We start from the raw sequence: 144,179 nt of genomic DNA on the forward strand, positions 1-144,179 counted from the left end.
ACAAGATTCCTATTCCTACCCACTACTCAGTCCCACTGACCCGTCCCAGTCAGTCAGATGGGGGCGCTACAGCACCCCGATTTGCATTTCTGCCTATATCTACAGACCTGTCAAGCCAACAGTTGAAATTTATTGCCAGTCCAATTCACTATGTCATGACGAATTTCAACTGCATATAGAACTTGGTTCTCCATCTTTGCCTTTTTGCATGATTTATAGTTGTTTGAAAACAGGTAATTTTGTTAACCTCCTCCGATTGTCGCCCAACATACATAAATCTGTTGTCATTCAAACCAGGAGACAGTCCTTTTAAAGATTTAGAGAAAAAACTTAAACTTTCGGTAAGATACAGCCACCAGCCACACCCTGACTGTACTGTTGTCTTGCCCATTTCAATCAGACAGCTATATCTCAGGAATGCTTCAGCCAATCATTACAAAATTTGGCTCACTGATGTAGGACTGTACCTCAGAGAGACCCTCCAAATTTCGTGTCGATCGGTCAATTGGGAGCGCTACGCCACTGTCTATATACATCTAAGACCCACCTAGGCTCATTGAGGTAAAATGAGTTACCAGATCAGGTAAGAAGGTGTCCAGCGATCTCTCCAGTTTTACCAACAGCAGCGGGTGGCTCAGTGGGCTAAACTTGTATGCTTGTAATCAGAGGGTCGCAGGTTCGAACCCAGCTTAGGTGGGTCCTCGAGCTAGGCAGCCCGATGTGCACAGCATGCTCTCCGTAAAGCAAGTGGGGAGACGTAAAGGTGTTTTCCACATGAGGGAAAAAAAATACACAAAATTTTATTTAAACCAGCCATTCAGAATGGCTCAGGCTCTCTTCAAAACGGTTAGATTATAATTATTTTTCTTCCCTAAAACTGAATGCCCAGCCTAAACCATAAGACCTAGGCTGACCAAATTTGGCACCAAGATGCCTATTCCTACCCACTACTCAGCCCCTATGACCCGTCCCAGTCAGTCAGATGGGGGCGCTACAGCAGTCTGATTTGCATTTCTGCCTATATCTACAGAACTTTCAAGCCTACAGTTGAAATTTATTGCCAATCGAATTCACAACGTCATGTCAAACCTGACAACGTATAGAACTTGGTTCTGCATCTTTGTGTTTTTGCATGATTTATAGTTCTTTGAAAACAGGTTATTTCATTAAACTGCAAGGATTTTCACCGAACCTACATAAATCTGCTGTCTTTATAATCAGGAAACAGTCCTTTTAAAGACTTACAGAAAAAAACTTAAACTTTCGGCAAGGTACAGCCACCAGCCACAACCTGACTGTACTGGTACCTCGCCCATTTCAATCAGACAGCTATATCTCAGGGATGCTTCAGCCAATCATTACAAAATTTCTCTCGCAAATGTATGGCTGTACCGCAGAGATACCATACAAATTTCGTGTCGATCGGTCAAACGGTAATGCTACGGCCACTGTCTGTATGTGTCTAAGACCCACCTAGGCTCATTGAGCTAAAATGAGTTACCAGATCAGGTAGGAAGGTGTCTACCGATCTCACCCATTTTGCCCACGGCAGTGGGTGGCTCAGTGGGCTAAACTTGTATGCTTGTAATCAGAGGGTCGCAGGTTTGAACCCAGCTTCGGTGGGTACTCGAGCTACGCATCCTGATGTGCACAGCATATCCTCCATAAAGTGAGCTGGGGAGATGAGGATTAATGAAGCTTCTTTTATTATAATTTAGACGGGCTCAGGGACTCCTTCATATAGTTGAACAATAATTATTTTTCTTCCCTACAACTGAATGCCCAGCCTAAACCGTAAGTCCTAGACTGACCAAATTTGGCAACAAGATTCCTATTCCTACCCACTACTCAGTCACACTGACCCGTCACAGTCAGTCAGAGGGGGGCGCTACAGCACCCCGATTTGCTTTTATGCCTATATCTACAGAACTGTCAAGCCTACAGTTGAAATTTATTGCCAGTCCAATTTACTATGTCATGACGAATTTCAACTGCATATAGAACTTGGTTCTACATCTTTGCCTTTTTGCATGATTTATAGTTGTTTGAAAATAGGTTATTTTGTTAACCTCGTAGGATTTTCGCCCAACATACATAAATCTGGTGTCATTAAAACCAGGAGACAGTCCTTTTAAAGATTTAGAGAAAAAACTTAAACTTTCAGTAAGATACAGCCACCAGCCACACCCTGACTGTACTGTTGTCTTGCCCATTTCAATCAGACAGCTATATCTCAGGGATGCTTCAGCCAATCATTACAAAATTTGGCTCACTGATGTAGGACTGTACCGCAGAGAGACCCTTGAAATTTTGTGTCAATAGGTCAAACGGGAGCGCTATAGCCACTGTCCATATATGTCTGAAACCGACCTAGTCTAATTAAGCTACTGTATAATGAGTTACCAGATCAGGTAGGAAGGTGTCTACTGATCTCACTCATCTTACCCACAGCAGTGGGTGGCTCAGTGTGCTAATCCTGTGTGCCTATAATCAGAGGGTCGCCGGTTCGAACCCAGCTTAAGTTGGTGTTTCAGCTAGGTATCCTGATGTGCACAGTGTACTCTCTGATGTTTACTGGCCTGTTACACCTGCACTAAAAGCATCTACATCGTAATGTCTGCCTACTACTGAGACCGTCCTGCTCTGTCCTACATCTGTTATGGCAGTCTAATTCTGTCTGACTTTCTACTACCCTTGTCGCCAGTTCTCTGGCGTTATTCCTCTACTGTCCTACCAGTCCGATCGTCCTGCGCTTTGGACCCTTTCGTAACTGCCTGCAGTTTCTAGTTATTTTTATTTTTATTATTTTTCTTCCCTAAAACTGAATGCCCAGCCTAAACCGTAAGTCCTAGGCCGACCAAATTTGGTAGGATGATTGGTATTCCTACCCACTACTCAGGTTGTCCGACCCGTCCGACTCAGCCGGAGGGGGGCGCCGTAGCGCCCCCCAACACGTTTCGGTCGATATCTCCTGTCCTGTTTGTCCTACAACTGAAATTTTTTTTTCTGCTGATGCAGACAGCCATGCCCTACCAAAAAGTCAATGGGACCATGAAGCTCCGTCTACGTAGATTTTTGCTTATTTGCATATTTTGCAAATCTTACTTTTTCCTTACAGTCCAAGCTTGTCCTACCAAATCAGACAAATGAGGTGTCAAACGAATCACAACTCTGAGCTGATCAAGAATCATCCACAAATTTCAGACATTTCTATGTCCTACGGCCATTAGCCACGACCAAACAATGTCCAAAACTGGCCCGTTTTGGTCTGACTGCTATAACTTGGCCGTGCCTTGGCATACCTTGACCAAATTTTAAAGCCTATCTCTGGACACCATTCTGGGGGCATGGTCCGAGGCGGGCCGCATTTCGTCCATAGGGGGCGCTACAACTAAAATCTGCCAATATCTCCTGACTGCCTTGGCCAATCCAACTGAAATTTAGGATATTTGTACTAGCACCCAGCCTGAGGTCAGTCACCTACAATGGCAGTCATCAGTCCTTAAAGAGTGGCTGCCATCGGCCAATCAAAATCAAGCAGCTATTTGACAGGTTTAACGATGAGCAATCCAAATCAAATTTCGGTGGTATATTTGTCCTCTGACCCTCAGCCCTCCCTGTAAAGGACACCTCACTTGGCCAGATATGTGTCTAAGACCCTCCTAGGCTCATTGAGCTGAAATGAGTAACCAGATCAGGTAGGAAGTTGTCTACAGATCTCACCTGTTTTAACAACAGCAACGGGTGGCTCAGTGGGCTAAACTTGTATGCTTGTAATCAGAGGGTCGCAGGTTCGAACCCAGCTTCGGTGGGTACTTCGAGCTAGGCAGCCCAATGTGCACAGCATACTCTCCGTGAAGTGAGCTGGGGAGACGTGAAGGCGTTTTCCCCATGAGGATCAATGAAGCTTCTATTATTGTTAATTTAGACCTGCTCAGGCACTACTACAGAGGGTTGAACAATAATTATTTTTCTTCCCTAAAACTGAATGCCCAGCCTAAACCGTAAGTCCTAGACTGACCAAATTTGGCAACAAGATTCCTATTCCTACCCACTACTCAGTCACACTGACCCATCCCAGTCAGTCAGATGGGGGCGCTACAGCACCCCGATTTGCATTTCTGCCTATATCTCCAGACCTGTCAAGCCTACAGTTGAAATTTATTGCCAGTCCAATTCACTATGTCATGACGAATCCAACTGCATATAGAACTTGGTTCTACATCTTTTCCTTCTTGCATGATTTATAGTTGTTTTTAAAACAGGTTTTCTTGTTAACCTCCTACGATTTTCGCCCAACATACATAAATCTGTTGTCATTCAAATCAGGAGACAGTCCTTTTAAAGATTTAGAGAAAAAACTTAAACTTTCGGTAAGATACAGCCACCAGCCACACCCTGACTGTACTGTTGTCTTGCCCATTTCAATCAGACAGCTATATCTCAGGGATGCTTCAGCCAATCATTACAACATTTGGCTCACTGATGTAGGACTGTACCCCAGAGAGACCGTCCAAATTTCGTGTCAATCGGTCAATCAGGAGCGCTACGCCACTGTCTATATACATCTAAGAGCCACCTAGGCTCATTGAGGTAAAATCAGTTTCCAGATCAGGTAGGAAGGTGTCCAGCGATCTCTCCCGTTTTACCAACAGCAGCGGGTGGCTCAGTGGGCTAAACTTGTATGCTTGTAATCAGAGGGTTGCAGGTTCGAACCCAGCTTCGGTGGGTACTTCGAGCTAGGCAGCCCGATGTGCACAGCATACCCTCCGTAAAGTGAGCTGGGGATACGTAAAGGCGTTTTCCCCATGAGGATCAATGAAGCTTCTATTATTGTTAATTCAGACCTGCTCAGGCACTACTACAGAGGGTTGAACAATAATTATTTTTCTTCCCTAAAACTGAATGCCCAGCCTAAACCGTAAGTCCTAGACTGACCAAATTTGGCAACAAGATTCCTATTCCTACCCACTACTCAGTCACACTGACCCATCCCAGTCAGTCAGATGGGGGCGCTACAGCACCCCGATTTGCATTTCTGCCTATATCTCCAGACCTATCAAGCCTACAGTTGAAATTTATTGCCAGTCCAATTCACTATGTCATGACGAATCCAACTGCATATAGAACTTGGTTCTACATCTTTTCCTTCTTGCATGATTGATAGTTGTTTTTAAAACAGGTTTTCTTGTTAACCTCCTACGATTTTCGCCCAACATACATAAATCTGTTGTCATTCAAATCAGGAGACAGTCCTTTTAAAGATTTAGAGAAAAAACTTAAACTTTCGGTAAGATACAGCCACCAGCCACACCCTGACTGTACTGATGTCTTGCCCATTTCAATCAGACAGCTATATCTCAGGGATGCTTCAGCCAATCATTACAACATTTGGCTCACTGATTTAGGACTGTACCACAGAGAGACCCTCCAAACTTCGTGTCAATCGGTCAATCAGGAGCGCTACGCCACTGTCTATATACATCTAAGACCCACCTAGGCTCATTGAGGTACAATGAGTTTCCAGATCAGGTAGGAAGGTGTCCAGCGATCTCTCCAGTTTTACCAACAGCAGCGGGTGGCTCAGTGGGCTAAACTTGTATGCTTGTAATCAGAGGGTCGCAGGTTCGAACCCAGCTTCGGTGGGTACTTCGAGCTAGGCAGCCCAATGTGCACAGCATACTCTCCGTGAAGTGAGCTGGGGAGACGTGAAGGCGTTTTCCCCATGAGGATCAATGAAGCTTCTATTATTGTTAATTTAGACCTGCTCAGGCACTACTACAGAGGGTTGAACAATAATTATTTTTCTTCCCTAAAACTGAATGCCCAGCCTAAACCGTAAGTCCTAGACTGACCAAATTTGGCAACAAGATTCCTATTCCTACCCACTACTCAGTCACACTGACCCATCCCAGTCAGTCAGATGGGGGCGCTACAGCACCCCGATTTGCATTTATGCCTATATCTACAGAACTGTCAAGCCTACAGTTGAAATTTATTGCCAGTCCAATTTACTATGTCATGACGAATTTCAACTGCATATAGAACTTGGTTCTACATCTTTGCCTTTTTGAATGATTTATAGTTGTTTAAAAATAGGTTATTTTGTTAACCTCGTAGGATTTTCGCCCAACATACATAAATCTGGTGTCATTAAAACCAGGAGACAGTCCTTTTAAAGATTTAGAGAAAAAACTTAAACTTTCAGTAAGATACAGCCACCAGCCACACCCTGACTGTACTGTTGTCTTGCCCATTTCAATCAGACAGCTATATCTCAGGGATGCTTCAGCCAATCATTACAAAATTTGGCTCACTGATGTATGACTGTACCGCAGAGAGACCCTTGAAATTTTGTGTCAATAGGTCAAACGGGAGCGCTATAGCCACTGTCCATATATGTCTAAAACCGACCTAGTCTAATTAAGCTACTGTATAATGAGTTACCAGATCAGGTAGGAAGGTGTCTACTGATCTCACTCATTTTACCAACAGCAGTGGGTGGCTCAGTGTGCTAATCCTGTGTGCCTGTAATCAGAGGGTCGCTGGTTCGAACCCAGCTTAGGTTGGTGTTTCAGCTAGGTATCCTGATGTGCACGGTGTACTCTCTGATGTTTACTGGCCTGTTACACCTGCACTAAAAGCATCTACATCGTAATGTCTGCCTACTACTGAGACCGTCCTGCTCTGTCCTACATCTCCTATCCTGTTATGGCAGTCTAATTCTGTCTGACTTTCTACTACCCTTGCCGCCGGTTCTCTGCCGTTATTCCTCTACTGTCCTACCAGTCCGATCGTCCTGCGCTTTGGACCCTTTCGTAACTGCCTGCAGTTTCTAGTTTTTTTTATTTTTATTATTTTTCTTCCCTAAAACTGAATGCCCAGCCTAAACCGTAAGTCCTAGGCCGACCAAATTTGGTAGGATGATTGGTATTTCTACCCACTACTCAGGTTGTCCGACCCGTCCGACTCAGCCAGAGGGGGGCGCCGTAGCGCCCCCCAACACGTTTCAGTCAATATCTCCTGTCCTGTTTGTCCTACAACCAAAATTCTTTTTTCTGCTGATACAGACAGCCATGCCCTACCAAAAAGTCAATGGGACCATGAAGCTCCGCCTACTTAGATTTTTTGCTAATTTGCATATTTTGCAAATACTACTTATCTCTTAAAGTCCTAGCTTGTCCTACCAAATCAGACAAATGAGGTGTCAAACGAATCAGAACTGTGAGCTCATCAAGAATTTCTAAAAAAATTGAGACATTTTGTGTATTGTACGGCCATTAGCCACGCCCAAAGAATTCCCAAATTTGGCCCATTTTGGTCTAACAGCTATGACTTGCCCTTGCCTTGACCTACATCGACCAAATTTGAAATTCTACCTCCGGACATCATTCTGGGGACACGGTCCAAGGGGGGCCGCATTTCGTCCATAGGGGGCGCTATGACTAAAAACTGCCAATATCTCCTGACTGCCTTGGCCAATCCAACTGGAATTTGGCAGATATGTACTAGGTCCCAGCCTGAGGTCAGTCACCTACAATGACAGTCATGAGTCCTGAAACAGTGGCCGCCATTGGCCAATCAAAATCAAGCAGCAATTTGACTTGCTTAATGATGACCAATCCAAATCAAATTTAGCTGGTACATTTGTCCTCTGACCCTCAGCCTACCGTGTAAACAGTGGCTACGGCCACTGTTTATATATTACTAAGACCAACCTAGGCCAATTCAGCTCAAATGAGTTACCAGATCAGGTAGGAAGGTGTCTACCGATCTCACTTGCTTTAACCACAGCAACGGGTGGCTCAGTGGGCTAAACTTGTATGCTTGTAATCAGAGGGTCGCAGGTTCGAACCCAGCTTCGGCGGGTACTCGAGCTAGGCAGCCCGATGTGCACAGCATACCCTCCGTGAAGTGAGCTGGGGAGACGTGAAGGCGTTTTCCCCACGATGATGAATGAAGCTTATATTATTGTTAATTTAGACGTGCTCAGGCACTACTTCAGACGGTTAAACAATAATTATTTTTCTTCCCTAAAACTGAATGCCCAGCCTAAACCGTAAGTCCTAGACTGACCAAATTTGGCAACAATATTGCTATTCCTACCCACTACTCAGTCCCACTGACCCATCCCAGTCAGTCAGATGGGGGCGCTACAGCACCCCGATTTGCATTTCTGCCTATATCTCCAGACCTGTCAAGCCTACAGTTGAAATTTATTGCCAGGCCAATTCACTATGTCCTGATGAATCAACCTGCATATAGATCTTGGTTTTACATCTTTGCCTTCTTGCATGATTTATAGATGTTTTGAAAACAGGTTTTTTGTTAACCTCCTAGGATATTCACCTAACATCCATAAATCGGGTGTCATTCAAATCAGGAGACAGTCCTTTTAAAGATTTACAGAAAAAACTTAAACTTTCGGTAAGATACAGCCTCCAGCCACACCCTGACTGTACTGATGTCTTGCCCATTTCAATCAGACAGCTATATCTCAGGGATGCTTCAGCCAATCATTACAACAATTGGCTCACTGATGTAGGACTGTACCCCAGAGATAACCTCCAAATTTCGTGTCGATCGGTCAATCGGGAGCGCTACGCCACTGTCTATATACATCTAAGACCCACCTAGGCTCATTGAGCTAAAACGAGTTACCAGAAGGTGTCTACTGATCTCAGTCGTCTTACCCACAGCAGCGGGTGGCTCAGTGTGCTAATCCTGTGTGCCTGTAATCAGAGGATCGCCGGTTCGAACCCAGCTTAGTATTTTTGTATTTCAGCTAGGTATCCTGATGTGCACAGTGTACTCTCTGATGTTGACTGGCCTGTTACACCTGCACTAAAAGCATCTCCATCCTAATGTCTGCCAACTACTGAGACCGTCCAGCTCTGTCCTACATCTCCTATCCTGTTATGGCAGTCTAATTCTGTCTGACTTTCTACTACCCTGGCCGCCGGTTCACTGCCGTTATTCCTCTACTGTCCGACCAGTCCGATCGTCCTGCGCTTTGGACCCTTTCGTAACTGCCTGCAGTTTCTAGTTATTATTATTTTTCTTCCCTAAAACTGAATGCCCAGCCTAAACCATAAGTCCTAGGCCGCCCAAATTTCGTAGGATGATTGGAATTCCTACCCACTACTCAGGTTGTCCGACCCATCCGACTCAGCCAATGGGGGGCGCCGTAGCGCCCCCCAACATGTTTCCGTCGATATCTCCTGTCCTGTTTGTCCTACAACCGAAATTATTTTTTCTGCTGATACAGACAGCCATGCCCTACCAAAAAGTCAATGGGACCATGAAGCTCCGCCTACTTAGATTTTTTGCTAATTTGCATATTTTGCAAATCATACTTTTTTCTTACAGTCCTAGCTTGTCCTACCAAATCAGACAAATGAGGTGTCAAACGAATCAGAACTCTGAGCTGATCAAGAATCATCCACAAATTTCAGACATTTCTATGTCCTACGGCCATTAGCCTAGCCCAAACAATATCTAAATTTGACACATTGTGGTCTGACTACTATAACTTGGCCGTGCCTTGGCCTACCTTGACCAAATTTGAAATCCTACCTCCCTACACCATTTTGGGGGCACGGTGCAAGGCGGGCCGCATTTCGTCCATAGGGGGCGCTACAACTAAAAACTGCCAATATCTTCTGACTGCCTCGGCCAATCCAACTGAAATTTGGAAGGTATGTACTAGGACGCAGCCTGAGGTCAGTCACGTACAATGGCAGTCATGAGTCCTGAAACAGTGGCCGCCATCGGCCAATCAAAATCAAGCAGCAATTTGACTGGCTTAATGATGACCAATCTAAATCAAATTTAGCTGGTACATTTGTCCTCTGACCCTCAGCCTACCCTGTAAATAGTGGCTATGGCCACTGTTTTTATATTACTAAGACCAACCTAGGCCAATTCAGCTCAAATGAGTTACCAGATCAGGTAGGAAGGTGTCTACCGATCTCACCTGCTTTAACCACAGCAACGGGTGGCTCAGTGGGCTAAACTTGTATGCTTGTAATCAGAGGGTCGCAGGTTCGAACCCAGCTTCGGTGGGTACTTGAGCTAGGCAGCCCGATGTGCACAGCATACCCTCCGTGAAGTGAGCTGGGGAGCCGTGAAGGCGTTTTCCCCGCGATGATCAATGAAGCTTATATTATTGTTAATTTAGACATGCTCAAGCACTACTTCAGAGGGTTGAACAATACTTATTTTTCTTCCCTAAAACTGAATGCCCAGCCTAAACCGTAAGTCCTAGACTGACCAAATTTGGCAACAAGATTCCTATTCCTACCCACTACTCAGTCCCACTGACCCGTCCCAGTCAGTCAGATGGGGGCGCTACAGCACCTCGATTTGCATTTCTGCCTATATCTACAGACCTGTCAAGCCAACAGTTGAAATTTATTGCCAGTCCAATTCACTATGTCATGACGAATTTCAACTGCATATAGAACTTGGTTCTACACCTTTGCCTTTTTGCGTGATTTATAGTTGTTTGAAAACAGGTTATTTTGTTAACCTCCTCGGATTTTCGCCCAACATACATAAATCTGGTGTCATTCAAACCAGGAGACAGTCCTTTTAAAGATTTAGAGAAAAAACTTAAACTTTCGGTAAGATACAGCCACCAGCCACACCATGACTGTACTGTTGTCTTGCCCATTTCAATCAGACAGCTATATCTCAGGAATGCTTCAGCCAATCATTAAAAAATTTGGCTGACTGATGTAGGACTGTACCCCAGAGAGACTCTCCAAATTTCGTGTCGATCTGTCAATTGGGAGCGCTACGCCACTGTTTATATACATCTAAGACCCACCTAGGCTCATTGAGGTAAAATGAGTTACCAGATCAGGTAGGAAGTTGTCTACCGATCTCACCCGTTTTAACAACAGCAACGGGTGGCTCAGTGGGCTAAACTTGTATGCTTGTAATCAGAGGGTCGCAGGTTCGAACCCAGCTTCGGTGGGTACTCGAGCTAGGCAGCCCGATGTGCACAGCATACCCTCCGTGAAGTGAGCTGGGGAGCCGTGAAGGCGTTTTCCCCGCGATGATCAATGAAGCTTATATTATTGTTAATTTAGACATGCTCAAGCACTACTTCAGAGGGTTGAACAATACTTATTTTTCTTCCCTAAAACTGAATGCCCAGCCTAAACCGTAAGTCCTAGACTGACCAAATTTGGCAACAAGATTCCTATTCCTACCCACTACTCAGTCCCACTGACCCGTCCCAGTCAGTCAGATGGGGGCGCTACAGCACCTCGATTTGCATTTCTGCCTATATCTACAGACCTGTCAAGCCAACAGTTGAAATTTATTGCCAGTCCAATTCACTATGTCATGACGAATTTCAACTGCATATAGAACTTGGTTCTACACCTTTGCCTTTTTGCGTGATTTATAGTTGTTTGAAAACAGGTTATTTTGTTAACCTCCTCGGATTTTCGCCCAACATACATAAATCTGGTGTCATTCAAACCAGGAGACAGTCCTTTTAAAGATTTAGAGAAAAAACTTAAACTTTCGGTAAGATACAGCCACCAGCCACACCATGACTGTACTGTTGTCTTGCCCATTTCAATCAGACAGCTATATCTCAGGAATGCTTCAGCCAATCATTAAAAAATTTGGCTGACTGATGTAGGACTGTACCCCAGAGAGACTCTCCAAATTTCGTGTCGATCTGTCAATTGGGAGCGCTACGCCACTGTTTATATACATCTAAGACCCACCTAGGCTCATTGAGGTAAAATGAGTTACCAGATCAGGTAGGAAGTTGTCTACCGATCTCACCCGTTTTAACAACAGCAACGGGTGGCTCAGTGGGCTAAACTTGTATGCTTGTAATCAGAGGGTCGCAGGTTCGAACCCAGCTTCGGTGGGTACTCGAGCAAGGCAGCCCGATGTGCACAGCATACCCTCCGTGAAGTGAGCTGGGGAGACGTGAAGGCGTTTTCCCCGCGAGGATCAATGAAGCTTCTATTATTGTTAATTTAGACGTGCTCAGGCACTACTTCAGAGGGTTGAACAATAATTATTTTTCTTCCCTAAAACTGAATGCCCAGCATAAACCGTAAGACCTAGACTGACCAAATTTGGCAACAAGATTCCTATTCCTACCCACTACTCAGTCCCACTGACCCGTCCCAGTCAGTCAGATGGGGGCGCTACAGCACCCCGATTTGCATTTATGCCTATATCTACAGACCTGTCAAGCCTACAGTTAAAATTCATTGCCAGTCCAATTCACTATGTCATGACGAATTTCAACTGCATATAGAACTTGGTTCTACATCTTTGCCTTTTTGCATGATTTATAGTTGTTTCAAAATAGGTTATTTTGTTAACCTCGTAGGATTTTTGCCCAACATACATAAATCTGGTGTCATTCAAACCAGGAGACAGTCCTTTTAAAGATTTACAGGAAAAAACTTAATCTTTCAGTAAGATACAGCCACCAGCCACACCCTGACTGTACTGTTGTCTTGCCCATTTCAATCAGACAGCTATATCTCAGGGACGCTTCAGCCAATCATTACAACAGTTGGCTCACTGATGTAGGACTGTACCACAGAGAGACCGTCCAAATTTCGTGTCAATCGGTCAATCAGGAGCGCTACGCCACTGTCTATATACATCTAAGACCCACCTAGGCTCATTGAGGTAAAATCAGTTTCCAGATCAGGTAGGAAGGTGTCTACTGATCCCACCCGTTTTACTCACAGCAGCGGGTGGCTCAGTGGGCTAAACTTGTATGCTTGTAATCAGAGGGTCGCAGGTTCGAACCCGGCTTAGGTGGGTACTCGAGCTAGACAGCCCGATGTGCACAGCGTACCCTCCGTGAAGTGAGCTGGGGATACGTGAAGGCGTTTTCCCCACGAGGATCAGTGAAGCTTATATTATTGTTAATTTAGACGTGCTAAGGCACTACTTCAGATGGTTAAACAATAATTATTTTTCTTCCCTAAAGCTGAATGCCCAGCCTAACCAGTAAGTCCTAGGCTGACCAAATTTGGCAACAAGATTCCTATTCCTACCCACTACTCAGTCCCATTGACCCATCACAGTCAGTCAGATGGGGGCGCTACAGCACCCCGATTTGCATTTATGCCTATATCTACAGAACTGTCAAGCCTACAGTTGAAATTTATTGCGACTACAATTAACTATGTCATGACTAATCTAACAACATATATAACTTGGTTCTCCCTCTTTCTGTTTTTACATAAATTATATTTGTCTGAAAACAGCTTTTCTTGTTAACCTCCTTTGATTTTCAACAAACCTACATACATCTGTTGTCCTTCAAATCAGAAGATAGTCCTTTTAAAGATTTAGAGAAAAAAATGAAACTTTTGGTAAGGTATGGCCACCAGCCACACCCTGACTCTACTGGTGCCACGTCCATTTCAATCAGACAGCTATATATCATGCACTCTTCAGCCAATCATTTCCAAATATCTATCTCTGATGAAAGGCTGTACCGCAGAGAGACCTTCCAATTTTCGTGTCAATAGGTCAAATGGGAGCGCTATAGCCACTGTCCATATATGTCTAAACCTCACCTAGTCTAATTCAGCTATAATGAGTTACCAGATCAGGTAGGAAGGTGTCTACTGATCTCACTCATCTTACCCACAGGAGCGGATGGCTCAGTGTGCTAATCCTGTGTGCCTGTAATCACAGGGTTGCTGGTTCGAACCCAGCTTAGGATGCTATTTCAGCTAGGTATCCTGATGTGCACAGTGTACTCTCTGATGTTGACTGGCCTGTTACACCTGCACAAAAAGCATCTACATCGTAATGTCTGCCAACTACTGAGACTGTCCAGCTCTGTCCTACATCGCCTATCCTGTTATGGCAGTCTAATTCTGTCTGACTTTCTACTACTGGTTTCTGGCCACCGGTTCTCTGCTGTTATTCCTCTACTGTCCTACCAGTCCGATCATCCTCCGCTTTGGACCCTTTCGTAACTGCTTGCAGTTTCTAGTTATTATTATTATTTTTTTCCTGCCGTAAAACTGAATGTACAGCCTAAACCGTAAGAGCTAGACCAACCAAACTTGGTAAGATGATGTCAATTCTTACCCGCTACTCAGATTCTCTGACCCAGTCTTGTCAGCCAGATGGGGGCGCTCTAGCGCCCCCCAATGCGTTTCAGTCCATATCTCCTGTCCTATTAGTCCTACAATTGAAATTCTTTTTTCTGCTGATACAGACAGCCATTCCCTACCAACTTGCCATTTGGACTATGAAGCTCCGCCTACTTATATTTTTTGCTAATTTGCATAATTTGCAAATCCTACTTTTCCCTTCAAGTCCTAGCTTGTTCTACCAAATCAGACAAATGAGGTGTCAAACGAATCAGAACTCTGAGCTGATCAAGAATCATCAACAAAATTCCGACATTTTTATATCCTACGGCCATTAGCCACGCCCAAACAATGGCCAAATTTCGCCCATTTTGGTCTGACGGCTATAACTTGGCAATTCCTTGGCCTACCTTGACCAAATTTGAAATCCTACCTCGCAACACCATCCTGGGGACACGGTCCAAGGCGGGCCGCATTTCGTCAATAGGGGGCGCTACAACTAAAAACTGGCAGTATCTCCTGACTGCCTTGGCCAATCTAACTGAAATTTGGCAGATATGTACTAGGACGCAGCCTGTGGTCAGTCACATACAATGGCAGTAATTTGTCCTTAAAGAGTGGCCGCCATCATCCAATCAAAATCAAGCAGCCATTTGACAGGCTTATCAATGACCAATCTAAATCAAATTTGGGTGATACATTTGTGCTCTCACCCTCTGCCTACGCTGTAAAGGACACCTCACTAGGCCAGATGGGGGCGCTACAGTGACAACTTTTGCGTTTCTGCCTATTTCTCGAGAATGGTGAAGCCTACAATCAACATTTACTGCCAGGTCAATTCAGTATGACATGCCAAATCAAACAACATGTAGAACTTGCTTCTGCACCTTAGCATTTTTGCATAATTCATATTGGTCTGAAAACAAGACATTTCGTTAGCCTCCTAGGATTTTCACCAAACCTACACAAATCTGGTATCATTTAAATCAGGAGACAGTCCTTATAAATAATTATCCAAAAAAATCCTAAACTTTCAATGAGGATCGGCCACCAGCCACACCCAAACCATATAGTTGCCATGGCCAATTCAATCAGACAGCTATATCTTAGGCGTGCCTCAACCAATCATCACCAAACTTAAATATATAATGTAGGACATTACTCGGAAAGGGTCCTCCAAATTTTGTGCCGATCGGTCAAACGGGGGCGCTACAGCAATATAACATGTCTGTATAAACCTGGAAAATCAGTTCAATTTACATTGTTCTTATTTCTGTTCCAGTCACATATTACTGATAAAAATCATTTGTCCTGCAAGTTCTGTGTGTCATTCCAAATCAAGATATATGCAATGCCTAATGATAGTCATTTCCATTCCCTTGTGATATTTAAAAACTTTAAAAATTACATATTGCTATAACTACTACAATATCCAGCTGAAGTACGTCATTCTGGTAGTAGATCAATCAGGAGATGGCCTTTATGTATAATTTATAAAGATATCTTAACCTGCCTGTACATTATGGCCACCAGCCACACTGAACCTACAGCATTTCCATGATCATTTCAATCAAACAGCTAAATCTGAGGCATACTTCGTCTGATCATCACTAAATTTGAGCCACTAATGTACCACTTCACCTCAGACAGACCATACAACTTTGGTGCCGATCGGTCAAATGGGGGCGCTACAGCCACTGTCTATATATTTCTAATACCCACCTTAGCAAATTCAGTTGAAATGATCATATTTCTCATCAATCATTCCAAGAATTGCTCCCTTTCCCTTCAACTAGCTAAATCTTTTTAATTTATGTTCTTTTTTCACCTATTTGCCTCATAGAACATTATCAGAATTCATTTACACATGAGAAGGCCTAAAAGTATTAAATAGCATTTCTAAAATGGAGCGTTGACTCCACCTGCTGGCCACACCATTTCCATTTCCATTTGATTCAAACAGCTAAATCTCAGGCATGCTTCACCCAATCCTCACAAAATTTGACTCACTGCTGCAGCACTGGACTACAGAAAGACCATCTAAGTTTGGTGGTGATCAGTCAAACGGGGGCACTACAGCCAATGTATTATGTCTAAGAGCCACTTTTGCAGATTCAGCTGAATTGTCCTTCTTTCTCATAAAACCTTCAAAGAATTGTTACCTTTCCCTTCACCTTAGTCCATATTTTTAATTTCCTTTCATTTTTTACCAATTTGCCTCATACAACATTATCAGACTTCATTTACACATGAGAAGGCCTGAAAGTATTAAATAGTATTTCTAAAATGGAGCGTTGACTCCACCTGCTGGCCACAACATTTCCATTCCCATTTCATTCAAACAGCTAAATCTCAGGCATGCTTCATCCGATCCTTACAAAACTTGATTCACTTCTGTATGACTGGACTACAGACAGATCTTCCAAGTTTGGTGGCGATCAGTCAATCTGGAGCGGTACAGCCACTGTCCTAGTATGTCTAATACCTACCTTGGCTAATTCAGCTGAAATATCCTTCATAATACTTTCAAGGAAGTAACTTTCCCTGCACCTCAGTCCATATTTTTAAGCGCCTTTCATTTTTCTGCTATTTGACTTATAGAAAATTATCAGATTTTATTTATAAGCCAGGCAGTAAATATTGCAGATTTTTTGCTTTTTTTTATTAAATTGGCCAGTAGGTGGAGATGGTGCTCTATTTATATTGCACTTTTTTGGAATTGTTTTTTATAGATTGGCCAGCAGGTGTAGTTCGTCCTCTATTTCATTAATGCCATTAAATTATTTCAGGGCTTCTTATGTCTAGAAGAATACTTTACAAATGCAGTAAGCCACTGTTGTTGTTTTTTAATATACAAGACAGCATGTGTTCACTGAGGTACTATAAAGTAAGCTTAACTTGTATGATCTAGACTTAAAATATTAGGTATGCAGGTTCCTATTTCTACCGTCTACTTAGACCATCTGACACAAAAAACTAATTCTTTCGGGCTGAGGCACTTCACCAAATGGTTATATATTGTATCTTATATTGTTGTACTAAGGCTGCTTCTGCTAATGGCAGTAGTCAAACTGCCACACCAGGGACTGCATGCTACCAATTTTCAAATGTAGCGCTAACTCCACCTGCTGGCCTCACTATTTCCATACCGAATTCATCAAGTCTGCTAAACCTCATTGATACTTCATCGAATTCGCACAAAATTTGACTCACTTCTGTAGCACTGGACTATGAATAGACCATCAAACTTTGGTGACATTCGGTTAAACGGGGGCGCTACTGCCACTGTCGAAATATGTCTAAAACTGAGTTAATGTAGCTGAAATTTCTTTATTTTTCATCAAACCTTCAAAGATTAATCACATATTCATTCACTTTCATTTTCCTGCCATTTCACTTTTAGAAATGTATCAAAGTTCAGTGAAACTTCAGGCTGTGTACACTGCAGCAATTGCAATTTCTTTGAACAGCTAGTCACCACATTTCCCTTCTGTTTCTCATCTACCATCTTCCCTTTATCGTACCTTAATCAACATTTCTACGGTAATGTTAAAATGTCAAGTATCTTATCATAGTAGCATTTCCTACATTATGACTATTTAAATGCATTGGCCATCAGTTATAATCTGTACTTCATTTCAAATTTAGCCACTGTCCTAATATGTCTAACATCAACCTTGGTTAATGCAGCTGAAATTAATTTATTTGTCATCAAATATTTAAATATTAATCAACTTTCCCTTCATCTCAGTCCATATTATAAAATTGCTTTCATTTTCCTGCCATTTGACTTTTAGAAATCTATCAAACTTCAGTGATGTACACTACAGCAATTTCAATTTTTCCCAAAAGCTAGTCACCACATGTCCGTTCTTTCTCATCTACCATGTTCCTTATTTCTGACGATTTCTATGCATTGGCCATCAGTTTCAGTTTATACTTCATTTACAATTTAGCCACTGTCCTAATATGTCTAACAACCTTGGTTAATGCAGCTGACATCTCCTTATTGTTTATTTAAACATTTAAATATTAATAACCTTTCCCTTCATCTAAGTCCATATTTTTTATCTGCTTATATATTACTGCCATTTCACTTTTAGAAATCTATCAAACTTCAATATTACTTCATCCTGTGTACATTGCAGCAATTGCAATATTTCTCAAACAGCTAGTCACCACATTTCCCTTCGGTTTCTCATCTACCATTATCCCTTCATTGTACCTTGATAAACATTTCCACGGTAATGTTTAAATTTTAGGTATCATCTCATAGAAGCATTTCCTATTTTCTGCCAATTTAAATGCATTGCTAATCAATTGCAGTCTGTACTTCATTTACAATAATTAGTGAACTTCTAATTTTATGCCATTCACTTCATTACTATTCATTGCTTCTGCCCATTTGCTTTGGACCCGATTGTCACTGCTTGCAGTTATCTTTATTATTATTAAGGGTCCAAAGGACGAAGTCCTTATGGACCATTATTGTTTTTCTTAGGATTTTTCTCTTTTATTATTATTATTATTAAGGGTCCAAAGCATGAAATGCTTATGGACCATTATTGTTTTTCTTACGGTTTTTCATTTTTAAGGGTCCAAAGGACGAAGTCCTTATGGACCATTATTGTTTTTCTTAGGATTTTTCTCTTTTATTTATTATTATTATTATTATTTTTCGCGCCCTAAAACTGAATGCACAGCCTAAACCGTAAGTGCTAGACCAACCAAACTTGGTAATATGATGTCAATTCCTACCCGCTACTCAGATTCTCTGACCCAGGCCTGTCAGCCAGATGGGGGCGCTCTAGCGCCCCCCAACGCGTTTCAGTCCATAGCTCCTGTCCTATTAGTCCTATAATTGAAATTATTTTTTCTGCTGATACAGACAGCTTTGCTCTACCAACTGGCTATTTGGACTATGAAGCTCCGCCTACTTAGATTTTTTGCTAATTTGCATAATTTGTGAAACTGACTTCTGCCTTCAAGTCCTACAATATTGGACCAAATCAGACAAATGAGGTGTCAAACCGATCAGTCCACTTAGCTGATCAAAATAGATTCAAGAAAGTCTGACATTTGTCTATTTTATGGCCACTAGCCATGCCCAAATCCCACCTAAATTTGGCCTATTTCAGTCTGAATGCTATAACTTCTCCATACCTTAGCCTACCTGAACCAAACTTACAATCCAACCTCCCTGCTCTATTATGAGGTCAACATACAATGCGGCCCACATTTCGTCAATAGGGGGCGCTACAACTAATAACTGCCAATATCTCCTGACTGCCTTAACCAATCTAATTGAAATTTGGCAGATATGTACTATGTACAAGCCTGAGGTCAGAGAAGTAAAATGGCAGTCATTAGTTGTAAAATCCTGGCCACCATTAGCCAATCAAAATCAAGCAGCCATTTGACCAGCTAAACAATGAGCAATCCAAACCAAATTTGGCTTATACATTTGTATTCTGACCCTGAGCCCACCCTGTAAAGGACATGTCAGTCTGCCATATGGGGGCGCTACAGCACATTTCTGCCTATTTCTCCTGGACTGTTAATTATAAAATTGACAATTGTTGCTTAAGCTATCCACTAGCTCATGACAAATTTAATGTTATAAAGAACTTCATCATATCTCTTGCCATTTTTGCCTATTTTGTAAAAGTCTTAAAACAGTACTTTTTCTTATCCTCCTAGGATTTTCACCAAACCTACACAAATCTGGTATCATTTAAATCAGGAGACAGTCCCTATATGAAATTATTAAAAAAATCATAAACTTTCCATGAGGTATGGCCACCAGCCACACCCAAACCATAGTGGTGCCACACCCATTTCAATCAGACAGCTATATCTCAGGCCTGCCTCAACCAATCATCATCAAACTTAAATATATAATGTAGGATATTACTGGAGAAGGGCCCTCCAAATTTGGTGCCGATCAGTCAAACGGGGGCGCTACAGCAATATAACATCACTGTATAAACTGCAAAATCAGCTCAACTTACATTTATCTCATTTTTGATCCAGTGACATATTACTGGTTAAAATCTTTTGCCCTGCAAGTTCTGTGAGTCATGTCAAATCAAGAAATATGCAATGTCCCATGATAGTCATTTGCATTCCCTTGTCATATTTAAAAACTTAATTAATAACATATTACTGTAACTACTGCAATGTCCAGCCTAAGTAGGTCAATCTGGTAGTAGAAAAATCAGGACACTGCCCATATGTATAATTTATAAAGATAACTTCACTTGCCTGTACAGTATAGCCACCAGCCACACTGAACCTACAGCATTTCCATGATCATTTCAATGAAACAGCTAAATCAGAGGCATACTTCATCTGATCATCACCAAATTTGACCCACTAATGTAGCACTGCACCTCAGACAGACCCTGCAAATTTGGTGCCGATCGGTCAAATGGGGGCGTGACAGCCACTGTCCATATATGTGTAAGACCCACCTTAGCAGATTCAGCTGAAATGTCCTTATTCCTCATGAAATCTTCAAATAGTTGTTACCTTTCCCTTCAGCTGAGTCCATATTTTTAATTTCCTTTAATTTTTCACCAATTTGCCTTATACAACATTATCAGACTTCATTTACAAATGAGAAGGTCAGAAAGCATTTAATATCTTTTCTAAAATGGAGCGCTGACTCCACCTGCTGGCCACAACATTTCCATTCCCATTTCATTCAAACAGCTAAATCTCAGGCATGCTTCATCCGATCCTTCCAAAATTTGATTCACTTCTGTAAGTCTGGACTACAGACAGATCTTCCAAGTTTGGTGGCGATCAGTCAATCTGGAGCAGTACAGCCACTGTCCTAGTATGTCTAATACCTACCTTGGGTAATTCAGCTGAAATATCCTTCATAATAGTTTCAAGTAATTAACTTTCCCTTCACCTCAGTCCATATTTTTAAGCTCCTTTCATTTTTCTGCTATTTGACTTATAGAAAATTATCAGATTTTATTTATAAGCCAGGCATTATATATTGCAGACTTTTCGCTTTTTTGTATTAAATTGGCCAGTAGGTGGAGATGGTGCTCTATTTATATTGCACATTTTTAGATTTTTTTTTATAGATTCGCCAGCAGGTGGAGTTCGTCCTCTATTTCATTAATGCCATTAAATTATTTCAGGGCTTCTCATGTCTAGAAGAATACTTTACAAATGTAGTAAGCCACTGTTGTTTTTTAAATATACAAGACAGCATTTGTTCACTGAGGTACTATAAAGTAAGCTTAACTTGTATGATCTAGACTTAAAATATTAGGTATGCAGGTGCCTATTTTTACTGTCTACTTAGATCATCTGACACAAACCACACATTCTTTTGGGCTGAGGCACTTCACCAAAAGGTTCTTTATTATATCATATATTGTTGTACTAAGGCTGCTTCTGCTAATGGCAGTAGTCAAGCTGCCACACCAGGGACTGCATGCTACCATTTATCAAATGTGCTAACTGCACCTGCTAGCAACACTATTTCCATTCCGAATTTGTTTAGTCTGCTAAATCTCATTCATACTTCATCTAATTCTCATAAAATTTGACTGACTTCTATAGCACTGGACTACGAATAGACCATCAAACTTTGCTGACATTCGGTTAAACGGGGGCGCTACTGCCACTGTCGAAATATGTCTAAAACTGTGTTAATGCAGCTGACATCTCCTTATTGTTTATTTAAACATTAAAATATTAATCAACTTTCCCTTCATCTAAGTCTATGTTTTTAATTTGCTTATATATTCCTGGCATTTACCTTTTAGAAATCTATCAAACTTCAGTGATGTACACTGCAGCAATTGCCATTTCTTTGAACAGCTAGTCACCACATTTCCCTTCTGTTTCTCATCTACCATTTTCCCTTTATCGTACCTTGATGAACATTTCTACGGTAATGTTAAAATGTTACGTATCATCATCTCATAGTATCATTTCCTATTCTCTGACTATTTAAATTAATTGGCCATCAGTTACAGTCTGTACTTCATTTACAATTTAGCTACTGTCATAATATGTCTAAGATCAACCTTAGTTAATGCAGCTGAAAATTATTTATCTGTCATCAAATATTTAAATATTAATCAACTTTCCCTTCATCTCAGTCAATATTATAAAATTACTTTCATTTTCCTGCCATTTGACTTTTAGAAATCTATCAAACTTCAGTGATGTACACTACAGCAATTTCAATTTTTCCCAAAAGCTGGTCACCACATGTCCGTTCTTTCTCATCTACCATGTTCCTTATTTCTGACGATTTCTATGCATTGGCCATCAGTTACAGTCTATACTTCATTTACAATTTAGCCACTGTCGTAATATGTCTAACAACCTTGGTTAATGCAGCTGACATCTCCTTATTGTTTATTTAAACATTTAAATATGAATCACCTTTCCCTTCATCTAAGTCCATATTATTTATCTGCTTATATATTACTGCCATTTCACTTTTAGAAATCTATCAAACTTCAATATTACTTCATCCTGTGTACACTGCAGCAATTGCAATATTTCTCAAACAGCTAGTCACCACATTTCCCTTCGGTTTCTCATCTACCATTTTCCCTTCATCGTACCTTGATAAACATTTCCATGGTAATGTTTAATTTTAATTATTATTATTTTTCGCGCCCTAAAACTGAATGCACAGCCTAAACCGTAAGTGCTAGGCCAACCAAACTTGGTAATATGATGTCAATTCCTACCCGCTACTCAGATTCTCTGACCCAGGCCTGTCAGCCAGATGGGGGCGCTCTAGCGCCCCCCAACGCGTTTCAGTCCATAGCTCCTGTCCTATTAGTCCTATAATTGAAATTATTTTTTCTGCTGATACAGACAGCTTTGCTCTACCAACTGGCTATTTGGACTATGAAGCTCCGCCTACTTAGATTTTTTGCTAATTTGCATAATTTGTGAAACTGACTTCTGCCTTCAAGTCCTACAATATTGGACCAAATCAGACAAATGAGGTGTCAAACCGATCAGTCCACTTAGCTGATCAAAATAGATTCAAGAAAGTCTGACATTTGTCTATTTTATGGCCACTAGCCATGCCCAAATCCCACCTAAATTTGGCCTATTTCAGTCTGAATGCTATAACTTCTCCATACCTTAGCGTACCTGAACCAAACTTACAATCCAACCTCCCTGCTCTATTATGGGGTCAACATACAATGCGGCCCACATTTCGTCAATAGGGGGCGCTACAACTAATAACTGCCAATATTTCCTGACTGCCTTAACCAATCTAATTGAAATTTGGCAGATATGTACTATGTACAAGCCTGAGGTCAGAGAAGTAAAATGGCAGTCATTAGTTGTAAAATCCTGGCCACCATTAGCCAATCAAAATCAAGCAGCCATTTGACCAGCTAAACAATGAGCAATCCAAATCAAATTTGGCTTATACATTTGTATTCTGACCCTGAGCCCACCCTGTAAAGGACATGTCAGTCTGCCATATGGGGGCGCTACAGCACATTTCTGCCTATTTCTCCTGGACTGTTAATTATAAAATTGACAATTGTTGCTTAAGCTATCCACTAGCTCATGACAAATTTAATGGTATAAAGAACTTCATCATATCTCTTGCCATTTTTGCCTATTTTGTAAAAGTCTTTAAACAGTACTTTTTCTTATCCTCCTAGGATTTTCACCAAACCTACACAAATCTGGTATCATTTAAATCAGGAGACAGTCCCTATATAAAATTATTAAAAAAATCATAAACTTTCCATGAGGTATGGCCACCAGCCACACCCAAACCATAGTGGTGCCACACCCATTTCAATCAGACAGCTATATCTCAGGCCTGCCTCAACCAATCATCATCAAACTTAAGCATATAATGTAGGATATTACTGGAGAAGGGCCCTCCAAATTTGGTGCCGATCAGTCAAACAGGGGTGCTACAGCAATATAACATCACTGTATAAACTGCAAAATCAGCTCAACTTACATTTATCTCATTTTTGATTCAGTGACATATTACTGGTTAAAATCTTTTGCCCTGCAAGTTCTGTGAGTCATGTCAAATCAAGAAATATGCAATGTCCCATGATAGTCATTTGCATTCCCTTGTCATATTTAAAAACTTAATTAATAACATATTACTGTAACTACTGCAATGTCCAGCCTAAGTAGGTCAATCTGGTAGTAGAAAAATCAGGACACTGCCCATATGTATAATTTATAAAGATAACTTCACTTGCCTGTACAGTATAGCCACCAGCCACACTGAACCTACAGCATTTCCATGATCATTTCAATGAAACAGCTAAATCAGAGGCATACTTCATCTGATAATCACCAAATTTGACCCACTAATGTAGCACTGCACCTCAGACAGACCCTGCAAATTTGGTGCCGATCGGTCAAATGGGGGCGTGACAGCCACTGTCCATATATGTGTAAGACCCACCTTAGCAGATTCAGCTGAAATGTCCTTATTCCTCATGAAATCTTCAAATAGTTGTTACCTTTCCCTTCAGCTGAGTCCATATTTTTAATTTCCTTTAATTTTTCACCAATTTGCCTTATACAACATTATCAGACTTCATTTACAAATGAGAAGGTCAGAAAGCATTTAATATCTTTTCTAAAATGGAGCGCTGACTCCACCTGCTGGCCACAACATTTCCATTCCCATTTCATTCAAACAGCTCAATCTCAGGCATGCTTCATCCGATTCTTCCAAAATTTGATTCACTTCTGTAAGTCTGGACTACAGACAGATCTTCCAAGTTTGGTGGCGATCAGTCAATCTGGAGCAGTACAGCCACTGTCCTAGTATGTCTAATACCTACCTTGGGTAATTCAGCTGAAATATCCTTCATAATAGTTTCAAGTAATTATCTTTCCCTTCACCTCAGTCCATATTTTTAAGCTCTTTTCATTTTTATGCTGTTTGATTTATAGAAAATTATCAGATTTTATTTAAAAGCCAGGCAGTATATATTGCAGATTTTTCACTTTTTTGTATTAAATTGGCCAGTAGGTGGAGATGGTGCTCTATTTATATTGCAGTTTTTTGGATTTTTTTTATACATTAGCCAGCAGGTGTAGTTCGTCCTGTATTTCATTAATAGCATTAAATTCTTTCAGGGCTTCTTATGTCTAAAAGAATACTTTACAAATGCAGTAAGCCACTGTTGTTTTTTTTAATATACAAGACAGCATGTGTTCACTGAGGTACTATAAAGTAAGCTTAACTTGTATGATCTAGACTTAAAATATTAGGTATGCAGGTGCCTATTTCTACCGTCTACTTAGACCATCTGACACAAAAAACAAATTCTTTTGGGCTGAGGCACTTCAGCAAATGGTTATATATTATATCTTATATTGTTGTACTATGGCTGCTTCTGCTAATGGCAGTAGTCAAACTGCCACACCAGGGACTGCATGCTACCAATTATCAAATGTAGCGCTAACTCCACCTGCTGGCCTCACTATTTCCATACCGAATTCATTAAGTCTGCTAAACCTCATTCATACTTCATCGAAATCTCACAAAATTTGACTCACTTCTGTAGCACTGGACTATGAATAGACCATCTAACTTTGGTGACATTCGGTTAAATGGGGGCGCTTCTGCCACTGTCAAAATATATTAATAGTTAATGCAGCTGAAATTTATTTTTCATCAAACCTTCAAAGATTATTGACATTTTCATTTCATTTCACTTTTAGAAATGTATCAAAGTTCAGAGATACTTCAGGCTGTGTACAGTGCAACAATTGCAATTTCTTCCAACAGCTAGTCACCACATGTCCCTTCTGTTTCTCATCTACCTTTTTCCCTTTATCGTACCTTGATAAACATTTCCAAGGTAATGTTTAAATGTTAGATATCATCTCATAGTAGCATTTCATATTTTCTGCCAATTTAAATGCATTGCTCATCAATTACAGTCTGTACTTCATTTCAAATAATTGGTGAACTTCTAATTTTATGCCATTCACTTCTTTCCTCTTCATTGCTTCTTTCCATTAGCTTTGGACCCGATTGTCACTGCTTGCAGTTATCTTTTATTATTATTATTTTTTTTTTCCTGCCGTAAAACTGAATGTACAGCCTAAACCGTAAGAGCTAGACCAACCTATCTTGGTCAGATGATGTCAATTCCTACCCGCTACTCAGATTCTCCGACCCAGGCCTGTCAGCCAGATGGGGGCGCTCTAGCGCCCCCCAACGCGTTTCAGTCCATATCTCCTGTCCTATTAGTCCTACAATTGAATTTTTTTTTTCTACTGATACAGACAGCATTGCTCTACCAACTTGCCATTTGGACTATGAAGCTCCGCCTACTTAGATTTTTTGCTAATTTGCATAATTTGCAAATCCTACTTTTCCCTTCAAGTCCTAGCTTGTTCTACCAAATCAGGCAAATGAGGTGTCAAACGAATCAGAACTCTGAGCTGATCAAGAATCATCAACAAAATTCAGACATTTTTATATCCTACGGCCATTAGCCACGCCCAAACAATGGCCAAATTTCGCCCATTTTGGTCTGACGGCTATAACTTGGCTATTCCTTGGCCTACCTTGACCAAATTTGAAATGCTACCTCGCAACACCATCCTGGGGACACGGTCCAAGGCAGGCCGCATTTCGTCAATAGGGGGCGCTACAACTAAAAACTGGCAGTATCTCCTGACTGCCTTGGCCAATCTAACTGAAATTTGGCAGATATGTACTAGGACGCAGCCTGTGGTCAGTCACATACAATGGCAGTAATTCGTCCTTAAGGAGTGGCCGCCATCGTCCAATCAAAATCAAGCAGCCATTTGACAGGCTTATCAATGACCAATCTAAATCAAATTTGGGTGATATATTTGTGCTCTCACCCTCTGCCTACCCTGTAAAGGACACCTCACTCGGCCAGATGGGGGCGCTACAGTGACAACTTTTGCGTCTCTGCCTATTTCTCGAGAATGGTGAAGCCTACAATCAACATTTACTGCCAGGTCAATTTAGTACGACATGCCAAATCAAACAACATGTAGAACTTGCTTCTGCACCTTAGCATTTTTGCATAATTCATATTGGCCTGAAAACAAGACATTTCGTTAGCCTCCTAGGATTTTCACCAAACCTACACAAATCTGGTATCATTTAAATCAGGAGACAGTCCTTATATATAATTATCCAAAAAAACCTAAACTTTCAATGAGGATCGGCCACCAGCCACACCCAAACCAATAGGTGCCATGGCCAATTCAATCAGACAGCTATATCTTAGGCGTGCCTCAACCAATCATCACCAAACTTAAATATATAATGTAGGACATTACTCGGAAAGGGCCCTCCAAATTTTGTGCCGATCGTTCAAACGGGGGCGATACAGCAATATAACATGTCTGTATAAACCTGGAAAATCAGTTCAATTTACATTGTTCTTATTTCTGTTCCAGTCACATATTACTGATAAAAATCATTTGTCCTGCAAGTTCTGTGTGTCATTCCAAATCAAGATATATGCAATGCCTAATGATAGTCATTTCCATTCCCTTGTGATATTTAAAAACTTTAAAAATTACACATTGCTATAACTACTACAATATCCAGCTGAAGTACGTCATTCTGGTAGTAGATCAATCAGGAGATGGCCTTTATGGATAATTTATAAAAATAACTTGACCTACCTGTATGCTATGGCCACCAGCTACATCTAACCTGCAACATTTAAATGCTCATTTCAATCAAACAGATAAATCTAAGGCATACTTCATCTGATCATTACCAAATTTGACCCACTATTGTACCACTGCACCTCAGACAGACCCTCCAAATTTGGTGCCGATTGGTCAAATGGGGGCGCTACAGCTACTGTCCATATATGTCTAAGACCCACCTTAGCAAATTCAGCTGAAATGTCCTTCTTTCTCATAAATCCTTCAAAGAATTTTTACCTTTCCCTACACCTTAGTCCATATTTTTAAGTTCCTTTAATTTTTCACCAATTTGCCTTATACAACATTATCAGACTTCATTTACAAATGAGAAGGTCAGAAAGCATTTAACATCATTTCTAAAATGGAGCGCTGACTCCACCTGCTGGCCACAACATTTCCATTCCCATTTCATTCAAACAGCTAAATCTCAGGCATGCTTCATCCGATCCTTACAAAATTTGATTCACTTCTGTATGACTGGACTACAGACAGATCTTCCAAGTTTGGTGGCGATCAGTCAATCTGGAGCAGTACAGCCACTGTCCTAGTATGTCTAATACCTACCTTGGCTAATTCAGCTGAAATATCCTTCATAATACTTTCAAGGAATTAACTTTCCCTTCACCTCAGTCCATATTTTTAAGCTCCTTTCATTTTTCTGCTATTTGACTTATAGAAAATTATCAGATTTTATTTATAAGCCAGGCAGTATATTTGCAGATTTTTCACTTTTTTGTATTAGATTGGCCAGTAGGTGGAGATGGTGCTCTATTTATATTGCACTTTTTTTATTTTTTTTTATAGATTCGCCTGCAGGTGTAGTTCATCCTGTATTTCATTAATGGCATTAAATTCTTTCAGGGCTTCTTCTGTCTAGAAGAATACTTTACAAATGCAGTAAGCCACTGTTGTTTTTTTTAATATACAAGACAGCATGTGTTCACTGAGGTAGTATAAAGTAAGCTTAACTTGTATGATCTAGACTTAAAATATTAGGTATGCAGGTGCCTATTTCTACCGTCTACTTAGACCATCTGACACAAAAAACAAATTCTTTTGGGCTGAGGCACTTCAGCAAATGGTTATATATTGTATCTTATATTGTTGTACTATGGCTGCTTCTGCAAATGGCAGTAGTCAAACTGCCACACCAGGGACTGCATGATACCAATTATCAAATGTAGCGCTAACTCCACCTGCTGGCCTCACTATTTCCATACCGAATTCATTAAGTCTGCTAAACCTCATTCATACTTCATCGAATTCTCACAAAATTTGACTCACTTCTGTAGCACTGGACTATGAATAGACCACCTAACTTTGCTGACATTCAGTTAAACGGGGGTGCTTCTGCCACTGTCAAAATATACTCATAGTTAATGCAGCTGAAATTTCTTTATTTTTCATCAAACCTTCAAAGATTATTGACATTTTCATTTCATTTCACTTTTAGAAATGTATCAAAGATCAGAGATACTTCAGGCTGTGTACAGTGCAACAATTGCAATTTCTTCCAACAGCTAGTCACCACATGTCCCTTCTGTTTCTCATCTACCCTCTTCTCTTTATCATACCTTAATCAACATATCAAAGTCAATGTTCAAAATGTCAGGTATTATCTTATCATAGAAGCATTTCCTACTTTCTGACTATTTAAATGCATTGGCCATCAGTTACAGTCCGTACTTCATTTCCAATTTAGCCACTGTCTTAATATGTCTAAGACCAACCTTGGTTAATGCAGCTGACATCTCCTTATTGTATATATAAACATTTAAATATTAATCACCTTTCCCTTCATCTAAGTCCATATTTTTAATCTGCTTATACAATCCTGCCATTTGACTTTTAGGAATCTATCAAACTTCAATGTTACTTTAGCCTGTGTACACTGTAGCAATTTCAATATTTCTCTAAAAGCTAGTCACCATATTTCCCTTCTGTCTCTCATTTACCATTTTCCTACTTTCTGACTATTTAAATGTATTGGCCATCAGTTACAGTCTGTACTTCATTTCCAATTTAGCCACTGTCATAATATGTCTAAGATCAACCTAGGTTAATGCAGCTGACATCTGTTTATTGTTTATTTAAACATTTAAATATTAATCACCTTTCCCTTCATCTAAGTCCATATTTTTAATCCACTTATATTTTCCTGCCATTTGACTTTCAGAAATCTATCAAACTTCAATGTTTATTCAAGATGTGTATGCTGCAGCAATTGCAATTGTTTCGAACAGCTACTCACCACATTTCCCTTCTGTTTCTCATCTATCCTTTTCCCTTTATCAAACATTGATGAACATTTCTACAGTAATGTTTAAATGTTAGGTATCACATTTCATTGTTGCATGTCCAATTTTCTGACTATTTAAATGCATTGGCCATCAGTTACAGTCTGTACTTCATTTACAATAATTAGTGAACTTCTAATTTTATGCCATTCACTTCATTCCTCTTCATTGCTTCTTTCCATTAGCTTTGGACCCGATTGTCACTGCTTGCAGTTATCTTTATTATTATTTTTCGCGCCCTAAAACTGAATGTACAGCCTAAACCGTAAGAGCTAGACCAACCAAACTTGGTAATATGATGTCAATTCCTACCCGCTACTCAGATTCTCCGACCCAGGCCTGTCAGCCAGATGGGGGCGCTCTAGCGCCCCCCAACGCGTTTCAGTCCATATCTCCTGTCCTATTAGTCCTATAATTGAAATTATTTTTTCTGCTGATACAGACAGCTTTGCTCTACCAACTGGCTATTTGGACTATGAAGCTCCGCCTACTTAGATTTTTTGCTAATTTGCATAATTTGTGAAACTGACTTCTGCCTTCAAGTCCTACAATATTGAACCAAATCAGACAAATGAGTTGTCAAACCGATCAGTCCACTGAGCTGATCAAAATATATTCAAGAAAGTCTGACATTTGTCTATTTAATGGAAACTAGCCATGCCCAAATCCCACCTAAATTTGGCCTATTTCAGTCTGAATGCTATAACTTCTCCATACCTTAGCCTACCTGAACCAAACTTACAATCCAACCTCCCTGCTCTATTATGGGGTCACCATACAATGCGGCCCACATTTCGTCAATAGGGGGCGCTACAACTAAAAACTGGCAATATCTCCTGACTGCCTTGACCAATATAATTGAAATTTGGCAGATATGTACTACGTCCAAGCCTGAGGTCAGGCAAGTATCATGGCAGTCATTAGTTGTAAAATACTGGCCACCATTAGCCAATCAAAATCAAGCAGCCATTTGACTGGCTAAACAATGAGCAATCCAAACCAAATTTAGGTTGTACATTTGTCCTCTGACCCTGAGCCCACCCTGTAAAGGACATGTCAGTCTGCCATATGGGGGCGCTACAGCACATTTCTGCCTATTTCTCCTGAACTGTTAATTATAAAATTGACAATTGTTGCTTAAGCTATCCACTAGCTCATGACAAATTTAATGGTATAAAGAACTTCATCATATCTCTTGCCATTTTTGCCTATTTTGTAAAAGTCTTAAAACAGTACTTTTCCTTAACCTCCTTGGATTTTCACCAAACCTTCATATTTCTGTGATAATTTTAATCAGGAGACAGTCCTTATAAAGAAATATTAACAAAATCTGAAACTTTCCATGTGGTATGGCCACCAGCCACACCCAAACCATACCGGTGCCACACCCATTTCAATCAGACAGCTATATCTGAGGTGTGCCTCAGCCAATCATCACCAAACTTAAATATATACTGTAGGACATTACTAGGGAAGGGTCCTCCAAATTATGTGCCGATCGGTCAAACAGGGGTGCTACAGCAATATAACATCACTGTATAAACTGCAAAATCAGCTCAACTTACATTTATCTCATTTTTGATCCAGTGACATATTACTGGTTAAAATCTTTTGCCCTACAAGTTCTGTGAGTCATGTCAAATCAAGAAATATGCAATGTCCCATGATAGTCATTTGCATTCCCTTGTCATATTTAAAAACTTAATTAATAACATATTACTGTAACTACTGCAATGTCCAGCCTAAGTAGGTGAATCTGGTAGTAGAAAAATCAGGACACTGCCCATATGTATAATTTATAAAGATAACTTCACTTCCCTGTACAGTATAGCCACCAGCCACACTGAACCTACAGCATTTCCATGATCATTTCAATCAAACAGCTAAATCAGAGGCATACTTCATCTGATCATCACCAAATTTGACCCACTAATGTAGCACTGCACCTCAGACAGACCCTGCAAATTTGGTGCTGATCGGTCAAATGGGGGCGTGACAGCCACTGTCCATATATGTGTAAGACCCCCCTTAGCAGATTCAGCTGAAATGTCCTTATTCCTCATGAAACCTTCAAATAATTGTTACTTTTCCCTTCAGCTGAGTCCATATTTTTAATTTCCTTTCATTTTTCACCAATTTGCCTTATACAGCATTATCAGACTTCATTTACAAATGAGAAGGTCAGAAAGCATTTAATATCATTTCTAAAATGGAGCGCTGACTCCACCTGCTGGCCACACCATTTCCATTCCCATTTCATTCAAACAGCTAAATCTCAGGCATGCTTCATCTGATCCTTACAAAATTTGATTCACTTCTGTATGACTGGACTACAGACAAATCTTCCAAGTTTGGTGGCGATCAGTCAATCTGGAGCGGTACAGCCACTGTCATAGTATGTCTAATACCTACCTTGGCTAATTCAGCTGAAATATCATTCATAATACTTTCAAGGAATTAACTTTCCCTTCACCTCAGTCCATATTTTTAAGCTCCTTTCATTTTTATGCTATTTGATTTATAGAAAATTATCAGATTTTATTTATAAGCCAGGCAGTATATATTGCAGATTTTTCACTTTTTCTGTATTAAATTGGCCAGTAGGTGGAGATGGTGCTCTATTTATATTGCAGTTTTTTGGATTTTTTTTATACATTAGCCAGCAGGTGGAGTTCGTCCTGTATTTCATTAATGGCATTAAATTCTTTCAGGGCTTCTCATGTCTAGAAGAATACTTTACAAATGCAGTAAGCCACTGTTGTTTTTTTTAATATACAAGACAGCATGTGTTCACTGAGGTACTGTAAAGTAAGCTTAACTTGTATGATCTAGACTTAAAATATTAGTTATGCAGGTGCCTATTTCTACCGTCTACTTAGACCATCTGACACAAAAAACAAATTCTTTTGGGCTGAGGCACTTCAGCAAATGGTTATATATTGTATCTTATATTGTTGTACTAAGGCTGCTTCTGCTAATGGCAGTAGTCAAACTGCCACACCAGGGACTGCATACTACCAATTTTCAAATGTAGCGCTAACTCCACCTGCTGGCCTCACTATTTCCATACCGTATTCATTAAGTCTGCTAAACCTCATTCATACTTCATCGAATTCTCACAAAATTTGACTCACTTCTGTAGCACTGGACTATGAATAGACCATCTAACTTTGGTGACATTCGGTTAAACGGGGGCGCTTCTGCCACTGTCAAAATATACTCATAGTTAATGCAGCTGAAATTTCTTTATTTTTCATCAAACCTTCAAAGATTATTGACATTTTCATTTCATTTCACTTTTAGAAATGTATCAAAGTTCAGAGATACTTCAGGCTGTGTACAGTGCAACAATTGCAATTTCTTCCAACAGCTAGTCACCACATGTCCCTTCTGTTTCTCATCTACCCTCTTCCCTTTATCGTACCTTAATCAACATATCAAAGTCAATGTTCAAAATGTCAGGTATTATCTTATCATAGAAGCATTTCCTACTTTTTCTGACTATTTAAATGCATTGGCCATCAGTTACAGTCTGTACTTCATTTCAAATTTAGCCACTGTCAAAATATGTCTAAGATCAACCTTGGTTAATGCAGCTGACATCTCCTTATTGTTTATTTAAACATTTAAATATTATTCACCTTTCCCTTCTTCAAAGTCCATATTTTTAATATGCTTATAAATTCCTGCCGTTTGACTTTTAGAAATCTATCAAACTTCAATGTTACTTCAGCCTGTGTACACTGCAGCAATTGCAATCTTTCTCCAACAGCTAGTCACCACATTTCCCTTCCGTTTCTCATCTACCATTTTCCTTTATCATACCTTGATAAACACTTCCACAATAATGTTTAAATGTTAGCTATCATCTCATAGTAGCATTTCTTATTTTCTGACTATTTAAATGCATTGGCCATCAGTTACAGTCTATATTTCATTTACAATTTAGCCACTGTCATAATATGTCTAACAACAACCTTGGTTAATGCAGCTGACATCTCCTTATTGTTTATTTAAACATTTAAATATTAATCACCTTTCCCTTCATCTAAGTCCATATTTTTAATCTGCTTATAAATTCCTGCCATTTGACTTTTAGAAATCTATCAAACTTCAATGTTACTTCAGCCTGTGTACACTGCAGCAATTGCAATATTTCTCCAACAGCTTGTCACCACATTTCCCTTCTGTTTCTCATCTACCTTTTTCCCTTTATCGTACCTTGATAAACATTTCCAAAGGTAATGTTTAAATGTTAGATATCATCTCATAGTAGCATTTCATATTTTCTACCAATTTATATGCATTGCTCAACAATTACAGTCTGTACTTCATTTCCAATGATTAGTAAACTTCTAATTTTATGCCATTCACTTCTTTCCTCTTCATTGCTTCTTTCCATTAGCTTTGGACCCGATTGTCACTGCTTGCAGTTATCTTTATTATTATTTTTCTGCCCTAAAACTGAATGCCCAGCCTAAACCGTAAGTCCTAGGCCTACCAAATTTGGTAGGATGAATGGAATTCCTACCCACTACTCAGCATGTCCGACGCGTCCGACTCAGCCAGAGGGGGGCGCCGTAGCGCCCCCCAGCACGTTTTGGACGATATCTCCTGTCCAGTTTGTCCTACCTTCGAAATTCTTTTTTCTCCTGATACAGACAGCCATGCCCTACCAAAAAGTCAATGGGACCATGAAGCTCCGCCTACTTAGATTTTTTGCTAATTTGCATAATTTGCAAATCCTACTTTTTCCTTCAAGTCCTGGCTTGTCCTACCAAATCAGACAAATGAGGTGTCAGACGAATCAGAATTCTCAGCTGATCAAGAATCATTAAGAAAATTCAGACATTTTTATATCCTACGGCCATTAGCCACGCCCTAACAATGTCCAAATTTGGCCCGTTTTGGTCTGACGGCTGTAACTTGGCCGTGCCTTGGCCTACCTTGACCAAATTTGAAATGCTACCTCCCTACACCATTCTGGGGACACGGTCCGAGGCGGGCCGCATTTCGCCCATAGGGGGCGCTACAATTAAAAACTGGCAATATCTCCTGACTGCCTTTGCCAATCTTACTGAAATTTGGCAGATATGTTCTAGGGCCCAGCCTTACATCAGCCACATACAATGGCAGTCATTATTCCTTAAAGAGTGGCCGCCATCAGCCAATCAAAATCAAGCAGCCATTTGACAGGCTTATCAATGACCAATCTAGACAAAATTTTGGTGCTATATTTGTCCTCCGACCCGCAGCCCACCATGCAAAGGACACCTCACTCGGCCACATGGGGGCGCTACAGTGCCCTAATTTACATTTCTGCCTATATCTTCAGAACTGTCATGCCTACAGTTGAAATTTTTTGCCATTCTAATCCACTATGTCATGCCAAATCAAACAACATATAGAGCTATTATATGCATCTTCGCATTATTGCACAATTTTGTATTTTTCTAAAAACAGGCTTTTTCATTATCCTCCTATGATTTTCGGCCAATCTACATAAGTCTGTTGTCATTCTAATCAGGAGACAGTCCTTTTAAAGACTTAGAGAAAAAACATAAACTTTCGGTAAGGTATGGCCACCAGGGACACCCTGACTGTGCTGGTGCCTCGCCTATTTCAATCAGACAGCTATATCTCAGGCATGCTTCGGCTAATCATTACCAAATTTCTCTCTCTGATGTAGGGCTGTACCACAGAGACACGTTCCAAATTTCATGTCAATCGGTCTGACGGGAGCGCTACGGCCACTGTTTATATATGTCTAAGACCAACCTATGCTAATTCCGCTAAAATGAGTTACCAGGTCAGGTAGGAAGCAGTCTACCGATTTCCCCCATCTTACCAAATGCAGCATGTGGCACAGTGGGCTAAGCCTGCGTGCTTGTGATCAGAGAGTTGCCGGTTCAAACCCAGTTTCGGTGGCTACTTGACCTACCTGTATGCTACGGCCACCAGCTACATCCAACCTGCACCATTTCCATGCTCATTTCAATCAACCATCTAAATCTCAGCCGTGCTTCAGCCAATCCTCATCAAATTTGATGGCCTAATGTAGTAAGGGACCTCAGACAGACCCTCCAATTTTGGTGCCGATCGGTCAAACGGGGGCGTTACAACAATTTAACATGTCTGTATAAACCTTGAAAATCAGTTCAACTTACATTTATCTCATTTCTGTTATAGTGACATTACTGGTTAAAATATTTTGTACTGCCAGTTCTATGAGTCATGCCAAATCAATACATATGCAATGCCGAATGATAGTCATTTTCATTCACTTGTGATGTTTAAAAACTTAATAAATAACATATTACTGTAACTTCTACAATGTCCAGCCCAAGTAGGTCATTCTGGTAGTACATCAATCAGGACATTGCCCTTATGGATAATTCATAAAAATATCTTGACCTGTATGCTATGGCCACCAGCTACAACAAACCTGCACCATATCCATGCTCATTTCAATCAACCATCTAAATCTCAGCCATGCTTCAGCCAATCCTCATCAAATTTGACGGCCTAATGTAGTAAGGGACCTCAGACAGACCCTCCAATTTTGGTGCCAATCGGTCAAACGGGGGCGCTACAGCCACTGTCCATATATGTCTAAGACCCACCTTAGCAAATTCAGCTGAAATGTCCTTATTTCTCATAAAACCTTGAAAGAATTGTTACCTTTCCCTTCACCTGAGTCCATATTTTTTATTCACTTTCATTTTTCACCCATTTGCCTCATAGAACATTATCAGACTTAATTTACACATAAGAAGGCCTGAAAGTATTGAATACAATTTCTAAAATAGAGCGCTGACTCCACCTGCTGGCCACACTATTTCCATGCCCATTTCATTCAAATAGCTATATCTCTGGCATGCTTCATCCAATCCTCACAAAATTTGACGCACATCTTTGTTACAAGACTTCAGAAAGACCTTCCAAGTTTGGTGGCAATCGGTCAAACGGGGGCACTACAGCCACTGTCCTAATATGTCTACGACCAACCTTGGTTAATGCAGCTGAAATCTGCTTATTGTTTATTTAAAAATTAAAATATTCATCACCTTTCCCTTCATCTAAGTCCATATTTTTACTCTGCTTATATTTTCCTGCCATTTGACTTTTACAAATCTTTCAAACTTCAATCTTTCTTCAGGCTGTGTACACTGCAGCAATTACAATTTTATAATAAATTGGCCAGCAGGTGGAGTCAGCGCTCCATTTCAATAATGCCTTCAATACTTTTAGCCTTTCTCCTGTCTAAATATACAACCTAGAATCGGATACAGCATGATATTACTGCTGTTACATGTCACACTACCTCAACTAAGCACTTTGTTAAGAATATGCAACACAGCCTATGTTTACACAGGCAGTATAAAAAAGCAACTCTGTAATATCTAGATTTACCAGACCAGGTTTGAAGGTGCCTAAATCTACCAACTAGTCAGGCCATCTGACCAAAACCATGCATTAAGTCAGGCTAAGGCACTCCACCACAGGGTTCTACATTCTGTCCTACATTTGCTGACCTGTTAGACCGATACTAACTAATCTATATCATGATTTCTACCAACTACTCAGACCATCTGACCAAAACAATGCATTCAGTCAGGTTCAGGCACTACACCACAGGGTTCTACATTCTGTCCTACATTTCCTGACCTGTTAGACCGACACTCAACAATCTACATCATGATTTCTTCCTTCTACTCAAACCATCTGACCCAATCAACCATCTAAATCTCAGCCGTGCTTCAGCCAATCCTCATCAAATTTGACGGCCTAATGTAGTAAGGGACCTCAGACAGACCCTCCAATTTTGGTGCCAATTGGTCAAACGGGGGCGCTACAACAATATAACATGTCTGTATAAACCTTGAAAATCAGTTCAACTTACATTTATCTCATTTCTGTTCTAGTGACATATTACTGGTTAAAATATTTTGTACTGCCAGTTCTGTGAGTCATGCCAAATCAAGACATATGCAATGCCCAATGATAGTCATTTTCATTCCCTTGTGATGTTTAAAAACTTAATAAATAACATATTACTGTAACTTCTACAATGTCCAGCCCAAGTAGGTCATTCTGGTAGTACATCAATCAGGACATTGCCCTTATGGATAATTCATAAAAAATATCTTGACCTGTATGCTATGGCCACCAGCTATAACAAACTTGCACCATATCCATGCTCATTTCAATCAACCATCTAAATCTCAGCCATGCTTCAGCCAATCCTCATCAAATTTGATGGCCTAATGTAGTAAGGGACCTCAGACAGACCCTCCAATTTTGGTGCCAATCGGTCAAACGGGGGCGCTACAGCCACTGTCCATATATGTCTAAGACCCACCTTAGCAAATTCAGCTGAAATGTCCTTATTTCTCATAAAACCTTGAAAGAATTCTTACCTTTCCCTTCACCTGAGTCCATATTTTTTATTCACTTTCATTTTTCACCCATTTGCCTCATAGAACATTATCAGACTTAATTTACACATAAGAAGGCCTGAAAGTATTGAATACAATTTCTAAAATAGAGCGCTGACTCCACCTGCTGGCCACACTATTTCCATGCCCATTTCATTCAAATAGCTATATCTCTGGCATGCTTCATCCAATCCTCACAAAATTTGACGCACATCTGTGTTACAAGACTTCAGAAAGACCTTCCAAGTTTGGAGGCAATAGGTCAAACGGGGGCCCTACAGCCACTGTCTTAATCTGTCTAAGACTAACCTTTGTTAATGCAGCTGAAATCTGCTTATTGTTTATTTAAAAATTAAAATATTAATCACCTTTCCCTTCATCTAAGTCCATATTTTTAATCTGCTTATATTTTCCTGCCATTTGACTTTTACAAATCTTTCAAACTTCAATCTTTCTTCAGGATGTGTACATTGCAGCAATTACAATTTTATAATAAATTGGCCAGCAGGTGGAGTCAGCGCTCCATTTCAATAATGCCTTCAATACATTTAGCCTTTCTCCTGTCTAAATGTATAACCTAGAATACGATACAGCATGATATTACTGCTGTTACATGTCACACTGCCGCAACTCAGCACTTTGTTAAGAATATGCAACACAGCCTATGTTTACACAGGCAGTATAAAAAAGCAACTCTGTAATATCTACACTTACCAGACCAGGTATGAAGGTCCCTAAATCTACCAACTAGTCAGGCCATCTGACCCAAACCATGTATTAAGTCAGGCTAAGGCACTCCACCACAGGGTTCTACATTCTGTCCTACATTTGCTGACCTGTTAGACCGATACTAACTAATCTATATCCTGATTTCTACCAACTGCTCAGACCATCTGACCAAAACAATGCATTCAGTCAGGTTCAGGCACTACACCACAGGGTTCTACATTCTGTCCTACATTTCCTGACCTGTTAGACCGACACTCAACAATCTACATCATGATTTCTTCCTTCTACTCAAACCATCTGACCAAATCAACCATCTAAATCTCAGCCGTGCTTCAGCCAATCCTCATCAAATTTGACGGCCTAATGTAGTAAGGGACCTCAGACAGACCCTCCAATTTTGGTGCCAATCGGTCAAACGGGGGCGCTACAGCCACTGTCCATATATGTCTAAGACCCACCTTAGCAAATTCAGTTGAAATGTCCTTATTTCTCATAAAACCTTGAAAGAATTGTTACCTTTCCCTTCAACTGAGTCCATATTTTTAATTCACTTTTATTTTTCACCCATTTGTCTCATAGAACATTATCAGACTTAATTTACACATAAGAAGGCCTGAAAGTATTGAATACAATTTCTAAAATGGAGCGCTGACTCCACCTGCTGGCCACACTGTTTCCATGCCTATTTCATTCAAATAGCTATATCTCTGGCATGCTTCATCCAATCCTCACAAATTTTGACGCACATCTGTGTTACTAGACTTCAGAAACACCTTCCAAGTTTGGTGGCAATCGGTCAAACGGGGGCACTACAGCCACTGTCATAATATGTCTAAGACCAACCTTGGTTAATGCAGCTGAAATCTGCTTATTGTTTATTTAAAAATTAAAATATTAATCACCTTTCCCTTCATCTAAGTCCATATTTTTAATCTGCTTATATTTTCCTGCCATTTGACTTTTACAAATCTTTCAAACTTCAATCTTTCTTCAGGCTGTGTACACTGCAGCAATTACAATTTTATAATAAATTGGCCAGCAGGTGGAGTCAGCGCTCCATTTCAATAATGCCTTCACTACTTTTAGCCTTTCTCCTGTCTAAATGTAAAACATAGAATAGGATACAGCTCGATATTACTGCTGTTACATGTCACACTCTTGCAACTCAGCACTTTGTTAAGAATATGCAACACAGCCTATGTTTACACAGGCAGTATAAAAAAGCAACTCTGTAATATCTACACTTACCAGACCAGGTATGAAGGTCCCTAAATCTACCAACTAGTCAGGCCATCTGACCCAAAACATGTATTAACTCTATGGAGGGCACCAGGGGCCCCTTGCATGGGGGGGCATTTCTTCCCTCTTTGGAATAATTACCTTATAACTTCAGATATAAAAGTCACAGACACATGCCTGATACCTAAAATCAGAGTTGACCCCTTTACAATTGATTGTAGGAAGTTCAATAACGAAATGAATAACCTGTGTATAATTTATGGACATGCGAATATAACAAAAACAGCTGGAAAAATACAAAAACCTGTCTTTGTGTCTTGGATTTTTGTAAATATTTCAAAAACTACATGATGGAATAGGTCCAATTTTAAAAATCTGGTTCCGAAACTTGTTTTCTACATGTGTGCCCAATTTCATATCATTTGATGCAGCCCAACAGGTTTTACGGAGGAAAGAGCAAATGGTGCAACTGGGAGCCTTTCCTATTCAAAACCTAACCTAAACTAATCTGAAACTTATCCAAAATGGCAATAGTGTAACTAGCAGTGTTTTTTGGGGTAGCAACTTTCTTTCTAAATGCATTACCACTTATAGGTCATAAGTAACAATTTGTCACACATCATCACCACACATTTGTAGGAAAATCTATATTTTATTCACACGACTTGTGCCAAACTTATCCAAAACCTATCCAAAACCTATCCAAACTGGCCACAGTGTAACTAGCAGTGTTTTTTGGGGTAGCGTCTTTCTTTCTAAATGCATTACCACTTATGGGTCATAAGTAACATTTTGTCACACAAAATCACCACACATTTGTAGGAAAATCTATATTTTATTCACACGACTTGTGCCAAACCTATCCAAAACCTATCCAAAATGGCCGCAGTGTAACTAGCAGTGTTTTGGGATAGCGTCTTTCTTTCTAAATGCATTACCACTTATGGGTCATAAGAAACATTTTGTTTCTAACCCTAACCCTGCATAACTGTGCCCAAACAAAGCCCGACAAGTGCCCCGCATAACTGTGCCCAAACAAAGCCCGACAAGTGCCCCGCATAACTTTGCCCAAACAAAGCCCGACAAGTGCCCCGCATAACTTTGCCCAAACAAAGCTGACAAGTGCCCCGCATAACTTTGCCCAAACAAAGCCGACAAGTACCGTACATAATGTTACCCAAACAAAGCCGACAAGTACTGTACATAACTTTGCTCAAACAAGGCCGACAAGTGCCCCACATAACTTTGCCCAAACAAAGCCCCGCGTAACTTTGCCCAAGTGAAAGCCAAAAGCGCTGCATTACTTTGCACACTTCAAAGCTTGACAAAGGCGATGCGGAACTTTTCCCAATGTACCACAATACAAGTGTTACCAAAGCAAATGTTAATTGTAATTTACTGAATCACGGAATTATAAAAATCTATAGAATAAAAGAGTAAACTGTAAATAAATGTACTTATGTCGAGCGTTGCATCCTCTCCGCGCAAAAAAGCGTCCTCCTCCATCGAATCAATGGATTAAAGCGACACTTTCTTCCCCCGAACCACTCTTCAAAATCATCTTCTGTGCTTTCTCAACAGTGAAAGTCATCCGAGCCATTTTTCTTCAGTCAAAAAAGTTGTTGTCCGAAAATAACTGGGTAAACTCACGGAGACTACGTGCGTAATGCGTAATCGAGACACTCCCACAAAAACTGCACCTGCAGATAATAAGTTGCGCATTCATGTCCCCAGCGCGAAAAACAATGCCCAATCAGCACATCCCATACCATTTTGCAAACCTTAGACACACCTCTATTGGATGAAGCAAATGACACTGTAATTTGATGTTCATGTAAAAAGTTTATTATGGTGAAACATAACCATGGGCAAAGGTTCAGTGCGTAAAAAATAATGTGCTAGCAGGGAAGCAGAGCATATATCTGAAAAAATACTTGACAATGAAGGATTACAGTGATTGATTTATGTACATAAGAGATCAAGCTTTCAAACGAGGGTAACTTTGTCATTTTATTCATTGGTTTTCTTCTAAAACTCCGAAGATAATAAACATTGCACGAATGTACAGAATGCCGACTGACATTTTTCCGCGATGAGTGAGCAAGCTATTTCAGAGCATTACAGTCATATTTATGGAAAAATGCGTGTTTTGTCTTAATACTGTGACGGTTTATGAATTATTGGCCGTGAAAGAAATAGTTTGAAGTGCTTAGTTTTCATTTTATTAACACTTATATTTTACTTCCTGACACTCGACCCGTTTAAAGATGGCTACCATGGTCATTTTATTTTTACTTGTCACAAAAAAACCATGGCACAAAAATTGCGCAACTTTCTACAGATATTATCTGAAAGGTTTTTTGTAGTGTAACAAGCCGTTTTTGGTTGATTTGATACATTTGTTTCTTTTATTGAACGTCATTTTTTTTTGTTATTGAAAATTTGGACGTATGCGTCCGAACCACTAGGTGGCGACAATGAAAGAGTTAAGTCAGGCTAAGGCACTCCACCACAGGGTTCTACATTCTGTCCTGCATTTGCTGACCTGTTAGACCGATACTAACTAATCTATATCCTGATTTCTACCTACTACTCAGACTATCTGACCAAAACATTGCATTCAGTCAGGTTCAGGCACTACACCACAGGGTCCTACATTCTGTCCTACATTTCCTGACCTGTTAGACGGACACTCAACAATCTCCATCCTGATTTCTACCTTCTACTCAAACCATCTGTTGTCCTACCTGTCCTACCTGTCCTACTTGTCATACCCTTTGGACCCTTCAGTAACTGCCTGCAGTTTCTAGTTTTTATTATTATTTTTCTTCCCTAAAACTGAATGCCCAGCCTAAACTGTAAGTCCTAGGCTGACCAAATTTGGTAGGATGATTGGAATTCCTACCCACTACTCAGGTTGTCCGGCCCGTCCGACTCAGCCAATGGGGGGCGCCGTAGCGCCTCCCAACATGTTTCGGTCGATATCTCCTGTCCTGTTTGTCCTACAACCGAAATTCTTTTTTCTGCTGATACAGACGGCCATGCCCTACCAAAAAGTCAGTGGGACCATGAAGCTCCGCCTACTTAGATTTTTTGCTAATTTGCATATTTTGCAAATACTACTTATCTCTTAAAGTCTTAGCTTGTCCTACCAAATCAGACATATGAGGTGTCAAACGAATCAGAACTCTGAGCTGATCAAGAATCATCCACAAATTTCAGACTTTTCTATGTCCTACGGCCATTAGCCACGCCCAAACAATGTCCAAATTTGACCAGTTGTGGTCTGACTGCTATAACTTGGCCGTGCCTTGGCCTACCTTGACCAAATTTGAAATCCTACCTCCCTACACCATTCTGGGGACACGATCCAAGGCGGGCCGCATTTCATCCATAGGGGGCGCTACAACTAAAAACTGCCAATGTCTTCTGACTGCCTCGGCCAATCCAACTGAAATTTGGAAGGTATGTACTAGGACGCAGCCTGAGGTCAGTCACATACAATGGCAGTCATGAGTCCTGAAACAATGGCCGCCATCGGCCAATCAAAATCAAGCAGCAATTTGACTGGCTTAATGATGACCAATCTAAATCAAATTTAGCTGGTACATTTGTCCTCTGACCCTCAGCCTACCCTGAAAACAGTGGCTATGGCCACTGTTTTTATATTACTAAGACCAACCTAGGCCAATTCAGCTCAAATGAGTTACCAGATCAGGTAGGAAGGTGTCTACTGATCTCACCTGCTTTAACCACAGCAACGGGTGGCTCAGTGGGCTAAACTTGTATGCTTGTAATCAGAGGGTCGCAGGTTCGAACCCAGCTTCGGTGGGTACTCGAGCTAGGCAGCCCGATGTGCACAGCATACCCTCCGTGAAGTGAACTGGGGAGACGTGAAGGCGTTTTCCGCACGATGATCAATGAAGCTTATATTATTGTTAATTTAGACGTGCTCAGGCACTACTTCAGAGGGTTGAACAATAATTATTTTTCTTCCCTAAAACTGAATGCCCAGCCTAAACCGTAAGTCCTAGACTGACCAAATTTGGCAACAAGATTCCTATTCCTACCCACTACTCAGTCCCACTGACCCGTCCCAGTCAGTCAGATGGGGGCGCTACAGCACCCCGATTTGCATTTCTGCCTATATCTCCAGACCTGTCAAGCCTACAGTTGAAATTTATTGCCAGTCCAATTCACTATGTCCTGTCAAATCAAACTGCATATAGGTCTTGGTTCTACATCTTTGCCTTCTTGCATGATTTACAGATGTTTTGAAAACAGGTTTTTTTGTTAACCTCCTAGGATTTTCGCCTAACATCCATAAATCTGATGTCATTCAAATCAGGAGACAGTCCTTTTAAAGATTTACAGAAAAAACTTAAACTTTCGGTAAGATACAGCCACCAGCCACACCCTGACTGTACTGATGTCTTGCCCATTTCAATCAGACAGCTATATCTCAGGGATGCTTCAGCCAATCATTACAAAATTTGGCTCACTGATGTAGGACTGTACCACAGAGAGACCCTCCAAATTTCGTGTCAATCGGTCAATCAGGAGCGCTACGCCACTGTCTATATACATCTAAGACCCACCTAGGCTCATTGAGGAAAAATGAGTTTCCAGATCAGGTAGGAAGGTGTCCAGCGATCTCACCCATTTTAACCACAGCAACGGGTGGCTCAGTGGGCTAAACTTGTATGCTTGTAATCAGAGGGTCGCAGGTTCGAACCCAGCTTCGGTGGGTACTCGAGCTAGGCAGCCCTATGTGCACAGCATACCCTCCGTGAAGTGAGCTGGGGAGATGTGAAGGCGTTTTCCCCACGATGATCAATGAAGCTTATATTATTGTTAATTTAGACATGCTCAGGCACTACTTCAGAGGGTTGAACAATACTTATTTTTCTTCCCTAAAACTGAATGCCCAGCCTAAACCGTAAGTCCTAGACTGACCAAATTTGGCAACAAGATTCCTATTCCTACCCACTACTCAGTCCCACTGACCTGTCCCAGTCAGTCAGATGGGGGCGCTACAGCACCCCGATTTGCATTTATGCCTATATCTACCGACCTGTCAAGCCAACAGTTGAAATTTATTGCCAGTCCAATTCACTATGTCATGACGAATTTCAACTGCATATAGAACTTGGTTCTCCATCTTTGCCTTTTTTCATGATTTATAGTTGTTTGAAAACAGGTTATTTTGTTAACCTCCTCGGATTTTCGCCCAACATACATAAATCTGGTGTCATTCAAACCAGGAGACAGTCTTTTTAAAGATTTAGAGAAAAAACTTAAACTTTCGGTAAGATACAGCCACCAGCCACACCCTGACTGTACTGTTGTCTTGCCCATTTCAATCAGACAGCTATATCTCAGGAATGCTTCTGCCAATCATTACAAAATTTGGCTAACTGATGTAGGACTGTACCACAGAGAGACCCTCCAAATGTCGTGTTGATCGGTCAATTGGGAGCGCTACGCCACTGTCTATATACATCTAAGACCCACCTAGGCTCATTGAGCAAAAACGAGTTACCAGATCAGGTTGGAAGGTGTCTACCAATCTCACCCGTTTTACCAACAGCAACGGGTGGCTCAGTGGGCTAAACTTGTATGCTTGTAATCAGAGGGTCGCAGGTTCGAACCCAGCTTCGGTGGGTACTCGAGCTAGGCAGCCCGATGTGCACAGCATACCCTCTGTGAAGTGAGCTGGGGAGACGTGAAGGCGTTTTCCCCATGCGGGTCAATGAAGCTTATATTATTGTTAATTAAGACCTGCTCAAGCACTACTACAGAGGGTTGAACAATAATTATTTTTCTTCCCTAAAACTGAATGCCCAGCCTAAACCGTAAGTCCTAGACTGACCAAATTTGGCAACATGATTACAATTCCTACCCACTACTCAGTCTCACTGACCCGTCCCAGTCAGTCAGATGGGGGCGCTACAGCACCCCGATTTGCATTTATGCCTATATCTACAGACCTGTCAAGCCAACAGTTGAAATTTATTGCCAGTCCAATTCACTATGTCATGACGAATTTCAACTGCATATAGAACTTGGTTCTACATCTTTGCCTTTTTTCATGATTTATAGTTGTTTGAAAACAGGTTATTTTGTTAACCTCCTCGGATTTTCGCCCAACATACATAAATCTGGTGTCATTCAAACCAGGAGACAGTCTTTTTAAAGATTTAGAGAAACAACTTAAACTTTCGGTAAGATACAGCAACCAGCCACACCCTGACTGTACTGTTGTCTTGCCCATTTCAATCAGACAGCTATATCTCAGGGATGCTTCAGTCAATCATTACAAAATTTGGCTCACTGATGTAGGACTGTACCACAGAGAGACCCTCCAAATTTCGTGTCGATCGGTCAATCGGGAGCGCTACGCCACTGTCTATATACATCTAAGACCCACCTAGGCTCATTGAGGTACAATGAGTTTCCAGATCAGGTAGGAAGGTGTCCAGCGATCTCTCCAGTTTTACCAACAGCAGCGGGTGGCTCAGTGGGCTAAACTTGTATGCTTGTAATCAGAGGGTCGCAGGTTCGAACCCAGCTTAGGTGGGTACTCGAGCTAGGCAGCCCGATGTGCACAGCATACCCTCCGTGAAGTGAGCTGGGGAGACATAAAGGCGTTTTCCCGACGACGATCAATGAAGCTTCTATTATTATTAAACGAGCCATTCAGATGTGCTCAGGCACTACTCCAGAGGGTTGAACAATAATTATTTTTCTTCCCTAAAACTCAATGCCCAGCCTAAACCGTAAGTCCTACACTGACCAAATTTGGCAACAAGATTCCTATTACTACCCACTACTCAGGCCCACTGACCTGTCCCAGTCAGTCAGATGGGGGCGCTACAGCACCCCGATTTGCATTTCTGCCTATATCTGCAGACCTGTCAAGCCTACAGTTGAAATTTATTGCCAGTCCAATTCACTATGTCCTGACAAATCCAACTGCATATAGAACTTGGTTCTCCATCTTTGCCTTTTTGCATGATTTATAGTTGTTTTGAAAACAGGTTATTTTGTTAACCTCCTAGGATTTTCGCCCAACATACATAAATCTGTAGTCATTTAAACCAGGAGACAGTCCTTTTAAAGATTTAGAGAAAAAACATAAACTTTCGGTAAGATACAGCCACCAGTCACACCCTGACTGTACTGTTGTCTTGCCCATTTCAATCAGACAGCTATATCTCAGGGATGCTTCAGTCAATCATTACAAAATTTGGCTCACTGATGTAGGACTGTACCACAGAGACCCTCCAAATTTCGTGTCGATTGGTCAATTAGGAGCGCTACGCCACTGTCTATATACATCTAAGACCCTCCTAGGCTCATTGAGGTAAAATGAGTTACCAGATCAGGTAGGAAGTTGTCTACCGATCTCACCTGTTTTAACAACAGCAACGGGTGGCTCAGTGGGCTAAACTTGTATGCTTGTAATCAGAGGGTCGCAGGTTCGAGCCCAGCTTTGGTGGGTACTCGAGCTAGGCAGCCCGATGTGCACAGCATACCCTCCGTGAAGTGAGCTTGGGAGACATAAAGGCGTTTTCCCCCACGAGGATCAATGAAGCTTATATTATTGTTAATTTAGACGTGCTAAGGCACTACTTCAGAGGGTTGAACAATAATTATTTTTCTTCCCTAAAACTTAATGCCCAGCCTATACCGTAAGTCCTAGACTGACCAAATTTGGCAACAAGATTCCTATTCCTACCCACTACTCAGGCCCACTGACCCGTCCCAGTCAGTCAGATGGGGGCGCTACAGCACCCCGATTTGCATTTCTGCCTATATCTACAGACCTGTCAAGCCAACAGTTGAAATTTATTGCCAGTCCAATTCACTATGTCATGACGAATTTCAACTGCATATAGAACTTGGTTCTACATCTTTGCCTTTTTGCATGATTGATAGTTGTTGGAAAACAGGTTGTTTTGTTTACCTCCTCCGATTTTCGCCCAACATACATAAATCTGATGTCATTAAAACCAGGAGACAGTCCTTTTAAAGATTTAGAGAAAAAACTTAAACTTTCGGTAAGATACAGCCTCCAGCCACACCCTGACTGTACTGTTGTTTTGCCCATTTCAATCAGACAGCTATATCTCAGGAATGCTTCAGCCAATCATTACAAAATTTGGCTCACTGATGTAGCACTGTACCGCAGAGATAACCTCCAAATTTCGTGTCGATCGGTCAATCGGGAGCGCTACGCCACTGTCTATATACATCTAAGACCCACCTAGGCTCATTGAGCTAAAACGAGTTACCAGATCAGGTGGGAAGGTGTCTACTGATCTCAGTCATCTTACCCACAGCAGCGGGTGGCTCAGTGTGCTAATCCTGTGTGCCTGTAATCAGAGGATCGCCGGTTCGAACCCAGCTTAGTATTTTGGTATTTCAGCTAGGTATCCTGATGTGCACAGTGTACTCTCTGATGTTGACTGGCCTGTTACACCTGCACTAAAAGCATCTCCATCCTAATGTCTGCCTACTACTGAGACCGTCCAGCTCTGTCCTACATCTCCTATCCTGTTATGGCAGTCTAATTCTGTCTGACTTTCAACTACCCTGCCCGCCGGTTCACTGCCATTATTCCTCTACTGTCCGACCAGTCCGATCGTCCTGCGCTTTGGACCCTTTCGTAACTGCCTGCAGTTTCTAGTTAAGGGTCCAAAGCACGTAGTGCTATGGAACCTTATTGTTTTTGTTAGGATTATTATTAAGGGTCCAAAGCACGTAGTGCTATGGAACCTTATTGTTTTTGTTAAGATTATTATTAAGGGTCCAAAGCACGTAGTGCTATGGAACCTTATTGTTTTTGTTAAGATTATTATTATTTTTATTTTTATTATTTTTCTTCCCTAAAACTGAATGCCCAGCCTAAACCGTAAGTCCTAGGCCGACCAAATTTGGTAGGATGATTGGTATTCCTACCCACTACTCAGGTTGTCCGACCCGTCCGACTCAGCCGTAGCGCCCCCCAACACGTTTCGGTCGATATCTCCTGTCCTGTTTGTCCTACAACTGAAATTTTTTTTTCTGCTGATGCAGACAGCCATGCCCTACCAAAAAGTCAATGGGACCATGAAGCTCCGTCTACGTAGATTTTTGCTTATTTGCATATTTTGCAAATCTTACTTTTTCCTTACAGTCCAAGCTTGTCCTACCAAATCAGACAAATGAGGTGTCAAACGAATCACAACTCTGAGCTGATCAAGAATCATCCACAAATTTCAGACATTTCTATGTCCTACGGCCATTAGCCACGACCAAACAATGTCCAAAACTGGCCCGTTTTGGTCTGACTGCTATAACTTGGCCGTGCCTTGGCATACCTTGACCAAATTTTAAAGCCTATCTCTGGACACCATTCTGGGGGCATGGTCCGAGGCGGGCCGCATTTCGTCCATAGGGGGCGCTACAACTAAAATCTGCCAATATCTCCTGACTGCCTTGGCCAATCCAACTGAAATTTAGGATATTTGTACTAGCACCCAGCCTGAGGTCAGTCACCTACAATGGCAGTCATCAGTCCTTAATGAGTGGCTGCCATCGGCCAATCAAAATCAAGCAGCTATTTGACAGGTTTAACGATGAGCAATCCAAATCAAATTTCGGTGGTATATTTGTCCTCTGACCCTCAGCCCTCCCTGTAAAGGACACCTCACTTGGCCAGATATGTGTCTAAGACCCTCCTAGGCTCATTGAGCTGAAATGAGTAACCAGATCAGGTAGGAAGTTGTCTACCGATCTCACCTGTTTTAACAACAGCAACGGGTGGCTCAGTGGGCTAAACTTGTATGCTTGTAATCAGAGGGTCGCAGGTTCGAACCCAGCTTCGGTGGGTACTTCGAGCTAGGCAGCCCAATGTGCACAGCATACTCTCCGTGAAGTGAGCTGGGGAGACGTGAAGGCGTTTTCCCCATGAGGATCAATGAAGCTTCTATTATTGTTAATTTAGACCTGCTCAGGCACTACTACAGAGGGTTGAACAATAATTATTTTTCTTCCCTAAAACTGAATGCCCAGCCTAAACCGTAAGTCCTAGACTGACCAAATTTGGCAACAAGATTCCTATTCCTACCCACTACTCAGTCACACTGACCCATCCCAGTCAGTCAGATGGGGGCGCTACAGCACCCCGATTTGCATTTCTGCCTATATCTCCAGACCTGTCAAGCCTACAGTTGAAATTTATTGCCAGTCCAATTCACTATGTCATGACGAATCCAACTGCATATAGAACTTGGTTCTACATCTTTTCCTTCTTGCATGATTTATAGTTGTTTTTAAAACAGGTTTTCTTGTTAACCTCCTACGATTTTCGCCCAACATACATAAATCTGTTGTCATTCAAATCAGGAGACAGTCCTTTTAAAGATTTAGAGAAAAAACTTAAACTTTCGGTAAGATACAGCCACCAGCCACACCCTGACTGTACTGTTGTCTTGCCCATTTCAATCAGACAGCTATATCTCAGGGATGCTTCAGCCAATCATTACAACATTTGGCTCACTGATGTAGGACTGTACCCCAGAGAGACCGTCCAAATTTCGTGTCAATCGGTCAATCAGGAGCGCTACGCCACTGTCTATATACATCTAAGAGCCACCTAGGCTCATTGAGGTAAAATCAGTTTCCAGATCAGGTAGGAAGGTGTCCAGCGATCTCTCCCGTTTTACCAACAGCAGCGGGTGGCTCAGTGGGCTAAACTTGTATGCTTGTAATCAGAGGGTTGCAGGTTCGAACCCAGCTTCGGTGGGTACTTCGAGCTAGGCAGCCCGATGTGCACAGCATACCCTCCGTAAAGTGAGCTGGGGATACGTAAAGGCGTTTTCCCCATGAGGATCAATGAAGCTTCTATTATTGTTAATTCAGACCTGCTCAGGCACTACTACAGAGGGTTGAACAATAATTATTTTTCTTCCCTAAAACTGAATGCCCAGCCTAAACCGTAAGTCCTAGACTGACCAAATTTGGCAACAAGATTCCTATTCCTACCCACTACTCAGTCACACTGACCCATCCCAGTCAGTCAGATGGGGGCGCTACAGCACCCCGATTTGCATTTCTGCCTATATCTCCAGACCTATCAAGCCTACAGTTGAAATTTATTGCCAGTCCAATTCACTATGTCATGACGAATCCAACTGCATATAGAACTTGGTTCTACATCTTTTCCTTCTTGCATGATTGATAGTTGTTTTTAAAACAGGTTTTCTTGTTAACCTCCTACGATTTTCGCCCAACATACATAAATCTGTCGTCATTCAAATCAGGAGACAGTCCTTTTAAAGATTTAGAGAAAAAACTTAAACTTTCGGTAAGATACAGCCACCAGCCACACCCTGACTGTACTGATGTCTTGCCCATTTCAATCAGACAGCTATATCTCAGGGATGCTTCAGCCAATCATTACAACATTTGGCTCACTGATGTAGGACTGTACCACAGAGAGACCGTCCAAATTTCGTGTCAATCGGTCAATCAGGAGCGCTACGCCACTGTCTATATACATCTAAGACCCACGTAGGCTCATTGAGGTAAAATCAGTTTCCAGATCAGGTAGGAAGGTGTCCAGCGATCTCTCCCGTTTTACCAACAGCAGCGGGTGGCTCAGTGGGCTAAACTTGTATGCTTGTAATCAGAGGGTTGCAGGGTCAAACCCAGCTTCGGTGGGTACTTCGAGCTAGGCAGCCCGATGTGCACAGCATACCCTCCGTAAAGTGAGCAGGGGATATGTAAAGGCGTTTTCCTCATGAGGATCAATGGGCTTCTATTATTTTTAAACGAGCCATTCAGATGTGCACAGGCACTGCTCCGGAGGGTTCGATTATAATTATTTTTCTTCCCTAAAACTGAATGCCCAGCCAAAACCGTAAGTCCTAGGCCGACCAAATTTGGCAACAAGATTCCTATTCCTACCTACTACTCAGTCCCATTGACCCATCACAGTCAGTCAGATGGGGGCGCTACAGCACCCCGATTTGCATTTATGTCTATATCTCCAGAACTGTCAAGCCTACAGTTGAAATTTATTGCGATTCCAATTCAATATGTCATGACGAATCTTACAATATATACAACTTGGTTTTCCCTCTTCGTGTTTTTGCATGATTTATATTTGTCTGAAAACAGGTTATTTTGTTAACCTCCTTAGATTTTCACCCAACATACATAAATCTGATGTCATTTAAATCAGGAGACACTCCTTTTAAAGATTTAGAGGAAAAAACTTAAACTTTTGGTAAGGTATGGCCACCAGCCACACCCTGACTGTTCTGGTGTCTTGCCCATTTCAATCAGACAGCTATATCTCAGGGATGCTTCAGCCAATCAGTACAAAATGCTCACTGATGTAGGACTGTACCCCAGAGATAGCCTCCAAATTTCGTGTCGATCGGTCAAACGGGACTGCTACGGCCACTGTCTATATATGTCTAAGACCAAACTAGGCTCATTCAGTTAAAATGAGTTACCACATCAGGTAGGAAGGTGCCTACCAATCTCATCTGTCATACCAACAGCAGCGGGTGGCTCAGTGGGCTAAACTTGCGAGCTTGTAATCAGATGGTCGCCGGTTCGAACCCAGCTTCGGTGGGTACTTGAGCTAGGCAGCCCGATGTGCACAGCTGCACTGCCCATGAAGCAAGCTGGGGAGTCATATTGGTGTTTTCCCCATGACGATCAATGAAGCTTCTATTTTTATTATTAAACCAGCCATTCAGACGGGCTCAGGCACTCTTCCAAAGGGTTCGATTATAATTATTTTTCTTCCCTAAAACTTAATGCCCAGCCTAAACCGTAAGTCCTAGGCTGACCAAATTTGGTACTAAGATGCCTATTGCGACCCACTACTCAGCCACTCCGACCCGTCCCAGTCAGTCAGAGGGGGGCGCCGTTGCGCCCCACAACACATTTTGGTTGATATCTCCTGTCCTACTTGTCCTACACTTAAATTTTATTGCCAGTCAAATTCAGTATGTCATGCCAAATTCAGTAACATATATAACTTGGTTCTCCATCTTTGCATTTTTGCATGACTTACATTTGTCTGAAAACAGCTTTTTTTGTTAACCTCCTATGATTTTCAGCAAACCTACATACATCTGTTGTGCTTCAAATCAGAAGATAGTCCTTTTAAAGATTTAGAGAAAAAAATGAAACTTTTGGTAATGTATGGCCACTAGCCACACCCTGACTCTACTGGTGCCACGTCCATTTCAATCAGACAGCTAAATCTCATGCATGCTTCAGCCAATCATTACCAAATTTCTCTTTGAAATGTAGTGCTGTACCGCAGAGATACCCTCCAAATTTCGTATCGATCGATCAAACGGGAGTGCTACGGCCATTGTCTATATGTGTCTAAGACCCACCTAGGCTCATTCAGCTAAAATGAGTTACCAGATCAGGTAGGAAGGTGTCTACCGATCTCCTGCATCCTGCCCATGGCAGCGGGTGGCTCAGTGGGCTAAGCCTGTGTGCCTGTAATCAGAAGGTCACTGGTTCAAACCCAGCTTCAGTGGGTACTTGAGTTAGGCATCCCAACAGTTGTCTGCCCTTCGTGCACAGTGTACTCTCTGCAAAGTTCAGAGAGACATAAAGGCATTTTCCCCAGAGGATCAGTGAAGTACCTTTATTATTTTTCTTCCATAGAACTGAATGCCCAGCCTAAACCGTAAGTCTTAGGCCGACCATATTTGGCACAAAGATGCCTATTCATACCCACTACTCAGATTGTCCGACCCGTCCGACTCAGCCAGCTTTTCGGTTGATATCTCCTGTCCTGTTTGTCCTACAATCGAAATTCTTTTGTCTGCTGATACAGACAGCCACGCCCTACCAGACAGCTATATCTCAGGCATGCTTCAGCCAATCATTAGCAAATTTCTCTCACTAATGTAGCACTGAACTGCAGACAGACCCTCCAAATTTCCTGTTGATCGTTCAAATGGGGGTGCTATGGCCACTGTCTATATATGTCTAAGACCTGCCTTGGCTAATTCAGCTGAAATGTCCTTATTTCTCATAAAACCTTCAAAGAATTATCTTTCTCTACATCTGCCTCCAGGTTTTTAATTGAGTGTAATTATCCTGCCATTTCACTCTTAGAAATTTATCAGACTTCAATGATGCTTCAGCTTGTGTGGACTAGAACAATTTCAATGTTTCAATAAATTGGCCAGCAGGTGGAGTCAGTGCTCCATTAACCAGTGCCATTCAGTACTTTCAGGCCTTCTCATGTCTAAATGAACAGCCTAGAAAAAAAACAAAGTATGATATTATTACTGTTGCATGCAGCAGTTTCCCAGCTTGGCACTGTTGTTAAGAATATGCAACACAGCCTATGTTCACACAGTCAGTACAAGCAAACTTTAACTTGTAAGTAAACTTTCCACATCAGGTATGAAGGCGCCTAATTCTACCAACTACTCAGGCCATCAGACCCAAACCAAACATTCAGTTAGGCTCAGGTACTCCACCACACAATCTCCATCCTCATTCCTACCTACTCCTCAGACTATCACACCCAAACCAGACATTCAGTCAGGCTCAGATACTGCACCACACAGTTCTACATTATTTCCTACTACCTTCTACTGACCTGTTAGACCAAGACTCAACAATCTCCATCCTGTTTTCTACCTACTAGTCAGAGCATCAGACCCAAACCAGACATTCCATTGGACTGCATGACACCACAGATGTCTACATATGGTCCTATATCTCCTGACTAGATACGCCAAGACTTAATCTCCATTCTGTCCCAGAAGTGCATAATATTGTTTGACTTTTCCTTACATTGGCGAGTGGCTCAGATGTGTAGTCAGCAATCCATTTTTTGTGCTTTCAAAAATGCCATTCTATAGTCATAGACTTTCCTTTTGATTTTTTCTACTATAAATGTAGGTTTGTTTTTAAACATGATGCATCACAAGTGACTCAGATGCATGTGCTCTGTTCCATCTTTTCCATGAAGTCCTTCAAGATGTACAGACAGTGCAATTAATCCTGGGATTTTGTTTGAATTATATAGTTTTGGCTCTTGGTAGTCTTACACTACATCACCGTGTCCGCTAGCATTTTTAAACATAGGACTACTGCTGCATACTTGGGCTACTTTTGCTAATGGGACTAGTCACCCTGAAACACCAGACTGCAAGCATATTGCAGGCTAGGATAAGTTGCAGCTACTTACCGTCAAATGTCATTATAGTCCAGTGGGTCTTTTTCTTAATGTTGATCATAGCATTGAAATACTTGTCATATGTGAATCATCTTACTATGTATGCATGTTGAAATGGAGGAACCAGACTGGACCAACCCTAGTTGAAAAGCATTCTCAGTTTCATACTGTAGGTGTACTCATCATGCTTAAGAATCACAACAATAATACTTATCATACTTATTCTTTTTGAAAGGCAAGCCACATAACACTTAAACATTTGAAAATTTCAAGAGACTACATCGGTCTTACAAATTCACGCTTGTACTATTGTTTGTGGGGTCACCTGAGGTACGTCATAGTCACAACAGCGGATGCAGCACAGCTGACATAATATTCCATGTATGAGGATAAAATCATTACTAAATGAACAGTTTACAAATAAAGTGCAATTGTGCCATTCTGCAACATGGTGACGTACTTCCGAATATACAAGCGACCTTACTACACGTTAGTGCAAGTAAACACAGGAATTCTGCAATATGTCCCCAAGTAGAAACATCTTAGGAGACATGACTAATGCTTTGGTATTGCAGAGTAAAAGTGAAAAGAAATGAATGAATACACAATGAAACTGAGATATACAATAGATGGAACATTGACATATGAAACATTGATAAAAATAAAAAAAATGACACTACAAATGATACAATACACATTGAAATTGTAATATTGTCTTGCAATATTTCATAGTCTCAAAGCGCTTTACGGCATCCCTGCCCAAAGCCCACAGTGAGCAAGCCAGAGGCAACAGTGGCAAGGAAAAACTCCCTAGAAGGAAGAAACCTTAGGAGGAACCAGACTCAGAGGGGGAGCCCATCTTCCTGGGGCCGGCAGGGAAAGTCAGTCATAATTCACATTTTCCCAGTCTTCACATTTGAGATGCAAGCAGAGGGCAGGCAGTTAATGGTAGGCAAGTGTTGGAGCTGTGCCAGATGGTGGGGCAAACAGTAGTATGGCAGCAGGGCAGAGGGGGAAGACATCACAGGCAGAAGGGCAGAAGAATAGAAGCACAAGAAATAAAACTGGCACACCATAGCAAGAAACATACAGGAGCAATGATGCATAATAATCAAGGTAGCCTGGGCATCATTCTATAGTGTTTGGAGATTATGTGTGGCAGGGTTCACTACGGGTATCAGTGCTCAATTGAGGAGGTTTGTGCGCACAGCACACTAGGCCTGAGTCCTCCACACACGGCTTGGCTTATTGGCAGAAAGGGCGAAGGGACACTTGATGCAGTGGCCATGGGGTCAGTGACATCGACAGCAGGCACTGGAAAAAACAGGAAACATGCATGTCAGTGAACAAGAGACTGACAGTTGCAAAGTCAGACTACTTCAGAGAAGAAGTAGCCTTGGAAAGAGGAAAACTCACAAGGACAAGCTATCTTCTGGTCAGGTAGCAGGGAGTGCGATGTGTTATGGGAACTTCATGTAGTGGGCATGGAGTCAGCAACATCAGTAGCACGCGAAGTGAAACTGGCTCAGAAAGAACAGTGGATAATGCAGTAGCCTATAGGCTGCATAGACAGACGATCGGCAGCAGGCAGAGATGGAGATATGCATGCGACATTTATACAAAGGTCCCTTGGGTTGATATTCATGGTGGTAGATGATGATTTTGCAATGGTGACCTGAGGAGATTCATACAAAAAGTCAGGTTAAACATCTGGAACGCCAGGACATAACAGATGATTTTGACAATGTTCAGCTGGCTAATGTCTCAGGTTTTGTACCATGAACTGTGGTGGAATATCTAAGACAATGACAGTAAGGGAGACACTGTGAATCATGCACCTTTGCTATGCCCACATGGTCATGCACAGCCACTGTGTCTAGATGAATATTGTTGGCGACAAACTGCCCAGCTTTTCCAGTTTCTTCCTCGCACATCCATATGTACGACTGCATTCCATGTTACTTGCTTGTAGCTTTATCACCAACTGTAGTAGAACAGAACCACACGCAAAATGAAGTCCAGCCTAGAGACTGCATCACATACTTTATGACAATACAGGAAAAGCAGACCTATATCCAATGTTTCCTTCCATTAGTCTGAAACTTTTTTGTAAGACACTACACAGACAGATGACTATAAGGGCTTACCGTGGCCTACAGATGTCTGTGGCCGTTTGCCCTTGAAGGCTCCAGACAAGGTTTGCCAAGGGGTGAAAGGAATCTTCAGGTGGTGGCCATGGGGTGAGTGATGTAAACAGCAGGCACTGGAAAAAGAGAAAAACCAGAAATTTGCATGTCAGGCAAATATTAACAGTGGCCAAGTAAAAGTGCCTCAAAGAGGAAGAAACCTTCGGAAGAGGCAAACTCACATGTCCAGCCCAGCATACTCTGGCCAGGTTGCAGGCAGTATGATGCATTACTGTCCCAATCTGATGCCATAACAAGTGCAGGGGGTGATCTGGCTTAGGGTGGGGAGCATACACAGACGGCTGGTGGCAGGCAGAGGTGGACATAGGTAGGGAACATGCATGCAAACGTGCACACAAGGTCCCTTAGCTTGATCCTCAGAGTGCCACATGATAATTGTACATTGGTAGTGTTGGGTAATTAGTAGGAAGAGAGACTACAAATAAACAAAAATGGTTTGAACAAAAATGGTTGCGGCTGGGGCTGGATCGGGGGGACGAGGAATGCTACATTCCATTTATGTTGTAGGTCGGAACTGGAAATGTCAGGCTGCTTTACACATAAAACTTTGTAGTGACCACAGATAAGTTGAGAAGTGACAGAGCCCACAGATAAGTTGTGCATGTTGTCACTTCCAGCTTCAGTCCTCAGAAAATGACACAGAAACAGTGTTCCGATGGCAAATGGAACGCACTACGACAGGGGTGTCAAACTCTAGTCCTGGAGGGCTGGAGCTCTGTCTAGCTTAGTTGTTTCTGTTCCACCAGAAATGAGTTCAAGAGTGACGTGTTAATTAGCGCAAGTAGTTGAATCAGGTGTGTTAAATGAGAGGAAACTCAAAAACGTGCAGGGCTTCGGCCCTCCAGGACTGGACTTTGACACCCCTGCACTAGAAGATTAACACAAATGACGATGCCCCCCCAGACCCAGCCCCCTAACCTCACCCCTGTGCCAGCCACCCCAAGCTTAGGCCCAGCCCCAGTAGACCCCTCTCCAGAAAACTCAGTCCATCACAAATTTTATTATCAGTTTGCATACAATTTTACAGACAATGTAGGACAACACATTCATGGTGGCTAAAATATGTTGGCATTACAGAAACACAGATACCGTTTTTGACAATGTCCTTTGCATACACAAGATCAATCAAAGTGCCGTTCCCAGTGGTCGCGTCTTTCACAAGTTGAGCATACCCATGTTCCTCCATAAAAGTGGTGATCGTACTTCCCGTGAAGCAATAAAAAAGGCCAATAGGATGTTGGGGTACATCTCCAGGTGTGTGGAGTTTAAGTCAAGGGAGGTAATGCTAAGATTATACAATTCCTTGGTGAGACCTCACCTAGAATATTGTGTACAGGTTTGGTCACCATATCTTAAAAAGGACATAGCGGCCTTAGAAAAGGTGCAGCGTAGGGCCACAAGAATGATTCCTGGTCTTAGAGGAATGTCATACGAGGAAAGGTTATTTGAGCTAAATCTGTTCAGCCTCAAGCAAAGGAGACTGAGGGGGGACATGATCCAGGTCTATAAGATTCTAACAGGTTTGGATGCTGTTCAACCGAATAGTTACTTCAGCATTAGTTCAAATACAAGAACTCGTGGCCATAGGTGGAAATTAGCGGGAGAACATTTCAAACTGGATTTAAGGAAGCACTTCTTTACACAGCGTGTAGTCAGAGTATGGAATAGTCTTCCTGATAACGTAGTGCAAGCTGAATCCTTGGGTTCCTTTAAATCAGAGCTAGATAAGATTTTAACAACTCTGAGCTATTAGTTAAGTTCTCCCCAAGCGAGCTCGATGGGCCGAATGGCCTCCTCTCGTTTGTATAGTTCTTATGTTCTTATGAAAAGATTTTCATTAAAATCTCCCATGATGATTTTCCCTCCTTCCATGCTGTCCATGCGAGCGATCAACTGCATCAGATTCTTCTGAAAGATTGACACAGTATAAGAGGGTGGTCTGTATAGTACTGAGACTGTTGTTTTCAGTAGGCCCACATTAAACTGGAGACACTCAATGTTGACACACTGAAAATCAACAACGCTACAGTTGGTATGTTCTTTATAATACACGCCCACACCACCATGCTGTTGGTTCTTCAGTTCGGCAAAGATTGAATCATCACCGTCGTACGCGAGATGTCTCCGTTTCCCATAGAATGAAAATCCATTCAGGTGTATCTCTTCTGTGTCTTCCTTTGAATTTAACCACGTCTCTGTCAAGCAGATGATATCGGCTTTCATATACCTTCCGTCTTGCTTTATGTCATCCAGGTGACATGCGAGTCCTTGAACATTGTGGAGTAGAATTCTGCATAATGATGGCACTTCTGTGACAGGTTCAATAAAAGCAGGCATGCTTTGCATTGCACTCTCAATGTCCTGTTTTGCGTATATAACACTTTCCTTGAAGTCTTCTATTATGAGGCCTTCCAGAGAGGTCACACGGCTTAACGCTACGTATGCCTGTCCAGCTGCAAATATCTTCTTCAGTGATACAACAGCCTTATCCACAGTCAGACCTTGTACTTTGTGTACTGTGCAAGCCCATGCTAATCTCAATGGAAACTGACGTCGTGCTGCACCGCTGTTACCCACTCTCTCCTCCTCTGGTTTAATTCGTGTCGCTCTGTCCAAACCTTTGATTAAGCACGGCTTCTTTGCTCTGAGTGACTTACCAGCTGCTTCATTGTCAAACGTGACGTATATTTCAAATGGGAAATCGTCCTCAGTACCAAAGCACACCTCACTTACCGTACCAAATGCACCATTTACCAGGCCATCTGAAACGTCGATGTTTTTCAGTAGCATTACCCGTGCATTAACACCTATGTGAAGTGTTTCTGACAGACACGTCTTGTAAACTTGTGCGTGATGTCCAGCTTTCCTTTGCAGTCGGCCAGTTGCAGCGACCCGTTCAAAGTCCTGAGCGTGAATGATGACAGGATCTGAGCATACCTTCTGCAGCATGCGATGGTTATGCAGATCGGCTTCATAATTAGTCGCATAGATATGAAGGGCAGTACTGTCTTGTCCTTGGTCTGTCACACGTCGTTTCAGCATAGCAATGTCTTCCTCTAGCATTGCATCACCCCTTTTGCGTTTCCTTAGCCGATTCAGCAACTGTGCAAAATCCAAATCTTTCTGTCTCATGATGTCCGTCAGCTCCACTGAAGCAAAATGATTCTGCCATAGATTGACACCTTTAGTCTCAGTATACAAAGGTTTCCCTTTCACCGGACAAAGCTGGTAGAAATCTCCAACGGCAACTATTGAGACGTTACCAAAAGCAGAATAATCTCCAGTTTGCTTGATTTGTCTCAATCTGCCATGAATATATGAAAGCAGTTTGTGATCGACCATTGAAATCTCATCTATAATCAATATCTGCAGGTTTCCCAGTTCAGCTCTCAATGAATTTATCTTCTCATCTCCAAGTGGTTGATAAGGCAGCTTCACATCTGTCGCAATGTGGAAACAGGCGTGTATCGTCGCAGCACTGATGTTGTATGCACTAACCCCAGTTGGAGCAGTCAGCAACACATGCCTCTCATCCGGATTATCTGACAACTTTGACAAGATACGAGATGCCTCATAATATACTGCTTTGATCAAGACAGACTTGCCCACACCTCCAGGTCCAGATATAAATACATGAAATGGTTCTGGATTTTCACCACGTGTCTTCTGTAAACACCACCTTCTTATTTTGTAAAAGATCTCAGACTGCTTCTTGTTCAGTGAGCGAAGCAAAGCCAGCGCTTCCTGCCTTGACATACCACAAGGATTGTCCTGGAACATATGGCGACCCGGTCTCGGTAACAAATCTGGTATCTCATCACGGTCTTCGCTCATTTCTGGCGTTACACTGGATTTGCTGGCGAGGCACTCCAACCGTTCACATTCAGTCTCTGGACAGATCAGTGCCCATGCATCTTCCATTACACCATGCAACTGTAGATCTTCCTCAGCTTTGTCTATCACATCCGCTTCCTTTTCAAAACTTGCCATATTTGAGTCGACGACCCGTTTCACCGAATGTAATTCATTACCGAAAAACTTCACAAAGCCGGTCTCGTAGAAGTCCTGGTAACTGCCAAAAGGAGGTGGTTTTAGTTGGCCATCAAAATAATGTGGTAGGAACAGTTGCAAAATGCTTTGATGGTATTTCTCTAGGTCCTTTGTGGGTGAAAACCTAGCATACCGAACAACAGCTGCATCTGTGCGTGTCCTTTTCTTCACGAATCCTAATTTCCTGTCCAACTCTATACTGCCAGCAGACGAGCTCTCAGATTTTGATAAAATTCTGTATTCAGAAGCAAATCTCGCCAGGCACATTTCTGAAAAGTCTTCTGTTTTTGGTCTGCCTTTATATCTATCAGTGATACTGTTCATCCAAATGTTCTGCTCATCCTCCTCCTCACACTCTGCTTTCTTCCGTATGACATGTAGTGGAAGACTCATTCTCACCGTATGCTCTCCAGTTGGGATAAACTGCACTTTGCGTGATCCCTCTTTCAACCTCATGTTAGTCAGACGATACACACTTTCCTGAGCTGAAACTTCACGATTATGCAGAAACACACTGCCCAGTTGTCGAAGAGCTTCTTTCGCATCAAGGTTGCCTTGCTGGGAGGCCTCTTTCTGAGCATTTGCCAGGAGCAGTCCCATCTCTCTCTCAGCTTTGGAAATGTAGGAGATGATGTATACAATACATGAATATGCATCAACCACAAACTGAATGTCCATGTTTGCATTCCAACAGCGTAGAAGGTCTCTGTTATATTGGTTCACCCAGACTTCACATGGTCTTCTCTTCAGAATGATGCTAGTGTTCTTTGTTAGTCTTGAGTAAGCAGCTTCAAATACTTCTTGATTTAGATGAATTGCATCAAACAAAGAATCAACAGAGTCATAGTTGGCCTCAGTGTTCAGCAGAGCATGCTTCACTTTCTTCATGATGGCTGCTGCTACTTCTTTTTTGAGGTGTTTTCCATCTGTCTCAGCATTTCCAAGTTTGTGTGATGACAGAAATGTCCTGTTACTTGGTGGACGTGGGAAATTAAATCTACAAGTTGTCCCTTTTTTTTTGCATGTTTTCGAGTGTCTCTTACTATGTTGCTGTACACTACATACAATTTCATGCATTTCATCATCCTCGGGCATTTCACATGTCACATACCGATCAATGAAAGCTGCTACTTCGTCGTCCTCACCTTTACCAACCTTTGGTGCATCTTCCACCCAAAACAAACAGTGAGTGTGAGGTGATCCCCGTTGCTGAAATTCTACTCTGTAGAAGTAGTCAACTATTTTGCCGATGGGTTGCGCTTCTGACATGATCACATCATTCAGGAAGCGGTGAAATCGATGATCAAACATTCTAGCGGCCGTCACGGGATTATTCTTCAACAGGGCACATCTTTCTGACCACTCTAGCTCAGCGCTTTGTGCATCAATACCATCTTGTTTGAAGATTGCCGTCATCAGTTCCGTCCAGCGTAAATCGGCAGAGGAAAAGGAGCAAAACCATGTGGGAATACCAAGCTGTCTCACCATCGCAAACAAATCTTTCTGAACACTTTGCCAAAAAACAGGGGTGCCTCTGATGGGTCTCAGAAATTTGTAGCCTTCATCAAAATTCAACATCCTTCGTAGAGACTCCGCGTTTGTCAAAGTTTCTGACGTGATGGTGCTTTTGCCCCAGACATCATACCCTTTTCTCACAGCAATGGACACATTTGACACAACTTGCTGAAGCTCAGACAAATACTGCCCATAAAAAATATAGTCCAAGTTTTTTGCAAAACGTCCATCTGCATTAAGGATCCTTGTATTTAAATATCTAGACAATGTCAGTTTCTCATTCCTCCTCTCGTGAAAAGTGCCTGTGGCTTTTGGGAAAAGGACTGGAAAACATTTAGCCTCATTAGACTCATCAGTCAAAAGCCTCACTGGATTGTTTCCTTCTGCGGGTGCCATAGCCATTATTCCGTCAAAGTGCTGATCCAGGATCTCTTGTGCTATGTCAACAGGTTGAAGGCACGTATCCATATACATGCCATGTTGTTGTCTATCATGCAGAGTTTCATCCATGTCCTCATCTTCCATGTTATTTTCAGCAGCTGAATCATCATGTATGTCACTTACATCAGCAGGGATGTCTTCAGTTCTTTGTAGTGGATTAATCCAATCATTGTTGAACTGTATATCACTGTAAAATTTGTTATGCTCTCTGAGATACATCAAGGCCTTCTTTATCTTTTCTGGGTGCACAAATTCATATTTGTAGTGTCCTTTGTAAGTTAACTTCCTCTTCAGCTTCACGCGTATCATAAGGTCATCGTTGTTCACTCTCGGTAAAGCTTGGGCTACATTTGGAACGCTAGATGGGACGCAAGTCACCGGACCATGAACACCATTTTGTCCACCTTTTGGCAAAGACACAATCCTCATGAAAGGAATATGCATACCAATCAGATGCTGTTCTAGAGAATTTAAACATTGCAACTCAGTAGGGACCGACTGTAGGGCTAGATTGTTTGTGACACTCTCAGCTGGAATTCTCCCATCAAGAATCTTTCTGTGACATGTGTAGCAAATCCACGATGAACCTGCAGGGCCCCTCAGATCACTACAGTTTTCAGAACAGGAATCTACACATTTATGCAAATATGTATCTGTGATACACCGCGATGCCACTAAAGCAACCCCTTCTGATTTTCTCAAGTATTCATCTTTCCTACATATGACAACTTGATGTTTAAACAGCATTCGATGACACACTGAACAGATGTACACAGGTCCTGTATTAATTTTCTCTCTAAACTGTTCAATCACATACCCAATATCCTTTCTTTTATCCTTCTCTTTCACCCGTTTTTCAATATTTCTGCTTTTTACTGCAGTAGCAAACTGGCTGTTTGTTTTGTATCTATCAATACTCGATTGCTTGACACATTCCCTGTGTTCAATGTCTACGGCATATTTATTGACACTCGCCTGCTTGACACGCTCCCTGTGTTCAATGTCCACAGCATATTTATTCACACTCGACTGCTTGAGACGTTCCCTGTATTCAATGTCTACAGTATATTTATTCACACCAGACTGCTTGACACACTCCCTGTGTTCAATGTCCACGGCATATTTATTCACACTCGACTGCTTGAGACGTTCCCTGTATTCAATGTCTACGGCATATTTATTCACAACCGACTGCTTGACACGTTCCCTGTGTTCAACGTCTGTGGCATATTTATTGACACTCGACTGTCTCACATATTGCCTATGATCAGCGTCTGTGGCATACTTACAGATGCTCGACTGCTTCACATGATCTCTGTACACTTCATTCTCACGGTAGCGCTTTGTGCTTCTCTCAAGTTGTTCCTCCTTGTACACCTTACTTACTTCATACCGTCTTTTCTGTCGTTCCAGTCTCCGACGACACGATGAAGGCACATCAGAAGTGGCAATCTGAGAGCAGGTCGCAGCACAACCATCAGCATCATGCCTTTTCACACAAGTTACAGCCTCATAATGTGACTCATTACAATGTTTCAGGTATATACCCATCTGATCACTATCACAACCAAGACACGTAGAGTACTTTAACCATCTGTCATGAGAGTATGTGAAAATATGCACACCAAGCAGATTGGCGGCAGCTTGAATCTCTACCTCAGATGCCCAAGTACCAACGTACTTCATCCGTGATGCGGCAACATACTGAGTGACGGAAGAGTGACCTTCTCTTAGACAAGCGGCATACCTGGATTCATCTCTTAGCATGTGGGCAACAACAGCACACCTGATTTTCCTGTTCCCTCTCGCTTCCAGTTATAGCAAAAGCCACAGACCTGAAAAAGCAGTTACCATCACCAGTGATAGGCATCGTTCTGCAAGGATCACCCATTGGAAACTCTGCAGTCACGTCTACATGACCATGCTCGACGTACACCACACCTAGTTTACAGGACAGGCGTCTTTGCTGCTGCGTTGTCAAAGGACTGAAGGAAAACTGCTCACTGTGCAGCTCACCGATAAAGACCACATCAGCTTCATTACCAGCATAGACATTATCCTCACACGCTTCATCATCTGTCACATTCAGCCTTACCGTACCATATCCAGTCTCTGGTGTGCTGGTCAACTGGTCGAGTCTGGTGACTGATGAGGAGTTACCTTCTGAATGCTGCTGCGGGATGCTTTCGGTGGATACACTCACAGCTGTAATCTCAAACTGCTCCCCCGTTGCATCTAAAGACAGGCCCAGGATAGCAATGTGGTTCAACAAAGAGTCTAGGCTAGAGTGGTAAGCCAGTATGCTTCTGCCCAACGCTTCGCTTGTGCCATCTTCCCGTCGGGAATGCGAGTCGATCACCACATACCATGACCCTTGCTTAATGAGAGCGCAGGTATTCACTTTTATGGTAAAAAGACATGCTTCAAACCGTGAGAATACTCTTCTTACCGCTTCATCAGCCGACATAAGAACATCACGCATATCTCCATACTCACTCACACCAAACAATCCAACAAACATGTCATTGTGGTACTTTATTTCAAATGTAACACCATTCAATGTGTACTCTGTCGGTAGATCTCTGACAAACAGATACCCAGAAGCATCTCGAATTCTCCCAGCGTCTCTGATGGTACTGTAGAGGTTGTCTCCGTTCAGCAGCACTTGATCAAGGTCTGTGACCGACCAGCTTAAGACATTCTTTATTTTACACATCAGTATAGCCATCAAACTATTAGCCACACACTGCTTGTTGCTGTTGATTCCAAATCGTCGGTCTCCTTGATGGAATGAGCCTCTCACTGTACGTGCCTGAGGAAAATGAGGAGATACACTGATAGTTACAGAGTTCACATGCTGCTGTTGATCCAGGGTAGTTTTCGGTTCAGAGTTTGTTTGATATTGAGACAAGATAGGAGACAAGATAGACACCATTTTACATGGCATAATGGGACAAGGCAGATTGGAAGGCATTATGGGACAAGGCAGATTGGAAGGCATTATGGGACAAGGCAGATTGGAAGGCATTCTGGATGCCAGTATGGATGGTCGGATGGATGGTCGGATGGATGGTCGTAAAGCAGCAGCCCTTCTTTTTTGAGGCGGCTGCAAAACCTCGTCATCAGTCAAAGCCTTCTCTTCATAAAGAGAAGGCATAAACAACTCGTCATCAGTCCTACAAATGGCACCCAGGGTGGGAACCCGGTGGTCATGGCTTATCGGGAGAGTCACAGTCAGGATCTTTTTGGTATTCCAGTAGGGGGGAAAAGACGTAACCCCGTCATCAGTCGCAGCCATGACAGACACAGGCCGCGGCTGTGCGGCCTGGTCGGGTTGTTGGTCGTGGCTAGTCGGGAAAGTCACAGTCGGGATCTTTTTGCTATTCCGGTAGGGGGGAAAAGACATAACCCCGTCATCAGTCATAGCCACGACATGGAGGGCAGCAGCAGCGGGGTCAGGCTGTTGGTTGTGGCTCGTCAGATTAGTCACGGTCAGCTCCTTTTTGGGTTGGGGAATAGAAGTAACCCCGTCAACAGTCTCAGCCACAACATCGCCAGCAGTAGCTCGACGCCTATCCATTAGCCTCTTCTTCGCTGCTGCTGAACGGCGGGATGCCTTGGTGCGAGGCATCTACAGATGAACAGGGGAGAGAAAAAAAGAAAAATACAAGGCACACTTTCTTCCAACTTTACTTTGCAGTCATACTGTCAAATGCATATACATGGATGTGTTTTGTCAGGAGCGGTTCCAATGGTGGTCTTTTCAGACTGTACAGCAGCATCGTTCTGCCCTGTTTACACTCCTTATCCTATAATACATCTGTCTCACATGACTTGATTTTTTAAGACAGAGACAGAAAACTATACAACTTACCTGTTAAGTCACACTGCCAAACATCCATATTACACACATCGACAAGTTTTGCCTCAACACTAACTGACCTAAATGTTTGTCACATGTATGCCAATTTCTCCTGTCACTTAAATACAAATTTATTGAAAGACCTACAGATTCCTCATCCCATCGATACAAATACTAATGTTAAGCAGCCAAAGGGTATCATGGCCATTTCTCATATTGTGTGACAGCTTCTCTGTCACTACACATCCAATGTCTATGCAACACACAATGGCACAGTTGTTTCGTGTTAAGCAGTAAGATAATTACCATTAGAATACTACATTTCTACTGCTATAGCAAACCTATGCAGTTAAATAGTATGACATGAACAAGCAATGCAGGGTTCTCCAAGTGGACAAAGCATACCGCCTATCACTTTGTCTTCTCGAGTGTGTTAGTCCACCAGAAATCTGCAGAGAAAAAAAGACAACCAAGTTTCTTTGCGTCAACATTTCCCAACAGTCATCTTTGTTGAAAACATGTAAACTTGATATGCCTTTTAACGTCATTCAAGCTGATTGACCTAAGCTAAAACATAATTGGTGATAAAGACATTGGCTTCAAAATATTCACCTTCGATGCGACAGCTCTTCAAAGTCTACAAAGACAACATGCATCAGTTAATGACTGACTTGCATTTCTTGTACAAGCATTTCATTATTATACGCAGCAGTGTGATAAACTTCCAATACACATACATAAACATTTTCCACTGTAACAATCATAGCCGTGTGGTTGGTATGAACTTTATCAACTTGCATAACTAGTAATAAAAATAAAAAAAGGATAAATTAGGTTCTCACTTTAAGATCCAGCCACAGCGGTCAAATTGACAAAAGTGCAGTTAAACATGGCTGGGACATTATGCAGCCACACAGATTTGTTTCATGCTGGTTATGGTTGCACGATATTGCAGGGGAAAGAAGAAAAAAAAAACACACATTACAATATTTATTCTTTCTGCGATGTATATTGCGACATTATGATAAAAAAAAAATCTAATTAGTTCAACAGCTCTTTTGGTGTGATTAACCATTATAGAAAGATTTAACTGATTTTGCCCAAATATAATGGTAATAACCAAATCAGTACTAAAAGCGCGAGCATTAAACTAAGGAAGCTTATTGCATATAGCAGTTAACATAAGTGACAAATTAGATCAAACAACATATTAATGTCCAATTAAACCTTTTTTACAGCCACGGTGAACATAAGGGTCATTCCATGTCAAATAATCAGACTTTTGGACCTTGTCGTCACGGATTTCAACAACGCTTGGCATGGTGATTTGGTCAGATAATCAAGTCATGAAACTGAAATTGGGCATGTCTTGGATCAATATTGAGGGACACAAAGTTTTAACTTTGCTCTCTGTATTGTGCATGGCGGCCTTCTGCTCTGATGCGCACGCACAGACACATGTGCGGACATACACGAGCACATTCCCACCAGCGGACAGAGAGCGCACATCGGAAAATATGTTGCATCAACCACCTGAAAAGCAGACAAACATATCTCATAAAATAAGTGTTCTGGTGATTAGTTCAGTTGTTATATTGACTGCTGTCCATGAACACCATGAATCCTGACGGTGTCCCACCCCACAAAGCTAACAGCATTGTGAGTAATTGTGGTTTTGATACACATTTCAGATAAGTAATCATATCTCAGCAACAACTCAAAATCCAAATTTTCTTATGAGCTAACTGTAGGAAAAAAAATAACCACTTTTAAAATAGAAATTCAACACCAAAAAAAAACTAACATTTTAATCAGTTATTACATAGCAATTATTCATATGCAGATGGCATATAAATTTGTTCAATCTACTGTATATAGCTGGACAATAGCTTTAAAACAATATGAGTACCATTTCTGTGCAGCTTACATTAAGGTAAATATACGCAGTCATACTCCGCCGCCCGCCCCCACAAAAAAAGTTAAAACTGTTTGCTTAAATCTCCCTCCCTCTGATCCAAGACACGCTTAATTTCAGTTTCATGAGTTACTCATCTGACCAAATCAGCATTCATTACAATCCGTGATGAGGTGGTCCAAAACTTATGATTTGACATAGAATGACCAATAACAAACAATACACAACTTAAAAATACAAACTTAAAAATTATCACCAAATAATGACCATTGTTCCACACACTTAAATTAACTTTTACATATGTTCACTTTGGAAAACATACTGGCAAAACAAGCAACCAGTATGTCTCACATAAACAATACAGACGTTTAGCATGCTAATTTCAGAAATTGTGCGCTTTCGGCATGCTGCAGGCGACAAAACTGTCCTTAGTTTCAAATGCCGAATGAGAAGTTAATGAAACTGCCATTTTCTGAAAACCAGTCTATTTCCACTCATGTCTATATGCAAGTCTTTATGCACTTCAATAAATACAGATATTTCAAAAGCAGGCTGACGTCGACACGTCTGCATTGAGTACTACTTTCTCTCTTAAAGTAAAAATACACCAGACAAAAAAAACTTGACTGTAAGATGCGTTTACTGTGGGTCACAAACCAACAACTTGTACCAAGAATGCGTATCTAACATATTTCCCAACGGTAGTCGCTTATGCATCTCGGCAACTATCGCATTTATAAATCTACCACTGATAGGGTGACCACTCAATCCATGTCATGAGGGACACTACGAGCTATGACAGGATTTGCAAACTACCATTCTAACCATTTCAATTAAAAAGACCTGGATCTCAGTTAAGCACCGAGTTCTTGCTGTGTGTTGATTGGCCAGTCTCCTATAATCATGCATGTGTCACTAATGTTAAAGTGAAACAGCTGGATGAGTCTTTCAATCAAAGAAACCAACTAGTAAAAGTACAAGACAAACCAAACAATTTAGCCGAGTAGGGGGAGCCTTTCATTAAAGTAGTTATCCCTATCCATGTCAGGAGAGAAAGTAGGAGCCAATTCAGGTTTTAAAAACTACTTTAATATAATACGTCTAATGTAATTATAAATGTTAAAAACATAAAACTACGACATGCCACAGACACACAGCGTTTAAAACACGTTCTGCGCTTAATTTTTATGCTTAATTTTGATCACTTGCACGTGATTTACTGCTGCCAAATCCTTATCGGCTGCATTACAAAATATATTACTTTAAAACATAGGCCTATATGAACGGGGATAATGTAAAGCGCATTCAGACAATTTAATATTCTGACAGTGCGCTATACAAACAAAATTGAACTGAATAAAAGTATATTTTACTGTATGACCATATATGTCAACATGCTTAGGAAAAACAAGACACCTAAAATGGCTGCCACAGCTCTTTGTGGCGCATTTAACACCAAGGAAACAAACGCTTACGTTAGTGCTCAAACACTATTTCCTAAGGCCGAACTAAAAATATTTTTTAAAAACCTTACCACAGAATAAACCACCTACAATTAAAAAACAGCAAAGCGTCAACAAACGAATAAAAACATACCATTACACATATGTAGCTTCTTACCTGTTGCAAGACTAGAAGTCAAATGTGACGCAGGAGCCTTCCTATGACTGCGACCTGGGAGTGGTCACGTACGTCAGCCAATCAAAACCGTAAATACTGGTCCCTGCCTATTTGTCAACCTACCTCAGTGAAACCAAGAAACAAAATGGCCGCCACTAAAACGCCTCTTCACGGCTATTCTGAATTAATGCTTAATCAGCTTACCACTATATGACGTTATTTCTTTACGCTAAATTACACACCTAACTCTTGAAACATACAGCAGCAAACCTTCAACATACAATTAAAAACAAATTTCGCTGACAAAAAACTTAACCAAACTCTTAAAATGGAAAGTAATGAATTACTATGGTGACACTGACCAATTATTATAACAGTAATCCTTTGCGCCCCGAAACGCTTTTTTTAATGTTAAAAATTGTCAAATTTTAACAGAAGCATTTCAAGCATCAGCTGCCTCTTTCAAAAGATCGTTTTCACAGAGGTCGACATAGAACATACATAGTCTTTAGAAACTTTAGTGAATAAATCTTGTGAAAATGTCAAGTATTTATGTTCTTGCTAATAATACATAATATATTAATCACAATCACTGAATCAGTGACTCGTGTATTCCCAGCAGCAGTCTGTTTCACCTGCTAAAATCAGGCACACTGAAATGTATATGTCAAAACCAGCGAGACTCAGAAAGCGCTTCGAGATCTCACACCGTAAAACTTTTTAATATACGCAACCCAAGTAAACCCTTCCCAAGTGTAACCGATCTGCCATTTTTAGCTGTACCTACATTTCCATCTCCCTGCTTACATTTATACTTATGTCACCTTCACTTTCAATACAAAACTCTGTCACCATATGCACATGTATAGTTTTTAACCCTATTTAACATGGTTAAATTAACATAGTTTATTTCCTGTATTATTACTGCCGTATTTCTCTTATGTAGGCTATACATTTTTAGTTATTGTGACTTTCCAGTTCATTGTAAGACATTTAACTGTTGACATTTTCAATTCTATTTTGATTTGCGCATACTAAGGGTTGTTCAGACTATATTTCACTATATGTTGTACTTCTATAACCGAACACGTACCAACAATAGACACTTACACTACTATAATTAAACTAGTCCTATTAGCAAAGCCTACACCAATATGCCACACAAAATATCACTTTGTCATTTATTAACAAATAAAATAGACAATAAAGTATATTTCACGGTTTATAAAACAAACACATTTTGAACTGTGAACAAAAAAAAAATACAAAATGTAATTAAACAAAACAGTGGAAACTAAACATCTCAGTTTATGGCTGAGTTAGAGGTCCCAGCCTCCTCACGCTGCTTAATAATAGTGATCAAGCAGTTCTCATTAAAAAAAACTGAAAACTCTCCGAACGTAATAAAGTGCTCTTCAATGTCCTCAACGTCTTTGGTGCACAAATCATACTCTTTGACATAAGTATCAATTGCGGAATTACTCATCGTCAAAGTATGTTCCTTCCCATCACAAGACAGGCACAATGTGCCGGAATATGTTGGCAAGTACGTCGGCGATTTCTGCATAAATTTGCAACCTACACATCTGTGTACTGCCGCTTTTCCATGCAATTCTTGCATGGCCTTGCATTTCTGACACCGGCGTTTGCAAGTAATTTGGACTGCTGTCACAGTCCCTGATAGTTCCAGTACTTTCTCGCCCTCATCAATTTTGCCAAAATCACCTACGGCCACATCATTAATTTCTACAATGGTAGTAGAAGGACTACCTGTCAAGTAAATATGTCTGTCCGTCTCCCTAGTCGACAGATTTGTGAATCTGTAAGACTTTAGAGGACTGACACTGGTTATCTGTCCATCCCACAGATCAAGTTTGGTGTGCCCTGTGGCATCGCCTATGCAGAAGTCCTTCACTTCTCTGTCGACGCCTTTAACATTTATGATCCTGGTGGACGTTCCCAGGGCCAAGATTTGCGCTTCCATGACACCAACCTATAACACAAATAGGCACAAAAATTACAACTGCAAAAAAATAAAAAACAACAAATAACCGCTTACTTCGGAACATATGCTACAACATTAGTCACATTGATGAAAGTTCATTTAGAGTTTTAACACACATTGATTTGGGACAATTTAAGTCGTTTCGTGACTTTCTACCAACAGAAAACCTACGTTAATTCAAATTTAAAGCCACGTTAAAAACGTATTCCTCTCAACAGCTTACTAATCTATCAATGATATGCTACAGCAAAACACGCAACTGCATATGATTGCGCTGCTCATTGTTATTGTCTTATTAGCATAATCTTACTCATAACATAATTCTCATTCGTAAGAATAACACTAACACTTTTACATGTAAAAATTATTTCATTAGACTTTCATTTTAATAAAAACAATTCGGCTTCCCATACATAACACTACAAGGCTTACTTACACTCTGCTTGGGTCCAAGCTGTTGGATCTCGGCAATGGTCATTTTTGATGAGCTTGGAGGGACCCTTGCAGAAAATGGCACGTCCACGACCTCCAAGCTTGTACTTTTATTACATATGATATCGAATCCTTTAGGATCTGAGAAACCTGAAAAAAAAAAAAAACACACATTACAACAGTTAGCAAACATCAGGCTAATTTAGGCAAAATAACCACTTGCTGTCAATTACAATCGCCTATGGTATGAACTTTCATGCTACCAAAATTACAACTTACTGACGCTTCTTTTCACATTGGTCAACTTCACTGCAGTAGAGTTTTTTGTTGCTTGGACAAAAGAACGGTGCTTCTTTAGTGAAAAACACACCACCTTATGAAATTCGTCGCGGCCAGTTTGAAGAACACTATTAAAGTATTTGATATTACGTTGTGAGACTTTAATTACAGAGACACAATGTAAATAGCCCTGTAAATTTTCAGTTTCAAATTTTCCAATTTTAGCAGGACTGGCCATCTTATTTCTCCGCGATTTTTTCTGTACCCACAAAATACCGTCCGACACTTTGGGTGTTGCCTCTTCAAAGATCTACAAGGGTTTTTCATGATGATTTATAGCCTAAGATTGCCACCCCCCCCCTCATTTCAATCGATTGATTTTGTCACCGGGTCGCCTGGCAACCAACGTTGTTTAAACTATGCCATGTTATCTAGGCTACTATATCAATCTCAATTAACAACTGACCCATAAAAACATTAATAATTGTACCACGCTAGAACAACTGCACCTGCAACGCCTGCCACCTTCCCTCACAACTTTCTACAAAATTCCCAATCCAATTTTCACAGTATAGATAATCTATATATTGATTACTTACATCAATCACTGACAATTTCCAAGTCCTTCTGATCAACAATCACATCAAAGATGAACATTGCTAAGATCCAACAGCTTGGACCAAGGCACAGTGTAAGTACGCGTTGTATAGTGTTATGTATGCGAAGCCGAATTGTGTTGTTATTATAATGAAAGTCTAATGAAATGAAATTTTTACATGTAAAAAGTTAGACTGTTATTCTTACGAATAAGAATTGTTATCAGTAATTAAGATTATGCTAATAAGATAATTAGGCTTACTATAGTGATGAGCAGTGCAATCATAAGGAGTTGCGCATTCTTTTGCTGTACCATATTGATAGATTTGTAAGCTGTTGAGGAATACGTTGTTAACGTGGCTTTAAATTTTAATTAACGTAGGTTGTCATGTTAGTGTAGTACAAAGTCACAACTGGGACGATTTAAGTCGTTTTTAATGTGCCTTAAAACTCTAAGTGAACTTTCAGTGATTTTAATGTGACTGTAATGTTGTAGCATATGCTCCAGAGTAAGCAGTTATTTTTTTTGTTTGAAGTTGTAATTTTTGTGCCTTTATTTGTGTTATAGGTTGGTGTCTTGGAAGCGGAAATTTTAGCCCTGGGAACATCCACAAAGATTGTGAACGTGAAGGACATTGACAGGGAGCAAAATAGTTTCACAACAGCGATAAAACAGGACGAACAACACTGAGTTTATTAGATGGACAGATCACTGAAGTCCATCCTGTAAAGTCGTATAGGTTTACAGACTTATCAACAAGGGAGAGGGTTGGAAAAATATTCCTCTCAGGTAGTCAGTCTACCACTATATATAGTTGAAATTGGAGATGTGGTGGTCAGTGATTTTGGCGAACTTGGTGAGGGCGAGAGGGTTTCGAAATTATCAGGGACTGTGACAGCAGTCCAGGTAATTTGTAAACGGTGTTGTCAAGTGTAAGGCTGAACAAGAAGATTTGCGTGGGAAACAGAGCATGTGAGCGGAGTGGAGCGCTGAGAGTTTCTGCTCCTCGCTCACGAGGCTGTTGGCTCCGCCCGCTCCTCCGCTCTAATTCGCCGCTCCACTCAGCACCGCTCCTTGCTCCACTGAAATTTCTTCCCGCTCCAGTCAAATCGCTCCACGCTTCCTCCAATTTAAAAGAGGGACAAATAATCTGCATGCCTAACAAATGTCACCTTAAACCGAAGCCTTAAGTCATAAAGAAATATGAGCAAATGCAACATTGCCAGTCAGAACACAAAATATTTATTTTTAAACAACATAAAGGCACAACGGACAGGTTTGGAAATGGCATTCCACACAAAAATATACAGACGAAACATCCACGTTTTAAATTCCTCATTTTTTTTCTATTGATGCTGCTGCGTCTCTCTATAAAATAAAATTGCACTGACAGCGTTACGTGAAATTAAAAAACCATATTAGACCTACTTTGAATGACAAAACTAATTGATTTGATTACCAATATTTACTTTATAGGCTTTTACACTTTTATTTACTTTATAGACTTGATATGCTACAACCATATAAAACTTGCTTACATTTTGCTCTGGCCTCCGCGTGTTCGCGTAGCACACTCTCATGTTTCCGAGAAAGGTATCTTTTTAGATTACAAAGTGATTATTTACTGACTGAAACAGTTTTCAGTGTTCGTGCTCTATATTATTGTCATCTATACGTTCCATAACAATAGTACACTTGTATGATCTATCAGTTTCCTTTGTGAAATCTATCTCGGTCAATTTGTGTAACAGTCTTGATAATTGTACAGATGAATTCTTGGTAGATTTGGGCACGCCTCAGAGTCGTAGTGTGAGCGGTATCGGAGCGAAATTGGAGCGAGACAGAGCGACCGCTCCAGCCTTAATTAAAAAACCACTCAGCACTCTGACCAAATTCCGACCGCTCCTCGCTCAAGCTCCGCTACACTCTGCTCACATGCTCTGGTGGGAAAGCAGCAGTGCACAGATGTGTCGGATTTAAATTTATGCAGAAGTCGTCTTCCTACTTGGCAACATATTTGGGCACGTTGTGTCTGTCCGCAAATGGCAAAGATAACACACTAAGTGCAAGTCATTCTGCAATTCGTGTGTATCTCACGGAGTATAATTTGTGCGGTCTAATGAATGATGTCAAGGAAATGGAGGAGCATTTCATTAATTTGGTGCACTTCTCTGTCGTCTTTAACGAAGACGACTTGATTATACGAATAAAGCAGTGTGAGGAAAAGACGGACAACAGTGATGGTCCTGGGACTTCTGTAGCTGAGTAGCCGTAATGTCAAATGTTTAGTTTTCCACGGAGTTTGTTTTGTTTAATTACATATGGTAATGTCAACGTTTTGCAGGGTATTTTTTTTTTAAAGTTAAAAATATATATCATTGATTAGCTTCAAACTGAAGTGTTATATTTATGCATATATACTGAGCAAAAAAAGAAACGTCCCTTTTTCAGGACTGTGTATTTCAACAATAAGGTTGTAAAAATCTAAATAACTTTACAGATCTTCATTGTAAATGGTTTAAACAATGTTTTCCATGCATGTTCAATTAACCATAATCAATTAATTAACATGCACCTGTGGAATGGTCGTTAAGATCTTAACAGCTTACAGAAAGTAGGCATCTAAGGTCACAGTTCTAAAAACGCAGGACACTAAAGAGACTTGTCTACCGACTGTGAAAAACACCCAAAGAAAGATGCCCAGGGTCACTGCTCATCTGCGTGAACGTGCATTAGGCATGCTGCAGGGAGGCATGAGGACTGCTGATGTGGCTAGGGCAATAAATTGCCATGTCCGCACTGTGAGACGCCTAAGACAGCGCTACAGGGAGACAGGAAGGACAGCTGATCATCCTCGCAGTGGAAGACCACGTGTAACAACACCTGCACAGGATCGGTACATCCGAATATCACACCTGCGTGACAGGTACAGGATGGCCACCACAACTGCCCGAGTCACACCAGGAACACACAAGCCCTCCATCAGTGCTCAGACTGTCCGCAATAGGCTGAGAGAGGCTGGACTGAGGGCTTGTGTGTTCCTGGTGTGACTCGGGCAGTTGTTGTGGCCATCCTGTACCTGTCACATAGGTGTGATATTCGGATGTGCATGTTAATTAATTGATTATGGTTAATTGAACATGCATGGAAAACATTGTTTAGACCATTTACAATGAAGATCTGTAAAGTTATTTGGATATATACAACATTATTGTATGAAATACACAGTCCTGAAAAAGGGACGTTTCTTTTTTTGCTCATTATATAATGCTGTTTATTGTTTGTAAATTTGATGCTTTATATTGTGTTTACATGCTTAAGTGTTTCTATTTGACAGTTTATAAAACTGTTTATTTTATATTTTGTTTAATAAATGATAAAGTGATATTTTGTGTCTTTGTGTTGCATATTGGTGTAGGCTTTATCATATACAACAATATGTCGTTCATCCTGACTTGATGAAGATTTCTACTGTAATGTCCAAATGTTATGTCTCATCCTTTATATTTGTCTGAAAACAGCTTTTTTCATTAACCACCTAGGATTTTCACCAAACCTACATATATCTGGTTAACAGTCCAAAGCACGTAGTTGATTTTGTAAGGATTTTCTTCTTTTATCTTTCTTCCATAAAACTGAATGCCCAGCCTAAACCATAAGTCCTAGGCTGACCAAACTTGGTAAGATGGTTGCAATTCCTACCCACTACTCAGGTTGTCCGAGTCAGCCAAAGGGGGGTGCCATAGCGCCCCCAACACATTTCAGTCGATATCTCCTGTCCTGTTTGTCGTACAATCAAAATTGTTTTTTCTGCTGATACAGACAGCCATGCCCTACGAAAAAGTCAATGGGACCATGAAGCTCCGCCTACTTAGATTATTTGCTAATTTGCATATTTTGCAAATACTAATTATCTTGTCCTACCAAATCAGACAAATGAGGTGTCAAACCAATCAGAACTATGAGCTGATCAAGAATCATCCACAAATTTCAGACTTTTCTATGTCCTACGGCCATTAGCCACGCCCAAACAATGTCCAAATTTGACCAGTTGTGGTCTGACTGCTATAACTTGGCCGTGCCTTGGCCTACCTTGTCCAAATTTGAAATCCTACCTCCCTACACAATTCTGGAGACACGGTCCAAGGCGGGCCGCATTTCGTCCATAGGGGGCGCTACAACTAAAAACCGCCAATATCTCCTGACTGCCTTGGCCAATCCAAGTGTAATTTGGCCCATATGTACTAGGTCCCAACCTGAGGTCAGTCACCTACAATGACAGTCATAAGTCCTGAAACAGTGGCCGTCATCGGCCAATCAATATCAAGCAGCAATTTGACTGGCTTAATGATGACCAATCCAAATCAAATTTAGCTGGTACATTTGTCCTCTGACCCTCAGCCCACCATGTAAAGGACATCTCATTATAGGCCAGATGGGGGCATGACAGCGCCCCTATCTGCATTTCTGCCTATTTCTCCAGAACTGCCAAGCTTGCACTTTAATTTTATTGCCAGTCCAATTCACTATGTCCTGCTGAATCCAACTGCATAAAGAACTTGGTTATACATCTTTGTGTTTTTGCATGATTTATATTTCTCTGAAAACAGGTCATTTTGTTCACCTCCTAGGATTTTCACCACACCTACATAAGTCTGTTGTCATTTATATCAAAAGACAATCCTTTTAAAGATTGATGGAAAAAAACTTAAAATTTCAATAAGGTATGGCCAAAAGCCACACCATGACCATACTTATGCCATGTCCATTTCAATCAGAGAGCTATATCTAAGGCATTCTTCATCAAATCATTGCCAAATTTCTCTCACTATTGTAGGGCTCTACCACGGAGAGACCCTCCAAATTTTGTGTCGATTGGTCAAATGGGAGCGCTACGGCCACTGTTCATATGTTACTAAAACCAATCTAGGCCAATTCAGCTAAAATGAGTTACCAGATCAGGTAGGAAGGTGTCCAGCGATCTCACCCATTTTGCCAACAGCAGCGGGTGGCTCAGTGGGCTAAACTTGCATGCTTGTAATCAGAGGGTCGCCGGTTCGAACCCAGCTTCGGTGGGTACTCGAGCTAGACAGCCCGATGTGCGCAGCATGCTCTCCGTAAAGCAAGTGGGGAGACATAAAGGTGTTTTCCACATGAGGGAAAAAAAATACACAAAATTTTATTTAAACCAGCCATTCAGATGGGCTCAGGCTCTCTTCCAAACGGTTAGATTATAATTATTTTTCTTCCCTAAAACTGAATGCCCAGCCTAAACCATAAGACCTAGGCTGACCAAATTTGGCACCAAGATGCCTATTCCTACCCACTACTCAGCCCCTATGACCCGTCCCAGTCAGTCAGATGGGGGCGCTACAGCAGTCTGATTTGCATTTCTGCCTATATCTACAGAACTGTCAAGCCTACAGTTGAAATTTATTGCCAATCGAATTCACAACGTCATGTCAAACCTGACAACGTATAGAACTTGGTTCTGCATCTTTGTGTTTTTGCATGATTTATAGTTCTTTGAAAACAGGTTATTTCATTAAACTGCAAGGATTTTCACCGAACCTACATAAATCTGCTGTCTTTATAATCAGGAAACAGTCCTTTTAAAGACTTACAGAAAAAAACTTAAACTTTCGGCAAGGTACAGCCACCAGCCACACCCTGACTGTACTGGTACCTCGCCCATTTCAATCAGACAGCTATATCTCAGGGATGCTTCAGCCAATCATTACAAAATTTCTCTCGCAAATGTATGGCTGTACTGCAGAGATACCATACAAATTTTGTGTCGATCGGTCAAACGGTAATGCTACGGCCACTGTCTGTATGTGTCTAAGACCCACCTAGGCTCATTGAGCTAAAATGAGTTACCAGATCAGGTAGGAAGGTGTCTACCGATCTCACCCATTTTGCCCACGGCAGTGGGTGGCTCAGTGGGCTAAACTTGTATGCTTGTAATCAGAGAGTTGCAGGTTCGAACCCAGCTTCGGTGGGTACTCGAGCTACGCATCCCGATGTGCACAGCATACCCTCCATAAAGTGAGCTGGGGAGATGTGGATTAATGAAGCTTCTTTTTTTATAATTTAGACGGGCTCAGGGACTCCTTCATAAGGTTGAACAATAATTATTTTTCTTCCCTACAACTGAATGCCCAGCCTAAACCGTAAGTCCTAGACTGACCAAATTTGGCAACAAGATTCCTATTCCTACCCACTACTCAGTCCCACTGACCCGTCGCAGTCAGTCAGAGGGGGGCGCTACAGCACCCCGATTTGCATTTACGCCTATATCTACAGAACTGTCAAGCCTACAGTTGAAATTTATTGCCAGTCCAATTCACTATGTCATGACGAATTTCAACTGCATATAGAACTTGGTTCTACATCTTTGCCTTTTTGCATGATTTATAGTTGTTTGAAAATAGGTTATTTTGTTAACCTCGTAGGATTTTCGCCCAACATACATAAATCTGTTGTCATTCAAATCAGGAGACAGTCCTTTTAAAGATTTAGAGAAAAAACTTAAACTTTCAGTAAGATACAGCCACCAGCCACACCCTGACTGTACTGTTGTCTTGCCCATTTCAATCAGACAGCTATATCTCAGGGATGCTTCAGCCAATCATTACAAAATTTGGCTCACTGATGTACGACTGTACCGCAGAGAGACCCTTGAAATTTTGTGTCAATAGGTCAAACGGGAGCGCTATAGCCACTGTCCATATATGTCTAAAACCGACCTAGTCTAATTAAGCTACTGTATAATGAGTTACCAGATCAGGTAGGAAGGTGTCTACTGATCTCACTCATTTTACCAACAGCAGCGGTGGCTCAGTGTGCTAATCCTGTGTGCCTGTAATCAGAGGGTCGCTGGTTCGAACCCAGCTTAGGTTGGTGTTTCAGCTAGGTATCCTGATGTGCACAGTGTACTCTCTGATGTTTACTGGCCTGTTACACCTGCACTAAAAGCATCTACATCGTAATGTCTGCCTACTACTGAGACCGTCCTGCTCTGTCCTACATCGCCTATCCTGTTATGGCAGTCTAATTCTGTCTGACTTTCTACTACCCTTGCCGCCGGTTCTCTGCCGTTATTCCTCTACTGTCCTACCAGTCCGATCGTCCTGCGCTTTGGACCCTTTCGTAACTGCCTGCAGTTTCTAGTTATTAAGGGTCCAAAGGACGAAGTCCTTATGGACCATTATTGTTTTTCTTAGGATTATTTTTCTTAGGATTTTTCTCTTTTATTATTATTATTATTATTTTTCTGCCGTAAAACTTAATGCCCAGCCTAAACCGTAAGTCCTAGGCCGACCAAATTTGGTAGGATGATTGCAATTCCTACCCACTACTCAGCGTGTCCGACCCGTCCGACTCAGCCAAAGGGGGGCGCCGTAGCGCCCCCCAACGCGTTTTGGACGATATCTCCTGTCCTGTTTGTCCTACGTTCGAAATTATTTTTTCTCCTGATGCAGACAGCCATGCCCTACCAAAAAGTCAATGGGACCATGAAGCTCCGCCTACTTAGATTTTTTGCTAATTTGCATAATTTGCAAATCATACTTTTTCCTTACAGTCAAAGCTTGTCCTACCAAATCAGACAAATGAGTTGTCAGACGAATCAGAATTCTCAGCTGATCAAGAATCATTAACAAAATTCAGACATTTTTATATCCTACGGCCATTAGCCATGCCCAAAAAATATCCAAATTTGGCCCGTTTTGGTCTAACGGCTATAACTTGGCTGTGCCTTGGCCTACCTTGACCAAATTTGAAATGCTACCTCCCTACACCATTCTGGGGACACAGTCCAAGGCGGGCTGCATTTCGTCCATAGGGGGCGCTACAACTAAAAACTGGCAATATCTCCTGACTGCCTTGGCCAATCAAACTGAAATTTGGCAGATATGTACTAGGGCCCAGCCTGAGGTCAGTCACATACAATGGCAGTCATTATTGCTTAAAGAGTGGCCGCCATCAGCCAATCAAAATCGAGCAGCCATTTGACAGGCTTATCAATGACCAATCAAGACCAACTTTTGGTGGTATATTTGGCCTACGACCCGCAGCCCACTATACAAAGGACACCTCACTGAGCCACATGGGGGCGCTACAGTGCCCTGATTTACATTTCTGCCTATATCTGCAGAACTGTCATGCCTACAGTTGAAATTTATTGCCAGTCTAATCCACTATGTCATGACAAATCAAACAACATATAGAGCTATTATATGCATCTTCGCATTATTGCACAATTTTCTATTTTTCTAAAAACAGGCTTTTTCATTATCCTCCTATGATTTTCGGCCAATCTACATAAGTCTGTTGTCATTATAATCAGGAGACAGTCCTTTTAAAGATTTACAGAAAAAACATAAACTTTCGGTAAGGTATGGCCACCAGGGACACCCTGACTGTACTGGTGCCTCGCCCATTTCAATCAGACAGCTATATCTCAGGCATGTCTCACCAAATCATCACCAAACTTAAATCCATAATGTAAGACATTACTGCGGAAGGGCCCTCCAAATTTTGTGCCGATCGGTCAAACAGGGGCGCTACAGCAACATAACATGTCTGTGTAAACCTGCAAAATCAGTTCATCTTACATTTATCTAATTGTTGATCCAGTGACATTTCACTGGTTAAAATCATTTGTCCAGCAATTTCAGTGATTCATGCCAAATCAAGATATATGCAATGTCGCATGATAGTCATTTGCATTCCCTTGTCATATTTAAAAACTTAATAAATAACATATTACTATCACTACTGCAATGTCCAGCCGAAGTAGGTCATTCTGGTAGTAGATCAATCAGGACACTGCCCTTATGTATAATTTATAAAGATAACTTCACCTGCCTGTACAGTATGGCCACCAGCCACACTGAAACTACAGCATTTCCATGCTCATTTCAATCAAACAGCTAAATCTGAGGCATTCTTCATCCAATCCTCATCAAATTTGACCGGCTAATGTAGTAAGGGACCTCAGACAGACCCTCCAATTTTGGTGCCAATCGGTCAAACGGGGGCGCTACAGCCACTGTCCATATATGTCTAAGACCCACCTTAGCAAATTCAGCTGAAATGTCCTTATTTCTCATAAAACCTTGAAAGAATTCTTACCTTTCCCTTCACCTTAGTCCATATTTTTTATTCACTTTCAGTTTTCACCCATTTGCCTCATAGATCATTATCAGACTTAATTTACACATAAGAAGGCCTGAAAGTATTCAATATAATTTCTAAAATGGAGCGCTGACTCCACCTGCTGGCCACACTATTTCCATGCCCATTTCATTCAAATAGCTATATCTCTGGCATGCTTCATCCAATCCTCACAAAATTTGACGCACATCTGTGTTACTAGACTTCAGAAAGACCTTCCAAGTTTGGAGGCAATAGGTCAAACGGGGGCCCTACAGCCACTGTCTTAATCTGTCTAAGACTAACCTTTGTTAATGCAGCTGAAATCTGCTTATTGTTTATTTAAAAATTAAAATATTAATCACCTTTCCCTTCATCTAAGTCCATATTTTTAATCTGCTTATATTTTCCTGCCATTTGACTTTTACAAATCTTTCAAACTTCAATCTTTCTTCAGGCTGTGTACACTGCAGCAATTACAATTTTATAATAAATTGGCCAGCAGGTGGAGTCAGCGCTCCATTTCAATAATGCCTTCAATACTTTTAGCCTTTCTCCTGTCTAAATGTATAACCTAGAATACGATACAGCATGATATTACTGCTGTTACATGTGACACTACGCAACTCAGCACTTTGTTAAGAATATGCAACACAGCCTATGTTTACACAGGCAGTATAAAAAAGCAACTCTGTAATATCTAGACTTACCAGACCAGGTATGAAGGTCCCTAAATCTACCAACTAGTCAGGCCATCTGACCCAAACCATGCATTCAGTCAGGCTAAGGCACTCCACCACAGGGTTCTACATTCTGTCCTACATTTGCTGACCTGTTAGACCGATACTAACTAATCTATATCCTGATTTCTACCTACTACCGAGACCATCTGACCAAAACAATGCATTCAGTCAGGTTCAGGCACTCCACCACAGGGTTCTACATTCTGTCCTACATTTGCTGACCTGTTAGACCGATACTAACTAATCTATATCCTGATTTCTACCTACTACCGAGACCATCTGACCAAAACAATGCATTCAGTCAGGCTAAGGCACTCCACCACAGGGTTCTACATTATGTCCTACATTTGCTGATCTGTTAGACCGATACTAACTAATCTATATCCTGATTTCTACCTACTACCGAGACCATCTGACCAAAACAATGCATTCAGTCAGGTTCAGGCACTACACCACAGGGTTCTACATTCTGTCCTACATTTGCTGACCTGTTAGACCGATACTAACTAATCTATATCCTGATTTCTACCTACTACTCAGACCATCTGACCAAAACAATGCATTCAGTCAGGTTCAGGCACTACACCACAGGGTTCTACATTCTGTCCTACATTTCTTGTTAAGGGTCCAAAGGACGAAGTCCTTATGGACCATTATTGTTTTTCTTAGGATTTTTCTCTTTTATTATTATTATTATTATTTTTCTGCCGTAAAACTGAATGCCCAGCCTAAACCGTAAGTCCTAGGCCTACCAAATTTGGTAGGATGATTGGAATTCCTACCCACTACTCAGCGTGTCCGACGCGTCCGACTCAGCCAGAGGGGGGCGCCGTAGCGCCCCCCAACACGTTTTGGACGATATCTCCTGTCCAGTTTGTCCGACCTTCGAAATTCTTTTTTCTCCTGATACAGACAGCCATGCCCTACCAAAAAGTCAATGGGACCATGAAGCTCCGCCTACTTAGATTTTTTGCTAATTTGCTTATTTTGCAAATACTACTTATCTTTTAAAGTCCTAGCTTGTCCTACCAAATCAGACATATGAAGTGTCAAACGAATCAGAACTCTGAGCTGATCAAGAATCATCCACAAATTTCAGACTTTTCTATGTCCTACGGCCATTAGCCACGCCCAGACAATGTCCAAATTTGACCAGTTGTGGTCTGACTGCTATAACTTGGCCGTGCCTTGGCCTACCTTGTCCAAATTTGAAATCTTACCTCCCTACACCATTCTGGGGACACGGTCCAAGGCGGGCCGCATTTCGTCCATAGGGGGCGCTACAACTAAAAACTGCCAATATCTTCTGACTGCCTCGGCCAATCCAACTGAAATTTGGAAGGTATGTACTAGGACGCAGCCTGAGGTCAGTCACGTACAATGGTAGTCATGAGTCCTGAAACAGTGGCCGCCATCGGCCAATCAAAATTAAGCAGCAATTTGACTGGCTTAATGATGACCAATCTAAATCAAAAATTTAACTGGTACATTTGTCCTCTGACCCTTAGCCCACCCTGTAAAGGACATCTCATTAGGCCAGATGGGGGCGTGACAGCACCCCCATCTGCATTTCTGCCTATTTCTCCAGAACTGCCAAGCCTACACTTAAATTTTATTGCCAGTCCAATTTACTATGTCCTGAAGAATCCAACTGCATATAGAACTTGGTTCTCCATTTTTGTGATTTTACATGATTTATATTTCTCTGAAAACAGGTCATTTCATTCACCTCCTAGGATTTTCACCACACCTACATAAGTTTGTTGTCATTTAAATCAAGAGACAGTCCTTTTAAAGACTTAGGGAAAAAACATAAACTTTCAGTAAGTTACGGCCACCAGGCACACCCTGACTGTACTGCTGCCTTTCCCATTTCGATCAGACAGCTATATGTTAGGGATGCTTCAGCCAATCATTACCAAATATCTCTCGTTAATAAAGGGCTGTACCGCAAAGATACCCTCCAAATTTCGTGTCGATCGGTCAAATGGATGTGCTACTTTCACTGTCTATATGTGTCTAAGACTCACCTATGCTTATTGAGCTAAAATGAGTAACCAGATCAGGTAGGAAGGTGTCTACCAATCTCACCCAATTTAACCACAGCAACGGGTGGCTCAGTGGGCTAAACTTGTATGCATGTAATCAGAGGGTCGCAGGTTCGAACCCAGCTTTGGTGGGTACTCGAGCAAGGCAGCCCGATGTGCACAGCATACCATCCGTGAAGTGAGCTGGGGAGACATGAAGGCGTCTTCCCCACAACGATCAACGAAGCTTCTATTATTGTTAATTTAGACGTGCTCAGGCACTACTTCAGAGGGTTGAACAATAATTATTCTTCCCTAAAACTGAATGCCCAGCCAAAACCGTAAGTCCTAGGCCGACCAAATTTGGCAACAAGATTCCTATTCCTACCCACTACTCAGTCCCATTGACCCATCACAGTCAGTCAGATGGGGGCGCTACAGCACCCCGATTTGCATTTATGCCTATATCTTCAGAACTGTCAAGCCTACAGTTGAAATTTTTTGCGATTCCAATTCACGACTTCATGACTAATCTAACAACATATACAACTTGGTCCTCCCTCTTTGTGTTTTTGCATGATTTCTATTTGTCTGAAAACAGGTTATTTTGTTAACCTCCTTAGATTTTCGCTCAACATACATAAATCTGTTGTCATTCAAGTCAGGAGACAGTCCTTTTAAAGATTTAGAGAAAAAAACTTAAACTTTCAGTGCGGTACCGCCACCAGCCACACCCTGACTGTACTGGTGCCACGTCCATTTCAATCAGACAGCTAAATCTCATGCATGCTTCAGCCAATCATTTCCAAATATCTATCTCTGATGAATGGCTGTACCGCAGAGAGACCCTCCAAATTTTATGTCAATAGGTTAACTGGGAATGCTATAGCCACTGTCCATATATGTCTATGGCCTCCATAGTCTAATTCAGCTATAATGAGTTACCTGATCAGGTAGGAAGGTGTCTACCGATCTCACCCATCTTACCCACAGCAGCGGGTGGCTCAGTGTGCTAATCCTGTGTGCCTGTAATCACAGGGTCGCCGGTTCGAACCCAGCTTCGGTTGGTGTTTCATCTTGGTATCCTGATGTGCACAGTGTGCTCTCTGATGTTTACTGGCCTGTTACACCTGCACTAAAAGCATCTACATCGTAATGTCTGCCTACTACTGAGACCGTCCTGCTCTGTCCTACATATACTATCTTGTTATGGCAGTCTAATTCTGTCTGACATTCTACTACCGTGGCCGCCGGTTCTCTGCCATTATTCCTCTACTGTCCTACCAGTCCGATCGTCCTACGCTTTGGACCCTTTCGTAACTGCTTGCAGTTTCTAGTTAAGGGTCCAAAGGACGAAGTCCTTATGGACCATTATTGTTTTTCTTAGGATTTTTCTCTTTTATAATTATTATTTTTCTGCCGTAAAACTGAATGCCCAGCCTAAACCGTAAGTCCTAGGCCGACCAAATTTGGTAGGATGATTGCAATTCCTACCCACTACTCAGCGTGTCCGACCCGTCCGACTCAGCCAAAGGGGGGCGCCGTAGCGCCCCCCAACGCGTTTTGGATGATATCTCCTGTCCTGTTTGTCCTACGTTCGAAATTCTTTTTTCTACTGATGCAGACAGCCATGCCCTACCAAAAAGTCAATGGGACCATGAAGCTCCGCCTACTTAGATTTTTTGCTAATTTGCATAATTTGCAAATCATACTTTTTCCTTACAGTCAAAGCTTGTCCTACCAAATCAGACAAATGAGGTGTCAGACGAATCAGAATTCTCAGCTGATCAAGAATCATTAACAAAATTCAGACATTTTTATATCCTACGGCCATTAGCCATGCCCAAACAATATCCAAATTTGGCCCGTTTTGGTCTAACGGCTATAACTTGGCCATGCCTTGGCCTACCTTGACCAAATTTGAAATGCTACCTCCCTACACCATTCTGGGGACACGGTCCAAGGCGGGCTGCATTTCGTCAATAGGGGGCGCTACAACTAAAAACTGGCAATATCTCCTGACTGCCTTGGCCAATCAAACTGAAATTTGGCAGATATGTACTAGGGCCCAGCCTGAGGTCAGTCACATACAATGGCAGTCATTATTGCTTAAAGAGTGGCCGCCATCAGCCAATCAAAAGCGAGCAGCCATTTGACAGGCTTATCAATGACCAATCAAGACCAAATTTTGGTGGTATATTTGGCCTACGACCCGCAGCCCACTATACAAAGGACACCTCACTGAGCCACATGGGGGCGCTACAGTGCCCTGATTTACATTTCTGCCTATATCTGCAGAACTGTCATGCCTACAGTTGAAATTTATTGCCAGTCTAATCCACTATGTCATGACAAATCAAACAACATATAGAGCTTTTCTCTTCATCTTTGCGTTTTTGCACAATTTATATTTTTATAAAAACAGGCTTTTTCATTCATCTCCTAGTATTTTCGGCCAATCTACATAAGTCTGTTGTCATTATAATCAGGAGACAGTCCTTTTAAAGATTTACAGAAAAAACATAAACTTTCGGTAAGGTATGGCCACCAGGGACACCCTGACTGTACTGGTGCCTCGCCCATTTCAATCAGACAGCTATATCTCAGGCATGTCTCACCAAATCATCACCAAACTTAAATCCATAATGTAAGACATTACTGCGGAAGGGCCCTCCAAATTTTGTGCCGATCGGTCAAACAGGGGCGCTACAGCAACATAACATGTCTGTGTAAACCTGCAAAATCAGTTCATCTTACATTTATCTAATTGTTGATCCAGTGACATTTCACTGGTTAAAATCATTTGTCCAGCAATTTCAGTGATTCATGCCAAATCAAGATATATGCAATGTCGCATGATAGTCATTTGCATTCCCTTGTCATATTTAAAAACTTAATAAATAACATATTACTATCACTACTGCAATGTCCAGCCGAAGTAGGTCATTCTGGTAGTAGATCAATCAGGACACTGCCCTTATGTATAATTTATAAAGATAACTTCACCTGCCTGTACAGTATGGCCACCAACCACACTGAACCTACAGCATTTCCATGCTCATTTCAATCAAACAGCTAATTCTTAGGCATTCTTCATCAAATCCTCATCAAATTTTACTGACTAATGCAGCAGGGGACCCCAGACAGACCCTCCAAGTTTGGTGCCGATCAGTCAATTGGGGGCACGACAGCCACTGTCCATATATGTCTAAGACCCACCTTAGCAGATTCACCTGAAAAGTCCTTATTCCTCATGAAACCTTCAAAGAGTTGTTATCTTTCTCTTCTCCTGAGTCCATATTTTTAATTTCCTTTAATTTTTCACCAATTTGCCTTATACAGCATTATCAGACTTCATTTCAAATGAGAAGGTCTGAAAGCATTTAATAGCATTTCTAAAATGGAGCGCTTACTCCACCTGCTGGCCACACCATTTCCATTCCAATTTCATTCAAACAGCTAAATCTCAGGCATGCTTCATCCAATCCATACAAAATTTGATTCACTTTGGTATCGCTGGACTTCAGACAGACCTTCCAAGTTTGGTGGCGATCAGTCAAACGGGAGTGGTTCAGCTATTGTCCTACTATGTCTAATACCTACCTTGGCTAATTCAGCTGAAATATCCTTCATAATACTTTCAAAGAATTGTTAACTTTCTCTTCACCTCAGTCCATATTTTTAAGCTCCTTTAATTTTTCTGCTATTTGCCTTATAGAAAATTATCAGATTTTATTTATAAGCCAGGCAGAATATATTGCAGATTTTTTGCATTTTTGTATTAAATTGGCCAGTACTGTAGGTGGAGATGTTGCTCTATTTATGTTGCACTTTTTTGGATTATTTTTTATGGATTCGCCAGCAGGTGGAGTTTGTCCTCTATTTCATTAATGCCATTTAATTATTTCAGGGCTTCTCATGTCTAAAAGAATACTTTACAAATGGAATAAGCCACTGTTGTTTTAAATATACAAGACAGCATCTGTTTATTGAGGTATTATAAAGTAAGCTTAACTTTTATGATCGAGACTTAAAATATTAGGTATGCAAGTGCCTATTTCTACCGACTACTTAGACCATCTGACACAAACCACACATTATTTTGGGCTAAGGCACTTCACCAAAGGGTTCTATATTATATCCTATATTGGTGTACTAATGCTGCTTCTGCAAATGGCAGTAGTCAAACTGCCACACCAGGGACTGCATGCATACAGCAGGCTAATTTTATACATTATGGCCATTTACAATATAATGTCATTATAGTGTATTGTGTTTTTCTTTCAATGTTGCTCAGGACATTGTAATACTTTCTGTATGTGTATTTCCTTTACTGCCTGTTTCACCTACCGTAATTGAAATTTATTGTGACATTTACATGTGTATTTAACATGCTTAAGAATGATGACTTTATTAATGATTATAATATTTATTATTATTCATTAGAGACATAATGGAAAACACATTATACACATTGTAAAATGAAAATAGACTATAGTTGTCTGAAACAAACTACTATGCTTATGTTACTGTCTGAGGCAGCTGATAAAGGATTTCATAGTCACAATACTGGTAACAGCACACTACTGCATATATGAGGCTAAAATCACATCTAAATGAAGAGCCTACAAAAACGACAAAGCATTACTGTAGTTCTGTTATATTGACCAACGCCCCAGGTCAGCAATATTGCTGTAAATTTGCATGACTAAGTTTACACAGCCAGCATAAATCAAGCTTAACCTGTAACATCTACACCTACCAAATTAGGTAGGAAGTTGTCAATTTCGGAATACTACTGTCTGACTGTTTAATATGTTGGACATGTAACACTTGTAAGTGAATTGGCTAGCAGACAGAGTCAGTGCTACATTTCATGAATGCCATTAAGTACTTTAAGGCCATCTCATGTCTAGATGAACAGTTTGTACGAAGGACAAAGTATGATCATACTGCTATTATATGGGCCATGTCCCAACAGAGCAATGCTGTGCAGAATATGCAAGAAAGTCTAAGCTTACACAGCAGCACAAACAAAGCTTAACCTGTATGATCTACACCTACCAGAATAGGTAAGAAGCTGACTATTTCTACCTACTGTACTACTCAGCTACTCAGACTATCTCAACCAAATCAGACATCCAAAGCGAGGGAGCTGCTAGGTTTCTACATTCTGTCCTATATCTCCTCAGACATTAGGCCTAGACTCAAAAATCTCTATCCTGTCCAAGCACTGATTACTACTATCTGACATATTACTACAGTGGCCACCAGTAACAGTCACTCCTCCAGGTCTTACATTATGTTCTGCAAATTATGCCTGTACTGTTTATTTAGGCAATGAAGCTTCTTTATTATAATTAAGACAGGCAAAGGCACTTCACCGGAGGGTTCAACATTCTATCCAACATCTACTGACCTGTTACAGCTACACTAAAAGCATCTCATCAAAAGTTCTACCTAATACTACGACCATCTCATCAAAACCACTCCTGCTCTGTCTTTCATCTACAATATCATTAGAACTACACTTAATCTACATCCTGTTATAATATTATAGTTATGTCTGACTTTGTACTATGCTGGCCGCCAGTGACAGTCCTCCAGTTTTCCGCCGTTATTTCTCTATTACTTGTCCTACCTGTCCTACTTGTCCGAGCTTTGGACCCGTTCGTAACTGCCTGCAGTTTCTAGTTAAGGGTCCAAAGCACGTAGTGCTATGGAACCTTATTGTTTTTGTTAGGATTATTATTTTTATTTTTATTTTTTTTTTTATTATTTTTCTTCCCTAAAACTGAATGCCCAGCCTATACCGTAAGTCCTAGGCCGACCAAATTTGGTAGGATGATTGGTATTCCTACCCACTACTCAGGTTGTCCGACCCGTCCGACTCAGCCAGAGGGGGGCGCCGTAGCGCCCCCCAACATGTTTCAGTCAATATCTCCTGTCCTGTTTGTCCTACAACCGAAATTATTTTTTCTGCTGATACAGACAGCCATGCCCTACCAAAAAGTCAATGGGACCATGAAGCTCCGCCTACTTAGATTTTTTGCTAATTTGCATATTTTGCAAATACTACTTATCTCTTAAAGTCCTAGCTTGTCCTACCAAATCAGACAAATGAGGTGTCAAACGAATCAGAACTGTGAGCTCATCAAGAATTTCTAAAAAAATTGAGACATTTTGTGTATTGTACGGCCATTAGCCACGCCCAAAGAATTCCCAAATTTGGCCCATTTTGGTCTAACAGCTATGTCTTGCCCTTGCCTTGACCTACGTCGACCAAATTTGAAATTATACCTCCGGACATCATTCTGGGGACACGGTCCAAGGGGGGCCGCATTTCGTCCATAGGGGGCGCTATGACTAAAAACTGCCAATATCTCCTGACTGCCTTGGCCAATCCAACTGAAATTTGGCAGATATGTACTAGGTCCCAGCCTGAGGTCAGTCACCTACAATGACAGTCATGAGTCCTGAAACAGTGGCCGCCATTGGCCAATCAATATCCAGCTGCAATTTGACTTGCTTAATGATGACCAATCCAAATCAAATTTAGCTGGTACATTTGTCCTCTGACCCTCAGCCCACCCTGTAAAGGACATCTCATTAGGCCAGATGGGGGTGTGACAGCACCCCCATCTGCATTTCTGCCTATTTCTCCAGAACTGCCAAACCTACACTTAAATTTTATTGCCAGTCCAATTTAGTATGTCCTGAAGAATCCAACTGCATATAGAACTTGGTTCTCCATCTTTGTGTTTTTACATGATTTATATTTCTCTGAAAACAGGTCATTTCATTCACCTCCTAGGATTTTCACCACACCTACATAAGTCTGTTGTCATTTAAATCAAGAGACAATCCTTTTAACGATTTAGGGAAAAAAACTTAAACTTTTGATAAGGTACGGCCAAAAGCCACACCAAGACCGTACTGTTGCCACATCCATTTCAATCAGAGAGCTGTATCTCAGGCATGCTTCAGCCAATCATTACCAAAATTGGCATAGTATTGTACAGCTGTACCACAGAGAGACCGTACAAATTTTGTATCGATCAGTCAAACAGAAGCGCTATAGCCACTATCCATATATGTCTAAGACCCACCTAGGCTAATTGATGTAAAATGAGTCACCAGATCAGGAAGGAAGGTGTCCAGCGATCTCACCCATTTTACTCACAGCAGCGGGTGGCTCAGTGGGCTAAACTTGCATGCTTGTAATCAGAGGGTCGCCGGTTCGAACCCAGCTTCGGTGGGTACTTGAGCTAGGCAGCCCGATGTGCGCAGCATGCTGTCCGTAACGCAAGAGGAAAAAAAAATACAAAAAATTTTATTAAACCAGCCATTCAGATGGGCTCAGGCTCTCTTCCAAAGGGTTAGATTATAATTATTTTTCTTCCCTAAAACTGAATGCCCAGCCTAAACCATAAGACCTAGGCTGACCAAATTTGGCACCAAGATGCCTATTCCTACCCACTACTCAGCCCCTCTGACCCGTCCCAGTCAGTCAGATGGGGGCGCTACAGCAGTCTGATTTGCATTTCTGCCTATATCTCCAGAACTGTCAAGCCTACAGTTGAAATTTATTGCCAATCCAATTCACAACGTCATGTCAAACCTGACAACGTATAGAACTTGGTTCTGCATCTTTGTGTTTTTGCATGATTTTTAGTTCTTTGAAAACAGGTTATTTCATTAACCTCCGAGGATTTTCGCCCAACCTACATAAATCTGGTTTCATTCAATTCAGTAGACAGTCATTTTAAAGATTTAGAGAAAAAACTTAAACTTTTGGTAAGGTATGGCCAGCAGCCACACCCTGACTATACTGGTAACCTCGCCCATTTCAATCAGACAGTTATATCTCAGGCAAGCTTCAGCCAATCATTACCAAATTTCTCTCACAAATGTAGTGCTGTACCGTATAGATACCTTCTAAATTTCGTGTTGATTGATGAAACGGGAGTGCTACGGCCACTGTCTATATGTGGCTAAGACCTACCTAGGCTCATTCAGCTAAAATGAGTTACCAGATCAGGTAGGAAGGTGTCTACCGATCTCCTGCATCCTGCCCATGGCAGCGGGTGGCTCAGTGGGCTAAGCCTGTGTGCCTGTAATCAGAGAGTCACCAGTTCGAACCCAGCTTTGGTGGGTACTTGTGCTAGGCATCCCAACAGTTGTCTGCCCTTCGTGCACAGTGTACTCTCTGCAAAGCAAGTTGAGAGAGACATAAAGGCATTTTCCCCATGAGGATCAGTGAAGTACCTTTATTATTTTTCTTCTAAGAAAGAAACCCTTCGTGCACAGTGTACTCTCTGCAAAGCAAGTTGAGAGAGACATAAAGGCATTTTCCCCATGAGGATCAGTGAAGTACCTTTATTATTTTTCTTCCCTAGAACTGAATGCCCAACCTAAACCGTAAGTCTTGGGCTGACCATATTTGGCACAAAGATGCCTATTCCTACCCACTACTGATTGTCCGACCCGCCCGACTCAGCCAGAGGGGGCGCTATACACTTTTCGGTTGATATCTCCTGTCCTGTTTGTCCTACAATCGAAATTCTTTTGTCTGCTGATACAGACAGCCATGCCCTACCAGACAGCTATACCTCAGGCATGCTTCAGCCAATCATTACCAAATTTCTCTCACTAAAGTAGCACTGTACCACAGACAGACCCTCCAAATTTCCTGTTGATTGTTCAAATGGGGGCACTATGGCCACTGTCTATACTGTATATGTCTAAGACCTGCCTTGGCTAATTCAGCTGAAATGTCTTTATTCCTCATAAAACCTTCAAAGAATTATCTTTCTCTTCATCTGCCTCCAGGTTTTTAATTGACTGTTATTATCCTGCCATTTCACTCTTAGAAATTTATCAGACTTCAGTGATGCTTCAGCTTCAGCTTGTGTGGACTAGAATAATTTCAATGTTTCAATAAATTGGCCAGCAGGTGGAGTCAGTGTGCCATTAATCAGTGCCATTCAGTACTTTCAGGCCTTCTCATGTCTAAATGAACATCCTAGAAAAAAAACAAAGTATGATATTATTACTCTTGCATGCAGCAGTTTCCCAGCTTGGGACTGTTAAGAATATGCAACACAGCACAAGAATATGCAATACAACACATGTTCACACAGCCAGTACAAACAAACTTTAACTTGTAAGTAACTTTCCACATCAGGTATGAAGGTGCCTATTTCTACCAACTACTCAGACCATCAGACCCAAACCAAACATTCAGTTAAGCTCAAGTACTCCACCACACAATCTCCATCCTCATTCCTACCTACTCCTCAGACTATCACACCCAAACCAGACATTCAGTCAGGCTCAGATACTGCACCACACAGTTCTACATTATTTCCTACTACCTTCTACTGACCTGTTAGACCAAGACTCAACAATCTCCATCCTGTTTTCTACCTACTACTCAGAGCATCAGACCCAAAGCAGACATTCCATTGGACTGTATGACACCACAGATGTCTACATATGGTCCTATATCTCCTGACTAGATACGCCTAGACTTATCTCCATTCTGTCCCAGAAGTGCTTAGTATTGTTTGACTTTTCCATACATTGGCGAGTGGCTCAGATGTGTAGTCAGCAATCCATTTTTTGTGCTTTCAAAAATGCTATTCTATAGTCATACACTTTTCTTTTGATTTTTTCTACTATAAATGTAGGTTTGTTTTTTAACATGATGCATCACAAGTGACTCAGATGCATGTGCTCTGTTCCGTCTTTTCCATGAAGTCCTTCAAGATGTACAGACAGTGCAATTAATCCTGGGATTTTGTATTATATAGTTTTGGCTCTTGGTAGTCTTACACTACATCACCGTGTCCGCTATCATTTTTAAACATAGGACTACTGCTGCATACTTGGGCTACTTTTGCTAATGGGACTAGTCACCCTGAAACACCAGACTGCAAGCATATTGCAGGCTAGTATAAGTTGCAGCTACTTACCGTCAAATGTCATTATAGGCCAGTGGGTCTTTTTCTTAATGTTGATCATAGCACTGAAATACTTGTCATATGTGAATCATCTATGTATGCATGTTGAAATGGAACCAGACCGGACCTACCCTAGTTGAAAAGCATTCTCAGTTTCATAGGTGTACTCATCACGCTTAAGAATGACAACAATAATACTGGTTATCATACTTATTCTTTATGAAAGGCAAACCACATAACACATAATAAACATCAGAAAATTTCAAGAGACTACATCGGTCTTAAAAATTCATGCTTGTGCTATTGTTTGTGGGGTCTCCTGAGGTACATCATAGTCACAACAGTGGATGCAGCACAGCTGACATAATATTCCATGTACGAGGATAAAATCATTACTAAATGAACAGTCTACAAATAAAGTGCAATTGTGCCATTCTGCAACATGGTGACATACTTCCGAATATACAAGTGACCTTACTACACGTTAGTGCAATTAAACACAGGAATTCTGCAATATGTCCCAAAGTAGAAACATCTTAGGAGACATGACTAATGCTTTGGTATTGCAGAGTAAAAGTGAAAAGAAATAAATGAATACACAATGAAACTGAGATATACAATAGATGGAACATTGACATATGAAACATTGATAGATAAAAATTATATAAAAATGACATATACAATACACATTGAAATTGTAATATTGTCTCGCGATATTTCATAGTCTCAAAGCGCTTTACAGCATCCCTGCCCAAAGCCCACAGTGAGCAAGCCGGAGGCAACAGTGGCAAGGAAAAACTCCCTAGAAGGAAGAAACCTTAGGAGGAGCCAGACTCAGAGGGGGAGCCCATGCTCCTGGGGCTGGCAGGGAAAGTCAGTCATAATTCACATTTTCCCAGTCTTCACATTTGAGATGCAAGCAGAGGGCAGGCAGTTGATACTAGGCAAGTGCTGGAGCTGTGCCAGATGGTGGGGCAAACAGTAGTACAGCAGCAGGGCAGAGGGGGAAGACATCAGAGGCAGAAGGGCAGAAGAATAGAACCACAAGAAATAAAACTGGCACACCATAACAAGAAACATATAGGAGCAATGGCACATTATAATCAAGGTAGCCTGGGTGTCTTTCTATAGTGTTTGGAGATTATGTGTGGCAGGGTTCACTACGGGTATCAGTGCTCAATTGCGGTGGTTTATGCGCACTGCACACTAGGCCTGAGTCCTCCACACACGGCTTGGCTTATTGGCAGAAAGGGCGAAGGGACACTTGATGCAGTGGCCATGGGGTCAGTGACATCGACAGCAGGCACTGGAAAAAACAGGAAACATGCATGTCAGTGAACAAGAGACTGGCAGTTGCAAAGTCAAACTACCTCAGAGAAAAAGTAGCCTTGGAAATAGGAAAACTCACAAGGGCAAGCAATCTTCTGGTCAGGTAGCAGGGAGTGCGATGTGTTATGGGAACTTCATGTAGTGGGCATGGAGTCAGCAACATCAGTAGCACGCAAAGTGAAACTGGCTCAGAAAGAACAGTGGATAATGCAGTAGCCTATAGGCTGCATAGACAGACGATCTGCAGCAGGCAAGGTTGGAGATATGAAACCGACATTTATACAAAGGTCCCTTGGGTTGATATTCATGGTGGTAGATGATGATTTTGCAATAGTGACCTGAGGAGATTCATACAAGTCGTCAGGTTAAACATCTGGAACGCCAGGACATACCAGGTGATTTTGACAATGTTCAGCTGGCTAATGTCTCAGGTCTTGTACCATGAACTATGGTGGAATATCTAAGACAATGACGGTAAGGGAGACACTGTGAATCATGCACCTTTGCTATGCCCACATGGTCATGCACAGCCACTGCGTCTAGATGAATATTGTTGGCGACAAACTGCCCAGCTTTTCCAGTTTCTTCCTCGCACATCCATATGTACGACTGCATTCCATGTTACTTGCTTGTAGCTTTATCATCAACTGTAGTAGAACAGAACCACACACAAAACGAAGTCCAGCCTAGAGACTGCATCACATACTTTATGACAATACAGGAAAAGCAGACCTACATCCAATGTTTCCTTCCATTAGTCTGAAACTTTTCTGTAAGACACTACACAGACAGATGACTATAAGGGCTTACCGTGGCCTACAGATGTCTGTGGCCGTTTGCCCTTGAGGGCTCCAGACAAGGTTTGCCTTATTAGCACAAGGGGTGAAGGTAATCTTCAGGTGGTGGCCATGGGGTGAGTGATGTAAACAGCAGGCACTGGAAAAAGAGAAAAACCAGAAATTTGCATGTCAGGCAAATATTAACAGTGGCCAAGTAAAAGTGCCTCAAAGAGGAAGAAACCTTCGGAAGAGGCAAACTCACATGTCCAGCCCAGCATACTCTGGCCAGGTTGTAGGCAGTATGATGCATTACTGTCCCAATCTGATGCCATAACAAGTGCAGGGGGTGATCTGGCTTAGGGTGGGGAGCATACACAGATGGCTGGTGGCAGGCAGAGGTGGACATAGGTAGGGAACATGTATGCAAACGTGCACACAAGGTCCCTTAGCTTGATCCTCAGAGTGCCACATGATAATTGTACATTGGTAGTGTTGGGTAATTAGTAGGAAGAGAGACTACAAATAAACAAAAAAGGTTTGAACAAAAATGGTTGCGGCTGGGGCTGGATCGGGGGGACGAGGAATGCTACATTACATTTATGTTGGAGGTCGGAACTGGAAATGTCAGGCTGCTTTATACATAAAACTTTGTAGTGACCACAGATAAGTTGAGAAGTGACAGAGCCCACAGATAAGTTGTGCATGTTGTCACTTCCAGCTTCAGTCCTCAGAAAATGACACAGAAACAGTGGTCCGATGGCAAATGGAACGCACTATGACAGGGGTGTCAAACTCTAGTCCTGGAGGGCTGGAGCTCTGTCTAGCTTAGTTGTTTCTGTTCCACCAGAAATGAGTTAAAGAGTGACGTGTTAATTAGCACAAAGAGTTGAATCAGGTGTGTTAAATGAGAGGAAACTCAAAAACGTGCAGGGCTTCGGCCCTCCAGGACTGGACTTTGACACCCCTGCACTAGAAGATTAACACAAATGACGATGCCCCCCCCAGACCCAGCCCCCTAACCTCACCACTGTGCCAGCCACCCCAAGCTTAGGCCCAGCCCCAGTAGACCCCTCTCCATAAAACTCAGTCCATCACAAATTTTATTATCAGTTTGCATACAATTTCACAGACAATGTAGGACAACACATTCATGGTGGCTAAAATATGTTGGCATTACAGAAACACAGATACCGTTTTTGACAATGTCCTTTGCATACACATGATCAATCAAAGTGCCGTTCCCAGTGGTCGCGTCTTTCACAAGTTGAGCATACCCATGTTCCTCCATAAAAGTGGTGATTGTACTTCCTGTGAAAAGATTTTCATTAAAATCTCCCATGATGATTTTCCCTCCATCCATGCTGTCCATGCGAGCGATCAGCCACATGAGATTCTTCTGAAAGATTGACACAGTATACGAGGGCGGTCTGTATAGTACTGAGACTGTTGTTTTCAGTAGGCCCACATTGAACTGGAGACACTCAATGTTGACACACTGCAAATCAACAACGCTACAGTTGGTATGTTCTTTATAATACACGCCCACACCACCATGCTGTTGGTTCTTCAGTTCGGCAAAGATTGAATCATCACCATCGTACGCGAGATGTCTCCGTTTCCCATAGAATGAAAATCCATTCAGGTGTATCTCTTCTGTGTCTTCCTTTAACCACGTCTCTGTCAAGCAGATGATATCGGCTTTCATATACCTTCCGTCTTGCTTTATGTCATCCAGGTGACATACGAGTCCTTGAACATTGTGGAGGAGAATTCTGCATAATGATGGCACTTCTGTGACAGGTTCAATAAAAGCAGGCATGCTTTGCATTGCACTCTCAATGTCCTGTTTTGCGTATATAACACTTTCCTTGAAGTCTTCTATTATGAGGCCTTCCAGAGAAGTCACACGGCTTAACGCTACGTATGCCTGTCCAGCTGCAAATATCTTCTTCAGTGATACAACAGCCTTATCCACAGTCAGACCTTGTACTTTGTGTACTGTGCAAGCCCATGCTAATCTCAATGGAAACTGACGTCGTGCTGCACCGCTGTTACCCACTCTCTCCTCCTCTGGTTTGATTCGTGTTGCTCTGTCCAAACCTTTGATTAAGCACGGCTTCTTTGCTCTGAGTGACTTACCAGCTGCTTCATTGTCAAACGTGACGTATATTTCGAATGGGAAATCGTCCTCAGTACCAAAGCACACCTCACTTACCGTACCAAATGCACCATTTACCAGGCCGTCTGAAACGTCGATGTTTTTCAGTAGCATTACCCGTGCGTGAACACCTACGTGAAGTGTTTCTGACAGACACGTCTTGTAAACTTGTGCGTGATGTCCAGCTTTCCTTTGCAGTCGGCCAGTTGCAGCGACCCTTTCAAAGTCCTGAGCGTGAATGACGACAGGATCTGAGCATACCTTCTGCAGCATGCGATGGTTATGCAGATCTGCTTCATAATTAGTCGCATAGATATGAAGGGCAGTACTGTCTTGTCCTTGGTCTGTCACCCGTCGTTTAAGCATAGCAATGTCTTCCTCTAGCATTGCATCACCCCTTTTGCGTTTCCTTAGCCGATTCAGCAACTGTGCAAAATCCAAATCTTTCTGTCTCATGATGTCCGTCAGCTCCACTGAAGCAAAATGATTCTGCCATAGATTGACACCTTTAGTCTCAGTATACAAAGGTTTCCCTTTCACCGGACAAAGCTGGTAGAAATCTCCAACGGCAACTATTGAGACGTTACCAAAGGCAGAATAATCTCCAGTTTGCTTGATTTGTCTCAATCTGCCATGAATATATGAAAGCAGTTTGTGATCGACCATTGAAATCTCATCTATAATCAATATCTGCAGGTTTCCCAGTTCAGCTCTCAATGAATTTATCTTCTCATCTCCAAGTGGTTGATAAGGCAGCTTCACATCTGTCGCAATGTGGAAACAGGCGTGTATCGTCGCAGCACTGATGTTGTAGGCACTAACCCCAGTCGGAGCAGTCAGCAACACATGCCTCTCATCCGGGTTATCTGACAACTTTGACAAGATACGAGATGCCTCATAATGTACTGCTTTGATCAAGACAGACTTGCCCACACCTCCAGGTCCAGATATAAATACATGAAATGGTTCTGGATTTTCACCACGTGTCTTCTGTAAACACCAGCTTCTTATTTTGTAAAAGATCTCAGACTGCTTCTTGTTCAGTGAGCGAAGCAAAGCCAGCGCTTCCTGCCTTGACATACCACAAGGATTGTCCTGGAACATATGGCGACCCGGTCTCGGTAACAAATCTGGTATCTCATCACGGTCTTCGCTCATTTCTGGCGTTACACTGAATTTGCTGGCGAGGCACTCCAACCGTTCACATTCAGTCTCTGGACAGATCAGTGCCCATGCATCCTCCATTACACCATGCAACTGTAGATCTTCCTCAGCTTTGTCTATCACATCCGCTTCCTTTTCAAAACTTGCCATATTTGAGTCGACGACCCGTTTCACCGAATGTAATTCATTACCGAAAAACTTCACAAAGCCAGTCTCGTAGAAGTCCTGGTAACTGCCAAAAGGAGGTGGTTTTAGTTGGCCATCAAAATAATGTGGTAGGAACAGCTGCAAAATGCTTTGATGGTATTTCTCTAGGTCCTTTGTGGGCGAAAACCTAGCATACCGAACAACAGCTGCATCTGTGCGTGTCCTTTTCTTCATGAATCCTAATTTCCTGTCCAACTCTATACTGCCAGCAGACGAGCTCTCAGATTTTGATAAAATTCTGTATTCAGAAGCAAATCTCGCCAGGCACATTTCTGAAAAGTCTTCTGTTTTTGGTCTGCCTTTATATCTGTCAGTGATACTGTTCATCCAAATGTTCTGCTCATCCTCCTCCTCACACTCTGCTTTCTTCCGTATGACATGTAGTGGAAGACTCATTCTCACCGTATGCTCTCCAGTTGGGATAAACTGCACTTTGCGTGATCCCTCTTTCAACCTCATGTTAGTCAGACGATACACACTTTCCTGAGCTGAAACTTCACGATTATGCAGAAACACACTGCCCAGTTGTCGAAGAGCTTCTTTCGCATCAAGGTTGCCTTGCTGGGAGGCCTCTTTCTGAGCATTTGCCAGGAGCAGTCCCATCTCTCTCTCAGCTTTGGAAATGTAGGAGATGATGTATACAATACATGAATATGCATCAACCACAAACTGAATGTCCATGTTTGCATTCCAACATCGTAGAAGGTCTCTGTTATATTGGTTCACCCAGACTTCACATGGTCTTCTCTTCAGAACGATGCTAGTGTTCTTTGTTAGTCTCGAGTAAGCGGCTTCAAATACTTCTTGATTTAGATGAATTGCATCAAACAAAGAATCAACAGAGTCATAGTTGGCCTCAGTGTTCAGCAGAGCATGCTTCACTTTCTTCATGATGGCCGCTGCTACTTCTTTTTTGAGGTGTTTTCCATCAGTCTCAGCATTTCCAAGTTTGTGTGATGACAGAAATGTCCTGTTACTTGGTGGACGTGGGAAATTAAATCTACAAGTTGTCCCTTTTTTCTTGCATGTTTTCGAGTGTCTCTTACTATGTTGCTGTACACTACATACGATTTCATGCATTTCATCGTCATCCTCGGGCATTTCACATGTCACATACCGATCAATGAAAGCTGCTACTTCGTCGTCCTCACCTTTACCAACCTTTGGTGCATCTTCCACCCAGAACAAACAGTGAGTGTGAGGTGATCCCCGTTGCTGAAATTCTACTCTGTAGAAGTAGTCAACTATTTTGCCGATGGGTTGCGCTTCTGACATGATCACATCTTTCAGGAAGCAGTGAAATCGATGATCAAACATTCTAGCGGCCGTCACGGGATTATTCTTCAACAGGGCACATCTTTCTGACCACTCTAGCTTGGCGCTTTGTGCATCAATACCATCTTGTTTGAAGATTACCGTCATCAGTTCCGTCCAACGTAAATCGGCAGAGGAAAAGGAGCAAAACCATGTGGGAATACCAAGCTGTCTCACCATCGCAAACAAATCTTTCTGAACACTTTGCCAAAAAACAGGGGTGCCTCTGATGGGTCTCAGAAATTTGTAGCCTTGATCAAAATTCAACATCCTTCGTAGAGACTCCGCGTTTGTCAAAGTTTCTGACGTGATGGTGCCTTTGTCCCAGACATCATACCCTTTTCTCACAGCAATGGACACATTTGACACAACTTGCTGAAGCTCAGACAAATACTGCCCATAAAAAATATAGTCCAAGTTTTTTGCAAAACGTCCATCTGCATTAAGGATCCTTGTATTTAAATATCTAGACAATGTCAGTTTCTCATTCCTCCTCTCGTGAAAAGTGCCTGTGGCTTTTGGGAAAAGGACTGGAAAACATTTAGCCTCATTAGACTCATCAGTCAAAAGCCTCACTGGATTGTTTCCTTCTGCGGGTGCCATAGCCATTATTCCGTCAAAGTGCTGATCCAGGATCTCTTGTGCTATGTCAACAGGTTGAAGGCACGTATCCATATACATGCCATGTTGTTGTCTATCATGCAGAGTTTCATCCATGTCCTCATCTTCCATGTTATTTTCAGCAGCTGAATCATCATGTATGTCACTTACATCAGCAGGGACGTCTTCAGTTCTTTGTAGTGGATTAATCCAATCATTGTTGAACTGTATATCACTGTAAAATTTGTTATGCTCTCTGAGATACATCAAGGCCTTCTTTATCTTTTCTGGGTGCACAAATTCATATTTGTAGTGTCCTTTGTAAGTTAACTTCCTCTTCAGCTTCACGCGAATCATAAGGTCATCGTTGTTCACTCTCGGTAAAGCTTGGGCTACATTTGGAACGCTAGATGGGACGCAAGTCACTGGACCATGAACACCATTTTGTCCACCTTTTGGCAAAGACACAATCCTCATGAAAGGAATATGCATACCAATCAGATGCTGTTCTAGTGAATTTAAACATTGCAACTCAGTAGGGACTGGCTGTAAGGCTAGATTGTTTGTGACACTCTCAGCTGGAATTCTCCCATCATGAATCTTTCTGTGACATGTGTAGCAAATCCACAATGAACCTGCAGGGCCCCTCAGATCACTACAGTTTTCAGAACAGGCATCTACACATTTATGCAAGTATGTATCTGTGATACACCGCGATGCCACTAAAGCAACCCCTTCTGATTTTCTCAAGTATTCATCTTTCCTGCATATGACAACTTGATGTTTAAACAGCATTCGATGACACACTGAACAAATGTACACAGGTCCTGTATTAATTTTCTCTCTAAACTGTTCAATCACATACCAAATATCCTTTCTTTTATCCTTCTCTTTCACCCGTTTTTCAATATTTCTGCTTTTTACTGCAGTAGCAAACTGGCTGTTTGTTTTGTATCTATCAATACTAGATTGCTTGACACATTCCCTGTGTTCAATGTCTACTGCATATTTATTGACACTCGCCTGCTTGAGACGTTCCCTGTATTCAATGTCTACAGTATATTTATTCACACCAGACTGCTTGACACGTTCCCTGTGTTCAATGTCTACGGCATATTTATTCACACTCGACTGCTTGAGACGTTCCCTGTATTCAATGTCTACAGCATATTTATTCACACCAGACTGCTTGACACACTCCCTGTGTTCAATGTCCATGGCATATTTATTCACACTCGACTGCTTGAGACGTTCCCTGTATTCAACGTCTGTGGCATATTTATTCACACCCGACTGCTTGAGACGTTCCCTGTATTTAATGTCTACGGCATATTTATTCACACCAGACTGCTTGAGACGTTCCCTGTATTGAATGTCTACGGCATATTTATTCACACCCGACTGCTTGACACGTTCCCTGTGTTCAACGTCTGTGGCATATTTATTGACACTCGACTGTCTCACACATTGCCTATGATCAGCGTCTGTGGCATACTTACAGATGCTTGACTGCTTCACATGATCTCTGTACACTTCATTCTCACGGTAGCGCTTTGTGCTTCTCTCAAGTTGTTCCTCCTTGTACACCTTACTTACTTCATACCGTCTTTTCTGTCGTTCCAGTCTCCGACGACATGATGAAGGCACATCAGAAGTGGCAATCTGAGAGCAGGTCGCAGCACAACCATCAGCATCATGCCTTTTCACACAAGTTACAGCCTCATAATGTGACTCATTACAATGTTTCAGGTATATACCCGTCTGATCACTATCACAACCAAGACACGTGGAGTACTTTAACCATCTGTCATGAGAGTATGTGAAAATATGCACACCAAGCAGATTGGCAGCAGCTTGAATCTCTACCTCAGATGCCCAAGTACCAACGTACTTCATCCGTGATGCGGCAACATACTGAGTGACAGAAGAGTGACCTTCTCTCAGACAAGCGGCATACCTGGATTCATCTCTTAGTATGTGGGCAACAACAGCACACCTGATTTTCCTGTGTTCTCTCTCGCTTCCAGTTATAGCAAAAGCCACAGACCTGAAAAAGCAGTTACCATCACCAGTGATAGGCATCGTTCTGCAAGGATCACCCATTGGAAACTCTGCAGTCACGTCTACATGACCATGCTCGACGTACACCACACCTAGTTTACAGGACAGGCGTCTTTGCTGCTGCGTTGTCAAAGGACTGAAGGAAAACTGCTCACTGTGCAGCTCACCGATAAAGACCACATCAGCTTCATTACCAGCATAGACATCATCCTCACACGCTTCATCATCTGTCACATTCAGCCTTACCGTACCATATCCAGTCTCTGGTGTGCTGGTCAACTGGTCGAGTCTGGTGACTGATGAGTTACCTTCGGAATGCTGCTGTGCGATGCTTTCGGTGGATACACTCACACTTACAGCTGTAATCTCAAACTGCTCCCCTTTTGCATCTAAAGACAGGCCCAGGATAGCAATGTGGTTCAACAAAGAGTCTAGGCTAGAGTGGTAAGCCAGTATGCTTCTGCCCGATGCTTCGCTTGTGCCATCTTCCCGTCGGGAATGCGAGTCGATCACCACATACCATGACCCTTGCTTAATGAGAGCACAGGTATTGACTTTTATGGTAAAAAGACATGCATCAAACCGTGAGAATACTCTTCTTACCGCTTCATCAGCTGACATAAGAACATCACTGATATCTCCATACTCACTCACACCAAACAATCCAACAAACATGTCATCGTGGTACTTTATTTGAAATGTATCACCATTCAATGAGTACTCTGTCGGTAGATCTCTGACAAACAGATACCCAGAAGCATCTCGAATTCTCCCAGCGTCTCTGATGGTACTGTAGAGGTCGTCTCCGTTCAGCAGCACTTGATCAAGGTCTGTGACCGACCAGCTTAAGACATTCTTTATTTTACACATCAGTATAGCCATCAAACTATTAGCCACACACTGTTTGTTACCATTGATTCCAAATCGTTGGTCTCCTTGATGAAATGAGCCTCTCACTGTAGGTGCCTGAGGAAAATGAGGAGATACACTGATAGTTACAGGGTTCACATGCTGTTGCTGATCCAGGGTTAGGTAATCGTTTGGCCCTGCCGGGGTACTTTTCATCTCAAGTTTGCAACCGGGTAGGCAACTGGGTAGGCAACTGGGTAGGCAACCAAGTTTCACATCAAGTTTCACATCAAGTTTCAAATCAAGTTTCAAATCAAGTTTCAAATCAAGTTTCAAATCAAGGGGGTCCGTCACAAGAACAGCCTTTCTTTTGTGAGGGGGCTGCGGTACCTCGTCCGTCGGCGCCTTTCCTTCACCAGGGGAAGGAGAAGACCTACAAAACTTGTCAACAGTCCTGCAAATGGCACCCATAGCGGGAACCCGGTGGTCATGGCTAGTCGGCAAAGTCGCAGTCATCACCATTTTGGTATTCCGAGAGGGGGGAAATGGGTTAACCCCGTCATCAGTCACAGCCATGACAGACACAGGCCGCGACTGTGCGGCCTGGTCAGGTTGTTGGTCGTGGCTCGTCCGCCGAGTCGCAGTCATCACCATTTTGGTATTCCGGTAGGGGGGAAATGGGTTAACCCCGTCATCAGTCCTAGCCACGACATGGATGGCAGCAGCAGCGGGATCAGGCTGTTGGTTGTGGCTCGTCAGATTAGTCACGGTCAACTCCATTTTGGGTCGGGGAAAAGGGCATACCCCGTCAACAGTCTCAGCCACAACATCGCTACAAGTAGCTAGACGCCTATCCATTAGCCTCTTCTTCGCTGCTGCTGAACGCCGGGATGCCTTGGTGCGAGGCATCTACAGATGAACAGGAGGGAGAAAAAAAAAAATAAAAAATACAAAACACCTCCTTCCAACTTTACTTTGCAGTCATAATGTCAAATGCATATACATGGATGTGTTTTGTCAGGAGTGGTTCCAATGGTGGTCTTCTGTGAGACGGTACACCAACAACGTTCTGCCCTGTTTATACTACTTAACCTATAATACATCTGTCTCACATGACTTGATTTTTTAAAACAGAGACAGAAAACACTACAACAGGTAAGTCACACTGCCAAACATCCATATCACACACATCAGCAAGTTTTGCCTCAACACCCAGTGACCTAAATGTTTCACATGTATGCCGATTTGTCCCGTCAATCTAATAGAATTTATTGAAAGACCTACAGATTCCTAATGCCATCGATACAAATACACTTTGGCTGCTTAACATTAGTATCGTGGCCATTTCTCATATTGTGTGACAGCTTCTCTGTCACTACACATCCAATGTCTATGCAACACACAATGGCACAGCTGTTTCATGTTAAGCAGTAAGATAATTACCATTAGAATACTACGATTCTACTGCTATAGCAAATATATGCAGTAAAATAGTATGACATGAACAAGCAATGCAGGGTGCAAGTGCACAAAGCATACCTCCTATCACTTTGTCTTCGAGTCTGTAAGTCCACCAGAAATCTGCAGAGAAAAAGAGACAAGCAAGTTTCTTTGCGTCAACATTTCCCACCAGTCATCTTTATTGAAAACATGTAAACTTGATATGCCTTTTAAGGTCATTCAAGCTGATTGACCTAAGCTAAAACATAATTGGCGAAAATGACATCGGCTTCAAAATATTCACCTTTGATGCGACAGCTCTTCAAAGTCTACAAAGACAACATGCATCAGTTAATGACTGACGTGCATTTATTGTACAAGCATTTCATTAGTATATGCAGCAGTGTGATAAGCTTCCAATACACATACAGAAACATTTTCCACTGTACCAATCATAGCAGTGTGGTTGGTATGAACTTTATCAACATGCGTAACTAGTAATAAAAGTTTTAAAAAAGGATAAATTAGGTTCTCACTAAGATCTAGCCACAGCAGTCAAATTGACAAAAGTCCAGTGAACAAACATGGCTGAGACGTTATGCAGCCACACAGATTTGTTTCACGCTGGTTAGGGCTGCACGATATTGCGAGGGGGGGGGGGGACACACAATATTTATTCTTTCCACAATGTATATTGCGGAAAAAATCTAATTAGTTCAACAGCTCTTTTGGTATGATTAACCATTATAGAAAGATTGAACTGATTTTGCCCAATTATAATGATAATAACTCAATCAGAACTAAAAGCATGACCATTAAACTAAGGAAGCTTATTGCATATAGTAGTTAACATGAGTGACGAAATAGATCAAACAGAACATTTTAATGTCCAATTAAACCTTTTTTTTAGCCACGGTGAACATAAGGGTCATTCCATGTCAGACTTTCTGACCTCATCGTCACGGATTTCAATGACACTTGGCATGGTGATTTGGTCAGATAATCAAGTCATGAAACTGAAATTGGGCATGTCTTGGATCAATATTGAGGGACAAAGTTTTAACTTTGCTCTCTGTATTGTGCATGGCGGAGTTCTGCTTTGACACATGCGCGGACATACAGGAGCACATTCTCACCACCGGACAGAGCGCACATTGGAAAATATGTTACATCAACCACCTGAAAAGCAGACAAACATCTCATAAAATAAATGTTCTGGTGATTAGTTCAGTTGTTATATTGACTGCTGTCCATGAACACCATGAATCCTGACTGTGTTCCCCCCCCAAAAGGGATCAGCATTGTGAGGAATTGTGGTTTTGATACACATTTCAGAAAAGTAATCGTATCTCAGCAATAACTCAAAAACCAAATTTTCTGGAGATGTTCATGACGTTATGAGCTAACTGTAGTAAAAAAAAAAATCATCAATTTTGAAATAGAAATTCAACACCAAAAAAAACTAACATTTTAATCAGTTATTACATAGCAATTATTCATATGGGGATGGCATAGAAATTTGTTCAATCTATAGAGCTGGACAATAGCTTTAAAACAATGAGTACTATTTCTGTGCAGCTTACATTAAGGTAAATATACACAGTCATACTAGGTCCCCCCTAAAAAAAAAGTTAAAACTGTTTGCTTAAATCTCCCTCTGTCTGATCTAAGACACGCTTAATTTCAGTTTCACGAGTTACTCATCTGACCAAATCAGCATTCATTATAATCCGTGATGAGGTGGTCCAAAACTGATAATTTGACATGGAATGACCAATAACAAACAATACACAACTTATAAATACAACCTTAAAAATTATCACCAAATAATGACCATTGTTCCACACACTCAAATTAACTTTTACATATGTTGATTTTGGAAAACATACTTGCAAAACAAGCAACCAGTATGTCTCACATAAATACGGATGTTTAGCATTGCACTTCAATAAATACAGATATTTCAAAAGCAGGCTAACGTCGACACGTCCGCATCGAGTACTACTTTCTCTCTTAAAGTAAAAATACACCACACAAAAAACTTGACTAAGATGCGTTTACTGTCGGTCACAAACCAACAACTTGTACTAAGAACGCGCATCTAACACATTTCCCAGCGGTAGTCGCTTACGCATCTCAGCAACTATCGCATTTATAAATCTACCACTGATAAGGTGACCACCCAATCCATGTCATGAGGGACACTATGAGCTATGACAGGATTTGCAAACTACCATTCTAACCATTTCAATTAAAAAGACCTGGAATTAATTTAAGCACAGAGTTCTTGCTCTGTGTTGATTGGTCAGTCTCCTATAATCATGCATGTGTCACTAATGTTAGTGAAACAGCTGGATGAGTCTTTCATTAAAGTAGTTATCCCTAATAGGAATACATATAGGGTGACCACCTAATCCATGTCAGGAGAGAAACTAGGAGCTAATTCAGGTTTTAAAAACTACTTTAATGAAAAGCTCCCCCTACTCGGCTAAATTGTTTGGTTTGTCTTGTACTTTTACTAGTTGGTTTCCTTGATTGAGAGACTCATCCAGCTGTTTCACTTTAACATTAGTGACACATGCATGATTATACGAGACTAACCAATCAACACAGCAAGAACTCAGTGCTTAAATTAATTCCAGGTCTTTTTAATTGAAATGGTTAGAATGGTAGTTTGCAAATCCTGTCATAGCTCATACATGTCCCTCATGACATGGATTGGGTGGTCACCCTAACCACTGAACTCAAAAGATAGCTAAAACAACTTACAACAAGGTAATCTAAAAGCAGAATACACGATACCACCAACAAACAAGTAATAGATAGACCGTTACATTCATACACAGGCTTACCTATTCAGTAGTAAAATGCAGAGGATTGGCCTCCCTAGTGCACAGGCCAGGGCATAGTCACTTCCACGTAAAAATCGTCCCTCTCGTTAGAACTAATGAAGTTAGTTGTTTACGCTAAATTCTACAAACTTTCTACAAACACACAGCAGCAAACCATCAACAAACAAGTAAAAGCAGATTTGGCTGACAACATAACCAAACTCTTTAAGACACAAAACTAGTAAATTACTACTGCGACACTGACTAACCACTATAACAGTAATGCTTTGCGCACCGTTATGCTTTAAATTTGTGATTATAAAAAACATTTATCAAATTTTAATAACAGAAGCATTTCAAGCATCAGCTACCTCTTTCAAAATACATTATTTTTTTCCTTACCCCGATAACGTCAGATTACATATACGCCTAACTTTAAACAGATACGTCTACCGTAATTATAAATGTTAAAACATAAAACGACATGCCACAGACACAGTGTTTAAAACACACTCTGCGCTTCTGCACCAAAATTAATTTTGACCACTTGCATGTGATTTACTGCTGCCAAATCCTTATAGGCTGCATTACAAAATGTATTACTTGAAAACATAGGCCTATATGAACGGGGATAATGTAAAGCGCCTTCAGACAATTCAATATTCTGACGGTGCGCTATACAAATAAAATTAAACTGAATAAAAGTACATTTTACTGTAAGACCGTATATGCGAACATGCTTAGGAAAAACAAGACACCTAAAATGGCTGCCACAGCCCTTTGTGGTGCATTTAACAACACAGAAACAAACGCTTACATTAGTGCTCAAACACTATTGCCTAAGACCGAACTAAAAATATTTAAAAAAAAAAACCTTACCACAAAATAAACCACCTACAATTATAAAACAGCAAAGCGTCAACAGACGAATAAAAACATACCATTACACATATGAAGCGTCTTACCTGTTGCAAGGCCAGAAGTCAAATGCAAGGCAGGAGCCTTCCTATGACTGAGACCTGGGAGTGGTCACGTACGTCAGCCAATCAAAACTGTAAAAACAGCTCCCGGCCTCTTTGTCAACCTACCTCAGCGAAACCAAGAAACAAAATGGCTGCCGCTACAACGCCTCTACGGCTATTCTGAATTAATGCTTAATCAGCTTACCACTTTATGAAGTTATTTCTTTACGCTAAATTATACACACCTAACTCTTCAAACATACAGCAGCAAACCTTCAACATACAAGTAAAAACAAATTTCGCTGACAAAAAACTTAACCAAACTCTTAAAATGGAAAGTAGTAAATTACTACTGTGACAATGACCAATTAGTATAACAGTAATCCTTTGCACCCCGTAACGCTTTATTTAATGTTAAAAATTAATATCAAATTTTAATAACACAGAAGCATTTCAAGCATCAGCTGCCTCTTTCAAAAGACCGTTTTCATAGACATTGACATGAAACATACATAGCCTGTAGAAACTTTAGTGAATGAATCTTGTGAAAATGTCAAGTTGTTCTATCGGCAGCCCGATGTGCACGGCGTACTCTCCGTAAGACAAGTCGAGGGAGGCGTAAAGGCGTTTTCCCCATGAGGATCAACGAAGCTTCAATTATTATTAATTTATACAGGCTCAGGTACTGCACCGGATAGTTTTTCATTGTGTCCGACATCGTTACGCCAAAACTAAAACAATCTCCATCATAATTTCTACCTACTACTTAGACCATCTCACCCAAAACCAGTCCTGCTCTGTCCTACATCTCCTATCCCGTTAGACCTACGCTCAATCTCCATCCTGTAATGGCAGTCTAATTCTGTCTGACTATCTACTACCCTGGCCGCCGGTTCTCTGCCGTTTTTCCTCTGTTGTCCTACTTGTCCTACCTGTCCTATCATCCTACGCTTTGGACCCTTTCGTAACTGCTTGCAGTTTCTAGTTATTATTATTTTTCTGCCCTAAAACTGAATGCCCAGCCTAAACCGTAAGTCCTAGGCTGACCAAACTTGGTAAGGTGCTTGCAATTCCTACCCACTACTCAGGTTGTCCGACCCGTCCGACTCAGCCAGAGGGGGGTGCCGTAGCGCCCCCCAACACGTTTTGGACGATATCTCCTGTCCTGTTTGTCCTACCATCGAAATTCTTTTTTCTCCTGATGCAGACAGCCTTGCCCTACCAAAAAGTCAATGGGACCATGAAGCTCCGCCTACTTAGATTTTTTGCTAATTTGCATAATTTGCAAATCATACTTTTTCCTTAAAGTGCTGGCTTGTCCTACCAAATCAGACAAATGAGGTGTCAGACGAATCAGAATTCTCAGCTGATCAAGAAACATTAACAAAATTGAGACATTTTTATATCCTACGGCCATTAGCCACGCCCAAACAATGTCCAAATTTGGCCCGTTTTGGTCTGATGGCTATAACTTGGCCGTGCCTTGGCCTACCTAGACCAAATTTGAAATCCTACCTTCCGACACCATTCTGGGGACACGGTCCAAGGCGGGCTGCATTTCGTCCATAGGGGGCGCTACAACTAAAAACTGCCAATATCTCCTGACTGCCTTGGCCAATCCAACTGAAATTTTGCTGACATATACTACGACCTAGCCTGAGGACAGTCACATACAATGCCAGTCATCAATCATAAAAGCTTGGCTGCCATTAGCCAATCAACATCAAGCAGCCATTTGACAGGCTTAACAATGACCAATCAAACCAAAATTTGGCTGCTACATTCACCTTCTGACCCTCTGCACATCCTGTAAAGGACAACTCACTAGGCCAGATGGGGGCGCTACAGTGGCCCCATTTGCATTTCTGCCTATTTCTACAAAACTGTCAAGCCTACAGTTAAAATTGATTGCCAGTCTAATTCAATATGTCATGGCAAATCTAAACACATATGTAACTTGGTTATATATCATTGCATTTTTGCATAATTTATAATTGTCTGTAAACAGGATTTTTCGTTGCCCTCCTAGAATTTTTGCCGCACCTACTTAAATCTGCTGTCATTAAAATCAGGAGACAGTCCATTTAATGATTTACAGAAAAAATCTTATGCTTTCAGTAAGGTACGGCCAAAAGCCAAACCATGACCATACTGGTGCCACGTACATTTCAATCAGACAGCTATATCTCAGGCATGCTTCAGCCAATCATTACCAAATTTCTCTCACTAATGTAGTGCTATACCACCGAGCGACCCTCCAAATTTTGTGTCGATCAGTCAAACGGGAGCGCTACGGCCACTGTTTATATGTTACTAAGACCAACCTAGGCCAATTCAGGTATAATGAGTTACCAGATCAGTTATGAAAGTGTCTACTGATCTCACCCATCTTACCATCAGAAGCGGGTGGCTCAGTGGGCTAAACCTGTGTGCTTGTAATCAGAGGGTCACCGGTTCAAACCCAGCTTCGGTTGGTACTTGAGCTAGGCAGCCCGATGTGCACAGCATGCTCTCTGTAAAGCAAGCTGGGGAGACATATAGGCATTTTCCCCATGATGGTCAATGAAGCTTCTATTTTTGTTATTAACCCAGCCATTCAGACGGGCTTAGGCACTCCTCCAGAGGGTTCGATTATAATTATTTTTCTTCCCTAAAACTGAATGCCCAGCCAAAACCATAAGTCCTAGGCCGACCAAATTTGGCAGTAAGATTCCTATTGCTATCCACTACTGAGCCTCTCTGACCCATCCCAGTCAGTCAGAGGGGGGCACCGTTGCGCCCCACAACATGTTTTGGTCGATATCTCCTGTCCTACTTGTCCTACACTTAAATTTTATTGGCAGTCAAATTTACTATGTCGTACCAAATCCAGGAACATATATAGTCATATCGCATTAGACCTATGCCAAAATTTCCATCATGTTATGGCTGACTAATTCTGTCTGACTTTCTACTACCCTGGCCGCCAGATCTCTGCCCTTATTCCTCTACTGTCCTACCAGTCCGATTGTCCTACGCTTTGGACCCTTTAGTAACTGCTTGCAGTTTCTAGTTATTATTAAGGGTCCAAAGGACGAAGTCCTTATGGACCATTATTGTTTTTCTTAGGATTTTTCTCTTTTATTATTAAGGGTCCAAAGGACGAAGTCCTTATGGACCATTATTGTTTTTCTTAGGATTATTAAGGGTCCAAAGGACGAAGTCCTTATGGACCATTATTGTTTTTCTTAGGATTATTATTATTATTATTATTATTATTATTTTTCTGCCCTAAAACTGAATGTACAGCCTAAACTGTAAGAGCTAGACCAACCAAACTTGGTCAGATGATGTCAATTCCTACCCACTACTCAGGTTGTCCTACCCAGTCCTGCCAGCCAGATGGGGGCGCCTTAGCGCCCCCCAACACGTTTCGGTCGATATCTCCTGTCCTGTTAGACCTACAATCGAAATTCTTTGTTCTACATATACAGACAGCAAAGCCCTACCAACTTGCCATTTGGACTATGAAGCTCCGCCTACTTAGATTTTTTGCTAATTTGCATAATTTGCCAATCCTACTTTTTCCTTAAAGTCCTGGCTTGTCCTACCAAATCAGACAAATGAGGTGTCAGACGAATCAGAATTCTCTGCTGATCAAGAATTATCCACAAAATTCAGACATTTTTATATCCTACGGCCATTAGCCACGCCCAAACAATGTCCAAATTTGGCCCGTTTTGGTCTGACGGCTATAACTTGGCCGTGCCTTGGCCTACCTTGACCAAATTTGAAATGCTACCTCCCTACACCATTCTGGGGACACGGTCCGAGGCGGGCCGCATTTCGTCAATAGGGGGCGCTACAACTAAAAACTGGCAATATCTCCTGACTGCCTTTGCCAATCTAACTGAAATTTGGTAGATATGTACTAGGAAGCAGCCTGTGGTCAGTCACCTACAATGGCAGTAATTATTCCTTAAAGAGTGGCCGCCATCAGCCAATCAAAATCAAGCAGGCATTTCACAGGCTTCTCAATGACCAATCTAAATCAAATTTGGGTGATACATTTGTGCTCTGACCCTCTGCCTAAACTGTAAAGGACACCTCACTCGGCCAGATGGGGGCGCAACAGTGACAACTTTTGCATTTCTGCCTATTTCTCGAGAACGGTGAAGCCTACAATCGACATTTCTTGCCAGGTCAATTCAGTACGACATGCCAAATCAAACAACATGTAGAACTTGCTTCTGCATCTTTGCGTTTTTGCATAATTCATATTGGTCTGAAAACAAGACATTTCGTTAACCTCCTAGGATTTTCACCAAACCTACACAAATCTGGTATCATTTAAATCAGGAGACAGTCATAATAAATAATTCATAAAAAAAATCATAAACTTTCCATGAGGTATAGTCACCAGCCACACACAAACCATACAGGTGCCATGCCCAATTCAATCAGACAGCTATATCTCAGGCCTGCCTCAGCCAATCATCACCAAACTTTAATATATCCTGTAGAATAGTAGTCCGGAAGGGCCCTCCAAATTTGGTGCCGATCGGTCAAACGGGGGCGCTACAACAACATAACATGTCTGTATAAACCTTGAAAATCAGTTCAACTTACATTTATCTCATTTCTGTTCTAGTGACATGTTACTGGTTAAAATATTTTGTACTGCCAGTTCTGTGAGTCATGCCAAATCAAGACATATGCAATGCCCAATGATAGTCATTTTCATTCCCTTGTGATGTTTAAAAACTTAATAAATAACATATTACTGTAACTTCTACAATGTTCAGCCCAAGTAGGTCATTCTGGTAGTACATCAATCAGGACATTGCCATTATGGATAATTCATAAAAATATCTTAACCTGTACGCTATGGCCACCAGCTACAACAAACCTGCACCATATCCATGCTCATTTCAATCAACCATCTAAAGCTCAGCTGTGCTTCAGCCAATCCTCATCAAATTTGACGGCCTAATGTAGTAAGGGACCTCAGACAGACCCTCCAATTTTGGTTCCAATCGGTCAAATGGGGGCGCTACAGCCACTGTCCATATATTTCTAAGACCCACCTTAGCAAATTCAGCTGAAATGTCCTTATTTCTCATAAAACCTTGAAAGAATTGTTACCTTTCCCTTCACCTGAGTCCATATTTCTTATTCACTTTCATTTTTCACCGATTTGCCTCATAGAACATTATCAGACTTAATTTACACATAAGAAGGCCTGAAAGTATTGAATACAATTTCTAAAATGGAGCGCTGACTCCACCTGCTGGCCACACTGTTTCCATGCCCATTTCATTAAAATAGCTATATCTCTGGCATGCTTCATCCAATCCTCACAAAATTTGACGCACATCTGTGTTACTAGACTTCAGAAAGACCTTCCAAGTTTGGTGGCAATCGGTCAAACGGGGGCACTACAGCCACTGTCCTAATATGTCTAAGACCAACCTTGGTTAATGCAGCTGAAATCTGCTTATCGTTTATTTAAAAATTAAAAAATTAATCACCTTTCCCTTCATCTAAGTCCATATTTTTAATCTGCTTATATTTTCCTGCCATTTGACTTTTACAAATCTTTCAAACTTCAATCTTTCTTCAGGCTGTGTACACTGCAGCAATTACAATTTTATAATAAATTGGCCAGCAGGTGGAGTCAGCGCTCCATTTCAATAATGCCTTCAATACTTTTAGCCTTTCTCCTGTCTAAATGTATAACCTAGAATATGATACAGCATGATATTACTGCTGTTACATGTCACAATACGCAACTCAGCACTTTGTTAAGAATATGCAACACAGCCTATGTTTACACAGGCAGTATAAAAAAGAAAACTCTGTAATATCTAGACTTACCAGACCAGGTATGAAGGTCCCTAAATCTACCAACTAGTCAGGCCATCTGACCCAAACCATGCATTCAGTCAGGCTAAGGCACTCCACCACAGGGTTCTACATTCTGTCCTACATTTGCTGACCTGTTAGACCGATACTAACTAATCTATATCCTGATTTCTACCTACTACTGAGACCATCTGACCAAAACAATGCATTCAGTCAGGTTCAGGCACTACACCACAGGGTTCTACATTCTGTCCTACATTTCCTGACCTGTTAGACCGACACTCAACAATCTACATCATGATTTCTACCTTCTACTCAAACCATCTGACCTAAACAAGTTCTGTTCTGTCTGACATCTGCTGACCTGTAGTTCTGTCTGACTTTTTAGTATCCTCCTCTACGGTTTGCCCTACATCTCCTGTCACATTAGAGCTACGCTAAATCTCCATCCTGTTATGGCAGTCTAATTGTTGCCCGGTCAATTAAGTACGACATGCCAAATCAAACAACATGTAGAACTTGCTTCTGCATCTTTGCGTTTTTGCATAATTCATATTGGTCTGAAAACAAGACATTTCGTTAACCTCCTAGGATTTTCACCAAACCTACACAAATCTGGTATCATTTAAATCAGGAGACAGTCATAATAAATAATTCATAAAAAAATCATAAACTTTCCATGAGGTATAGTCACCAGCCACACACAAACCATACAGGTGCCATGCCCAATTCAATCAGACAGCTATATCTCAGGCCTGCCTCAGCCAATCATCACCAAACTTTAATATATCCTGTAGAATAGTAGTCCGGAAGGGCCCTCCAAATTTGGTGCCGATCGGTCAAACGGGGGCGCTACAACAATATAACATGTCTGTATAAACCTTGAAAATCAGTTCAACTTACATTTATCTCATTTCTGTTCTAGTGACATATTACTGGTTAAAATATTTTGTACTGCCAGTTCTGTGAGTCATGCCAAATCAAGACATATGCAATGCCCAATGATAGTCATTTTCATTCCCTTGTGATGTTTAATAACTTAATAAATAACATATTACTGTAACTTCTACAATATCCAGCCCAAGTAGGTCATTCTGGTAGTACATCAATCAGGACATTGCCCTTATGGATAATTCATAAAAATATCTTGACCTGTATGCTATGGCCACCAGCTACAACAAACCTGCACCATATCCATGCTCATTTCAATCAACCATCTGAATCTCAGCCGTGCTTCAGCCAATCCTCATCAAATTTGACGGCCTAATGTAGTAAGGGACCTCAGACAGACCCTCCAATATTGGTGCCAATCGGTCAAACAGGGGCGCTACAGCCACTGTCCATATATGTCTAAGACCCACCTTAGCAAATTCAGCTGAAATGTCCTTATTTCTCATAAAACCTTGAAAGAATTGTTACCTTTCCCTTCACCTGAGTCCATATTTTTTATTCACTTTCATTTTTCACCAATTTGCCTCATAGAACATTATCAGACTTAATTTACACATAAGAAGGCCTGAAAGTATTGAATACAATTTCTAAAATGGAGCGCTGACTCCACCTGCTGGCCACACTGTTTCCATGCCTATTTCATTCAAATAGCTATATCTCTGGCATGCTTCATCCAATCCTCACAAAATTTGATGCACGGCTGTGTTACTAGACTGCCTCAGCCAAGCTGCAAAAGACCTTCCAAGTTTGGTGGCAATCAGTCAAACGGGGGCACTACAGCCACTGTCATAATATGTCTAAGACCAACCTTGGTTAATGCAGCTGAAATCTGCTTATTGTTTATTTAAAAATTAAAATATTAATCACCTTAACCTTCATCTAAGTCCATATTTTTAATCTGCTTATATTCTCCTGCCATTTGACTTTTACAAATCTTTCAAACTTTAATCTTTCTTCAGGCTGTGTACACTACAGCAATTACAATTTTATAATAAATTGGCCAGCAGGTGGAGTCAGCGCTCCATTTCAATAATGCCTTCAATACTTTTAGCCTTTCTCCTGTCTAAATATACATCCTAGAATAGCATACAGCATGATATTACTGCTGTTACATGTCACACTCCCGCAACTCAGCACTTTGTTAAGAATATGCAACACAGCCTATGTTTACACAGGCAGTATAAAAAAGCAACTATGTAATATCTACACTTACCAGACCAGGTATGAAGGTCCCTAAATCTACCAACTAGTCAGGCCATCTGACCCAAAACATGTATTAAGTCAGGCTAAGGCACTCCACCACAGGGTTCTACATTCTGTCCTGCATTTGCTGACCTGTTAGACCGATACTAACTAGTCTATATCCTGATTTCTACCTACTACTCAGACTATCTCACCAAAACATTACATTCAGTCAGGTTCAGGCACTACACCACAGGGTCCTACATTCTGTCCTACATTTCCTGACCTGTTAGACGGACACTCAACAATCTCCATCCTGATTTCTACCTTCTACTCAAACCATCTGTTGTCCTACCTGTCCTACCTGTCCTACTTGTCATACCCTTTGGACCCTTCAGTAACTGCCTGCAGTTTCTAGTTATTATTATTATTATTATTATTATTTTTCTGCCCTAAAACTGAATGTACAGCCTAAACTGTAAGAGCTAGACCAACCAAACTTGGTCAGATGATGTCAATTCCTACCCACTACTCAGGTTGTCCTACCCAGTCCTGCCAGCCAGATGGGGGCGCCTTAGCGCCCCCCAACACGTTTCGGTCGATATCTCCTGTCCTGTTAGACCTACAATCGAAATTCTTTGTTCTACATATACAGACAGCAAAGCCCTACCAACTTGCCATTTGGACTATGAAGCTCCGCCTACTTAGATTTTTTGCTAATTTGCATAATTTGCCAATCCTACTTTTTCCTTAAAGTCCTGGCTTGTCCTACCAAATCAGACAAATGAGGTGTCAGACGAATCAGAATTCTCTGCTGATCAAGAATTATCCACAAAATTCAGACATTTTTATATCCTACGGCCATTAGCCACGCCCAAACAATGTCCAAATTTGGCCCGTTTTGGTCTGACGGCTATAACTTGGCCGTGCCTTGGCCTACCTTGACCAAATTTGAAATGCTACCTCCCTACACCATTCTGGGGACACGGTCCGAGGCGGGCCGCATTTCGTCAATAGGGGGCGCTACAACTAAAAACTGGCAATATCTCCTGACTGCCTTTGCCAATCTAACTGAAATTTGGTAGATATGTACTAGGAAGCAGCCTGTGGTCAGTCACCTACAATGGCAGTAATTATTCCTTAAAGAGTGGCCGCCATCAGCCAATCAAAATCAAGCAGGCATTTCACAGGCTTCTCAATGACCAATCTAAATCAAATTTGGGTGATACATTTGTGCTCTGACCCTCTGCCTAAACTGTAAAGGACACCTCACTCGGCCAGATGGGGGCGCAACAGTGACAACTTTTGCATTTCTGCCTATTTCTCGAGAACGGTGAAGCCTACAATCGACATTTCTTGCCAGGTCAATTCAGTACGACATGCCAAATCAAACAACATGTAGAACTTGCTTCTGCATCTTTGCGTTTTTGCATAATTCATATTGGTCTGAAAACAAGACATTTCGTTAACCTCCTAGGATTTTCACCAAACCTACACAAATCTGGTATCATTTAAATCAGGAGACAGTCATAATAAATAATTCATAAAAAAAATCATAAACTTTCCATGAGGTATAGTCACCAGCCACACACAAACCATACAGGTGCCATGCCCAATTCAATCAGACAGCTATATCTCAGGCCTGCCTCAGCCAATCATCACCAAACTTTAATATATCCTGTAGAATAGTAGTCCGGAAGGGCCCTCCAAATTTGGTGCCGATCGGTCAAACGGGGGCGCTACAACAACATAACATGTCTGTATAAACCTTGAAAATCAGTTCAACTTACATTTATCTCATTTCTGTTCTAGTGACATGTTACTGGTTAAAATATTTTGTACTGCCAGTTCTGTGAGTCATGCCAAATCAAGACATATGCAATGCCCAATGATAGTCATTTTCATTCCCTTGTGATGTTTAAAAACTTAATAAATAACATATTACTGTAACTTCTACAATGTTCAGCCCAAGTAGGTCATTCTGGTAGTACATCAATCAGGACATTGCCATTATGGATAATTCATAAAAATATCTTAACCTGTACGCTATGGCCACCAGCTACAACAAACCTGCACCATATCCATGCTCATTTCAATCAACCATCTAAAGCTCAGCTGTGCTTCAGCCAATCCTCATCAAATTTGACGGCCTAATGTAGTAAGGGACCTCAGACAGACCCTCCAATTTTGGTTCCAATCGGTCAAATGGGGGCGCTACAGCCACTGTCCATATATTTCTAAGACCCACCTTAGCAAATTCAGCTGAAATGTCCTTATTTCTCATAAAACCTTGAAAGAATTGTTACCTTTCCCTTCACCTGAGTCCATATTTCTTATTCACTTTCATTTTTCACCGATTTGCCTCATAGAACATTATCAGACTTAATTTACACATAAGAAGGCCTGAAAGTATTGAATACAATTTCTAAAATGGAGCGCTGACTCCACCTGCTGGCCACACTGTTTCCATGCCCATTTCATTAAAATAGCTATATCTCTGGCATGCTTCATCCAATCCTCACAAAATTTGACGCACATCTGTGTTACTAGACTTCAGAAAGACCTTCCAAGTTTGGTGGCAATCGGTCAAACGGGGGCACTACAGCCACTGTCCTAATATGTCTAAGACCAACCTTGGTTAATGCAGCTGAAATCTGCTTATCGTTTATTTAAAAATTAAAAAATTAATCACCTTTCCCTTCATCTAAGTCCATATTTTTAATCTGCTTATATTTTCCTGCCATTTGACTTTTACAAATCTTTCAAACTTCAATCTTTCTTCAGGCTGTGTACACTGCAGCAATTACAATTTTATAATAAATTGGCCAGCAGGTGGAGTCAGCGCTCCATTTCAATAATGCCTTCAATACTTTTAGCCTTTCTCCTGTCTAAATGTATAACCTAGAATATGATACAGCATGATATTACTGCTGTTACATGTCACAATACGCAACTCAGCACTTTGTTAAGAATATGCAACACAGCCTATGTTTACACAGGCAGTATAAAAAAGAAAACTCTGTAATATCTAGACTTACCAGACCAGGTATGAAGGTCCCTAAATCTACCAACTAGTCAGGCCATCTGACCCAAACCATGCATTCAGTCAGGCTAAGGCACTCCACCACAGGGTTCTACATTCTGTCCTACATTTGCTGACCTGTTAGACCGATACTAACTAATCTATATCCTGATTTCTACCTACTACTGAGACCATCTGACCAAAACAATGCATTCAGTCAGGTTCAGGCACTACACCACAGGGTTCTACATTCTGTCCTACATTTCCTGACCTGTTAGACCGACACTCAACAATCTACATCATGATTTCTACCTTCTACTCAAACCATCTGACCTAAACAAGTTCTGTTCTGTCTGACATCTGCTGACCTGTAGTTCTGTCTGACTTTTTAGTATCCTCCTCTACGGTTTGCCCTACATCTCCTGTCACATTAGAGCTACGCTAAATCTCCATCCTGTTATGGCAGTCTAATTGTTGCCCGGTCAATTAAGTACGACATGCCAAATCAAACAACATGTAGAACTTGCTTCTGCATCTTTGCGTTTTTGCATAATTCATATTGGTCTGAAAACAAGACATTTCGTTAACCTCCTAGGATTTTCACCAAACCTACACAAATCTGGTATCATTTAAATCAGGAGACAGTCATAATAAATAATTCATAAAAAAATCATAAACTTTCCATGAGGTATAGTCACCAGCCACACACAAACCATACAGGTGCCATGCCCAATTCAATCAGACAGCTATATCTCAGGCCTGCCTCAGCCAATCATCACCAAACTTTAATATATCCTGTAGAATAGTAGTCCGGAAGGGCCCTCCAAATTTGGTGCCGATCGGTCAAACGGGGGCGCTACAACAATATAACATGTCTGTATAAACCTTGAAAATCAGTTCAACTTACATTTATCTCATTTCTGTTCTAGTGACATATTACTGGTTAAAATATTTTGTACTGCCAGTTCTGTGAGTCATGCCAAATCAAGACATATGCAATGCCCAATGATAGTCATTTTCATTCCCTTGTGATGTTTAATAACTTAATAAATAACATATTACTGTAACTTCTACAATATCCAGCCCAAGTAGGTCATTCTGGTAGTACATCAATCAGGACATTGCCCTTATGGATAATTCATAAAAATATCTTGACCTGTATGCTATGGCCACCAGCTACAACAAACCTGCACCATATCCATGCTCATTTCAATCAACCATCTGAATCTCAGCCGTGCTTCAGCCAATCCTCATCAAATTTGACGGCCTAATGTAGTAAGGGACCTCAGACAGACCCTCCAATATTGGTGCCAATCGGTCAAACAGGGGCGCTACAGCCACTGTCCATATATGTCTAAGACCCACCTTAGCAAATTCAGCTGAAATGTCCTTATTTCTCATAAAACCTTGAAAGAATTGTTACCTTTCCCTTCACCTGAGTCCATATTTTTTATTCACTTTCATTTTTCACCAATTTGCCTCATAGAACATTATCAGACTTAATTTACACATAAGAAGGCCTGAAAGTATTGAATACAATTTCTAAAATGGAGCGCTGACTCCACCTGCTGGCCACACTGTTTCCATGCCTATTTCATTCAAATAGCTATATCTCTGGCATGCTTCATCCAATCCTCACAAAATTTGATGCACGGCTGTGTTACTAGACTGCCTCAGCCAAGCTGCAAAAGACCTTCCAAGTTTGGTGGCAATCAGTCAAACGGGGGCACTACAGCCACTGTCATAATATGTCTAAGACCAACCTTGGTTAATGCAGCTGAAATCTGCTTATTGTTTATTTAAAAATTAAAATATTAATCACCTTAACCTTCATCTAAGTCCATATTTTTAATCTGCTTATATTCTCCTGCCATTTGACTTTTACAAATCTTTCAAACTTTAATCTTTCTTCAGGCTGTGTACACTACAGCAATTACAATTTTATAATAAATTGGCCAGCAGGTGGAGTCAGCGCTCCATTTCAATAATGCCTTCAATACTTTTAGCCTTTCTCCTGTCTAAATATACATCCTAGAATAGCATACAGCATGATATTACTGCTGTTACATGTCACACTCCCGCAACTCAGCACTTTGTTAAGAATATGCAACACAGCCTATGTTTACACAGGCAGTATAAAAAAGCAACTATGTAATATCTACACTTACCAGACCAGGTATGAAGGTCCCTAAATCTACCAACTAGTCAGGCCATCTGACCCAAAACATGTATTAAGTCAGGCTAAGGCACTCCACCACAGGGTTCTACATTCTGTCCTGCATTTGCTGACCTGTTAGACCGATACTAACTAGTCTATATCCTGATTTCTACCTACTACTCAGACTATCTCACCAAAACATTACATTCAGTCAGGTTCAGGCACTACACCACAGGGTCCTACATTCTGTCCTACATTTCCTGACCTGTTAGACGGACACTCAACAATCTCCATCCTGATTTCTACCTTCTACTCAAACCATCTGTTGTCCTACCTGTCCTACCTGTCCTACTTGTCATACCCTTTGGACCCTTCAGTAACTGCCTGCAGTTTCTAGTTATTATTATTATTATTTTTCTGCCGTAAAACTGAATGCCCAGCCTAAACCATAAGTCCTAGGCCGACCAAATTTGGTAGGATGATTGCAATTCCTACCCACTACTCAGCGTGTCCGACCTGTCCGACTCAGCCAAGGGGGGGCGCCGTAGCGCCCCCCAACACGTTTTGGATGATATCTCCTGTCCTGTTTGTCCTACCTCCGAAATTCTTTTTTCTCCTGATACAGACGGCCATGCCCTACCAAAAAGTCAATGGGACCATGAAGCTCCGCCTACTTAGATTTTTTGCTAATTTGCATAATTTGCAAATCCTACTTTTTCCTTCAAGTCCTGGCTTGTCCTACCAAATCAGACAAATGAGGTGTCAGACGAATCAGAATTCTCAGCTGATCAAGAAATATTAACAAAATTGAGACATTTTTATATCATACGGCCATTAGCCACGCCCAAACAATGTCCAAATTTGGCCCATTTTGGACTGATGGCTATAACTTGGCCGTGCCTTGGCCTACCTAGACCAAATTTGAAATCCTACCTTCCGACACCATTCTGGGTACACGGTCCAAGGCGGGCTGCATTTCGTCCATAGGGGGCGCTATAACTAAAAACTGCCAATATCTCCTGACTGCCTTGGCCAATCCAACTGAAATTTTGCTGACATATACTACGACCTAGCCTGAGGACAGTCACATACAGTGCCAGTCATCAATCATAAAAGCTTGGCTGCCATTAGCCAATCAACATCAAGCAACCATTTGACAGGCTTAACAATGACCAATCAAACCAAAATTTGGCTGCTACATTCATCTTCTGACCCTCTGCAAACCCTGTAAAGGACAACTCACTCGGCCAGATGGGGGCGCTACAGTGGCCCCATTTGGATTTCTGCCTATTTCTACAAAACTATCAAGCCTACAGTTAAAATTGATTGCCAGTCTAATTCAATATGTCATGGCAAATCTAAGCACATATGTATCTTGGTTATATATCGTTGCATTTTTGCATAATTTATAATTGTCTGTAAACAGGCTTTTTCGTTGCCCTCCTAGAATTTTTGCCCCACCTACTTAAATCTGCTGTCATTCAAATCAGGAGACAGTCCATTTAATGATTTAGAGAAAAAAATTTATGCTTTCAGTAAGGTACGGCCAAAAGCTAAACCATGACCATACTGGTGTCACGTACATTTCAATCAGACAGCTATATCTCAGGCATGCTTCAGCCAATCATTACCAAATTTCTCTAACTAATGTAGGGCTATACCACCGAGCGACCCTACAAATTTTGTGTCGATCAGTCAAACGGGAGCGCTATGGCCACTGTTTATATCTTACTAAGACCAACCTAGGCCAATTCAGCTATACTGAGTTACCAGATCAGTTAGGAAAGTGTCTACTGATCTCACCCATCTTACCATCAGAAGTGGGTGGCTCAGTGGGCTAAACTTGTGTGCTTGTAATCAGAGGGTCACCGGTTCGAACCCAGCTTCGGTTGGTACTTGAGCTAGGCAGGCCGATGTGCACAGCATGCTCTCTGTAATGCAAGCTGGGGAGGCATATAGGCATTTTCCACATGATGGTCAATGAAGCTTCTATTTTTGTTATTAACCCAGCCATTCAGACGGGCTTAGGCACTCCTCCAGAGGGTTCGATTATAATTATTTTTCTTCCCTAAAACTGAATGCCCAGCCTAAACCGTAAGTCCTAGGCCGTCCAAATTTGGCAGTAAGATTCCTATTGCTATCCACTACTAAGCCTCTCTGACCCATCCCAGTCAGTCAGAGGGGGGCGCTGTTGCGCCCCACAACACGTTTTGGTCGATATCTCCTGTCCTACTTGTCCTACACTTAAATTTTATTGCCAGTCAAATTTACTATGTCGTGCCAAATCCAGTAACATATATAGTCATATCGCATTAGACCTATGCCAAATTTCCATCCTGTTATGGCTGACTAATTCTGTCTGACTTTCCACTACCCTGGCCGCCGGTTCTCTGCCCTTATTCCTCTACTGTCCTACCAGTCCGATTGTCCTACGCTTTGGACCCTTTCGTAACTGCTTGCAGTTTCTAGTTAAGGGTCCAAAGGACGAAGTCCTTATGGACCATTATTGTTTTTCTTAGGATTATTATTATTATTAAGGGTCCAAAGGACGAAGTCCTTATGGACCATTATTGTTTTTCTTAGGATTATTAAGGGTCCAAAGGACGAAGTCCTTATGGACCATTATTGTTTTTCTTAGGATTATTATTATTAAGGGTCCAAAGGACGAAGTCCTTATGGACCATTATTGTTTTTCTTAGGATTATTATTATTATTATTATTATTATTATTTTTCTGCCCTAAAACTGAATGTACAGCCTAAACTGTAAGAGCTAGACCAACCAAACTTGGTCAGATGATGTCAATTCCTACCCACTACTCAGGTTGTCCTACCCAGTCCTGCCAGCCAGATGGGGGCGCCTTAGCGCCCCCCAACACGTTTCGGTCGATATCTCCTGTCCTGTTAGACCTACAATCGAAATTCTTTGTTCTACATATACAGACAGCAAAGCCCTACCAACTTGCCATTTGGACTATGAAGCTCCGCCTACTTAGATTTTTTGCTAATTTGCATAATTTGCCAATCCTACTTTTTCCTTAAAGTCCTGGCTTGTCCTACCAAATCAGACAAATGAGGTGTCAGACGAATCAGAATTCTCTGCTGATCAAGAATTATCCACAAAATTCAGACATTTTTATATCCTACGGCCATTAGCCACGCCCAAACAATGTCCAAATTTGGCCCGTTTTGGTCTGACGGCTATAACTTGGCCGTGCCTTGGCCTACCTTGACCAAATTTGAAATGCTACCTCCCTACACCATTCTGGGGACACGGTCCGAGGCGGGCCGCATTTCGTCAATAGGGGGCGCTACAACTAAAAACTGGCAATATCTCCTGACTGCCTTTGCCAATCTAACTGAAATTTGGTAGATATGTACTAGGAAGCAGCCTGTGGTCAGTCACCTACAATGGCAGTAATTATTCCTTAAAGAGTGGCCGCCATCAGCCAATCAAAATCAAGCAGGCATTTCACAGGCTTCTCAATGACCAATCTAAATCAAATTTGGGTGATACATTTGTGCTCTGACCCTCTGCCTAAACTGTAAAGGACACCTCACTCGGCCAGATGGGGGCGCAACAGTGACAACTTTTGCATTTCTGCCTATTTCTCGAGAACGGTGAAGCCTACAATCGACATTTCTTGCCAGGTCAATTCAGTACGACATGCCAAATCAAACAACATGTAGAACTTGCTTCTGCATCTTTGCGTTTTTGCATAATTCATATTGGTCTGAAAACAAGACATTTCGTTAACCTCCTAGGATTTTCACCAAACCTACACAAATCTGGTATCATTTAAATCAGGAGACAGTCATAATAAATAATTCATAAAAAAAATCATAAACTTTCCATGAGGTATAGTCACCAGCCACACACAAACCATACAGGTGCCATGCCCAATTCAATCAGACAGCTATATCTCAGGCCTGCCTCAGCCAATCATCACCAAACTTTAATATATCCTGTAGAATAGTAGTCCGGAAGGGCCCTCCAAATTTGGTGCCGATCGGTCAAACGGGGGCGCTACAACAACATAACATGTCTGTATAAACCTTGAAAATCAGTTCAACTTACATTTATCTCATTTCTGTTCTAGTGACATGTTACTGGTTAAAATATTTTGTACTGCCAGTTCTGTGAGTCATGCCAAATCAAGACATATGCAATGCCCAATGATAGTCATTTTCATTCCCTTGTGATGTTTAAAAACTTAATAAATAACATATTACTGTAACTTCTACAATGTTCAGCCCAAGTAGGTCATTCTGGTAGTACATCAATCAGGACATTGCCATTATGGATAATTCATAAAAATATCTTAACCTGTACGCTATGGCCACCAGCTACAACAAACCTGCACCATATCCATGCTCATTTCAATCAACCATCTAAAGCTCAGCTGTGCTTCAGCCAATCCTCATCAAATTTGACGGCCTAATGTAGTAAGGGACCTCAGACAGACCCTCCAATTTTGGTTCCAATCGGTCAAATGGGGGCGCTACAGCCACTGTCCATATATTTCTAAGACCCACCTTAGCAAATTCAGCTGAAATGTCCTTATTTCTCATAAAACCTTGAAAGAATTGTTACCTTTCCCTTCACCTGAGTCCATATTTCTTATTCACTTTCATTTTTCACCGATTTGCCTCATAGAACATTATCAGACTTAATTTACACATAAGAAGGCCTGAAAGTATTGAATACAATTTCTAAAATGGAGCGCTGACTCCACCTGCTGGCCACACTGTTTCCATGCCCATTTCATTAAAATAGCTATATCTCTGGCATGCTTCATCCAATCCTCACAAAATTTGACGCACATCTGTGTTACTAGACTTCAGAAAGACCTTCCAAGTTTGGTGGCAATCGGTCAAACGGGGGCACTACAGCCACTGTCCTAATATGTCTAAGACCAACCTTGGTTAATGCAGCTGAAATCTGCTTATCGTTTATTTAAAAATTAAAAAATTAATCACCTTTCCCTTCATCTAAGTCCATATTTTTAATCTGCTTATATTTTCCTGCCATTTGACTTTTACAAATCTTTCAAACTTCAATCTTTCTTCAGGCTGTGTACACTGCAGCAATTACAATTTTATAATAAATTGGCCAGCAGGTGGAGTCAGCGCTCCATTTCAATAATGCCTTCAATACTTTTAGCCTTTCTCCTGTCTAAATGTATAACCTAGAATATGATACAGCATGATATTACTGCTGTTACATGTCACAATACGCAACTCAGCACTTTGTTAAGAATATGCAACACAGCCTATGTTTACACAGGCAGTATAAAAAAGAAAACTCTGTAATATCTAGACTTACCAGACCAGGTATGAAGGTCCCTAAATCTACCAACTAGTCAGGCCATCTGACCCAAACCATGCATTCAGTCAGGCTAAGGCACTCCACCACAGGGTTCTACATTCTGTCCTACATTTGCTGACCTGTTAGACCGATACTAACTAATCTATATCCTGATTTCTACCTACTACTGAGACCATCTGACCAAAACAATGCATTCAGTCAGGTTCAGGCACTACACCACAGGGTTCTACATTCTGTCCTACATTTCCTGACCTGTTAGACCGACACTCAACAATCTACATCATGATTTCTACCTTCTACTCAAACCATCTGACCTAAACAAGTTCTGTTCTGTCTGACATCTGCTGACCTGTAGTTCTGTCTGACTTTTTAGTATCCTCCTCTACGGTTTGCCCTACATCTCCTGTCACATTAGAGCTACGCTAAATCTCCATCCTGTTATGGCAGTCTAATTGTTGCCCGGTCAATTAAGTACGACATGCCAAATCAAACAACATGTAGAACTTGCTTCTGCATCTTTGCGTTTTTGCATAATTCATATTGGTCTGAAAACAAGACATTTCGTTAACCTCCTAGGATTTTCACCAAACCTACACAAATCTGGTATCATTTAAATCAGGAGACAGTCATAATAAATAATTCATAAAAAAATCATAAACTTTCCATGAGGTATAGTCACCAGCCACACACAAACCATACAGGTGCCATGCCCAATTCAATCAGACAGCTATATCTCAGGCCTGCCTCAGCCAATCATCACCAAACTTTAATATATCCTGTAGAATAGTAGTCCGGAAGGGCCCTCCAAATTTGGTGCCGATCGGTCAAACGGGGGCGCTACAACAATATAACATGTCTGTATAAACCTTGAAAATCAGTTCAACTTACATTTATCTCATTTCTGTTCTAGTGACATATTACTGGTTAAAATATTTTGTACTGCCAGTTCTGTGAGTCATGCCAAATCAAGACATATGCAATGCCCAATGATAGTCATTTTCATTCCCTTGTGATGTTTAATAACTTAATAAATAACATATTACTGTAACTTCTACAATATCCAGCCCAAGTAGGTCATTCTGGTAGTACATCAATCAGGACATTGCCCTTATGGATAATTCATAAAAATATCTTGACCTGTATGCTATGGCCACCAGCTACAACAAACCTGCACCATATCCATGCTCATTTCAATCAACCATCTGAATCTCAGCCGTGCTTCAGCCAATCCTCATCAAATTTGACGGCCTAATGTAGTAAGGGACCTCAGACAGACCCTCCAATATTGGTGCCAATCGGTCAAACAGGGGCGCTACAGCCACTGTCCATATATGTCTAAGACCCACCTTAGCAAATTCAGCTGAAATGTCCTTATTTCTCATAAAACCTTGAAAGAATTGTTACCTTTCCCTTCACCTGAGTCCATATTTTTTATTCACTTTCATTTTTCACCAATTTGCCTCATAGAACATTATCAGACTTAATTTACACATAAGAAGGCCTGAAAGTATTGAATACAATTTCTAAAATGGAGCGCTGACTCCACCTGCTGGCCACACTGTTTCCATGCCTATTTCATTCAAATAGCTATATCTCTGGCATGCTTCATCCAATCCTCACAAAATTTGATGCACGGCTGTGTTACTAGACTGCCTCAGCCAAGCTGCAAAAGACCTTCCAAGTTTGGTGGCAATCAGTCAAACGGGGGCACTACAGCCACTGTCATAATATGTCTAAGACCAACCTTGGTTAATGCAGCTGAAATCTGCTTATTGTTTATTTAAAAATTAAAATATTAATCACCTTAACCTTCATCTAAGTCCATATTTTTAATCTGCTTATATTCTCCTGCCATTTGACTTTTACAAATCTTTCAAACTTTAATCTTTCTTCAGGCTGTGTACACTACAGCAATTACAATTTTATAATAAATTGGCCAGCAGGTGGAGTCAGCGCTCCATTTCAATAATGCCTTCAATACTTTTAGCCTTTCTCCTGTCTAAATATACATCCTAGAATAGCATACAGCATGATATTACTGCTGTTACATGTCACACTCCCGCAACTCAGCACTTTGTTAAGAATATGCAACACAGCCTATGTTTACACAGGCAGTATAAAAAAGCAACTATGTAATATCTACACTTACCAGACCAGGTATGAAGGTCCCTAAATCTACCAACTAGTCAGGCCATCTGACCCAAAACATGTATTAAGTCAGGCTAAGGCACTCCACCACAGGGTTCTACATTCTGTCCTGCATTTGCTGACCTGTTAGACCGATACTAACTAGTCTATATCCTGATTTCTACCTACTACTCAGACTATCTCACCAAAACATTACATTCAGTCAGGTTCAGGCACTACACCACAGGGTCCTACATTCTGTCCTACATTTCCTGACCTGTTAGACGGACACTCAACAATCTCCATCCTGATTTCTACCTTCTACTCAAACCATCTGTTGTCCTACCTGTCCTACCTGTCCTACTTGTCATACCCTTTGGACCCTTCAGTAACTGCCTGCAGTTTCTAGTTATTATTATTATTATTATTTTTCTGCCCTAAAACTGAATGTACAGCCTAAACTGTAAGAGCTAGACCAACCAAACTTGGTCAGATGATGTCAATTCCTACCCACTACTCAGGTTGTCCTACCCAGTCCTGCCAGCCAGATGGGGGCGCCTTAGCGCCCCCCAACACGTTTCGGTCGATATCTCCTGTCCTGTTAGACCTACAATCGAAATTCTTTGTTCTACATATACAGACAGCAAAGCCCTACCAACTTGCCATTTGGACTATGAAGCTCCGCCTACTTAGATTTTTTGCTAATTTGCATAATTTGCCAATCCTACTTTTTCCTTAAAGTCCTGGCTTGTCCTACCAAATCAGACAAATGAGGTGTCAGACGAATCAGAATTCTCTGCTGATCAAGAATTATCCACAAAATTCAGACATTTTTATATCCTACGGCCATTAGCCACGCCCAAACAATGTCCAAATTTGGCCCGTTTTGGTCTGACGGCTATAACTTGGCCGTGCCTTGGCCTACCTTGACCAAATTTGAAATGCTACCTCCCTACACCATTCTGGGGACACGGTCCGAGGCGGGCCGCATTTCGTCAATAGGGGGCGCTACAACTAAAAACTGGCAATATCTCCTGACTGCCTTTGCCAATCTAACTGAAATTTGGTAGATATGTACTAGGAAGCAGCCTGTGGTCAGTCACCTACAATGGCAGTAATTATTCCTTAAAGAGTGGCCGCCATCAGCCAATCAAAATCAAGCAGGCATTTCACAGGCTTCTCAATGACCAATCTAAATCAAATTTGGGTGATACATTTGTGCTCTGACCCTCTGCCTAAACTGTAAAGGACACCTCACTCGGCCAGATGGGGGCGCAACAGTGACAACTTTTGCATTTCTGCCTATTTCTCGAGAACGGTGAAGCCTACAATCGACATTTCTTGCCAGGTCAATTCAGTACGACATGCCAAATCAAACAACATGTAGAACTTGCTTCTGCATCTTTGCGTTTTTGCATAATTCATATTGGTCTGAAAACAAGACATTTCGTTAACCTCCTAGGATTTTCACCAAACCTACACAAATCTGGTATCATTTAAATCAGGAGACAGTCATAATAAATAATTCATAAAAAAAATCATAAACTTTCCATGAGGTATAGTCACCAGCCACACACAAACCATACAGGTGCCATGCCCAATTCAATCAGACAGCTATATCTCAGGCCTGCCTCAGCCAATCATCACCAAACTTTAATATATCCTGTAGAATAGTAGTCCGGAAGGGCCCTCCAAATTTGGTGCCGATCGGTCAAACGGGGGCGCTACAACAACATAACATGTCTGTATAAACCTTGAAAATCAGTTCAACTTACATTTATCTCATTTCTGTTCTAGTGACATGTTACTGGTTAAAATATTTTGTACTGCCAGTTCTGTGAGTCATGCCAAATCAAGACATATGCAATGCCCAATGATAGTCATTTTCATTCCCTTGTGATGTTTAAAAACTTAATAAATAACATATTACTGTAACTTCTACAATGTTCAGCCCAAGTAGGTCATTCTGGTAGTACATCAATCAGGACATTGCCATTATGGATAATTCATAAAAATATCTTAACCTGTACGCTATGGCCACCAGCTACAACAAACCTGCACCATATCCATGCTCATTTCAATCAACCATCTAAAGCTCAGCTGTGCTTCAGCCAATCCTCATCAAATTTGACGGCCTAATGTAGTAAGGGACCTCAGACAGACCCTCCAATTTTGGTTCCAATCGGTCAAATGGGGGCGCTACAGCCACTGTCCATATATTTCTAAGACCCACCTTAGCAAATTCAGCTGAAATGTCCTTATTTCTCATAAAACCTTGAAAGAATTGTTACCTTTCCCTTCACCTGAGTCCATATTTCTTATTCACTTTCATTTTTCACCGATTTGCCTCATAGAACATTATCAGACTTAATTTACACATAAGAAGGCCTGAAAGTATTGAATACAATTTCTAAAATGGAGCGCTGACTCCACCTGCTGGCCACACTGTTTCCATGCCCATTTCATTAAAATAGCTATATCTCTGGCATGCTTCATCCAATCCTCACAAAATTTGACGCACATCTGTGTTACTAGACTTCAGAAAGACCTTCCAAGTTTGGTGGCAATCGGTCAAACGGGGGCACTACAGCCACTGTCCTAATATGTCTAAGACCAACCTTGGTTAATGCAGCTGAAATCTGCTTATCGTTTATTTAAAAATTAAAAAATTAATCACCTTTCCCTTCATCTAAGTCCATATTTTTAATCTGCTTATATTTTCCTGCCATTTGACTTTTACAAATCTTTCAAACTTCAATCTTTCTTCAGGCTGTGTACACTGCAGCAATTACAATTTTATAATAAATTGGCCAGCAGGTGGAGTCAGCGCTCCATTTCAATAATGCCTTCAATACTTTTAGCCTTTCTCCTGTCTAAATGTATAACCTAGAATATGATACAGCATGATATTACTGCTGTTACATGTCACAATACGCAACTCAGCACTTTGTTAAGAATATGCAACACAGCCTATGTTTACACAGGCAGTATAAAAAAGAAAACTCTGTAATATCTAGACTTACCAGACCAGGTATGAAGGTCCCTAAATCTACCAACTAGTCAGGCCATCTGACCCAAACCATGCATTCAGTCAGGCTAAGGCACTCCACCACAGGGTTCTACATTCTGTCCTACATTTGCTGACCTGTTAGACCGATACTAACTAATCTATATCCTGATTTCTACCTACTACTGAGACCATCTGACCAAAACAATGCATTCAGTCAGGTTCAGGCACTACACCACAGGGTTCTACATTCTGTCCTACATTTCCTGACCTGTTAGACCGACACTCAACAATCTACATCATGATTTCTACCTTCTACTCAAACCATCTGACCTAAACAAGTTCTGTTCTGTCTGACATCTGCTGACCTGTAGTTCTGTCTGACTTTTTAGTATCCTCCTCTACGGTTTGCCCTACATCTCCTGTCACATTAGAGCTACGCTAAATCTCCATCCTGTTATGGCAGTCTAATTGTTGCCCGGTCAATTAAGTACGACATGCCAAATCAAACAACATGTAGAACTTGCTTCTGCATCTTTGCGTTTTTGCATAATTCATATTGGTCTGAAAACAAGACATTTCGTTAACCTCCTAGGATTTTCACCAAACCTACACAAATCTGGTATCATTTAAATCAGGAGACAGTCATAATAAATAATTCATAAAAAAATCATAAACTTTCCATGAGGTATAGTCACCAGCCACACACAAACCATACAGGTGCCATGCCCAATTCAATCAGACAGCTATATCTCAGGCCTGCCTCAGCCAATCATCACCAAACTTTAATATATCCTGTAGAATAGTAGTCCGGAAGGGCCCTCCAAATTTGGTGCCGATCGGTCAAACGGGGGCGCTACAACAATATAACATGTCTGTATAAACCTTGAAAATCAGTTCAACTTACATTTATCTCATTTCTGTTCTAGTGACATATTACTGGTTAAAATATTTTGTACTGCCAGTTCTGTGAGTCATGCCAAATCAAGACATATGCAATGCCCAATGATAGTCATTTTCATTCCCTTGTGATGTTTAATAACTTAATAAATAACATATTACTGTAACTTCTACAATATCCAGCCCAAGTAGGTCATTCTGGTAGTACATCAATCAGGACATTGCCCTTATGGATAATTCATAAAAATATCTTGACCTGTATGCTATGGCCACCAGCTACAACAAACCTGCACCATATCCATGCTCATTTCAATCAACCATCTGAATCTCAGCCGTGCTTCAGCCAATCCTCATCAAATTTGACGGCCTAATGTAGTAAGGGACCTCAGACAGACCCTCCAATATTGGTGCCAATCGGTCAAACAGGGGCGCTACAGCCACTGTCCATATATGTCTAAGACCCACCTTAGCAAATTCAGCTGAAATGTCCTTATTTCTCATAAAACCTTGAAAGAATTGTTACCTTTCCCTTCACCTGAGTCCATATTTTTTATTCACTTTCATTTTTCACCAATTTGCCTCATAGAACATTATCAGACTTAATTTACACATAAGAAGGCCTGAAAGTATTGAATACAATTTCTAAAATGGAGCGCTGACTCCACCTGCTGGCCACACTGTTTCCATGCCTATTTCATTCAAATAGCTATATCTCTGGCATGCTTCATCCAATCCTCACAAAATTTGATGCACGGCTGTGTTACTAGACTGCCTCAGCCAAGCTGCAAAAGACCTTCCAAGTTTGGTGGCAATCAGTCAAACGGGGGCACTACAGCCACTGTCATAATATGTCTAAGACCAACCTTGGTTAATGCAGCTGAAATCTGCTTATTGTTTATTTAAAAATTAAAATATTAATCACCTTAACCTTCATCTAAGTCCATATTTTTAATCTGCTTATATTCTCCTGCCATTTGACTTTTACAAATCTTTCAAACTTTAATCTTTCTTCAGGCTGTGTACACTACAGCAATTACAATTTTATAATAAATTGGCCAGCAGGTGGAGTCAGCGCTCCATTTCAATAATGCCTTCAATACTTTTAGCCTTTCTCCTGTCTAAATATACATCCTAGAATAGCATACAGCATGATATTACTGCTGTTACATGTCACACTCCCGCAACTCAGCACTTTGTTAAGAATATGCAACACAGCCTATGTTTACACAGGCAGTATAAAAAAGCAACTATGTAATATCTACACTTACCAGACCAGGTATGAAGGTCCCTAAATCTACCAACTAGTCAGGCCATCTGACCCAAAACATGTATTAAGTCAGGCTAAGGCACTCCACCACAGGGTTCTACATTCTGTCCTGCATTTGCTGACCTGTTAGACCGATACTAACTAGTCTATATCCTGATTTCTACCTACTACTCAGACTATCTCACCAAAACATTACATTCAGTCAGGTTCAGGCACTACACCACAGGGTCCTACATTCTGTCCTACATTTCCTGACCTGTTAGACGGACACTCAACAATCTCCATCCTGATTTCTACCTTCTACTCAAACCATCTGTTGTCCTACCTGTCCTACCTGTCCTACTTGTCATACCCTTTGGACCCTTCAGTAACTGCCTGCAGTTTCTAGTTATTAAGGGTCCAAAGGACGAAGTCCTTATGGACCATTATTGTTTTTCTTAGGATTATTATTATTATTATTAAGGGTCCAAAGGACGAAGTCCTTATGGACCATTATTGTTTTTCTTAGGATTATTATTATTATTATTATTATTATTATTTTTCTGCCCTAAAACTGAATGTACAGCCTAAACTGTAAGAGCTAGACCAACCAAACTTGGTCAGATGATGTCAATTCCTACCCACTACTCAGGTTGTCCTACCCAGTCCTGCCAGCCAGATGGGGGCGCCTTAGCGCCCCCCAACACGTTTCGGTCGATATCTCCTGTCCTGTTAGACCTACAATCGAAATTCTTTGTTCTACATATACAGACAGCAAAGCCCTACCAACTTGCCATTTGGACTATGAAGCTCCGCCTACTTAGATTTTTTGCTAATTTGCATAATTTGCCAATCCTACTTTTTCCTTAAAGTCCTGGCTTGTCCTACCAAATCAGACAAATGAGGTGTCAGACGAATCAGAATTCTCTGCTGATCAAGAATTATCCACAAAATTCAGACATTTTTATATCCTACGGCCATTAGCCACGCCCAAACAATGTCCAAATTTGGCCCGTTTTGGTCTGACGGCTATAACTTGGCCGTGCCTTGGCCTACCTTGACCAAATTTGAAATGCTACCTCCCTACACCATTCTGGGGACACGGTCCGAGGCGGGCCGCATTTCGTCAATAGGGGGCGCTACAACTAAAAACTGGCAATATCTCCTGACTGCCTTTGCCAATCTAACTGAAATTTGGTAGATATGTACTAGGAAGCAGCCTGTGGTCAGTCACCTACAATGGCAGTAATTATTCCTTAAAGAGTGGCCGCCATCAGCCAATCAAAATCAAGCAGGCATTTCACAGGCTTCTCAATGACCAATCTAAATCAAATTTGGGTGATACATTTGTGCTCTGACCCTCTGCCTAAACTGTAAAGGACACCTCACTCGGCCAGATGGGGGCGCAACAGTGACAACTTTTGCATTTCTGCCTATTTCTTGAGAACGGTGAAGCCTACAATCGACATTTCTTGCCAGGTCAATTCAGTACGACATGCCAAATCAAACAACATGTAGAACTTGCTTCTGCATCTTTGCGTTTTTGCATAATTCATATTGGTCTGAAAACAAGACATTTCGTTAACCTCCTAGGATTTTCACCAAACCTACACAAATCTGGTATCATTTAAATCAGGAGACAGTCATAATAAATAATTCATAAAAAAAATCATAAACTTTCCATGAGGTATAGTCACCAGCCACACACAAACCATACAGGTGCCATGCCCAATTCAATCAGACAGCTATATCTCAGGCCTGCCTCAGCCAATCATCACCAAACTTTAATATATCCTGTAGAATAGTAGTCCGGAAGGGCCCTCCAAATTTGGTGCCGATCGGTCAAACGGGGGCGCTACAACAACATAACATGTCTGTATAAACCTTGAAAATCAGTTCAACTTACATTTATCTCATTTCTGTTCTAGTGACATGTTACTGGTTAAAATATTTTGTACTGCCAGTTCTGTGAGTCATGCCAAATCAAGACATATGCAATGCCCAATGATAGTCATTTTCATTCCCTTGTGATGTTTAAAAACTTAATAAATAACATATTACTGTAACTTCTACAATGTTCAGCCCAAGTAGGTCATTCTGGTAGTACATCAATCAGGACATTGCCATTATGGATAATTCATAAAAATATCTTAACCTGTACGCTATGGCCACCAGCTACAACAAACCTGCACCATATCCATGCTCATTTCAATCAACCATCTAAAGCTCAGCTGTGCTTCAGCCAATCCTCATCAAATTTGACGGCCTAATGTAGTAAGGGACCTCAGACAGACCCTCCAATTTTGGTTCCAATCGGTCAAATGGGGGCGCTACAGCCACTGTCCATATATTTCTAAGACCCACCTTAGCAAATTCAGCTGAAATGTCCTTATTTCTCATAAAACCTTGAAAGAATTGTTACCTTTCCCTTCACCTGAGTCCATATTTCTTATTCACTTTCATTTTTCACCGATTTGCCTCATAGAACATTATCAGACTTAATTTACACATAAGAAGGCCTGAAAGTATTGAATACAATTTCTAAAATGGAGCGCTGACTCCACCTGCTGGCCACACTGTTTCCATGCCCATTTCATTAAAATAGCTATATCTCTGGCATGCTTCATCCAATCCTCACAAAATTTGACGCACATCTGTGTTACTAGACTTCAGAAAGACCTTCCAAGTTTGGTGGCAATCGGTCAAACGGGGGCACTACAGCCACTGTCCTAATATGTCTAAGACCAACCTTGGTTAATGCAGCTGAAATCTGCTTATCGTTTATTTAAAAATTAAAAAATTAATCACCTTTCCCTTCATCTAAGTCCATATTTTTAATCTGCTTATATTTTCCTGCCATTTGACTTTTACAAATCTTTCAAACTTCAATCTTTCTTCAGGCTGTGTACACTGCAGCAATTACAATTTTATAATAAATTGGCCAGCAGGTGGAGTCAGCGCTCCATTTCAATAATGCCTTCAATACTTTTAGCCTTTCTCCTGTCTAAATGTATAACCTAGAATATGATACAGCATGATATTACTGCTGTTACATGTCACAATACGCAACTCAGCACTTTGTTAAGAATATGCAACACAGCCTATGTTTACACAGGCAGTATAAAAAAGAAAACTGTAATATCTAGACTTACCAGACCAGGTATGAAGGTCCCTAAATCTACCAACTAGTCAGGCCATCTGACCCAAACCATGCATTCAGTCAGGCTAAGGCACTCCACCACAGGGTTCTACATTCTGTCCTACATTTGCTGACCTGTTAGACCGATACTAACTAATCTATATCCTGATTTCTACCTACTACTGAGACCATCTGACCAAAACAATGCATTCAGTCAGGTTCAGGCACTACACCACAGGGTTCTACATTCTGTCCTACATTTCCTGACCTGTTAGACCGACACTCAACAATCTACATCATGATTTCTACCTTCTACTCAAACCATCTGACCTAAACAAGTTCTGTTCTGTCTGACATCTGCTGACCTGTAGTTCTGTCTGACTTTTTAGTATCCTCCTCTACGGTTTGCCCTACATCTCCTGTCACATTAGAGCTACGCTAAATCTCCATCCTGTTATGGCAGTCTAATTGTTGCCCGGTCAATTAAGTACGACATGCCAAATCAAACAACATGTAGAACTTGCTTCTGCATCTTTGCGTTTTTGCATAATTCATATTGGTCTGAAAACAAGACATTTCGTTAACCTCCTAGGATTTTCACCAAACCTACACAAATCTGGTATCATTTAAATCAGGAGACAGTCATAATAAATAATTCATAAAAAAATCATAAACTTTCCATGAGGTATAGTCACCAGCCACACACAAACCATACAGGTGCCATGCCCAATTCAATCAGACAGCTATATCTCAGGCCTGCCTCAGCCAATCATCACCAAACTTTAATATATCCTGTAGAATAGTAGTCCGGAAGGGCCCTCCAAATTTGGTGCCGATCGGTCAAACGGGGGCGCTACAACAATATAACATGTCTGTATAAACCTTGAAAATCAGTTCAACTTACATTTATCTCATTTCTGTTCTAGTGACATATTACTGGTTAAAATATTTTGTACTGCCAGTTCTGTGAGTCATGCCAAATCAAGACATATGCAATGCCCAATGATAGTCATTTTCATTCCCTTGTGATGTTTAATAACTTAATAAATAACATATTACTGTAACTTCTACAATATCCAGCCCAAGTAGGTCATTCTGGTAGTACATCAATCAGGACATTGCCCTTATGGATAATTCATAAAAATATCTTGACCTGTATGCTATGGCCACCAGCTACAACAAACCTGCACCATATCCATGCTCATTTCAATCAACCATCTGAATCTCAGCCGTGCTTCAGCCAATCCTCATCAAATTTGACGGCCTAATGTAGTAAGGGACCTCAGACAGACCCTCCAATATTGGTGCCAATCGGTCAAACAGGGGCGCTACAGCCACTGTCCATATATGTCTAAGACCCACCTTAGCAAATTCAGCTGAAATGTCCTTATTTCTCATAAAACCTTGAAAGAATTGTTACCTTTCCCTTCACCTGAGTCCATATTTTTTATTCACTTTCATTTTTCACCAATTTGCCTCATAGAACATTATCAGACTTAATTTACACATAAGAAGGCCTGAAAGTATTGAATACAATTTCTAAAATGGAGCGCTGACTCCACCTGCTGGCCACACTGTTTCCATGCCTATTTCATTCAAATAGCTATATCTCTGGCATGCTTCATCCAATCCTCACAAAATTTGATGCACGGCTGTGTTACTAGACTGCCTCAGCCAAGCTGCAAAAGACCTTCCAAGTTTGGTGGCAATCAGTCAAACGGGGGCACTACAGCCACTGTCATAATATGTCTAAGACCAACCTTGGTTAATGCAGCTGAAATCTGCTTATTGTTTATTTAAAAATTAAAATATTAATCACCTTAACCTTCATCTAAGTCCATATTTTTAATCTGCTTATATTCTCCTGCCATTTGACTTTTACAAATCTTTCAAACTTTAATCTTTCTTCAGGCTGTGTACACTACAGCAATTACAATTTTATAATAAATTGGCCAGCAGGTGGAGTCAGCGCTCCATTTCAATAATGCCTTCAATACTTTTAGCCTTTCTCCTGTCTAAATATACATCCTAGAATAGCATACAGCATGATATTACTGCTGTTACATGTCACACTCCCGCAACTCAGCACTTTGTTAAGAATATGCAACACAGCCTATGTTTACACAGGCAGTATAAAAAAGCAACTATGTAATATCTACACTTACCAGACCAGGTATGAAGGTCCCTAAATCTACCAACTAGTCAGGCCATCTGACCCAAAACATGTATTAAGTCAGGCTAAGGCACTCCACCACAGGGTTCTACATTCTGTCCTGCATTTGCTGACCTGTTAGACCGATACTAACTAGTCTATATCCTGATTTCTACCTACTACTCAGACTATCTCACCAAAACATTACATTCAGTCAGGTTCAGGCACTACACCACAGGGTCCTACATTCTGTCCTACATTTCCTGACCTGTTAGACGGACACTCAACAATCTCCATCCTGATTTCTACCTTCTACTCAAACCATCTGTTGTCCTACCTGTCCTACCTGTCCTACTTGTCATACCCTTTGGACCCTTCAGTAACTGCCTGCAGTTTCTAGTTATTATTATTATTTTTCTGCCCTAAAACTGAATGTACAGCCTAAACTGTAAGAGCTAGACCAACCAAACTTGGTCAGATGATGTCAATTCCTACCCACTACTCAGGTTGTCCTACCCAGTCCTGCCAGCCAGATGGGGGCGCCTTAGCGCCCCCCAACACGTTTCGGTCGATATCTCCTGTCCTGTTAGACCTACAATCGAAATTCTTTGTTCTACATATACAGACAGCAAAGCCCTACCAACTTGCCATTTGGACTATGAAGCTCCGCCTACTTAGATTTTTTGCTAATTTGCATAATTTGCCAATCCTACTTTTTCCTTAAAGTCCTGGCTTGTCCTACCAAATCAGACAAATGAGGTGTCAGACGAATCAGAATTCTCTGCTGATCAAGAATTATCCACAAAATTCAGACATTTTTATATCCTACGGCCATTAGCCACGCCCAAACAATGTCCAAATTTGGCCCGTTTTGGTC

The 144,179-nt window shown here is 41.3% G+C and overlaps 2 protein-coding genes and 2 long non-coding RNA genes across 7 annotated transcripts; all 4 read right to left on the minus strand.

Moving 5' to 3' along the window:
• Positions 1 to 56,119: 56,119 nt before the first annotated feature.
• Positions 56,120 to 107,262, minus strand: LOC140578138 (uncharacterized). 4 transcript variants are annotated; one of them, XM_072698075.1, is made up of 4 exons: positions 105,604 to 107,262; positions 98,693 to 98,818; positions 98,384 to 98,529; positions 56,120 to 57,410 (listed from the first exon to the last, which is right to left on the minus strand). In XM_072698075.1, the coding sequence occupies exons 1-2, from the start codon at positions 107,228 to 107,230 to the stop codon at positions 98,778 to 98,780; spliced, it is 1,668 nt and encodes a 555-aa protein (XP_072554176.1). In that variant the 5' UTR covers positions 107,231 to 107,262; the 3' UTR covers positions 56,120 to 57,410; positions 98,384 to 98,529; positions 98,693 to 98,777. The 4 variants fall into 4 exon arrangements, 3 of the variants coding, with proteins under 3 accessions (XP_072554176.1, XP_072554177.1, XP_072554175.1); XM_072698076.1 differs by lacking the exon at positions 56,120 to 57,410 and adding an exon at positions 97,598 to 97,859; XR_011982151.1 differs by lacking the exons at positions 56,120 to 57,410; positions 105,604 to 107,262 and adding exons at positions 98,141 to 98,220; positions 98,924 to 99,644.
• On the minus strand, positions 57,958 to 66,676 carry LOC140578277 (uncharacterized). The gene is made up of 4 exons (XM_072698701.1): positions 65,735 to 66,676; positions 65,605 to 65,652; positions 59,817 to 65,400; positions 57,958 to 57,998 (listed from the first exon to the last, which is right to left on the minus strand). The coding sequence occupies exons 1-4, from the start codon at positions 66,674 to 66,676 to the stop codon at positions 57,958 to 57,960; spliced, it is 6,615 nt and encodes a 2,204-aa protein (XP_072554802.1).
• LOC140578099 (uncharacterized) lies at positions 66,941 to 68,449 on the minus strand. Its single transcript, XR_011982111.1, has 3 exons — positions 68,423 to 68,449; positions 68,216 to 68,259; positions 66,941 to 67,579 (listed from the first exon to the last, which is right to left on the minus strand). It is a non-coding gene; the product is annotated as an uncharacterized lncRNA (long non-coding RNA).
• Positions 107,263 to 107,274: 12 nt separating the features above from the next.
• LOC140578139 (uncharacterized) lies at positions 107,275 to 108,784 on the minus strand. The gene is made up of 3 exons (XR_011982152.1): positions 108,759 to 108,784; positions 108,554 to 108,595; positions 107,275 to 107,923 (listed from the first exon to the last, which is right to left on the minus strand). It is a non-coding gene; the product is annotated as an uncharacterized lncRNA (long non-coding RNA).
• Positions 108,785 to 144,179: the final 35,395 nt, after the last annotated feature.

Source organism: Paramormyrops kingsleyae, chromosome 13 (genome assembly GCF_048594095.1).
Source record: "Paramormyrops kingsleyae isolate MSU_618 chromosome 13, PKINGS_0.4, whole genome shotgun sequence".
Taxonomy (NCBI): Eukaryota; Metazoa; Chordata; class Actinopteri; order Osteoglossiformes; family Mormyridae; genus Paramormyrops; species Paramormyrops kingsleyae.

What these genes read in the sequence shown, in the direction of transcription:
- LOC140578277 (XM_072698701.1), bottom strand. Translation starts at nt 66,676, where the DNA reads ATGGCTATACTGATGTGTAAAATAAAGAATGTCTTAAGCTGGTCGGTC. An exon ending in TTGGTACTTGGGCATCTGAG is followed by an intron (nt 65,401 to 65,604) that starts GTAGAGATTCAA and finishes ACCTGCTCTCAG; the next exon opens with ATTGCCACTTCTGATGTGCC. An exon ending in GTTGATCGCTCGCATGGACA is followed by an intron (nt 57,999 to 59,816) that starts GCATGGAAGGAG and finishes CTCTTTTTCCAG; the next exon opens with TGCCTGCTGTTTACATCACT.
- LOC140578138 (XM_072698075.1), bottom strand. Translation starts at nt 107,230, where the DNA reads ATGAAAAGTACCCCGGCAGGGCCAAACGATTACCTAACCCTGGATCAG. An exon ending in TGTGAAGCAGTCAAGCATCT is followed by an intron (nt 98,819 to 105,603) that starts GTAAGTATGCCA and finishes CTCTTTTTCCAG; the next exon opens with TGCCTGCTGTTTACATCACT.